The sequence below is a fragment of the Mercenaria mercenaria genome, chromosome 9 (assembly GCF_021730395.1).
Source record: "Mercenaria mercenaria strain notata chromosome 9, MADL_Memer_1, whole genome shotgun sequence".
NCBI classification, from domain to species: Eukaryota; Metazoa; Mollusca; class Bivalvia; order Venerida; family Veneridae; genus Mercenaria; species Mercenaria mercenaria.
Genome location: NC_069369.1, coordinates 3666287 through 3810465, shown reverse-complemented (window position 1 = coordinate 3810465; position 144179 = coordinate 3666287). Strand labels below are relative to the sequence as shown.

The 144179-nt window shown below is 34.7% G+C and overlaps 2 protein-coding genes across 2 annotated transcripts; one reads left to right on the top strand and one right to left on the bottom strand.

The window, feature by feature from the left end:
- Positions 1-24096: 24096 nt before the first annotated feature.
- LOC123547644 (uncharacterized) lies at positions 24097-84138 on the bottom strand. Its single transcript, XM_045334904.2, has 12 exons — positions 84041-84138; positions 76050-76163; positions 75292-75405; positions 74554-74667; positions 73816-73902; positions 69070-69132; positions 61787-62317; positions 52840-52947; positions 32425-32503; positions 30488-30547; positions 24597-24787; positions 24097-24310 (listed from the first exon to the last, which is right to left on the bottom strand). Exons 1-12 carry the CDS (start codon positions 84136-84138, stop codon positions 24097-24099), a joined length of 1773 nt encoding a protein of 590 aa, XP_045190839.2.
- Positions 84139-134884: 50746 nt separating this feature from the next.
- Positions 134885-143410, top strand: LOC123547645 (uncharacterized). The gene is made up of 6 exons (XM_045334908.2): positions 134885-135024; positions 136557-136658; positions 137512-137637; positions 141887-141909; positions 142428-142496; positions 142641-143410. Exons 1-6 carry the CDS (start codon positions 134885-134887, stop codon positions 143408-143410), a joined length of 1230 nt encoding a protein of 409 aa, XP_045190843.2.
- Positions 143411-144179: the final 769 nt, after the last annotated feature.

The window sequence follows — 144179 nt, the reverse complement described above, 5'->3', positions numbered from 1 at the left end:
TTACTTTGGATCATGATTCCTTTTACATTTCATGTTCCTTCGCTCAAATTAAAGTACATTCTTACAAAAACTATTTCTGGGAAGGGTTTGTGAAAATAAAGTAGAAAATAGAGTTTACATTGTTTCTATTGTCCATTTATTTGTTTGCCAAACCAACAGTGTGATATAATAGATACATAAGCATGAATATACATTTAACTAACTTGTTGGATAAGGTATCTATCATAGTACTGCGACAATACATTTAATCCATTTTAATATTTGCATTACACTCCCCCTCAACTCCTTCTATGGAGTTCACTTGTTTTATTTTATGTTTTCAGAAACAATTACTATAATTACATGATATTGGAAATTGTCAGAAATTGTAATTAGTTTTTGTATAAATTGTTGTAGCGATAAAGTATTACCGTAATTGCTTTATATTACCGTAGTTTTGATAAATGCGTCGCTGTATATAAAGAACATTTATTATTTCGGCCTAATATTGAAATAATTTAACTTTTTTCTATTAGTGTGTTTTGCTTTTCTCCAGACATTAATAAGATTACAATTTTGTCACGCTTTATTAAAACTTCTAATTACAAATAGCGTTTTATTAATTTAGAAAAATTTGTTACGCCTGGATGATTTTGAGAGCAAGATAACTTTTTGTTTTCTGTTACTATTTATAGATAGATATTATCGTGAAGCATCAAAATCAACAAGGCAATCGGTAACACCGATGGATGCTCCCCGAAGCCAAACTCCATAGTTATGACTATTAAAGGGAGATAATTCAAAGACCATCCAGATTAATAACTCTTTTGTCACTGCACAACTTCTAAATAAGCTCTATCATTGTGTAAAAATACAACATGGTACCTTTCCAAGTATTATAATATAAGACATTACATGTCATTATCTCCAGATACAAAGTAGCTTCAATACTTCTCAAGTCATCCTGCAGACAAGATTTTTTTTATAAAAGGAAGTTATTCAAAACGTGACCACCTAGAGTAATAGTCCTTTGTTACTGCAGTTCTTCTCAATGATTACTACAATTGTGTGAAGTTACAACAATGTAGCGTTAATACTTTTTGAGCTATGCTGAAAACAAGATTTTTAAATAAAGGGAGAGAATTAGAAAATTGGACCATCAATAGCTACATTTCTTTGTCACGGAACTTCCTCTTAATAAGCTCTATCATTGTGTGAAGTTAAAACAAATAAACTTCAATACTTTTCAAGTTATGCTTCGGACATTTCTTTTTTAAAGGGAGGTAATTCAATTATGGGACCACCTAGAGTTATAGTTCTTTTTCATTACATTTTGTCTAAATTAGTTCTATTATTTCATTAAGTTACAACATTGTAGCTTTAACACTTTTAGAGTTATTCTATAAAGGTTTTAAAATAAAGGGAGATAATTCAACATTGAGACCTTCGGGACTTACAATTCTTTGTGTCTGCGCTTCCTCTTAATAAACTCAAATATTGTGTGAAGTACCAATCTTCTATCTCAAATACTTTTCCAGTTATGCTCCGGACAAGAAATTTAGATAAAGGGAGGTAATTCCAAACCCGGACCATCCACAGTTATATTTCTTTATCACTGCATTTCCTCTAAATGAGTGGTATTATTTTAAGAAGTTACAACCTTGTATCTTTAATACTTTTTGAGTTATTCTCCGGACAAAACTTTTCAATAAAGGGAGGTATTTCAATATTGGGACTATCTAGAGCAACTTTTTTTAGTCACTGCACTTCCTCTTAATAAACTCAATCATTGTGTGAACTTACAACCTTCTATCCGAAATACTTTTCGAGTTATGTTCCGGACAAGATTTTTAGATAAAGGGAGGTAATTCTAAAATGGGACAATCCAGAGTTATAATTCCTTTTCAATGCATTTAGTCTAAATGAGTTCTATTATTGTATGAAGTTACAACATTGTAGCTTTAATACATTCTGAGTTATTCTCCAGACAAAATTTCCAGAAATAAAGGGAGGTAATTCAAAAATGGGACCATCTAGAGTTATGGTTCTTTATCACTGCACACCCCCTCAATAAGCTCTATCATTATGTGAAGTTATAACCCAGTACCTTTAATACTTTTCGAGTTATGCTCCGGACAAGAAGTGTGACAGACAAGACTTTTACAAGAAGGGAGATAATTAAAAATAGGGACCACCTAGAGTTATGGTTCTTGGTCACTGCACACCTTCTCAATGTGCTCTATCATTGTGTGAAGTTACAACCCAGTAGCTTTAATACTTTTCGAGTTATGCTCCGGACAAGAATTTTACAAAAAGGGAGATAATTAAAAAATGGGACCACCTAGAGTTATGGTTCTTTGTCACTGCATACCTTCTCAATAAGCTATATCATTGTGTGAAGTTACAACCCAGTGGCTTCAGTACTTTTTGAGTTATGATCCGGACAAAATTTCCAGAAATAAAGGAAGGTAATTCAAAAATGGGACCATCTAGATTTATGGTTCTTTATCACTGCACACCCTCTCAATAAGCTCTATCATTATGTGAAGTTATAACCCAGTACCTTTAATACTTTTCGAGTTATGCTCCGGACAAGAAGTGTGACAGACAAGACTTTTACAAGAAGGGAGATAATTAAAAAATGGGACCACCTAGAGTTATGGTTCTTGGTCACTGCACACCTTCTCAATGTGCTCTATCATTGTGTGAAGTTACAACCCAGTAGCTTTAATACTTTTCGAGTTATGCTCCGGACAAGAATTTAACAAAAAGGGAGATAATTCAAAAATGGGACCACCTAGAGTTATGGTTCTTTGTCACTGCACACCTTCTGAATGACCAGTGGCTTCAGTACTTTTTGAATTATGCTCCGGACAAGAAGTGTGACGGACGGACGGACGGACAGACGGACAGATGGACAAGGTGACGACTATATGCACCCCCCCCCCCCCCCTCTTCGGGGAGCATAAAAATTGCAAATAAAAGTCTGTGTTCCATATCCAGAATTCTATTTCACAAAACCAACAATCATTTTTTACTCATGGTTTGTCTCTACTAAAAAGTGCAAGATCGAATGACTTATAAGCTGGGCTATAAGCATAAGGTAGATTTATAGCATAATATTTCAAATTTTGGTGGTTGTGTTTACGGCCATGTTGCAAATTATTCATGCTATGAATGTCACTTTCGATGAATGAAAAATCCTAGTTTTCAAGAGAATTAAAACTTCTTTATACCTTAAATTATTGATTGGAATCTCGAAAAAAATCTTTTTCATGGGGATACAGTCAAACCTGTGCTAAAGACCACCTCCAAATAAAGACCACCTGTCCATAAGGACCATTCTTCCAATATGCACAATTTTCTTCTAAATTTTACCTGTGAACAGCAACCACCTGTCAATAGAGACCACTTTCGGCATTCCATTTGGTGGTCTTTACAGACAGGTTTGACTGTATTTTCTTTGTCAAATTCCACAGCTCCTATAATTTGACTTTGGCATTATAACGAATAAGTGCGGTTGCCCTATAGTAATCACTCTGTCTGTCTATCTGTCTGTCTGTCTGCCTGTCTGTCTGTCTGTCTGTCTGTGTGTCTGTCTGTCTGTCTGTCCGTCTGTCCGTCCGTCCTCAAAATCTTTCCTGAAGAATAACTTATCAACCCCTCCACCTAGAGACTTCAGACTTCATATATAAATGTACCTCAATGAGTTCTACATGCCTACTGATTTTGAAACCATATGGTCAAAGGTCTAGGTCACACTGAGGGATTTTGGTCACTTATCGCGTTTTGGCATCATCATACATAGAAAAATAACATTTCAAGTGTACATTGAAGAGATTTGCACAAACACAGTTAGTGACAGTTTAAGATATTGTTTGGCTAGTTTCTTCATAAATTTACATTCATTCTAGCTACACCTATTTCATATAGATCTGCTCAGTTTTGTTGCAAAATATTGAGAAAATTTGAGGAAATAATCTGTTTTGAAGGTCACCTTAAAATCAATAGGGGTTTTTAACCCTAATCCTTACCCTTACACCTTCAACTTCACTCCTTCAGCTTACGCCTGTACTGTCATCCTCCAGCACTATCCTAATCTTTACCCTACACTTTTCGCACTGATACAGATGTCATATGGCGACTTTACACCCAATGGCGCTTCTCTCAAAGGCACGATGTGTTCTTATGCGTTTTAGGCATCTAGGCAGTTCCAACAACCTTCCATAACCCTGCTTGATGTCATATTTCGAATAAAGACTACAACGGCTCGAGTGAATATCAGACTCGTATCGATGTTGGGCAAGTAATATGAAGTCAGTTAACTTAACTGTTCGGCTAAACAGGTCCCATACTTTATTAGACTTTACTGTTTATGCATATCCAGTAATTACATGAAAATTACATTTAGCGGGCAAATGGTCCATTTTCGCCAATATCTGTCTACATGAATGTGAATGTAACTGTGATGAAGGAGTATATGAGGTTTTCATGTCCTTCCATAGCTATAATATCAACTGTGGTGACCAATCTCATCCTAAGAAATAAATATTTTGTATTAACAGACTGCCAGCAATGACAATTTTTCAAGGGAACGTACAACTAACAACGGTATTTATCTTGAATTGATAGGTCGAATGTCAATACGAAGAAGTTCTAGGAAAAGTAAAACGTCAATTAAGGTAATACAGTATATATGTTATGTTCATCAACACTGATAAATAAACAGCAATCGCCTGAAATAAAAATAACTCGAAGAAGCACCAAAATAATCGTAGCAATCATCATTAAAAATAACAACAAAAAACATAATGATTTAAAATAATTAATAGACTGATCACAGTAATATTTTCTCTATTCCTCATTATTTAAGGCCACTTCATTAACTCTTATTTATAACTCGATTGGTGAAAATATGAATCTCCTTTCAGGCAGAGGAAAGGGAACATTATTAAAAAGATCTCGAATAATTGTGAGAGCTGTCTTAAGACAAAAGTATTTACTTTAGGCACTCGATAAATTCTGTTAATTAAAAAGCATTAGAGCATTAAACGACCAGTGTATTAACTACATCAGAATATATCTATAAAATACGTGTTATTTAATTTTGTCTTCTATCTAATGTATTTAAAGTTACATTAAAGTATTACCAATTTCTTAATTATTCAGTGAAATAACCCTAAAGCACAATAAACATAAATAATATTAAAATGATACTGAAATATTATTGCGATTCTACATCATTAATGAAATAAAAATTGTATGAGCAGTTCAATAGTCATATAGTGCATTCAATAGATGTGTACTAGAGTTTCACTGAATAGTTCTGCGACAGGTAATCATTACTCCGTTTACGAAAGATAAAAACAGACACTGCTTTTATTTCTTTTTCAATTTTAAAAAACTTGTGGAATATTGTTATTCTTTTAATGGATATAGGGTCTTAGATTCATTCTTCAGTTTTAATTGTAATAAAATGTAACTGTTAGTATATAAGTTTACTTGTTAGTGAATATGGTTCCTTCAATGTGGACTCTAATGATAAAGAAAAATTCTAATCAAAGATTATTTAAAAACACAGTTGGTCATTTGAGTTGCTTGTTTAATGCCTCCCTTTAAAACACTTTGGTATTTCTAAGGCATGTTTATAACTATCTTAAATCATTCTGTCTTATTATTAATATTAGATTTATGATGAAACAGAAGCTTGATCATTTTCTTTACTTCAAAAACTTTCTTATTCTTATACTTGAAATTAAAACATAAAATGGGTGCTGTTTGTCAGTGTTCCAAATCTATGATCCTACATCTATCGGGTTATTTCATTTGGAAGTTTTATGACAATCATGTTTGAATAATTCTCTAATTGCTATAGTTAATTTCTTTAAATAGTAAGAACTTGAAAGACACTTTCGAATGTATCCACCTAACATTTGTTCTTGAAATTTTCTTTCAAGACCTCAGTTGACCTAATTAGCAGGTTCATCGTACTTGAAAAAGTCAAAATTATGTGACATTCGACTTTAAAACATGAAGTCCACACTTCACCATTACCTCTTCATCTTCTTCATATCCTTTACCTCTCCATTTTACCATATAATTTTTACCTTCATCTATAACCTTTACCCATTAATCCTAACCTTTCATACTTTTCTCTTTACCATTATCTCTATCCTTAGAAGCAGTGAATTATTACTGTAAAAATAATTTAATTACTAATAATTATGAACAGGATATTTGCGTTATAAGGTATGTACAAATTCATTATTCTCCTGTCGTTTTCTTTTCTTTTACATTCGGTTAAGAATATTCCTACATCTGATTAGAAATTAATTTTTTATTTCGTTCGTTGTTCGCTGCTGTCATTACATACTATTTATAACTGACATAACTTCTGTCCTTGCCACTTATTCGAAACTTTAATATCCTTAAAGCATTCCTGCTCATTTAAGGCTAACCGTGATGTGGCTGTAAAAAGTCTCCCCGTACTTCGATTCAGTGTTGTTATATATTCTGGTGCTTTGAGATCATGGAGTCCATCCATTGGATGTGTGATGAGTTCCACTTTAAGCCGACGCTAGGGGGCGTGAGAGATGTAGCACATTTCATTATCTCTCGTGAACAGACTCAATCAAACCGAGTCTGCTTTTACTACTTTTGGGAGTATTCTCTGCTTCCAAGGATCCTTTTTCAGATTTTTTAAATTCTTTTTTGCCAATTTTTATCAACATGTGCTGAAGACAATCGATGTGAGGTCTATTTAACTTGACTTTTCAAAAGCAACCGTCTTCCGTTTGTTCTTCTCAGACTTACGCATTCTTCCGACACATAAGTCCTTGACAGATTATGCATCATCTTGGGTCATTATCTTGCATTCTTATAACCCCCTTGTAAACTCTGTCAAGCCAGTACTTCCTTCCTTCTGTAATACTTTAAGCGTTGTTTTCTCTTTTCAGGATAAATATTCAAAGAACATCTAGAGCGCGATACTCAGAAACTCATTTGGAAGCGATTTATGCACAATCCTGTTAGCATGTACATGTGCAACCGACTACAGACTTTTGGCTAGATTGTCGTATATGTGGACTAAGATTTTGTATCCTGATGCTTGCAATTTGCTGCTTTTGTCTATCAAGTTGTGACTTCAAACTGGCAATAGCAGCACTATGATCATTAACTTCGTCACTAGAAGAACAAGTTATTGTTTGTAAAGTTTTCTGCATTTCAACAAAGCATGAGACTTCATCTCTTTGAATTGTTAAATACCGTTCTTGATACGTGAATAGTCATAAATAAGTGTAAAGATTCTTTGCTCATCTTTAATTGTCTGCAGTCGGTTAGGTAAATTTATAATTTATTGCATTTTCACGTAAAAACTTAGATATATTTTGTAAGCGGCACAGTTGAGTAACTTTCCTGTTGATGAAAAGGAAATAAAGAAAAATGATGATAATAATGATAAGTATTTTTCTGATGCTGATAATTATAATGATGATTTTATATGAATGATGATGATAATGACTGTAATAAAAAGGATAAAATTATGTTTCTTAATTTCAGAGTGATGATAATAATGCTAAATGATAATGATGATGATGGTGAAATTGATGATTTGATTTAAATTTGCACATTTATACCTTAACCTTAACCTCTAGTGATGAACGTCTACCCCTGTACAAATTTCATTGTTATGCATTCATCCCTTATTCTGTACCTTTACCCATATCCTGACTTGTTTGTCTACCCTGTAGGTCCTTCCTCCACCTCTAACCCTAAATCTCTACCAGTTATCCTGTACCTGTACTATATATACTTCTGGCCCTATATGTCAACACCTGAACGTTCTCACCAAGATATTTCTTTTAACGAGAGTAGAGGACTGACCTCATGTATGTTAGTTTGGAGGCAAACTGGGCTGAAATCCTTTTGCCATAGACAAAGCTTATTCTTTGTCTTTAAATATACAGACCACGGAAGCAAACAGATTTTTATAGTGTTCCGGACTATGTGCGTTCTACATGTGATCGCTTTTAGGAATCCGTGGCAATCTTAACGGGTGGATTTAAGCTCAATAGTTAAGCTAAAAAACTTTGTTCACTTTTTAGAAATCTTCAATAAAATCGAGTCTGCTATGACAACTTTGGGAGTATTCTTTGCTTTCAAGGGATCCTTTCACCCATTTTATTCATAATTTTCTCACAAAGTTTACTTTTAAGCAGTTGATAAGAGACAGTACAGAATTTAGTTATTATAGTTCTACAGCCATTGATTTAACTCTAGTTTCAGACCCAGAGAGCATTTCTTAATCTGGTGAAATCAGTACCTTTTTTTGTGATCATATGAATGTTGTAGTAGAAAAATAACTAAAACTACTATTGGATGTCATAATATTGTTTCTTTACGGTCTTTAAAAAAATAAAAGAGTGAAGAATTACAATATTGTTGTAGATTTTAATGAACGGAATAAATGTATCACAAAACACTTCTACAACACGGCTACCGTAATTAAAAATTACGAAACATATTTTATACAATTTTACCACCGTAACAGTGACCTGGTTTTTAAATTTAATAGTAATTTAAAAACACTTCTGCGAGAAGGCATTTCAAACCTGCTTTTTATGGGGATGTTGTTAACAAACTTCGTACGACTTTGGGTCATGGCAATTTTCCTACAGTATTTGCCAAAATATTAAACGCTTTATAAGAAAAGGTTACGACCCAACTGTACAAACCGTATATCTAGTGTTTACCCCTTTTACAGTTGGACGCTCCCTCTTTGATTGTTTCTGACGGATCAGGGAGATGACTCGTTGATAAGCAGTTTCTTAATCCAAGAAGGACGAAGCTGTTTGGATTTATGTCCTTTGGCCTGTTTCGTCGGGCCCTTAATGGTGTTTTCTTGTTGCTCTGTCTTCTGCCAAGACATCGAATACATACGCTTTTGGTACTCAAGGTTTTATTTTTTGATATCTTTTTTTATACATGATCATTTCTGTGTTTTACAATCTATACCTTTTGTTTCATTTGCGTATGTTCGAGATTCACCTAGCGGGGATTTTTGTGTCCCCAAAGTGGGGGGACACTTAGATTTGCCCTTGTCCGTCCGTCTGTCTGTCCGTCCGTCCGTCCGTCCGTCGTCCGTCCGTCTGGTTTGTAAACACAACTCCTCCTATACTATAAGGCGGATTTCATTCAAACTTTCACAGATGATTAATTATGACCCTCTTATGTGCATGAAGGAAGGAATTTAACCTGCGACTCTTTTTACAAGAATTATGGCCCTTTATTGTTTTTCACTATACAATATATAGGGGCCATTCTTGTAAACGCAACTCCTCCTATACTATAAGGCTGATTTCATTCAAACTTTCACAGATGAAGACATATGACATGTAGATGTGCATGAAGGAAGGAATTTGATTTGCAACCCCTTTTACCAGAATTATGGCCCTTTATTATTTCACTATATAGTATATATGAGACAATCTTGTAAACGCAACTCCTCCTATACTATAAGGCTGATTTCATTCAAACTTTCACAGATGAAGACATATGACATGTAGATGTGCATGAAGGAAGGAATTTAATTTAGAGTCCCTTTTACCAGAATTATGGCCCTTTATTATTTTTCACTATATGGTATATATGAGACAATATTGTAAACGCAACTCCTTCTATACTATATGACTGATTTCATTCAAACTTTCACAAATGAAGACATATGACATGAAGATGTGCATGAAGGAAGAAATTTTTTTTGCAACCCCTTTTACCAGAATTATGGCCCTTTATTATTTTATCACTATATGGTATACAGGAGACAATCTTGGAAACGCAACTTCTCCAATACTATATGGTTGATTTCATTCAAACTTGCACAAATGTTTAAAGATGCAACTCTCTCTGTACTATAAATGAATTAGCACATAGTTCTGTGACAAAAGAGCCAGGTGGGGACACCCGCGTCCTTTGGACGCAGTCTAGTTTCTATTTTCTTTTATTTACACTGTCCTGTTCATTGGGAACATGGTGGGGGTAAGAGTAAGGTTCGGCGCACCATAAACTGGTTTAAGCTCCCCAGTGGTGTTTTTGCCACTGACCGTTCCAAGGCGGTGCCCCATTATGTTCCCTTCTTGTGTATGTCATTGTGTGTTTTGGGGATGAAGGAGGGTTTGAGGGTTTGATTTTTGGTGAAGGCTGCGTTTTTAGATCGTGGCTTTCCCTGTTCGATATCACATTGCTTTTTTTGTCTTCTGACTGGAGTTCTGTGTGACTTGGCTGTGATGTTTGTATTGCATGGAAAAATTTTAAGGAAATTTTGTTTCCACTATTAATAATAAAGCTCCTGTTAACATTTAGAATTTAGCAGAGAACCGAACATTAGATGAACTTCTGGTGTTTTATCTTTATGTAATGAAAGAGATAAAGCTTCTAGAAAATATCTAAAGAAACCAAACTGAAGAAAATTTTAACACTATTGATGCACAAACTGCAATATTCCATCCCAAGAAATGATTTTATTCCAATACATTAGATTATCACAAGACGACTTCAAATTTCTGTGAAAAGCATTAAAAGATCTACGTTTGTCAACCAAGAGGGGACAATCTTCCAAGTCAAATATTACTAATAATACTTTAAATGTAGATGAAAAAGATTGCATTGAGAAGAAAGTTATATCTGATAAATTTAATGAATATTATACTACAGTTGCATCAAAACTTGTTGAAAAACTTCCTGATGGTGTGTGTTTCAAAACGTTTTTTCTTTCTTTTTAACGAGACAGCAATTTGCAGTTCTGACACTTGTTTCTTGCTATTTTTTCTGACGATTGTAACAATGGCTTTAATTTGAAAACAAACAATATTGAAAATAAATATAAGATAAAAAGTACTTAAGTATTTTTAAAAAAAGAAAAATAGATGTAAAATAAAGAACAAAACATTTAACATATGGGATATATATATTAGAAGCAGAGCTAGATCTGTTTATATCTATTTATAGCTATATCTATGATATTTAGGCTGTTACAGCAACTGAATTTTGTAAACATTTGCGAATTTTACAAACAGAGAATTGCAAACATTCAGTTTAATGACAATGTCGGTTGTTGGATAGAAACTTTGGCAAAGGGCTAATTATCTTGAAAAGTTACCTCTCTCGACGCTTTATTCGTCCTCCTTTATTTTCGTACGTTCGTTGACTTTTAAGTTTTCCGCAAATTTCATCGGGTTTTTCTTTGATAAACATCTTATATATTAGGCCGAACCTGAGAAATTAAACATTGACTTTTTGGGTCTTGCCTTTATATCCCACCCCCTTTCCCTATACTATCATCTCTTTGTCTATTTATATACAATTTACCATTATACCTCAACGCCCTTTACCATGTACGTCTACTACTAAACATTAATATTGTACCGTTGAGACTTGTAACAGTTCATTAATTTAAGGTAAGAACCGTGTAATGACAGCGTCTGCACTTCGCCTTACCTCGGCACTTTCCGTAAATGTTACGGAAACGGTTTCATCCGGGTATTCAAGATGGCGACCCGAGATGCAAAGGGAAGATTTTACCACAGGCGCAAGTCACATAATCAAATAATTTAGATAATCCGACCGATTATCTAAATTATTTGATTATGTGACTTGCGCCTAAGGATTTTACAAACAAAAAATGTGAATGTGAGGAAAAAAAAACAAAATCTAACGTAGAAATAGACCATAACTATTCTGGAAGATTAAATTGTACGGGGGAGAATAGTGAAATTTTGAACTGTAGTGCGGATATTCATTTAAAGTTACCGAAAATCGTAAAACGTAATGGGTGGAGAAATGGACGTCGAGTAATTGAACTGGGAGTTTTGTTGGACAAATTATCGTTTTGTGAGAAATGCCGTTGTGGACCAGTAAATTTGAACAAGTACACATTAGTTGGTGAATTAAGAAAAGGAATGGTTGGTTATGTATATGTTAAGTGCGGGATGATTGATTGTCAACACGTGAACCGTGTACCATATGGAAAACCCCATAGAATGAAGAAACATGGAATGCCCTGTTTTGCAGCAAACACTAAGCTTGGAGTTGGTAAGTTTTAAAATGAAACACTTGGATGATTTAGCAACATGTTCATATTAAAAAATAGCTGGGCACTCAAAATTACTGGACCAGTATATATGACCATGGCATACGTTATAATTTCCTGATTTCTAGTTCATGCACAATTCTCAGTATCGGTATAAATGATAAAATCCCTATTCTGAAAGATCGGTGGCTATTTTTGTGGTTGGAAGGGGTATCGTCGGTATGCCATATTACGAATGTTTAAATATTCTCTTTTTTTCAACCTTAAGAAGAGGTAAATAGCAATTATTGAATAACCTTTCTCTAGTTAAAATATATTAAAATCAGAGCAAAATATAGATCTATTTCACTTTATGAAAATTTATCTATTTTTCTACCCTTCTGCTTCAGTAGCAATACCTAAGGTGTGATAACTACAATATTTTTTAATGTAAACAAATTATTTGTACAAAATTTTAGTTAGCAAGGTCGTAAATTAGTATTTTCAATGTTAGAAAACTATAATTATACTAGTAATTGCTAATAATCATAAAGAAACGTGTGCGGTAACTATACAGGTAAATCTCAGTTCAGTAACCTCCCTGGTCTAATTTATGGAAATACTGGAATGCAGCTTTTATTCTATAATATCTATGGTCAATAAATACAATATTTGAGTGCAGGTAGGTTTATCGACCGCTTCGGAGACATTTTTGTTGATTTAGTTAAAGGTGATCTTGATTTATACAGCCTTTTACTGGCCATTATTTTAGGCATATGAGACCGTGTTACATTCTTGCCGTTAGATAGTGTACTAAGACCTGTTTTTGCAATTGTCACGTTTCTATTATTTGCATATAACAGGCCGGAAAATTCGAGAGGGCGAAAGTAAATATGAATGTGCACACCCTGGTCTATACAGATTAACGGTATAACATATAGACAAAAATCGTTCAATTTCTGTATAGACTTTCGCCGCTTCCAGAAAATTACTAGGTAGTGTTTGTCCAGGATTTTAGTATTATTTTTGTTTGAATTTCAAGGAATATTGCATCCAGTAAATGGACTGGTACTAATTGGAATTCTCATGGTGGCGAATGCATGTTTGTGCCAAGCTATGTTATTATTTATATGTGTTCTGATCAAGTTTTTAACATTTGATACAAATTGTGATTTACGGAAAGCAACGGATCTATGGATAAAAATTTTTTATTCAGATGTTGAAGTGCAAATTAAAGGTTTAGCATTTTATTTCTTATTTTATTTCAGAATAAGATAGCTAATAATGCTAAATTCTTGATTTTCTCCTAAATGCTTAAAATGTTGTAAGTCGGTTATTAAGTCAGTATACCCTCTCAATTTGTCCAGGATATATTTCCAGGCTAGCAGTTTTAACCATTTGCATGCTGGTTAATTGTCGTCTGCTCAAAATTCATCTACTAAGTTTGTAAAGTTATCTATTTTGCTCAAAAATTGGAAAAAAAATATTGTCAGAGTACTTGGCAAACAGCTTGCAACCTGACCAGACATTTATATCGACATCAGGTCAGGTTTCAAGATGTTTGCAAAGGCTGTTAGTTGTATAACTAAATTAAAATATAAAACACGCTTGTGTAAAAGATATGTTTTATTTTTTCATTTTCTTGAATTTTCGACGATTTTTAAGAATTTATCCAATAATTTCGGTATACATGTAAAACAAATTCCCATTATCCAAAGAGATTTTTTTGTAGAATTTGACAGTTTTTTTTATTTGCAACCATGATTGATACTGTTGGGGGGGCCACGAAGGTAAATAACATGCTGTCAAGTCTCAATATCCAGCCAATCCACAGAGCAAATCTGCAGCATATTGAAAGAAGAGCTGGGAGCATGGTTGAGTCGGTTTCAACAAAGTCAGTAAAAACCGCTGCACAGGAAGCATTTGAGAAGGAAATGAAGTTTACATTATTGTGTTTTTTTAATATATATTATGTTTCTCGTAATGAAATAATACATTTTAATTTTTAGTGCTTTCCTTAGGCCCTTTCATTCAGTTCAACTGTTGCCTTATCCTACTTGGATATCTTAGCTCCTTGCTAAAGGAAATTTCAAATTTATTGATTTTCTTGTATACATCATTTACTTTTGGTGATACAGGCATATCATTACACCTTGACTTCAGTGTACCTGAAATGTACATGTATGTATTATGTCTCCAACCACCCACCACATAGTGGTGTGGATTACATATTGATTTACTCCTGTCCGTCCCTCTGTCTGTGTGTCTGTCTGTCACAAACATTGTCCGCGCTCTAATTCATATATTTCTTATTTGGTTTTCACCAAACTTTCACACAATGTGTATCACCATAAGACCTCGAACAAGTTCGATATTCAGCAAATTCCATTGAGGCATGTTAGAGTTATGGCCCTTGAATTACCAAAATTCGGCGTTTTCACTCTTGTCCGCGCTCTAAGTCAAATATTTCTGATCCGATTTCCACAAAACTTTAACAAATTGTGTATCACCATAAGACATCGGCCAAGTTCGATTTTCAGCCAAATCATGGTAGACAATTGCTTTTCTCAAAAGCATCTTTAGTTACTTATTTATTTTTTATGGTGTGATTCTAATGCTTTTTAGTGAGATATCTCAAGAAGAGTCACAAACAGCTGCACTGTCTATGGATGGTTTAAATGAAGATCTTGGTGTGGCAGCATTACCAGATGCATCCCCAGCTACAAAGTAAGTATTATTGATATGGATTTTACATTTTGTGTCAAACTGTATTCTAGTATGTTTACCGGTAGTTGGATTCAATCGTCTTTTTTTGAGAAATCTTCAGTAGAGTTATATCATATGCTTCTCTAAATTACAACATGTAAATAATAAATACTTTTATTAATATTGTAAGTAAATAATTAGTCTGAATTGAAATAAAAATATTTTATAGGAATATTGTCCAACAGTTGTCTACCAGTACTTGTGGCGATTCAAACTTGGAAGAAGAAACACCCCTGAAGCCACACATAAAAAATCTAGGCAGCCGACAGTTGTTTGTAAAAATGTGCGGAAAAATCTTCTGGCTAAATATTGCCCTCTGAAACGATATGGTATTCCTGTGCTGCCGATACAGCTTGGCAGAAGCGAGGATTTGATAGCCTAACATATAAGATCTATATTTCAAAAATTTGTAATTGATCTTAGAATTTCAGTGATGTAATGGTGGACTTTTTTTCCAGATTATCTATAAGTGCAGACCTATTTTCTGTAGGCTAATACCAACTTCCACACATGAATCATAGAACATTGTCAAGGGTCAAACTTAAGACTGCAGGATTCATGCCTATTGAGTGATGCTTTTGGGACTTTGTATGATGTACAAATATTTTTGGTACAATAGAATTAGGCACACACATTTGTTGACTAGTGATTTGGAGGACCTCCAGCATATGCACAATCAACAGCCTTTGAAAACAGCTAAAACCAGACCAGACACTAATTTGCAATTGGCATCTGGTCTGGTTCCTAGCTGTTGACTATTCGGACAATATTTCTTCAATTTTTTTTTGCAAAATGGATGAACTTTACAAACTTAGCTGATAATATTTTGAGCTGTCATACAAAAATTTTCAAGGCATGCGAAAGGTTAATAATCTGTATTATTTGTTAGACATATTTCAGAATTGCGACTGTCTTTACAATTATGTTATATGAGACTAACCATTCAAATATTTAAGACACAATATTTATTTATTTAATAAAATTGTATAACCATTTTTGCCTCTCCCCAGTTTCATCAAACAGAATTTATTGTCTTCCAGCTCGCACTTTCTTCATGAGCAAGTCGAAATTTGGAAAAAAGGTCGTCAAGTCTGTTGTAAGTCACAAACAGTGCTCAACGTGCAACTGGTGGAGACGGCATAGACCTGGTCATCCAGTCAGAGATCATAGATGTGTACGCCACCACTCTGGAAGCGCAAGGTTAGCAGTTAGCTGAAGAAGGAACGCCAGTGGAATATATAGAAGGAGACGGTGATAATACTCTGATAGCACGGTTAAGAACTAATCCTAACTTAAATCTCAAGAAGAGATTTGACAAAAATCATGTAATAAAAACTTTGGAAAAACTCTGTATGCTTTACATAATGAAAAAGGCATTAAACTAAGCAAGAACTCTATTACTCACATTCAGAAATGTGTGTCCTATGCCCTTTCAAAAAACAGTGGTGATCAAAAGGGTCTAGAAGAAATCCTACGTGCAATTGTGCCACATAACTTTGGTGATCATCAATTTTGTAAAGAAAGATTCTGTGGACAGTTGAGAAATAAGGATGTTAAGTATATACATAGGTCACTTCCCTACAAATCGTGTTTGTCTGGTGAGGCACTTCAGCGCAGGTTGCAGGACATTATTACACCTCTTATAGCAAAAGCTAATCAGCTGGTGGAGTTAGGGTCAAGTCAGCAATGCAAACATGCGAACAGAGAGGTCTCACTCGAAGCACCAAAGAACATATATTATGGTGGGTGCGAGGCATTAGACTTCAGAGTCCAGGCAACAGCGGCATTTATCAATGAGGGGAGAAATTACATTGTAGAGGTATAAACAGTTGGTTAAAATATGTTTGTATGTTTCCTTGTTACTTTGAAAGAGCTCAATTCAATGTTACATAATGACAAAACAAATGCTTTGACTGTGAAGAAATGATAAATGAATTTGTAGCTTCAGGTAAACACAAACTATAGTTTATTTTTTGCAGTCATGCAATTTATTGAAATGAGCTCAGAAAAAGTTTAAATCATTTACAAAGTTTGGTGTAAAACTCTTATGTTAATAAAAATAGTAATGAATTTTCGTTTTTATTTTATTTCCGCTGATGTAAATTCTGTTCGTAAAACATAATTAGAAAAGCAACACTGAGCAGTTATTATGCCCCTTTTGATGAAAATGTGGTATATTATTTTTATAGGTACCAGAAATATATGTATTGGTCAGCAAATAAGACCTATCAATTTATTAATCAAGGTCAAAGTGTCCTTGAATTATAACACTTTCTAGATGATTAGTTTTGTACAATTGGAATTTATGTTGAGTTTGGTCATGACCAGCGAACAGCCCCTTTTGGTTGAAAGGTCAGTTGGTCACAGGTCAGGACCATAGACTTTGAACAGTCGAATACATCAAATGGGGCATTCTTTTCGATAAGTTTGTTACTTTGTATTTAGAACTTTTGTTACAAATTATGATTATTGTTATATGTTTAGTTTCTCTTTCATTTCTTCAGTTTTCAGTTATCTTTCTACATTGTACACAGTTGGTTTGTGGAATGTTTTTACAATTGCCTCTTCTTACCCGGAGAGAAATCAGTAAGTAATTAACGTTTGATAAAAAAAATCTAATCCTATTTATTTCTTACAAATTGAATAAAGGTTGGAAAATATGTAATGTTAGACCTAGGAAAGTTGATATTAGCTCAATGCCGACACTTTGTCATAAAGAGCGATAATAAAGTTGAAAACAACAGTCTATGAATTTAGGATTCGAAATTGCTTGTCCAAATTTGCAAATGCAAACAATTTTTTCCGAATTGACAAAAGCAAACAGTTTACCTATTTTTGGTTCATTCATTGGTCCTGTCTGAAGCAATAATTGCTTGTTGTGGATAAAAAATAGGACATTCTGAGACTGAAAACAGGACATATAACTATATGATGTGAGCATAGATTTGAATAAATGATATGAAATATTCTTTTCTATTCGCGTACATACAACTATCAAATTGAGTGGGTTCTGAAAATTTGTTGAAACTCATTTACTATACATGTGTATCTGACAAATATTTTATAGTCCATAATAGGTGAAAAAAATGACTTGTCTCCTGGTCATTTCACACAAGAATATGCTGCTAAATGTGAAGCCAAAAGAAAGAAATGCCAGGACACATTTAGTAAACCATCAGCTAAAAGGAGGCGTCTGTTCCTCAAGCAAGAACGGTCTGTGGATCAATCTGCTACATAATCTTTGGAAGGTTCAACATACCAGTCAGGTGATTCTTTTTACTAGAAGTACTTCCAATGATATTACATCATCTATTTCAAAAATTATTTTCATAGTAGTTACATGTAACTTCTGTTATGGTCTCTGTTTATTCTAAGCTCAAAAAGATGTTGCTACAATATTTTGCGCGTAACCCAACCGAATTTTTGTAAGGAGCAGACAACTCTGTCAAATTTGACAGAATGATGGTAGCTTTTATTTTATGTTTTCCAGTGAAATATAGAGTTTTATCAGTTAGATATGAATGATATCCCACTGTTTTCAAACAGTGAAAATATCACTTTTATCTTACACTGTTTGTACCGAAACTACTTTTTTCTTCTTTCTATGTATGAATTTAAAATTATTTTCGTAAAATAGTATTAAAATTATAATTTCACCGTGTTCATTATGTTATATTTCTCGATTCAAATTGTTTTAATAATTGAAAATTTCATACTGTTTTGCGGCAAGAAATCAAATGAAAATGGAACTTCATGTCGTGCGCGTCTTTTTAACGCCATTACACCGTGACGTCATGTTCGTTTACGCGTGCCTATTTCCCGCGCTAAGATTAAATTTGTATAAAAGGCATATTTTAGCGTAAAAAGACATAAAATAAAAAGAAAATTTGTTTGTTTCGGTGAGATATCAATTTTATTTCACTCGTGAACACCAAAAAAGCAGACATTTTGGTGTCCACTCGTGAAATAAATTGGATATCTCACTGAAACAAACAAATATCCTCTATATATTTTATTATCAAGCACTGAGAAAATTAGAGTGCACAGTCAACAGTCATATTTGTTTTACTGCTAAGAAAGAAAATGTAGCTTTTTTTTTATTTCGCCGTTATGCTAATTTTATGTCTCATTTATCTAAAGGTATTGGACATGAAGAGGAAGCTGACATTGAAAAAATCCCAGACCCTGTTCCACGCGGAATATTCAAGCCCATCTTTTCTAATGGCCAGTCAACTTACATAGATGTAGATCTTGAAGCGACCGATCTGAGTGAGTAAATTTTCATCAGTGATCATAGATTTTGGTTTGATAGTAATACTTTGATTCATTGATATTGTCAGATCAAACTTTCATAAACTGTGTAGTTTTAGTCATGTACAAACCAGCTCATGGGAGGTCAGTGATTCTACCCAGGTGCTTATGATGAGGTGTGTGAATGTGGACTATCAATCGGACAAAGTGAATAACTAAATCAGGTCAAATGAGGTGAAAATTATTGGTTATCTGTTCTTTCAATGTTATGTCATACTAGATGCTGATCATTACTTTTGGTTTTAGTTCGTGGAGACCAATACCCACATATTACCCAGATAGCTGCTCAAGATTAAGTCAGGAGAAAACATTCAACCGATACGTAATTCTAAAGATACCGATAAGTGCTTCGGCAGAAAGGGTTACAAAAATAATTATGAGTGGTGAAACAACTATGGTTGTAGATGGTGTACAAGTCGAACCAGTCGGTATACAGACAGCTCTAATTGATTTCTATGCATGGTTACAACAGTTCAATGACATTTACTTAGTGGCACACAATGGAAGGAAATTTGACTTTCCTGTTTTCTTAGTTAGCTGTAGGGAAACAGGCAAGGTAAATGAACTTTGTAAATCTAGAGTCATATAAACAGGAGGATATAGCAAACAGTATACTGGGAAAGACATACAATGCCCATAATGCAATGGATGACGTAAAGTGCTTGTCGGAACTATTATGTTGTGCCTTATCAAATGATGATAAATGCCTTGTAGACAAAAGTTTCACTCCACAGGATGTGAATCACTGTCTGAATCAAACAGGCAGAAAAAGAGAAATTTTCCATCTCTGTCCGTTCTAATTTCATGTGGTGTTATGAAAGTTACCACTGCTGAAACTGTTGCTCGTTCTGGACTAAACTTGAACCATTTGAAAACAGTTTATAAACGTAGTGGAGAAGATGGACTGTATAATGTTTTCACGATGAAAAATAGTGAGGGGGTGCCACGTGTCACAAATACAAAGCGAACACTAGAAAGTGTAATATCAGGTCTTGTGTCTTACTTTGAAAAACAGAATATGAAGAAAGTTTAAAAGTTCAAGACTAGTGATCTGTGTGATTAGAAATTGTTGCAGGCATGATATGAGATATTTTGTTAGAGTGCAATATTACATTGTTGAGAACTGAAAGGTTGTATAATGACTCATTTTTGCAAAGATTAACACTTAGTATGCTGGGAAGATTGTCGTCTGCTCAACGTGTTGTCTGCTAAGTTTGTAAAGTAACCCATTCTGCTAAAAAAATGGAAAGAAATAATGCGAGGGTAGCAAACTATTAAGGTAATTTTTGTGAAAGGAATATTGAACTTCTTTCTTCATCTTGATGTCGAGCAATTATTTACGACATATATGACATCATTAGGCACACCAATTTGTAACTAAATAGTTTGCACATCAGCCTTTGTTTTTCATATTATCTAATGTGAATATGTGATTTATTATATTTAATCTGTGCAGTCTGATCAGGATAATACATGCAATTAATAATTGCACAGTTAGCTCGTGTGGCAGCCTCTGTTATTTTTACGTTGTTATTTATGAATTGGTACTTTACAGATTATTTTAATGGAATGAAATTAGTTTTTTTTAAAACTTGCAACAGGGCATTAAAATGTATCTAATTTCAATTTTATAAAAATGAATTTTCAAATGCCCCCTACTCAAACATGTATGTCTTTGTTTTGTCTGTGCAAATTTATCGATTTCAGTGCAATAAAAACATAAAAAACAAGTTGTTTTACTAAGTTTATTTCAAAAAATCTTCACAATGATGTATTTTAGTACTAAATCATTATAAAGAACACATATTACAACATAATTCAGATAAATATGCATGACAAATAACATAAAACAAAGATTAAGTGCATTGTTTAGCAATTTTCATAAAAATTTATTGTCCGTAATTTTGGGGGTCATCCTAAACATTGTCATGTAGACAAAAAGTAGACGGTAAATGTTTTTGATTTTTTGTGATATTCTTGCCTTATCATTAAGGAAAATTTTCGTATGTATTTTATAGATATGCTCAATACAGAAAACAGGATTACATACTTTAAAAAATTCATTTTTTAAGGAAATTTAAAAAATGCACATTTTTAAAGGGGGGTAGACATAATTTTTTTACAGTAAAACTCACTAAAATGTGATATATCATTAAATAAATTAAGTTTTTTGTGCATTTCATATATCTGGTGACTAGAAAAACTACAAAGTTTATAGTTTTGGGCAATATTTGAAATTTGTCAACTTATATTTAAATCACAAATAAAAAATCAAAAACCTTGACAAAGCGCGTGGAGCGGTAAATGAAAGAAATGAATTTTTCAAAAACTGGACGGTGAAATATTTTGATATTACAGATTCTAATGTTGAATATGGTATAGAAATGATATATCATAATCAATTCAAGGAACATTTAAGTGCCCATTACGCGGCTCTTACCTTAATGTTTAAACAATAGACAACCTGCGAGGAGCTACAATCCTAGTTCCCCCTCTTGTTTTTCTTTACCTGAAAGCCATCTGGACCTCTCAATGCAGACGTTTAGCCTTTACTCTGACCCTGTACTTGTACCATTTCCTCTGAACAAGTAACCTTATATCTCTACCTATAAACAATCTACTTTTATACTTCTATTCTTAAAATAAAATAATGAAAGAACTCCACAGGTCTGACTTCTCTAAATTTACGTCATTTTTATCATCTCTACCCTTAATCTTGAACCTGTGACGGTGAACGTTTACCTTTTAGCCTAATCCTGTACATGTACCCCTCTATTTGTGCGTTTACAATGTATGTGCTACTATTAACTCTGATCCTCACCCTATCGCTGTACCTGTATCGGTTGATGTCTACCCTTTCAATTTAACCCGCTATCTTTGCTCAGCAGGTAAGGCACCAGTTTTTGTATCGCTGGGTCGCGAATTCGATCCAGAGCAGAACGGAAGATCTCCGGGACGATTTGATATAAGCCATTTTGTCCGAAATCATTCGTCCTCCACCTCTAATTTTCTGGAGAAGTCTGCAGTTACTTGGGAGAATAGCTTAGTCGTTGCACTAAATTTCGGAACAGTGGTAAGGTCAACATAATTGAAATACGGCTGAAAAGCTAATAAAAAAGCAGCATGGTCACACTTTAAAACACATTAATTATTGCTTTATTTAAAAAAAAGTCGTTTTATTTATACATATTAAAATGACAGATGAAACACATACTTGCAGAAACGTTAGCCAAATGAAAAGTTATAAAATTTAATTGAATTACATAATGAGAATGATGTTATCCTCCAACTTTGAACCCCTGGTTTATAGAGCCATCACGTTACCGACTGAGCTATCAAGCCGTTACAACATAAATTTAACTCCTAGTTTTTATGGTAACATCATGAAATTCATCACGCTTGAAAAATAACCGTTTGCAATGGTATAAGTTTTGCATGCATTTATCCAAATATATCTAAAAAACGGTAGTTTTAGAACTGAGAAAGTTCGCATTAATAAGATTTAAATCAAACTTTTGTGTGAAACGCTTCATTTCATATATTGAGGCTATTCTTTGTTATTTTTCTCATTTTGACGAAGTGTGACCAAACTGCTTTAAATCTTGAATAAACGAACAACAAAATAAACCCCTTTCTATTTACGTTTATTCATTTACCCCTAACATTTCATCTCTTACTGTAGACATTTGCCTGTACCCTTTTACCCTTGCCCAATACTTTATACATTTAGCCCGTAACCTATGGTCGATATTCCTTTACCATCATTTCCCTTAACCATCTACCATTCACTTCGAATCTTATTCCTCTAAGCTTTACCTTCACCCTAAATACTTTACCCTCCGCTACTGAACACTTTTTATCCTATACCCTCTACATTACAGCCTATATCAATACTCTATGCCTATACCCAGTAAACATACATGTTGTCCTCCAGCTAAACCATCCACCCCTACGCAATAGGATAAAGCTCTTGCCCGTTTATTCTACATGATACCCTCTAATACTACTCTAGGCCCTCTTAACTCTCGGTGCTATACCTTCTGCACTTTATACCCTGTACCCCTGACCCTCAACCTTTCATACTTATCCTTTCATCCTACTCAAGTCTTTCTTCCTAAACCTTTCTTCCATTGTCTCTTCAAACCATTCATACCACCTCACAGTAACCCATAACCAAGCAGATACGGCAATGACAGAATAGAAAGCAATAAACGCTATTGTATTTATTGTATCTCACGTGATATCGAAGATGATTCTCATTTTATACTTATTGCCCATGTTTAACTGAAATCATAAAATACATGAAACGGTATTATTATATAAGACTAAGCATATAAAAGTTTATCGATATGTTAATATCATATAATAAGTAAGTATTAATTAACCTGGCTAATTTTATTGAACTAGAATTTATTTATAGAATGTCTTTAACTCAAAATTAATCACCAGTCATCCTCTGTTTAATATTCTTTATGTTTGTAACATGTTTGTGAAATCGTTATCTTGCTAATGTTGTTTCTTTGTGTATGCATGTATCATATTAAAAGAAAATATGTTATATTCATAGGATGATGTACTTTATACAAGTCGAAATAAAATGTTTCTTCTTATTAGAAACAATAGATAATGCGTATAATAGTAAGTACCCTGGGGTATATCAATATAGGGGCTATATTTTAATGATTTATTCTCTGTGTTTGTGTTATTGCAGGTTACTCGTAGGCAGTCAAACCTTCCCTAGATTCTTGTGGTTTAATGGAATATAATATTCAAAGACGGAAGTAGGACAAAGTATTTCAGACAAAAAGAAATGATATTAGCTCACATTCACTTGTGAGAGGTAGCTAAAAACTTGGAAAGACTGGACAATACAGTCAATTTTATTTTTACTAAAGTGTCTATGTGAATTGCCAGTTATCGTTATTTCCAGTTTTAGGCACAGTAACAGTTTCTAACACTATGTAGAAAAACTTTCAATATTTCAACCATGGATGATATTTTATGGATGTTTTACAGCGATCACCATAATCATACAACAGTTCTTCCCCTTCGTTAATGTCTCGGGAAGCGACAATTATAAGGTAAGGCTTGCCTTTATCATTAACAAGTTTTGGATGGCAGTTTCTGTTGGTTTTACTGTGGTTCAGCAGACGACCTAGTTTCCCACTTTCAGCTGTCGCGTCTATGCTGAAATATATTTAACAGAAATATTTATTTCTGAGTAATTAGTGCTTTTACGTCTAATGCGGAAGATTTTGTATTACCAAAAGTATTCGGCAATGTAAGTCGAATGAAAGACTAAATAAATTCAAATGTATATCTTTATACTTAATAATTATGTAACTACTAACGACTGCCTTATGTAATTTCACACATAGTATAAGTTTACATTATCCAGGCGTATACATCAACACTTTGAGTGAAAAGTCTAGGACAAGATTTAGGACTTAATGGTCTATAACATTATAAATACCAGTATTTCTTGTTCTCAAATTCGAAGAAGTACATGTAACAGCCTTTAGACGGATCTTTGGAATATTCTGCATTACGTAGTTTAGCTTCTTTTATACCGATCAAATCTCCGGAATATTCCACGACAAAATCACCATGTTGAAATTTTTTAGTGGCTATAACACCACGACCTTTATTCTCTGTGTGAACCATCTGAAAGAATACTATAGCTGTTGTTATAAAATGCATGGGTTAGGGTGTAAACATCAAAATTCGAATTTTTGACACATGACATACATACCGTGATAAAATCATCACGTTGCAAACATGCATTGGAAAGCCACACTTTTTTAAGTAACGTTTTAACAAGTGCTTTGGCACCGAGTCTCAACGTAAGCGTTGACTGGTGGCATTATTATGTGCGAGCGGTGGCATTTTAGCTGGATTTTTATCAGGAAAGGTAATGTTTTGGTTCGTAGTTTTTCCAATTTAAACGCTTTCTTATCGGAACTTGGCCGAGGATGAATTACAATGAATGCGCATTGATGGTGATGTATCAATACTCTCACATAGCTTGCATTTTTTTCTAACATTTGAGAAATAAACAGTAAAAACACTTATTTGGCTGCCGTCCCGTCATTTTTATGCCCCCTTAATTCGAAGAATAGGGGGGGGGGGGCATTAAGTAATCAGTGTGTCCGGAACGGAACGTCATGTAACAATAAAAAAAGATGGAAAACACCTTATGCGCGCCATATTTTCCCCATGTGCACATTGATTTCAAAATGCTTTGGCTGATACTTCACCATCATCAGACGGTGTGTCGCGCGCAAAACCTTGGTCCGTACCTCAAAGGTCAAGGTCACACTTAGTGCTTAAAGGTCATAAAATGGCATGTTACACCTTGTGCGCGCCATATCTTACCCATGCATATATTGATTTCAAAATGCTTTGGCAAAATGCTTCACCATCTTCAGACGGTGTGTCGCGCGCAAAACCCTGGTCCGTACCTAATAGGTCAAGGTCACACTTAGTGCTTAAAGGTCATAAAATGGCATGTTACACCTTGTGCGCGCCATATCTTACCCATGCATATATTGATTTCAAAATGCTTTGGCAAAATGCTTCACCATCTTCAGACGGTGTGTCGCGCGCAAAACCCTGGTCCGTACCTAATAGGTCAAGGTCACACTTAGTGCTTAAAGGTCATAAAATGGCATGTTACACCTTGTGCGCGCCATATCTTACCCATGCATATATTGATTTCAAAATGCTTTGGCAAAATGCTTCACCATCTTCAGACGGTGTGTCGCGCGCAAAACCCTGGTCCGTACCTTAAAGGTCATCGTAACACTTAGTGCTTCAAGGTCATTAAATGGCATGTTACAACTTGTGCGCGCCATATCTTCCCCATGCATACATTGATTTCAAACTCCTTCGGCATAATGCTTAATAATCTTCAGACGGTGTGTCGCGCGCAAAACCATGGTCTTTACCTCAAAGGTCAAGGTCACACTTGTACACGCCATATCTTCCCCATGCATATATCTATTTCAAAATGTACAAAGGTCTTGCACACAACACAATACAATAAAAATTACTGGGGCAGTGGTGTCCATCGGACAATTTCTAGTCTTATTATAAATTGATAAATTGCTGTTTAAAAGTTTCGTATTTTGGGCAAACTTGTATCATTTATTTCATACTTTTTAGTGGATTACCGTAATATAACGGTAGATTATATCCTGATAAACTCACAGTGAAAATTATTTATCAAATTATAATTTTCACTCTTCCGGTTTGATCTGTCCGAAAATATATCAGAAACTTATCCTTTGAGTATGAAATAAAAAGAAAATTTGTTTGTTTTAGTGAATGATTGAATATATTTCACCTCGTGAACACCAAAAGTTGTTATTTTCACTCGTAGCTGCGCCACTCGTGAAAATACCCTTTTGGTGCTCACTCGGTGGAATATAATACGATCTTTCACAAAAACAAACAATTATCCTCTATAAATTCATTTTTACAAATTGCTGACTATTGTATACTGTTTCAAAAATACATAGACCACCGGAAGCCCACTGTCGTCGGATAATGCTTTCTAACGTCCGGGTCGGCGGTTCACCAAATTTAAAGAGCGTAAGCACTAGCAGGTGGTGTTTTTCTTTTTAAAGTTATTTTACGAGTTTTAATGGTCCAACAGAGAACAAAACGACTTTTTATCATATAGTAATGTGTTTGGGAGCGTTTCCATCATTGTCATGGGCAAGGGGATGCAAATTCATTTAAAAAAATGTCTACGCATCAGTAAAATAACTCGACCATAGAGGCGTTATAAGCAGAAACAAATCATTGTCTTTAGAACTGTCAAAAAATGTAAAATTCCAATTAAGGCTGCGCCAAACAGAAACTTTTATACATGTGCCATAGAGAGTTTATTTTGGTAGGCAAAATAGATCTACATGTATTTGCCAAAATTAAATAATATGTGCACTGTTTTGACTGGTATATAAACGGAGGTCCATCTTTTTTGTGCTTAAATCAACTTAAATTAGACCTAAATCTACACGTACTTGTATTTTTTTTAATACGATATGAGTGTTTTATGAGCTAAATTCGTGTTTTCTGATTTATTTGATCTCGATATTTGAATCGCTCTAGAGTCTGGTTCCTAAGAAACCAGTACTGGTGCATTGTGAGAGGTAATGGTCATGATCCAAATATAAACTAGAATCGAAGACCAATCGGATAGATACCTACTAGCCCTCCGCTTCAGCTTTGTGCACAGTTTTACGAAAATGTAATTCATAAATTGGCATATTACAAGGTCGGATTGATACGTTTTTTTTTAAGTTTTTAACTTCCACATTAGACATGATGCTACACATATAAGACCAAAATAATAAACTGAAATCATGTACTAGATCCAATCTAGATCAAAAATGGGAATGACTATTACTGGAAAGCGTGCTCCGACAAATATCTAAAGACATTATCTTTCCCTTTTGGTACAGAATATTACTAGTAAATAATTTTGAATACATTGCAGTATATGTATCTCGAACGAAGGGATGGGTGGGTCTTAGTTGGGGTACTAGATACCTTTCAAGTTAGATTTGCATCTAGCGATTGAATTATGTTCTTTTTTGTCTTACATGTGTATCATCATGTCTAATACGGAAGTTAAAACATGCAGCACCGTATCATTCCGACCTTATATTAAAATGCCGATCTAACTTATATTTTCCCTAAATAATCCGAAGTAAATCAAGCACAAAGGTGTTGAACTTTAAGATGTCAGACTGGCAGGTCGTCGATTTGGGTCACGTTCATAACCTCTCATAATGCACTAAGGCTGGTTTGTTAGGAATTCGATTCTAGAGCGGTTCAACATCCAGCTCAAATGAATTGGTAAAAAGAAAATTTTGAAATAAAACACTCCAATCGTTTTAAAAAAATACAAGTAAATCTAGATCTAATGTAAGTTTATTTAATCATATAAAAAAGAAATCAGGAACCTAAGTTTATATACCAGTCAAAACTGCGCACATATCATTTAATTTTGGAAAATATATGTATATCTATTTTACCTACCAAAATAAAGTCTCACATGCATAAAAGCTTCTGTTTGGTATTGACAATATTTAACAGTTCTAAAGATAATTGGTTGTTTCTGATTATAAATTAAACACTCGCCTCTATCACCGAGGCTCAACGTAACCGTTGACCGGTTGCATTATTACGTACGAGCAGTGGCATAATGCGGTATTTTTACTAGGAATTGTAATGTTTTTGATTCGGAGTTTTTCCATTTTAAACTTTTTCACATTGAGACTTGGCCGAGGATGACCTACAATGTATGTGAATTGATGATGATGCATTGAAATTTTCATATCGCTTGTATTTTTTCTAACATTCGAGAAATATGCCGTAAAAACCACGTATTTGGCTACCGTCCCGCCATTTTCTTATTGTAATTGGATAAATTACTGTTAACATGTTCCGATTTTTTTCATACTTGTACCATATATCAATGTTAACAAATCGGTAAACGACTTTTATGGTTTTTTTCTTTTTAAGTATAGAGATTTCCGAGTCAGTGGTTCACCATAAACTGAGGTAACTGTTATTTTCAGCACGTCCATGCTCATATTCATATAAAATTCAAGTTTTTTCGCTTTTGTGTAGCTGCATGTCCGAAATGAAAATTTAATTCAGGACCGAATTTCGATCCCGATCAATTAACAATACATTAAGCACATATACTGGAACCCGTGGCCAAGTGGTTAAGGTGTCTGTTGGTCGGTCATGGGTCACGACCATGTCCCCTTCACATTGCACAAGTATAATTGGTCTAGCGGTACGTTTAAATTAGTTGAAAGCTTTCATCAATATCTACCTTTAAAATAGCATAAACTTAAATTTTGATTAAGCAAAGATAACCTCCCGTATTGTGCATAAGAAGTTTACAAGAAAAGTAAGTCCTTTAGACATAGAAAAAACAGGAACCTCACTTCATATACTACTCAGTACAGTGTCGTGTCTAAGGTTGGCAAAATACGTCTAAAATACTGAAATAGAGACTCCAGAAAAGACGTACAAGGTTCTTTTTGGCACGCTTGATTGAATGTATAGTTTTGCACTCCACGATTTACATTATGCTCATAACCACTCGTCTCCATGTTCGAGTATTTTCTTCAGTCTGGAGAAGTCACAGTTGTTGAAAATAATAATGCATGTGAGTTTGCCCCCACCCCACTCCCTTTCCCAAGTTGGAAACGCTTTCAAGCCCATGTTTATGACATGAAAAGGCCTTTCATTCAATGTCGAACCATGAAAATAACTAAGAAATACCACCTGCTCGTGTGTACGCTCTTTTAATTTCAATGAGGAACCACCGACTCGGACGTTAGAAAACATCTTCGCCGACGACAAAGGTTTTGGCAGGCTATATGCTTTTAAAACAGCATAAATCGGTAATCGGTTTGTTAACATAGATATATGGTACAAGTGTGACATTTACAACAAGAAAATGACGACACGGTATTTAAATAAGTGAAATTTGCCACATATTTCCCGAATGTTAGAAAAAAATACAAGCGATACAAAAATTTTAATACATGATCGTCAATGCACATTCATTGTAGGTCATCTTCGACCAAGTCCCAATAAGAAAACGTTTAAAATGGAAAAATTATAAACCAAAACATTACCTTTCCTGGTTAAAATCCCGCATAAATGCCACCGCTCGTACGTTTTTATGCCACCGGTCAATGCTTACGTTGAGACACGCTGTTCGGAACGTTAGAGGTTTTGTAATTTTAGTACCTCTTTGGAATAGAGTCAATATACCGAACCTGCTATTACTATTTTCGGTTGCCTTCTCTGCTATCAATGGCTCTTTTAAAAGTTTGATTAAATTTACTGCAGCAATCCTTAATTGTTGTGTAGCGCTAAAAGGTCTCGCTGATGCAATCTTATCTACATTTCTCGTGCATTATTATAATAAAGTCTATCCATACCTTGTCCTGCATAAGCCGAGCTAGCGAGGGTTGAGGGCGTGAAAGAATATGACTGTTCATAACCACTCAACAGGCTCAGTCAAACCGAGTGTGTTTGGACTAGATTTTAGATAAATTTCCTTTCAATAACAAATTTTAACATATACTGACACCAAAAACAAATTGCGAATATTTGATAATAGCTGGCGGTCAGTTTGAAGGAAACACAGATAAAAAGGTGAAAAAATCAGTGCGAATGTACGGAGGATGATCATTTTTCTAAATTCAATACCAAATTGGCATTTACTTGCTTTTAAACGATAGAAAAAATGCCCCTAAATCAAGTGCACAGTTTTCTTTTTGGTGTCAGTATACAGTGTATTTTATTGAACGGTGACTCAGTACATACCATTAGTCCATCCTCGCAACCAGTAACTATTTTCTTCAGTAGATCTTTGTATTTCTGATTCTGTAAAACAACCCATCTAAGTGTGAGTTTTGTTTGTTTTTAATAAGCCTTAATTTTTACACGTAAATGTACAGCTGCGTTCACTTATTAATATGACCGTGCGATATTGCGAAATTAATTGACACCTTTAACTATTTTAAAGAGACTCGTATCTCGAAAAATAGTCATTTAAATTTATTGGGATATATTCTATTTATAACTCAGTCAATTCAATAATCGTAATTTTTATATCTTAACTTTCAGGTTTTTACAGACTTGACTGCAAGCATATATCAATTGAACATTTTGATTGTTGTCAATGTACTTTAGAATATTCTAATTTTTGGGAAAAAGCTTCAAAAAAAGCTGATAAGCTTTCTGCTCAATCCTAGAATTGATTAATTTATGTATTGTATTTATATATGTCAATATGTTGAATAAAATATTGTTTAAACTATTCTATTGTCATCTCTCAGGTATAAATGAAATATTGAAGAGCAAAAATAGTGTCAATTGTACCATCGACATAATTTTATATGCATTTGGCTTTAAAGCTAAATTTATAGTGCAAACTCGAGTTTGAAGCTCAGCAGACAAAAAATCATCATTAGGCTACTACTTTAGTTTCTACGCAAACAACGGCCACTTTTTGGACCTACTTGAAATAAATACCCAGAAAACGCGTAAATATAAAAATTGATACAATCTTTGAGATTCAAGATTTCGTGTATACCCTAGAAACTACAATGAAGCCGACCAAATGATTCATTAGTGCATGCTATCCGTGAAATTGAACTTTGAAAAATAGTCAAAGGTGTCAATTAATTTCGCAATATCGCAGGGTCATATTAATAAGTGAACGCAGCTGTATATGATTAAAGCATAAACATACAAAATTATGAACACACATATGGGCTAAAATGGTCAGAATCAGCCAGAAGTAATGCCTCGGTCACAAAAACCTACGATGTCCGTACGAGTTCTAACACTTTGTACAAGTCTTCGTTTTTAGGAATCCTTAGAAGCTCGGCGAAATCGAAGTCTGTGGTCATAGCTCGTACGAGCCCCGTACGATCTTTAGCGATGCAATCGCAAGACATCCGTATGGACATCGCAAGGAAGTCGTGCGGAGCTCGCACGGAGCCCGTACGATCCCTATCAACTCGTACGGAGCTCGCACGGCGCTCGTACGGCGCTCGTTAGGCACTCGCACGGTGTCCGTACGGTGACTTTAAGTTACGAATGATATTTAAAAAAAGTGTATTTATTCAAGAATGAATTGCATTCCTTTACAAACAAATTATTATCAAAGAAAAAAGCACAAATTGTTTGCATTCGTATTTCCACAATTTTGATAAAATAATACGCGTGAGTTGACCGTACGTTGCTCGTACGAGACCCTTGTGATAGTCGTGCGAGCATCGGTAAGATATGAATTTCTCAAATATTCGTACGGACCTCGTACGATACTCGCACTGGCTCCTCCGGACAGCGTACGAGTCTCGCACGATGCTTTTGTGAGCACCGTACGAATACAAAAATATTTACGAGCTCTTAGAGAACTCTGGAGCTCGCCGAAACATTTTCGCCGAGTTCCCGAGTCCTCTACGAGTTCAAAAATCCGTAAGAGGGAGGCTCGTATGAGTTAGCGATGTCCGTATAGTATGCCAAAAACCTATTCGTACTAAGCTCGTACGGAGCTCGTAGCGCTTTTGTGAATGAGGTATAAGTAAGTAATCTTCTGAGGGTGCTTACACAAATATGCAGAGAAGAATTAGAGTGTGTCATAATATAAACACTCGCATACGTACTGACATTTTATCTTCCTATTTCATTGTCAGGTACAGAAATAGCTCTCCCAGTATAATTCGGCAACTACTTTTAAACATCAAGTTTACCTGCATTTCTATGCTAATCTTCCTCTTACTTCTTCGTAATGGGAATTGGTCTATGAAAAGTGATTCTTCATGTGTTGTCCTAAAAACATAAATATTGTTCCGAATAATATATGCCTAAGTAACTTTATTTCATTTACTACAGTGTATGTCTTTATTTGGCCTGAAATGCCCATGTTTAACAAACAACTAGAAATCTGGACTGAAGTGGTCAGGGTTATTAAAGTTATTATGTCCCCCAAGCCCGATGCATTTTGCTCTTGTACTTTTCATCTGTTTGTCGTTGTCGTGGTCGTTGCCGTCGTCTAAATGTCACAAATCGCGTCCGTTCAATATCTCCTATACTATTCATAGGATTTTTATGAAACTTGGCACAAATTTTAATCACCATAAGAAGACGTGCAGAGCAGAACCTTTTTCCTAGCTCCAGGGTCAAAGTCACACTTCTATGTCAAGGTTCAAAATAGGGGGTTCCACGCCATATCGCCAATACTACTCAAAGGATTGTGACTTAACTTGATCATGATGAGAGGATGTGCAGACGGAAACACACTTCAATGTCAAACGTAGAAAATAGGTGTTTCTGCTTCACATCTCCAATACTAGTCAGGGGATTTTGACCAAACTTGACACAAATGTTAAGCATCATGGGAGAATGAGCAGACGAAAACACCCTGTTTCCTAGCTCTAAGGTCAAGGTCACACTTGAATGTCAAACGAGAAAATGAGGAATTCCTGCTTTATATCTCCAGTACTACACAAATGATTTTGCTAAACTTGACACAAATGTTTCGCGAGAGGATGTGCACAGGGTAATTCCCTGGTTCCTAGTTCCAAGGTCAAGGTTACACTTCAATGACAAAAATAGGTCTTTCTGTTTCATATCTGAAATACTACACAAACTATTTCTAATAAACTTGGCATAAATTTGTGTGGCTTTCAAGGGTTATTAAAATCCGAATCAATTCCTGTGTTAAATACATGCATGGGGGGACATATGTATTTTATTAAAAACAATCTCTAATTAAAGAAAAAGGGTACAAGGTTAATAGGTGTGAGTAAATATCATTCAATTGTGATCACTAAATACGAAAAAGATATTGCACAAAAGGAAACATATTCTAGGACCTTAGGAGACATTTCATATCTTTGGATACAGTGTGACAATTAAAAGGTGACACTGAGAGTACGGGTTTACGGGTAATTGCTGACGGACTGAAGGTAAAATTATGGTTATGGTTAAAGATTAATAAAGAGGAGTGGCTGGTAATGTAGCAAGTGCAAGAGGTCACATATATTTAGGAAAAAGGATAAAGTATAACTTGAAGGAGTGAGAATTGCTGGTAAAAGTATTATGTAACTGTAATGGTAAAATTTCAATATTATAGAAAAGAAAAAATCCCTACGAAAATTAAGAGGTGCACACGTTCATATCATTTGAAAGATCAAATCTCATCAATAAATCAAATACTTTTAGTATTAGGTGTGTCATTAATCAGAGACGGACGAATAAAAACATAGCCACACGAACAAAATGAGCATAAAATATAGAGAGGTAAAGAAGTGCCATTGAAATGGAAGAAGTATGATAAAACAGAATGGGTAAGTGTCAAAGGGAATGACATAAAAGGGAGGGTTTGTGTATAAATATAGGTTTAGTCCGGGGGACATAATATATAAATGGGAGTCCCAAAAGGTAATGTTGAAGGGATAGATGTTACGGGATGAGGGTAAAGAACGAATGGATAAGGACAAATTGATAACAAGAAATGGATAAGGCTAAAGTGGTTATTGTTATTAGGTCAGAGTTGCAGACTGGTTATGATAAGTTTTAATTCCTAATGTTAGAACCAATTAATATTAATTATATATATTGTATTTTGTTTTGATTGTGTTTGGTTTTACGTTCGTTCAACAATCTTTCAGTCATATACGGGCGGGTATATTCCTAACCATCGTCCCTGGGAGGTACCAGTACTAGACTCCGATCCTCCGACACAAACTACCAAGTTTTCTCACATAAACTATCATGGTCTGTAGCAGGGCTCGAACCTATGACCCTCCAGATGTGAGACGATTCAGTGATTACAAGTCAACGACTTTAACCATTGGACCACAGAGGCGGTCCACACACACACACACACACACACACACACACATATATATATATATATATATATATATATATATATATATATATATATATATATGTATATATATATATATATATATATATATATATATCCTTAGCAAAACTTCTAGATTGACCTCAGATATAAATTAACATAAACCATTTATACAAAACTCGACCAATTGCATTTCTTTATCATAACATAATGAATATATATGACATGTTTTCGCAAAGTTTTGATAAAATTCATTCGTAAACAGAGTCAAAATGCTGACATGAATAAGCATACCCCTTAAAAACACAAAAAGTCAAATCATGGGTTATCCATAGTTATCTCGATGAAATAAAGCATAGATCGCACGTATGCGTATGGATGCTTTCATAACATCGTATCATTCTTTAAGTATCATTTAAAGCAAAACAGTCTTTCTAATATCTCATACGCATGCAAACGACTATTGTGCGGTCTATATGAAAGGCATGCGTTGCCGTTTACCCAGGTCACTATGGATATACTCAGAAATGATTTTTGTGATTTTTAATCAAAGGGTATGTGCAGTAAAATTAGCATTTTGGCTCCATTTGTCAATTAATATTATCAAACTATTTCAAAGAATGCAAGACGTGCTTACTAAATTAGGGTTATCATACATTGATTGGTTGTGGTAAAATGATTGTATTTTAATTAATCTAGTTTAAACATATTTATTTCGAAATATGCCAATCAAACAGTACATATATACAATTTTTACACAAATACGAAAGGGATTGGAACGAAAGAAATACTTATAAAGTTCCTCTCCCTATTAAGCTACAAAATTTACATATAAGGTGGCTAAGACACTACGCTAATAGTTTTAAAGTTATGTATTAAAATGGTACTTAGGCAAATAAATAAACTTAGGCAAAGATTTCAATGTATTTTATAGTACATTTCGATTTGGATTGAAGATTAAACATGTAAAAAAATAGTCAAAGATATATGCTATCAGAAGTCGATAAAAAATAAACTGGATAGAAGAAAAAAAACTCTCTATATATATAGTTTTAAAGTTGAGAGAATTAAATTAATCTAGAGGTCAAGGTAGAAATTTTGTTCAGTATATTTAATAAACAAATTATTACAACTTCAAATAATTACACTCAATAACTGCTCCCTGCATTTCTAACAGTACTCGTAATTATTCTGGACTTGAAATGATATAGCTGAACGCGCCTATTATGAGAGTTGACAATCGAACTTTTGATTGACACCAATGTACAACACCTCAATAAAGATATAAGAGTTGGTATGTTCTGAAATGGACAGATAGTTTTCCAGTATAAACAAGCAATAAAAAAGGTCGTGGGCAAAATGGTAATGTTGGGATAGGGCTTACACAGTAGGGGGTAAATGTCAGTGCTTTATTCTACGGTGTATAGGGAATAAAATACTAAATAGCGGTAACTTGGTACAAGATTTATGTGAAATGCGTAGAGGTGGAGGACAGATGTTACGGTAGAAAGAAGAGTGTTGATAGAGCATAGAGGGATAGAAAATGATCTGTTTGGTATGAGGAAGATGTGATAGATTTCGGGGTAGATTGTATGAAGAGGTTACAGATACAGTAGTGCTTAAAACAGATTATTGTTATAGGGCATTGTAGAGAGTAACAAGGTAGAGATAGTTGATGAAGGGTAAATGGGTTGGTTAGACTTGGAGTTTAGATGGTAAGGAGTGCACGGTAGACTTACCAGGTAAGACGGTAGACAGTAAAGGTAGTAGTAGTTGCAGGAGATAAAGTTTTAGTAGTAGTATGAACATGATAAAGAATGGTTCTTATAGGGCGTGGATTGACGGTTATATTGACGATTTTCGATGAAATATTTTTGTCAATTGTTATAAATACTCTAGATGTCACCTTTTCACCGAATCTTAATGAAATTTTGTAAGAATGTTTCATACATTGAAATCTCGAATGAGGTTGGAATTGGGTCATCTAGGGAGGAAAACTAGGTGATCGTGTCGGTTCAAAAGAAAACTTTATTAACAATTTCAAACCAATCTTGATGAAATTTGGTAGGATTGTTCCTGAATAAATGTCCATAGCTGGACAGCTTACCGAAAAAAGGTCATTAGTATCAACGAAAAAAAAAATATTATCATTCATGATCAAGAGGCCAAAAGTTTGAATTGATTATAATGAATCTTGGTGAAAATGCTACTCTCATGAAAGACTTTAATGACTTGGCTATTTTTCATCACAGGTAAAAAATGAAGACTCGAGGTCAAATCACGGTCAAAACTGCGCTGTTGAAGTCATCAGAATCTTATAATTGTTGATCTTAAACTTCAAATTAAATTGCCGTTCATACATTATTTTTCAAGTGTGCATTTTGCATTTTGTATGGATTTTACATGCTTCTTACATAGTTTAGAAATATAAATGTCAGAGATATTGTTTTGTATGTGGTTTCCTTATAGTAACTTTATAAAGTAACCACCCATCTTAGTCTTACTGATGTGCTTGAGCTGACGATAAAAATTTTATTCCCTTGAAAGGTTATGTGATTTGGATTCCTATAACTGACTTTGTTTTTAATACAAGCAATTTCTAAGTTAAAATGTCTAAAAGGGCCATCATTGATGAATAGTTAGGGTCGCTGGCTTTACATCTTGCCCCTAATAGATGTGTGTTTTATACGCCACTCCGTAACAACGAAAGGTTGGTCATTCTAGCCGGATACCCGCTTGTGAAAGAATAATTCACGGATAATAACAAAATTAGGTCATCTCGCTGAAACTGGATAGTCGCCATCTGTCATACTATTGGGACGACTATACCGGGGTTTTAATTTTAGTTTTCCTACTCGAAAAACAAGGAGATCTTTCCCAGTCACCCGACACTGATGTTCAAGTCGATGCTTATGTTTAAAGGTTTTGGAATAGCAAAATACTTTGCACACTTGTTAGTCACCATAAGCTCTAGTCAGCATAAGCTCTAGTCAGCATAAGCTCTAGTCAGCATAAGCTCTAGTCACCATAAGCTCTACCTGTAAATAGGAGGCGGTAATTCTAACAAGTATTTTGACAGAATTTTTCGACATACAATTTAGGTTTAAGTTTTTGGCTAGCTCCCAATATTCTATACATATAAATAGACACTTGTCTGTATATTAGGCCTACATATCTATTATGATCAAATGATATTTTTTTCATTATCTAATTTTATTTTGCAAACATTTAAACCAATATTGCTCATCTATCAAAGCCCTGTGGTTCTAGGATAACTTAAACCCAAGAAAACTTATTCTCTGGACAGATAGTCTTGGGCTAGCTAGAGCCGAGCTAAACTTTCATTATGCAATTGAGACATAAACTAGAGGCTACCAAGACAAGGATAAGGCCTTAGTCTAGACTAAATTAAACCTGAATTATGCAATTGGCCCTTTATGTATATTTTATCTTAGTAAGAGAACAAGGCAAGAGTAAATGAACATAAAGTCATGGTGTTATGACTTTACAAGGACGCACAAGACATAAAGCTGTATTTTCTCGCGATTTCTTGTCGCAAGACTGCATAAAATTTTCAATAATTAAAACAATTTGAAAAGGAGTATACTATAAAAGAGCAAATTGCATTTTAATAGTATTATACGAAAATACATCTAAAGTCAATTATAGAAATAAGAAAAAATGTAGTTTCGACACAAACAGTAAAATATCACAAAGATATTTGCACTTCTATGAAACAGTGAAATATAACTTCATCGATGAAAATCTATATACTAATAAGCAGTAAGTAAAATGAAGGTCAACAGTAACATTGAGATGACGTAAGGGGGAACATTTTAAGCCCGCCACACAGCACTTATTAAACTGCCGTTTTGTAGTTTTATAAATTGAATAGTGGCGAAGCTCGAAAGCAATGACGACAATACAAAAAGCTATAATTGCAGACACGGATGAAAGGTCAAACAGGATGTTAAAATGTGTATTCGTATATGATAAGGCATTATGGTATGTATTATGACGTCTTGTGTTGCAGAGATTTTATCAGCCTGAATAACATTTTTGCTTCAATATCCATCGGATGTGGTAAGCTGAGGCTGACATTAAGCAATAATATGCACTCAGAAAATAACGAAAGGGTAAATCACTTTGGACATTACAAAATGCACGAACTCAACTTTAGTTACCTAATGCATTAATAACAAATTTACACTTGTATAGTCATCCAAATTTATTGCTTATCAAGTCAAAACAAAGGCTAGTCACATAAAAATGCTCCTTGTTTCATATAACTTTCTTCAGTATCTCTGTACTTACATACAATGAAATGTTTATGATTGTTGTTCTGCTGAAGTAGATATGATTGCTTTATTTATATAATAAAATCTGTAAAAAGATCCCTTGGAAGCAGAGAATATTCCCAATAGTTGTAATAGCAGACTAAGTTTGATTGAGTCTGTTCATGAGAGGTAATGAAGTGTGCTACACCTCTCACGCCCCCTAGCGCCGGCTTAAGCGGAACTCTATCACACATTCAATGGATGAACTCCATGATCCCAAAGGACAAACTTACAAGACGATCGAACTTAAGAACAAGAGACAAACAAGAACAATTAGTGATCGTCAGCGTCGCCAGCCAAAAATGTGTGAATAAGTACTACATGCTAGTTGTGGAAAAAAAACTTGCGGAAAATGTAAATAGAGATATATAAAGAACAAGGCAAAGAACATTTATGATTCTTTGACACTGCATAACTGGTAGACGGTTAGATGTAAGAGGACATGTTTCATAGGACAGGGGTAAAGGATAGAGAGTCGCTGATTAGAGGGAGGCAGGTTACGGTAATGGGGAATTAAGGCTGATTTGGTTGCGGGTGACGTGTTTTAGGTTAGGGGTAAGCGTTAGGGTCAGGGTTTCCAATAATAGTACAGTGTAAAGGGTGAAGGGTGACGTATGAGTGTTTATTTGATAGGTGTTTATTTCATAGGTTATAGGCCACAGACTACAGGCAATATATTAATAAGTATGATATCCTATCCTATTATCACTGTTGTTGAAAAATTTATATCTGGCTCAAACCTGAAATGTTTCTTGCATTGACGGAAGAATGTATATAAAAATCATAATATGTAGCTTGATGATCTTTTGTAAAAACCAGGATATCCATATCGCATACAATTTGGTGGCATTATTTCGGGCTCACCATAATTAGCCTCGTGAGAGAGACCTTTACAAATCCTAACCTTCAAAGTGGCATTTCCACCTAGACTAATGGGAAAGTAAAAACATGTTCACTATTCGTTCACAGATCTAAATTTGTATCAAAATGTATTGAAAAACACAATTAGAACAAGAACGATCAGTGATTGTATGTTTCGCATAAAGTGGTGGTGATTGGCGGTGGAGTAGTGGTTAATGTGTCGGCCGCTCAATTTCGATGTCGGAAGTTTGAGCCCCACGTCACGACCATGAACTTTCATATGACACTTGTAAAGGTTAGTTCCTTCAATCGGACTTTAGGGAATTCCATGTAAGATTTAAGCTTCTATCACAATCAAGCTAAAATAAATCAGTATAAACTTAAGGGACAAGGATTTGATACTAAGGTAAATAAATAAAAAAAACATGGTCCAGAAGCGTTATGATGCTTGGACAAAAGCCACGACACATTGTCATTTACCCTCACCCACCATTTGTACACCTTTGTGGGAAAGAGCAATGTAGGGCTAATACACGTTTTTTGTGTAACAACATGTGCAGAATAGACAGCCCGAGGGATTTTGCACATGTTGTTACACAAAACGAACATGTGTTGTCGCTATTCTTGTATAAATGATGTATTTATTCTTAATTCTAACACGATCTGTTGCAATAAGAGCAAATCACCTGTATATACCCCCTAAATTGCAACATATCATATTCCAACGATTCTACGATTTCTAAAGTCAATCAATTATTAATTCTGTTCTTGAATCATTATATATAATAGAGAAAAGTTGTACTGCCTTAACATGCGAAGTCTGTTTGACTAAATTTGACTAAAATCTCGGGTTTTACAAGCAAATAGCTTTCATTAATTGAGAAATGACGTCATAACTGTACGACATGCCTTATGACATTTTATTGATGCCATGACATCAGAAGCAAATCTCTTAAAATTACAAATGGCTTAAATACGGCTAACCCTAACCCTAACCCTAAATATGGCTTCGATCAAACTGAGCCTGCAATATTTTAATTTTTGTCGTGTTGAGCGACCTGTGGAGTTCCCACATTATTTTATTTTAAATACGAACTTTGTGATCTTATGCGCTTGCAAAAAGATAGAAAATTACTTTTGAATTGCTTTCATGTGCCAATAACATGGGGCAGTGTATAAAAGTTCAATTTTTTAAAGCCCGCACAACGCTTTCATAAACATTATTGTCTGTATTCTCTCGTTGTGTACAGGGTCAAGTTGTTGTATCTTTCATTTCTTTTGTTCTCCTCCAGACATTATGACAAACAGACCGATGGGCGACGGAAAGGAGATCCCTAATACGGTTACATAAAAAGCTTAATATAAGTTCACATTAACATAAAACAAACACCAAAATCATTGTAGTCATTATTTTATTTGTTTTTTTGGTCACTAACCAATCACATTATTTACATTAATTATTATCATTAACATACAGTTAAAACATAAACATAATCGTTGTTACCTACCGGCTTCTTTGTTTCTACTAAGTTTCTACTTTAGAGGTCTATAACCATTTACAGACCTTTCATTCATGCATTGTTTGAACGAAAATGTTTGCAATTAATTCTCCCAAACACAGATTCGAACCCGTATCGCTGGGTTGTTAGTCCAACGCTCTAACCACTGCACCAACGAGACAGTACGTTTTGTAATCTGTCGGAGAATAAATTTAAACTTACAAGTTATGCGCAAGCGACCGAAACAATGCTGTAGAATCACGTGAAGTCCGTTCATGGAAAAGTGTTATCACTTGTTTCAAAAAGGTCATATCAGGTAGTGAAATTTATATGAAAGTTATTTCTGTCTCCATCAGTTATATTTTACCAAACGGGAAACGGTTTAAAAACTTTAATATATGTTTTAAATAATTTTAAAAATAAGTGTCGGAAAAGTTGTAAAATGTGTTCAGTGTATTTACTTTTACGTTGGTAGTTTTGAAGGTGACTGAGGATTCTTTTTCCACATTCATAACATGCATGTACATTATGATGATAACAATATAAGTTTATTCATTTTTAAAGAAAATGTTCCTTCCTTTACGTTGAGTTAATGCGCATATTTTGTCACATTTCGTTCGCGCGCTTGATATATGAAGGCTTTATTATTTTTTCGAGTATCTGAAAACCCGATTTTATTTGCTCCAGAAATGTGCTGATATTCCAATTATCTTTATTAGTTAACGTAGATATATGAATCATCAACAGAAGTACCTTTATTTATAAATAGTTGAACTGTCTTCAATTCCAACAGAATCTTCCTTGTAATATTCAAAGATGGTGATCGTGACCTTTTAGAAGCCATCGATAAAAAGATTCCGAAACTCGACTCTATTGAATAAATATTATTGAGATATTATGTAAATTCCACTAGCAGAAAAGTCTTACTTGCTTAACTTTTTTCACCATACAGGATAACCCAACTTCGCTGTTTACACGATATTGCATATCTAAGTAGTCTATGCAAAACAGTAGTCTATGCAAAACAAAAACTGTCCTGAAATTTTCTCATATAGCTAGAATTTTAACAAGAGCTTTGCCAGTGGAAAGTTTGTCATATTTTACCTTAAAGTTTTAACGGAAAAGGAATAACTTTTTGAATTTCAAACTGAGGCATGGGTAAATGTTTTATTTCTTAAAAAGACGGACGTGTATGTCTAAAAATAAAATAAGAGTTTCAGGTATTGTTCTTCTTGGTAAATAATTTCATCTGGTTTTGCATTTACAGAGATATTGAACGTCTCAAAACTTTTTACACTAAAGTCTAAGTTAACTCTCTTAAGTGAATTTTGACAGTAAAAAGCTGTTTTAATTCATATTGTAAACAGCTTTGATAGTAAAAGAGATTATTTAACTTTATAAAATATATAACCAACGCCGACATAGACGCAGACGTTGACGAAAAATTGACATCAGAAGCTAATCATTCTTCAAAAAGTCTAGTTTAAAATTTGTATTACCACTCGCGACAATTTTTTATTATTATTTATTTTTATTTCACAAAAGTGTATACAAGTATAATAACAATCAATTCATTAATTGATCAATTATTTTGACAATTTGACGAAACACATGATTTCAATGTCTGAAACAGGCTATAATGTTCTCACTGTTTGCACGAATTTTTCATGCTACACTATTTTAATGTCCAGACTGCTGAAAACTACATTTACATGTGTGTAGCAAGAGGGGCATTTTTAAATCAAATTTATTCAATAAAATACATTTCAGGCTATCTTGAACCTTCTTAAATGCTATTGATTTTAATAGTAAATACACATTTTAAACTTTAGACATATTCAAAAGGAATATTGACTAGTATGTAAAACAAAGAAGCATGTAGGTAAGTCAGTTATCATTCTCGGAATAGGTCTGCATGGTGATTATAGACCTGTGAGGAGATTTGAAAACCTCGCTCGCTACGCTCGCTCGGTTCACAAATCCCTCACAAGTCTATAACCACCATGCAGACCTATTCCTCGAACAATAACTATTACTTATTATCAATGATCCGTAAAAGTGCAGAGGTTAGGTTACCTGAAATTGTGGAAAGCATTAAAGGTTAGATGAACGGTTACGGATAAAGGTATGAGTACGGGGAGCAGTGGACACAGGAATGGGTAAGGGTTAAGGTAACGGAAAAGGATTAGTTTACAGATATGGAGAAACATACGATTATGAGTTCGTTAACGGAAAATGGGTACGAGTAAGGAGACGGGTATGATCGCACATACGAATGCGTAAATACTTGTTAGGACACTAAAAAGTTAAAGAAATCAAACTAAGCTGAAAATGTGCATTAGTGCCATGAATTAATATCAAGCTGTGAAAGTTGAAACATTATTATAAGTTTCTGCTTAGTCTTATATCTCATATCAATTAAGCATAAAGAGAATGATTTATAACAAAAATATTAATAAAAAGACAAAACTTAACAATGAAAAGTCCTCAAAAAGTACCTAATGAAACAAGCAGTTCATAAGAATATTCATGTTAAATGTGTATTTATATCTATACTAGTAGTTGTTGAACAGTAATCTATAAGTTCTAATTATATATAAATACGTTATGTATATTTATAAAACAGGTAAAAGGTGGCCAATCAGAATTGAGCGACAATTTATGACATTCATTTTGTTTTAGCATATTCTGTTAGTATTTGTTTTAACAAACAAAAAGACCTATTACATAGAATGAGATTCATGTATGAAATGTTTCATTTATCGATTTTTATGAATTTTTTCTATTATCTCTTATAGCAAAATTGTTTAAAATCTGAATTGTATCCGGTTTTCCAATAAAATCTCAAGTTTTATATTTGCATTTGATATATATTAGAATAATAATTATAAAAAACTAAACGAAAAGGAATGTTTTGAAACAACCTACACCTTCAGAAATGATTAATTCTAAATCTATCTTGGTTTTGCAACCAAGATAAACAAAGGGAGGTAATAAAAATAGTAAGAAATTGCATTTCAAATCTATTCTGACAAAAAATGCTGCTGCAAATACCAACTTTTGATAATTGTAATTCAATATAACTTGTATTCTTGACATTCCCCACGAAAAGTGGGTCAGTATTATTTATACTGACGTTAATAAAATGCTTTCTTGGTTGGGCAACCAGGATATGAAAATCATAGTTTAGAAATAGTTTCAATGAATATCTGACGTGTAGTAAATACACAATGAGCACAACTTAATGAAAATGGTCACTTGGTAAAATTTTGAAAGATTCCGTAAAATGATCCAATCCTGATTAACCACCTTTAAATAATGTATGTCACAGCGTAGAGATTTTGTCTATATCCAGGGCCCAAAACACTGGAAAAAAACGGAAAGAAACAGCACAGAAATGAAATACGTATACGTGCAATAATTAAAATGATATATGAAAAGTTTCATCGAGATATTTTTTGAGTTACGTGCTTAATAATGAAAAAATGAGAATATTGTACTATTTCGGGGGCCATTTAGGAAAAAATGAAAAACCAGCAAACTAAAAAAGATGTACAAGGTGATATCATGTTAAAGGTTTTATCCATATATATCAAATACATTTTAAGTCAGGTTGTCAGAAGTTGAAAATGCATTTCTGACTATTTCAGGGGCGAAACCTATATATCTTAGGGAAAAAACCAGCAGAAATAAAGGGGATGCTCAAGTTCATATTATGTTAAAGACTTGTGCAAGTTTTCATTGAATTATATATCAAACAGTTGTAGTTAGACATGTCAAAAGATGAAAATAGGCACTTTTATAATTTCAGGGTCAGCAAAATATGGGAAAGAACCAGCCGAAAAATTGAAGGCAGGCAAGTTCAATCATGCAAAATAAAGACCCATGTAAGGTTTTAACATAAAAATACTCGAGACCACATAAAAAGAAAATTTACAATTAATAACAAAAATCAACGTGGTTAGTGATTATAAAGAATGGATGGACGCCAGGATCCCAAAGGACCAGAAAATATAACAACACTGAATCTGAGTAAGGCGAGACTTTTTACAGTTGCCACACACGGAAATATGATTGTCAGAGACAAATTTATAGCAAAAGAACTAACAAATGTTTCATGGTGAAATGATGATAAAATGAAATAAATTCTGTACTGAGACTAGTTGTAATTGATATCTTTGTAAGAAACAAAATTTTGTTTATTTGAAACCATGCCTTGAAAAATATGGCGAAGCAAAGATTATAGTAGCATGGTTATGCAGTAGCCTAATGATTGTTCATTGAAACAGTCATATAAAAATAAAAAATGCATCATACAATTTTTGTCTGCTGAGCTATAAATCGAGTTTGCACTACAAAGTTAGCTTTAAAGCACATAACTTTGAAATAAATGCATATAAAATATGTCGATGGTAAAGTCAACACTATTTTTGCTCTCTAATATTTCAAATATACATGAGAGATGACAAACGAATAGATCCTAAGAAATTTGAATGAATATTTTTCGAGATCCGAGTCTTTAAAATAGTTAAAGTTATCAATTATTTCGCAAAATCGAAGGGTCATATTAATAAGTGAACGCAGCTCTATAAGAATAAATATGGTTTTAAAGTAAAGAAAAGGAAAACGTTTCTGTTTCATCATAAATGTAATATTGATTACAAAACAGAATGTTTTAAAATTAAGATATTATACTAAACATGCCTTAGAAATGTCAAAGTATTATAAAGGAATGTAAAAGACAAGCTATCCATATGATTAACTGTTCTTGAAAAGTTCTCAGATGAGATATTTTTTATCATTTAAGTGTTCACACGGAATGAACCTTATATTCACCGACAATCAAAGAAAGGTTAAACATGTACATAATTATAATTCATACAAATTATAAAAAGTTAGAGATGATGATATATATCTATTTAAATCTAATAAAGGTCCAGACGCCACGTCAGGCATATGCAGCTTTCGACGCTTAGGGCAGAGACCCCTTGATGATGATGATGATGATGATGATGAACTGAAAACTCTTTGTATGTTAAAACTAAAACAATTCTTCATAAGGCTTTTAGAATTGAAAAACAAAAAGAAAAACAGTTTAATATTAATGAAGGAAAGAATATTTCTGAATAAAAATAATAATAAACATGCCTTAGGCATACCTTACGATTAAACATGTCTAATACAGGGAGGTAAAAAAACAATACATATATTAGCTCAATCAACAATATTGTTCAGCTGAGTGGAATTATCTCAGCAGGTTTACCATCATGAAAAAGATTCATGTAATTTAAGATCAAAAGGAGCGTAAATGGAATTTTAGTGCATTTTTTGACAATTTCAGAGGCTATATTTTATATGCATTTATGATGATTTCAGAGGCCAAAAATTAAGAGGAACAAGATACAGGTGTTGCCCATAACACAACAAGTCCCCTACGTTGAAAACGAAATACCAATCATATTTTGACTATTTGCCTCATGACGTACCATTAAACAAGAGGACCATGATGGTCCCATATCGCTCACCTGTTTTAAGCTGTATCTTCAAACAGAAGGAAATCAAACAATAGTTCATTATCTTACTTTATGAGTGTTCAAAAGCTTCAAAAGCACAAAAAGTGATCAGCAGCCTAGATTTATTAAAACTAGAGATGTCACAGAGTTTTTGTATTATATGACCTACTGAACTAGGGTTTGATCCATATGACCCAATATCAAACTTGACCTACATATCATCAAGTTAAACATTCTAACAAAATTTCGTGAAGTTCCGTTGAAAAATATGGCCTCTACATATGTCACAAGGTTTTCATATAATGTGACCTAGTAACCTAGTTGTTGACCCAACATGACCCAATATCAAACTTGACCTAAATATCATCAAGTTAAACATTCTGACAAAATTTCATAAAGTTCAATTGAAAAATATGGCCTCTACAGATGTCACAAGGTTTTCCTATCATTTGACCTGGTGACCTAGTTTTTGACCCCAAATGACCCAATTTCAAACTTGATCTAGATAGCATCAATATAAACATTCTGACCAAATTTCATTGAAATAATGGCCTCTAGAGATGTCATAAAATTTTCAGACTATGTTGCCAACTGACGTAGATTTTGGCCGCACATAACCCAGTTTCAAATTTGACCTAGATTCATCAAGATGAACATATTTATAAACATTCATGAAGTTCCATTGACGAATATGGCCTCTAGAGATGCCACAAGGTTTTCATATTATGTGACCTAGTGACCTAGTTCTTTACCCCACGCGACCCAATTTCAAACTCGACAAAGATATCATCAAGATTAACATTTTGACCAATTTTCATCAAGATCTAATGAAAATTGTGGTCTGTAGAGATGTCACAAGCAAAAGCTTATGGACGGACGCAAGGACGAACGGACGACGGACGCCGGACGCTGCGCGATCACAAAAGCTCACCTTGTCACTTTGTGGCAGGTGAGCTAAAAACTGGCATGCATAAACTCCACAGTTCTAACTTTTTAAATACTATAAATATAAGTAAGTTTAAATAATTAAACTAACTGATCCCCTTTTTAGCATCAAAGATTCCAAAATTCAAAGTAACGTTTTGACTTCCCACCAACCTTCTTTTAGAAACAAAAAATCAAAGAAAACACAATGTATTTAGATTTGCCACCTATTCAAATGCAAGTGCTATTGATATAGCTTGTATAACTCTTAGATTATCACAGGATACAATGTACACGATATTTAAGCAATGTTTTGACAACAATAGTAACCATAGCAACAAAATTTTTAATTGAAGGAAAAAAAGTGATGTCAATAATCGCCATATTCCCATGTATTCACATATTAAATTTCATATATCTAGCTGCTATATTTTTTGTGTTTTGCCATAGCAACCAAAATCTTGATGAAGTGTTGTAATTTTGACATTGCCTTCTATTCACATAAAAATTCCATTGATCAAGGCAGTATACGTCTTGAGGTAGGACAGGATACCTGTGTTAAAACCAAGTTTTGACTATCATCGTCACCATAGCAACCAGAATTTTGACCCCCCGAAAAAGTGATGTTCAAATCTCCATATTAATATATAGTCACATACCAAATTCATGTAACCTGGCCACTATACTTTTTGAATTATAAAAGGATCATAAAGAAAGACCTATTTTGACTATTGCAACCAGAATTTTGACCCAAGAAAAAAAAATAACGTTCATAATTTCCATAGTAATACAAATTCACATACCAAATTTCACAAGAGCCATGTTACACATGACCGATCCCCCCGCCAAGGAAAATTATACTTGAGGGATGTTCTTCATGACAACTTCTTAGAAATGGTAATCATTGGTTTCAAATACAAACACAGAATTAGGTTAAATAAAGTAGGTTTACTTCAAAATTTTAAACAAAGTACCTTCAATACTTTTAAAGTTATGCTCTACACAAGACTTTCCCATAAAAGGGAGGTAATTCAATTAAGGACCATCTAGAGTTATAGTTGTTTAGCACTGCATTTAATCTAAATGAGTTCTATCATTTTATGAAGTTACAGCCTTGTAGATTAAACACTTTCTGATTTAAGCTCAAGACAAGATTTTTAATAAAGGGAGATAATTCATTATTGAGACTATCAAGAGTTAAAATTAATTGTCACTGCACTTTCTCATAATAAGCCCAATCTTTGTTTGAAAATACAACCTTCTATCTAAAATACTTTTCGAATTATGCCCTGGACAGGATTTTCGATAAAGGGAGGTAATTCAAAACTTGGACCATCTAGAGTAATAATTCTTTGTCATTGCATTTTTTCTCAATGATATATATAATTGTATGACGTTACAACTTTGTAGCTTAAATACTTTACGAGTTATGGTGGGGACACAATTTTCACAAAGAAAGGGAGGTTATTCAAAAAGGGAGAATCCAGAGTTCTTTGTCACTCCGCTTCCTCTCAATTAGCTCTATCTGTATGTGAAGTTATAACCTAGCAGATCAAATATTTTTTAAGATATGCTCTAGAAAAGACAAGATGTTTACAAAATGGGAGATAATTCAAAAATGGAATCATTCAGAGTTATAGTTCTTTGTCACTGCACACCCTCTTAATGTGCTCTATCATTGTGTGAAGTTACAACTTTCTAGTACCAATACTTTTGGAGTTATGTTCCGGAATTTTTTTTTTTTTGAAAAAAGGGAGATAATTAAAAAATGGGACCATTTAGACTTAAGGGTCTTTATCAATGCACACCACCTCAAAGTACTCTATTATTGTGTGGAGTTATAAAAAAGTAGCCTAAATACTTTTAGAATTGTGCTCCGGACAAAGTTGTTACGGACCGACGGACGCACGGACGAAGAGCATTTCTAATATCCCCTTTCGCCTTCGGCGGGGGGATAAATAATCCTAACCACTATACTATTTGCATTATTAAAGGATCAATACGATACAGCCATATAATGACTATTTTTGTTGCCATTGCAACCAGAATTTCGACCCAAGAAAAAAAAAACAAATGACATGCATAATCTACATACCGGTATATCAATCTATTCGTATACTCGGACGGACTGACGGACGGGGGGTAAACATATAGTCCTCTCCAGTGAATAACAAAGGCCGATGTGAGAACATATGCTTAGTTTCATTAATTTATATTAAATACTTTTACTTATGCATGTAGAACGCTGAAAATAAGCATTTCAAAGTATTCAGTTATAAAACAAGAGGGCCATGATGGCCCTATATAGCCCATCTGTCTACGGTTTTACTGTTCAATGTTGCTGTGTTATTGACCTTTGACCTGATTGCCTCAAAATCATTAAGGGCCCTCTGCTGGTTATCACAAACCTCCTCTATTTATCATCCTGAAACTGTTTAACTGTTCAGTGTCACTGTGACCCTGACCTTTGCCCTACTGTTTCAAAATCAATATGGCTCATCTGCTATTCATGATCGACCTCACTACCAACTTTCATATAGGTTTACATACAATGTCAAAATAGCTACCTAGTTTACAGGGCCATAACTCTGCAACACATGATGGTATCTAGCCGTTCAAATAAAGGGAACCAGATCATATAGTGATACAAGTTGTGTGCAAGTTTGGATGAAAACAAATCATTAATGACACCACAATCAAGCGGAAACAAATTGCTGACACACATAAATAGCAAACGTTGGCCCTTTAAGGGTCTATAAATCTGGAATCCATGATGAGATCTGAGCAATTTTTAAAAGTAACTGAGATATTAAGTCAATGCAAATTATGTGCAAGTTTGGCAACATTTAAATAATAAACAAAGCTGCTATTGTGCAGACAATGTCAAAATAGCTAATTCATGCGTTTCAGGGGCCGTAACTCTGGAACCCATAATGAGATCTGGCTGGTTCAAGAAAGGAACCAAGATCTTATGGTAATACAAGTTTTAGGTAAGTTTTTTAAAATTCAAATCATAAATGAAGCTGCTATTGTGCAGAAAAGGTCAAAATAGCTAATTTTGGCCCTTTCAGGGGCCATAACTTTAGAACCCATGATGGGATTTAGCCAGTTCAAGAAAGGAACCAAGATCGTATGGTGACACAAGTTGTGTGTAAGTTTGATTAAAATAAAATCATAATAGAAGCGCTATCGTGCACGCACGGACGACGGAAGACGGACAAAGGATGATCACAAAAGCTCACCTTGTCACTAGTTGACAGGTGAGCTAATTAAAAAATGTGGGCAACTCATCAGGTCACTCAAAATGACATCAATGAAATGTTGCAGTCATCAGATATTAGTCAGTTAATTTTCTGTCTTCATCTTTTCTTTAAGCAAGGTTTTCATTGACTTATGTTTTAGTCTTTTATGTTCATACTTCACTCGACCGGTTAAGTACTGTTTCAAGCTCTTCCCTTTTACCTTCAGTTTTACATTAAAATGTCTTCTTCGCAACCCATTTTTATGAGATCTGCCACAGATTCGCCTTTTGTTTTGTTTTCGTCGAAGATTTTGCGCATGTAAAACTTTACAAATGACCTCTGAACATTATTTAGGTAATCTTTTTTTGCTTCAGCCTGTTTGGTGTTATATGGTTTAATTTTCCTTTTTAGGTCATCTGGCAATTCATCAAAGCTTTTCTTCAATCTAAAGATAAAAATATAAATCATGGTATAACATTACGTCACCCCATTATATCTATGTACAAGAGAAGTACATATCAATTGAATGTCTACAAAATATTTATGATATGCAAAACAAGAGCTGTCAAATGGCACCGCGCTGGACTATTCTCAGTGCTTGATAGTATACTGTAAAATAAAATAATATAGGAACTCCATACGGTAAGCCATTTGTAAAAGCAGAAATATTAATATTACAATAAATATATCATTGCCTGAACAAGGTCCATAATTATGCTACCACAACTATGGTTGGCGGCCATATTGGATTCACTTTGTCCGTCCGTCGGTCCTGCATAAACTTGTGATTTGAACTCACCATTCATTATTTGGCGGAATAAATTCGATTATCAAGCCATTTACAATGAAATGGTCGTGTCTCTGCGTTTTGGTGGAAACCAAATTTTCATTTGGGATTCGTATGAGTCGAAAATGTATATCAATTACTAAGCGCAGAAATGACTCTGGGTATTAATGCGTTAATAAAATCTGTTAACGGATCCCTTGGAAGCAAAGAATACTACCAAAAGTTGTAAAAGCACACTTGGTCTTATCGAGTCTTTTCATTAGAGGTAATGAAATGTGCTACGCCCCCACGCCTCTAGCACCGGCTTTAGCGGAATTCTATCACACATCCTTTGGAAGGACTCCATGATCTCAAAGGACCAGAAAATATAACAACACTGACCTAAACCTATTTTTTTTAGTTTCATTCAATTGGCTTGTGATGAAATTTCAAACGATATAATATTCAATGGGGTTTCCAAGAATCAATTTTAAATAAATTCTTGGTTGAATACCTTAATGCATTCAAACAACAAGCCAAAAAGGACAAGCAGAAACACTACCAACTATATCGCTAAATGCGTACCAACACAACTACTGACATAGACACAGACAAACTCAGATAAAGAGACAAGCATCAATGTATGTTGTTTTGTTTATTAGTATGCTCGTTAGTTTGCCAAGATACTTAGTGGAATATGTATTGATACTCTGTATACAAGTTTTGTATTTTTCCTGAAACGAAATGAATGTTTACTCACTGGATGAAAAACTAATCGAACAATAACTGCAAATGTAAGGGGGGGGGGGGGGGGGGGTATGGTTTATATATAAGGTTATTTGTATCCAGACTCCATTACCTAAGATAATCATTTTTTCTACCTTGGAACCATACTCCGTTTTTCGTGTATGCTCGACCAGAGACTAGAGGGTATGGGTAGGATCATGTATTTCTAATACCGTCCATGAATAGACTCATTCACACCGAGCTTGCAACATTTTCATCACAATTATAACATCATCATTACCATCAACAGCTTTTGAAGGGGAACTTTTACAATTGATGTTGAAAAAGATCCTTCCTCATATTCATTGTTTTCATTATATTCTACAGCAGCAACACAAGAAGCACATTTATTAGAATGACAAACCTTTTATGTTCCTCTTCCGTCATTTCTTCCATTTCTTCTAGTTCAGTTTCTTCTACTTCTTCTTCGCTTTCACTGTTTTCGTCAAGCTTGCTCGGAATGTCAGTCATTCTGTAAAAGAAGAAAGAGATGTTTGTAAAACATTTATGCCCCCCGCCTAGTTGCCCTTTGATCTTGTGACCTCAAAGTCAATACGGTCCTCTACTAGTCACCAACAACATCCGTACCAAGTTTGAGGACCATAGGCACAAGCGTTCATTAGTTATCAGTCGATCAAGCTTTTTATATTCAAGATCATTGACCTTGAACTATGGCCTTAAAATTTATAGGGGTCTTCTACTCGACTTGTCATCACCAACCTCCACACCAAATTTGAGGGCCGTAGGCCAAAGTGTTCTCTAGTTATCAGTCAGACAGGCTATTTGTTATAACGGTCACTGTTACCTTGACCTTCCACCTACTGACTTAAAAATAAATAGCGTCTTCTACTAGTCACCAACATCCTCCACACCAAATTCGAGGACCGGTAGCCTAAGCATTTTTTAGTTTTTAGTTATTGTTTGGACAAGCTATTTGTGATAACGGTCACTGTGACCCTGACCTTTGACCTACTGACCTCAGGGGTCTTGTACTAGTCAACAGCAAACTCCACACCAAGTTTGAGGACTGCAGGCCCAAGCGTCTTCGAGTTATCAATGGGACAATTTTTGTTTTCAAGGTTACCTTTGACATACTAGTACTCTGTAACTGACATAAAAATCAGTAGAGGTCTTCTTCTAGTCACCATCAACCCCCACAACAATTTTGAGGACCACGAGTCCAAGTGTTCTCTAGTGATCAGTCGGTCAAGCTGTTTGTGATACCAGTCACTGTGACCTTAACCTTTGACGTACTGACCTTAAAATCAATATGGGTCTTTCACAAGTCACCCTCAACAACCACACCAAGTTTGAGGACCGTTGAGCGTTCTCTAATTGTCAGTCGGACAAATATTTTGTATTCAAGGTAACTGTGACATTGACCTTTGACCTACTGACCTCAAAATCGATAGAGGTCTTTTACTGATCACCATCAACCTCCACACCAAGTTTGAGGACCGTAGGCCCAAGCGTGTTCTAGTTATCAGTTGGACAAGGTTTGTTCTACGGACGGATGGGCCGACGGACGGGCGGACAGACCGACAGACATGTGCAAACCAATATACCCCACGCTTCTTCGAATGGGGGCATAATAAAAATCAAGATATGAAAGTAAAGCTTTATACTGGTACTCCAAAATAAATATTTATAATGCAACTAGACAAATATGCCGGATATTACTGTGACTGTTCACAAAGCGTTTTTCAATCTCAGCTGAGTTTGATTTTTCAATGTCTGTTTTTCTAAAACTGTAATATAAAACTTTAAATCAGTTTGACAAAATTTACTGGAAAGGCAATTGAAAATGATTAAAGAGATTTGAGATTTCAAACGGGTACGCGTACTTGTACTTGTAGCTAGACGTACGCGTACACGTTTGAACTTGCAATTTATCGCGTTGAGATATTCAACTTCTAAGTCAACTTGTACGTGTACTCTGAAGAAATGCAAAACTAAGCCATATATAATTTAACTCATAATTGCACTGTTATGGTCTATTCAGCACGCAAATCGTATGAAAACGCGAACTTGTAGATGAACTTGTAATTTTACCTTGTTTGAAATTAATATCAATTAGACTTTATTGTTAGATAGTCAGTTTGCACGGAATTTATGCCTTTCTTGTTACATTTTCTTTCAGTATTATTATAGACAACTAGATTTACGATTTATCGCAGTCCGATTTGCTCCAAGCTGAGAAAAGTGCCTTCTTCTTCGTATCTAGCCAAATTTCCACCAAGGAACAGCCTGGAAATGCTCAAAACTGTTCGTTACTCAACGTTGTTCAGCGAAGCGTTTGAATCATTTTCAGAGTACAAAGCATTCATATCGACTAAGTATAAAAACATCTATATCACTAGTCTTTGACGTAACATTTTTTATTTCCATCTTCTTACACCGTCAATTCCGAACAACGATCAGAACTAATTCGTGGCATGAACTTACTTAACATGTGAGTAAAATAGAAAGCACTGATATGTATCGGGTTCATTATCAATTATATAATAATTTACAGAACAAGAGTCATATAAGCCATGACTAACCAATGTTAGACATGCCTAACTCACGTCGGGGCTGTACTTCCAGTCAACTGATTTTGCCAGAGTATAAACCTTGATCATTGTGGATTTATAAAATCGAGTAAAGAAGTTTTATATAGAGAATTATCGTATCATCATACTGCACACTGCACCTCCTTCCGAATGTGTTCCATCAAATACTTTTGAAGATTTGGTCTAACAAAAAAAAATCCAAGTAAAATCTATTGAAGTGAAATAATTGTAGCGTTATTGTTCAGACAGATAGCACTTACTTCTATCGAGTTTTGACAATTTGAATAATGCGTGTGTGATATCCCTTCAATACTTTTTGAGTTATAATCATGACAACTTTAAAAATAAAACTGCCAGCTAGACGTAATTTTACATGTTTCGTATGTGTCGCCGACTCCCTTAAAGTTCAAAACTTGTAAATTTACATCTGGCTGGTCGCCAGTTATCAGATTAGTGTCATTTCTTGCCGTACACGTACAAGGTTTTACAAATCTAATGACTTTATGAAAACTTCTAGTTTTACTATATGATTCAATGGTTTTATCTTTTTTAATCGGTAATAGAAAACATTTAACTGCTGCGGATTTTTTAAAAATATGTTTGAATGGAAAGACAACATATAAAAGCCACACAAAAAATGGTCCACACGTACAAGTACACGTACAAGTTTGAAATCTTAAACTCTATATTATTTACTAAAAATTCAGATTTATCCATGCCGTCTAGATATAAATGACAAAACAAGTTTCATTATCAAACGCCGTTGAGATTGAAATTGTTTCGTGAACACTGGGCCTGATAACAAAATTCTCAAAAAACACAGTCTTCAATTGACAGACTTATTTTCAATTTTAATTCCTTCTACATTAAAAGTTCCTATTGTAGTCTGCCATTTAAGTTTTGCAAGAATTTCAACAAACTCATTTCGTACTTTTTATCTTGATGTCTCTAATTTCATTAAATAGAGTGAATTAAGCCACTTAAACCAATAATGTCGTCATTTTTCATGACATTAACATTGTTAACATCATCATATTGACCGAATCTCGGACTGGCAATGGAATTTTAATACTAGAATGTGTCTGTAGGACAAAGGGTGTGCGCCCTAAGGCTTAAAAAAATTTTTAAAAAAGTATCCCGGAAATTTTTCTTCTTAAAACTTTGTCAGTGATGTTAGAAATAATCTTACTGATGCTCTAAAGGCATTTCCCCCTTATTTGTATTCATTTTTTTGACACAAAAATATTTTCCCAAAAGTCTCCCTTAATAAAAAAAAATCCAAAAAAAAAAACAATTTTCGACCTACCTACCCTAATTCTTTTTGAGCATGTTACAGGAAACAAAGAATTTTTTAGGCCTAATGGCGCATTTGTAACAACAATTTTGATGTATATAGACTGATTAATTTCTTTACAAAGTATCCATTACTCAAAGTTATTATACTTATTGAGCTTGGAATATCATTAAATAATTTTCTATGTTACAAATAGGTAAGTAAAACACCCTTTAAAGTTATTTTCACTATTCAAAGAAATTAACCATAGCTATAAATTAAAGAACCATCTCAAAATGGTGGAAATACCGAAGAATTATAAATGAGGTACTTAACTTGCAAAACTCATATGAGCAACAGTTTATGTGTTTATAAAGAATCTTGGATGCAAGAATTTTTCTTTATAAACAGAGTCCACATTGAAAGAACCATCATGACAAGTTTTTAAAGCAGCGTGGTGACATTTGAAACATAAATATTTATATGAAACTATACCGGTAAGCTACCTCTAACAGCGGTACGGAAATTCCCAAGCTATAAATAAACCGGAGTTCCGGCTCCGAACACCTTGCCAACAATCACGTGATGCGTGTTAACAAACGGTCGATCAACGTTTTGTCAAATGATGATGGAATTTTAAAAATATTTTGACCGACAATCTAATTTTTGGAAAAGAAATCATTGCATACGGTCTTCTTTTTCGGGTATGGATTTAACGATATATTACTTTATTAATCATACTTATTAAGACAGGAAAGTGGTCTTTAATAGAATTTGAAGTAACTGCATGTGCCTATTCATTTTAAAAAAAAAATATAACCAATCAATTTTTGTTCAATTTCATCAATAAAAAAAAAGAAAAACAGTTTTTACTTTATTCTTATTTTCATATCATTTAATGACGAAAAGAATATTTCTTAATGAATATATAAAAATAATCATGCCTTAGAATTAAGCTAAAAATTATTAAAATTCAATAAAGGGAGGAAATAAAACAACTTTGTTTAATCTTTTGTTAGCTTTTGCAGTCATATTATTCAGTGGAGTGGAACTATCTGAGCAGGTTTACAATAGCAGATTTTGTCAGAATACATTTCAAATGCGAATTCATACCATTCAAATTACCTCCCTTTGTCTATCTTGTTTGCACAACCAAGATAGATTTAGAATTAATTATTTTGACACTACACGTTCCTTTAAATCATGCTTTTTGTTTCAGTTTGATAAATTATTCTAAAACATATCGGATGCAAATGTTAAACTTGAGATTATACTGAAAAAAACCAGATTATAATTATAATTTTTAGCAATTTTGCAATAAAGGGAGATAATAACAAAATTTCATAAAAATCAATGAATTAAACATTTCTAGTTAAGGAGGGATCTAACTCTATATAATTTGTCTTTTTGTTTGTTAATACAAACCCTTACAGAATATGCTAAAACGAAAAATGTTGCTCAATCCTGATTGACCACCTTTAAGAAGTTACAACCTTACATTTTTGATACTTTTCAATAAAGGGAAGCACTTCAATATTGGGACTATTTAGAGCTATTTTTATAGTCACTGCACTTCCTCTTAAACTCAATAATTGTGTAAACTTACAACCCTCTGTCCAAAATACTTTTTGAGTTATGCTCCGGAAAAGATTTTTGGATAAAGGGAGGTAATTCAAAAATGGGACCATCAAGAGTTATAATTCCTTTTCAATTTAACATTTTTTTTTGCATTAAGTCTAAATGAGTTTATCATTGTATAAGTTACAACCTTGTAGCTTTAATACATTTTGAGTTATTCTCGACAGAATTTCCAGAAATAAAGGGAGGTAATTCAAAGATTGGACAACACAAACTTATGGTTCTTTATCACCGCTAATTCTCTGAATAAGTTCTATCATTATGTTAAGTTATAATCAAGTAGCTTTAATACTTTTCGAGTGATTTACCGGACAAAAAGTGTGAAAGACGGGACTTTTACAAGAAGGGAGATAATTCAAAAATGGGACCACCTAGAGTTATGGTTCTTTGTCACTGCACACCTCAATAAGCTCTGTCATTGTGTGAAGTTACAACCCAGTGGCTTCACTGCATTTTGAGTTATGCTACGGACAAAAAGTGTAACGGACTGACGGGCAGACGGAAAAGGTGGCGACTAAAAATGGTCAAACCCATTATTTTAACTTGGGACCATACACTTCGTATCATGGAATTCCACGCCAGAGTAAATTGAATGTTCCAAGTGCATAGTCGTATGAACAAAAATGCGGATGTTTCTAAGTTGTTTCCTGTAATTTAAGCATGTTTAAAAATAGAGTTCTGCTCAACTCTGTGCCAGAGGGAGTTGACGATGATATACATTTCCATTACAAGCTCAATCAAACCGAGCCTGCAACACTTTCATTTTTGTCGTGTTTAGCGACAAGTGGAGTTCAGACATATTTTATTCTCTTGTCAGGGTCATGGGTTAAAGGTACAGGTAAGGGACATAGGTCAACAAATAACAAAGAGAACGACTAATGGCTATGTAAAATGTTGAAGTACACGTACCTCTAAGGGGAAATGGGTTAATGGTCATGGGTTATTGTTCAGTTTAAGAGATTAAGAGTTCTCGGATAATGGTTTCAAGTCATCTGTATTTGGGGTAAAAGTCAGTGGACATACACTTAAGGTCACTAGTTAGGGTGACACGATTGTGTAAGCTAAATTAGTAATGGGGGCTAACGAAAATATCAATTCAAAATCACTTCGCTAATAAAAAAATTTAACAAGTACATTTACGAAGAAAAAAATGCAAAAACGGCATACTGTTGCAACGGGAAAATAAATTATACGACAAGTGGTGTAACGATGTTTCCAAATTCAGCATTCATCGAGTAGACTTATATAAATGCATAATTATCGCAATTAGTCTAAATCCTCTGAGAGTATTCTTTGCTTCCAAAGGATCTTTTTAAAGGTTTTATTTAATCGCTGGTTTATCAAACTTTTAATCTGACATTGATCTGTGAAAAACCCATTAATTCAGTTCATAGGTAAGAAATAAAGGGTTTGAACTAACATCTTGTGTGCCAGTTTGTAAAATAGGATTATGGGTTAAAACACAGGTTAGGGGCACAGGTTAAGAAACGACATAATACAAAACGGCTACTGGTAATGTAATTGGTTGTAAAATACATTTGTCAAGTATATGTAACGGAAAATGGGTAAAGGTACTTTAAATGTGCTTTAAGTGCACCGTTTAGCTGAGACAAGCTGGACATTTCATTAAAGTTTATGTCTGGGTTTCAAATTTGGCCTTTCTGTTGACAATTGGTAACATTTAAATCTTTTTTACAGGATTGTTTGTGCTGGACATGTATCTGAAGAAATTGAGTCCCAGTCCGGCAAATGTGTATTTAAAAATAACATAGCGCTACTCCATGATCTGGAATAGCAACAAAAGTAATTTCTCAATGTGCCTATTTCCATGACTTAGTCTGCAGGATGATGTATGTATTTAATGAAAGCTGACACCACAAATCAAATGAATGTCAGTTTGAGTCAGAACGGGGTGGAAATAGAAACCATTTTGACCATATATTAAATATAAAACAAGAGTGGCAAACTGTCACAGAATACGCCCGTCTGAGGCATGATCAATTTGTAATTAGACTGCTGGACTTAGATATCATCCACATATAACTTCCGACCAAGTTTGTTGAAGATCAGGTGAAAAGTATTTACAGAAGAGTTGGGATATCGTGCAGAATGCTTAAAATGCACCAAGTGACCCTGTGACCTAGTTTTTGAACCGACATGACCCATATTCGAACTTGACCTAGATATCATCTAGATACAACTTCTGACCAAGTTTGGTGAAGATCGGATGAAAACTATTTGAATAAGAGTCCGGACATTGTGCAGAATGCATAAAATGCACTAAGTGACCCTGTGACCTAGTTTTTCAACCGACATGACCTATATTCAAACTTGACATAGATATCATCTAGATACGACTTCTGACCAAGTTTATAGAAGATCGGATGAAAACTAGTTGAATTAGAGTCCGGACATCAAGCAGAACGCATAAAATTCACTAAGTGACCCCGTGACCTAGTTTTTGAACCGACATGACCCATATTCGAACTTGACCTAGATATCACCTAGATACAACTTCTGACCTAGTTTGGTGAAGATCGGATGAAAACTATTTGAATTAGAGTCCTGACATCATGCAGAATGCATAAAATGCACTAAGTGACCCCGTGACCTAGTTTTTGAACCGACATGACCCATATTCAAACTTGACCTAGATATCATCTAGATACGACTTCTGACCAAGTTTGGTGAAGATCGGATGAAAACTATTTGAATTAGAGTCCGGACATCATGCAGAATGCATAAAATGCACTAAGTGACCCCGTGACCTAGTTTTTGAACCGACATGACCCATATTCGAACTTGACCTAGATATCATCTAGATACGACTTCTGACCAAGTTTAGTGAAGATCGGATGAAAACTATTTGAATTAGAGTCCGGACAAGCTGCTGGACGCCGCCGCCCGCCCGCCATGGGGTTTCACATAATACGTCCCGTTTTCAACGGGCGTATAAAAATGTCAGATGTTACACCATATCAGACTGCAGAGAAAATGAAAAATATGCAAACATTTACTCTTCCCATACCAAGCATTAACACAAATCTATTTTGCTTTTACCAATACTACTTAATTACACCAACACTTAAAATTGTTTTAAGTAACATATGTCTCCCCTGCATGTATCTGACACAGCTATTTGTTTTCATTTAACTACTATTGAAAAGTTTCAATAACTGCATTCATGTTGTTATCAAGCTATTTAATTTAAACCCAAGATTGAGTATGGCTTCATCCTTTTTGACAGGTATGGAAATATTGGTGGTATCAGCTGACAATCAAACATAATGTATGATTGGAATGCAAGGTAAAGATGTATACCGGAAACAAAAGTATGAATCTGTTCAAAAGGTTTAACACTGTAAAAAATGTATGCGTTTACCGGAGTATACGGTCCCGTATATCTCTAATATACGAGTTTTATCTAAAGGTATTCTTTCTTGAAAGTATCAACGATATGTATGTCTTAAACAAACTGTTAGACCTTGACAATTCCAAACATTGAATTTTAATACATTCTGTAGAAATGCCTTTATGCTGAAAATGAATAATAAGATCCATGTGAGGAAAAAACTTTATGTCCAATTAGAGTATACGGAACATAGGAACATTCCATATACGGAAAATAAATCGGTATATTTAATCCGTATATGCCCGTACATTAGAAGAATACGGAATTCTTACACTCCCGTATATGGAACCATTTTCCATTTTCATTGTAATTTGAAATGTCAAAACGCTATATGCTTGAAAATCTACCTACATAATTAATTAAATATTAAGGTTATGTTAGGATATAATTGATAATAATAATGACGGACAGCTGTTGAGAAAAATGCAAGACAAACCTCTGTTCGTTGGAGGGCATATCAACTTCGTTTTCAGTGTTGCCTTCGTTATAAGTGTTGCTAACGTCTAAATCTGCAGGATTAATTGCAAAAAAGTATGTATTGGTGACTCCTGTTAAGCCCCCGACGCCTGCCTGGACGAAACTTTTAAATGCTGATGTTACTTTATCATTAATTAAAGTTCCAATGTTAACGTTCTCTAGGTTTGTTAGTCGGGTTTCAATTTCATCATCTTTAACTGCTTGTAGCTGTTTTGTCATTTCGGATTCCGTTGCAAGTCTTCGTACTTGACACAATTCCTCCTTCAATACTTTAATTTCTTCTTGCTCTTTCTTGCGCTCGTTCTCAGTTACTGTAAAATGAGTTTTTATGTTATTGATATCCACCTTCAATGAATTAGTTCTGATGAGATTTGTTTCTTCACTTGAATTAACTTTTGCCTCCAGAGCATTAACAGCTTTGAGTGCGTCAGCAACAGCTGACGCACAGAAGTCTCTGCACGATGCAATCATGTCCTCATCTTCACTCATTCTGTAAATAGATATATGCCTCAAATAACAAATTTACTATTTAAAGGAAACTATACTAATCGTCTGCGGAATATAGGCTGTTAATGATTATATATAAAGTCGTTTTTGTCCCATGGACTTATCCATCAATGTGTGGCGTTTCAAATTTTTATCTTCAATACTTTTTGAGTTATGCTCTGGACAAGAAAACATAATGGACTTTACATAAGGGGAGATATTTTAAAAAAACAAGACCATGCAGGGTTATGGTTCTTTCACTCTGCACATTCTCTAATTGTGTTCTATCATTGTGTAGTTTTAAAGTTTATGTATTCAATACTTTTTGAGTTATGCTCTTGACAAGAGAACGTGACGGACGGACAGACAGACGGAAAGACGGACATACAGACGACGGAGAAGTGCTCCTGTAACAGGCGACCCGAAAATGAACTGCAAATCCTGTAACCCGTGTCTCGGGAGCGGATAAGATTAAAAATATGGATATGCCTAAGGTAGGGATGTGGTTGGGTAAGGTTAAGTATGTCATGGGGTGAGGTATGTGTAGGGAAATGAGAAAAGGTTAGAGTTTGGTGCACCGGGTCGGGGATAGCCGGCACGGGAATGAAAAGGAAAGCTTTAACTGAAATTAGAGTACGGGGCGCGGATTTATAGTTGTACGGGTAAACGTTGTAGGTAGCTGTTAGACAAATGTAAAGGATACGGGAAAGTGGTGCAATACCAGGCTTATACATTGGGGTAAAAGGTACAGATAAAAGCAACGAAGGGGGTGATTGGTACGTAAGACAAGCGTACAATAGAACCCGAAGGGAAACAAATTATATTATTGGTGTGTATCCCCTAGTAGGAATCGTTTCATAGAGAATTTTAAAGTTCTTTCGGTATTGTACCATAGATAAATACACATTCTCTTTTGTGTGCACGTTCAAAAAATATATTTAAAGACGTATCCAGGAATTGCCAATGCGTATCTTACTTCGCATGTTACTTTCCGCTATCATTCCAAGTTTAAGACGGTTTAACTCCATTGATGATAATGATTTGTATACCTAGAGTTGCTTTTCAAAACAAAAATATTGAACCTGTATTTATTTATTGTCAGAAGAATAGAAAACATCTGTTGATGATGTTGACGTTGATTAGTCAGTTTGATATGATTTTCATTTAAAAGAAAGTATATAATACACGTTTAACAATTTTAGAAAATCTATGAAGCTTATCCATTTTGCTTCTTCAACTTGTTAATATATACCTAGAAAAGCCAAAGAATTAAGTAGTTTTTAAACAGTAAGTACATTTGGTATGCATGATACATGATAAAGTTATCGGAATTGTCCTAAAAAGGGAGATAATTAATGTAGTTATATCTCTTAAACAAGCATGGCAAGGTATACTTTTCCTTTTATGAATAAATAGTATACATAATAAACTTCATATGCAGCAAAAATCAATAAATTTTCTGCGCTAGTAATTTTACGGGAGACAAAAGTATTCATTTTTTGCCATTTTCGGACATTTTTACCTATCAAATAAGTATGATTATCAACAAGAAATACATGTAACTGTCATGTTATGACTGTTTTAGTGTTTAACAGTATTTTGATACTTAATACATAACAGTAAATAAGAAAATCTTGATTTTGTTGTTGATTGCATGTTAACATGTACATTGTATCGAGATAGTGATGTTTACATCAATTACCTAAAAATCATCAAAAGATAGTGTTCTAAAAGTAGAAGCAGCATTTAAAAAGCATGGCAACCCATACTTTTAAACACTGTCTTTTGTTTCTCATGTCTCAAAGTGCATGTGCACAAAATTTGAAAGAAATCTCTTCGTAGGAACTAATTCCCGGATATGTCTTTAAAACTTACTCCATGACTAAACTATTAAGATATTCAAGAAAGGAGATCTTAACCTGAAAACGTGAAATGTCATTGAACTCTGTTGAGAGCGAGCACATTAAGCATTTTAGATTTTTCTGTGAATCTTATAATGTTTTCGCTTTCTGAGGTTCATTTGTCTTCTAACAACCATGCACATAGTAACTAGCTAATATAACATAAACCAACCGAAACCGACAGCAGGAAATGAGTAATATCTGTAAAAAGATTCCTTGGAAGCAGAGAATACTCCCAATAGTTGTAATAGCAGACTCGGTTTGATTGCGTCTGTTCAAAACACGTTTATTATTTGTCTGTACATTAACCGTACTTGAAAACTTTACAATACCTTCACATCTTAGTATGGGCTTAATCGATATTAAATTTCCAAAATCAACTGATATGAAATTATCACTCCCGAAGTCAGGTCTATAAGTTTGCTTTTGGGTAACCATAAATGGTAATAAGTGAGTACAAGTTATTGATCAAATATTATAGTTTTAAGAAATTAAATTCGAGGGAGAATTTAGTTTCTTGAAAATGTAATATTTGATCAATAACTGACTTATAGTTTGCCCTAGTTTCAGCACTAAGTCCCACCTACTATTGCATCAGCAATAATGTTTCCAAATATATCACCAAGACTTCTCAAAATTCATATCGTAACATTATATAGTATACAGAAATGACCTAGAAGTCTTGGTGATATATTTGGAAACGTTACTGCATCTAGGCAGAGATCGAGTGGTTGCTGTGGTCTAATGGCAGCACGATTGACTACGAATCCAGGGGTCTTGAGTTTGATCCCCCGCTTTCCGAACTAAAATTACTAACTTTTGGATTAGAGTCCCGTATATGGGTGCTTTACACCTGGCACGTTAAAGAACCAGGGCATCTTCTTGAACTGGAGCGTTCTCATTACTTACAGTCTTCTGGAGAAGTCGCCCATATAGGAAACTGGTGGCGACTATAAATTAAGCTGCATATACATGCCTTTAGGTAGACAGAGTATTATAGTCTGTGTACTCTTTCTGTACTGATGCACGAATAAATAGAATTTAGTTCATGCTTTTCGGTGGATTACTGTAATATAACAATAGATTATGTCGTGATAAACTAGCAGTGAAAATTATAAAATTATAATTTTTACTCTTCAGGTTTTGTTTACCTGCAAATATAGCAGAAATATAACTTTTGAGCATGAAATAAAAAGAAAAATAGTTTGTTTTAGTAAAAGATCGAATATATTTCACCTCGTTAACACCAAAAGTTGTATTTTCACTCGTGGCTGTGCTACTCGTGAAAATATCATTTTGGTGCTCACTCAGTGAAATATATTTCGATCTTGCACAAAAACAAACAATTCTCCTCTATATCATATTGAAAAAAAAACGTTTAGTCAGTCGTTTAACATTGCTTTACCCATAGGAAAATTTCAGCGTTTTTTGCGGGTCTCGAAAAAGAAGCGACATTTAAATGTAAATGTAGCAAATAAAGTGTATTACAAACTTAAGACATTCGCGTAAAGAAACATAAATTTCAACAATCCAAAATCAATCAATTATTGGATCACCAAAGTTTACTCTTTATTTAATGAAAACGGTGATAATTTGAACACAAAATGCCCCCCCCCCCCCCCCCCCCCCCCCCTCCCCTCCCTTAGATACATTTGTGAATCACGTGGAAACAGGTCACTCCGACCTTCATCTTTGACAAAATGACCTCAAAATCAATATAGATAATCTATCCTTCATGATCAGCATCCGTCTGAAGTTTCATGATCATAGGCGCTCGAGTTGTTGAGTTATCATCCGGAAACGGATTGGTCTACAGACCGAAGGACCGACGGATGGACAGGCATCTGCAATGCAATATATCTCTATTTCTTCGAAAGGGAGCATAATGACAGTTTTTAATCAAACCGAGTCTGCTATTACTACTTTTGGGAGTATTCTCTGCTTCCAAGGGATCTTTTTCAGATTTTATTACAGATATCCACAAGCTAACGTTGGTGACTGATTCTCCAGGTTTTTTGTTCTCAATTAAGTTTGCTAGCATTCGGCATATTATTTATAAATTCAACATGATTTATGTTCTATACGACTTGGCTATTTCAGACAATAAAGCGTTGATATTTTCAAAATACTTAGATTGTTCTATCCTCAAACGTTTTGCTACTTATACCATTGTGCAGTCTGAAACATGAAAATTACAATTTAAACGTACTTCTCCTCTAAAATATATGACTAAACTTTTTTGTTCAGTATGTAACATGCATTTTGTTGATCTTTAGTAGAAACTTCGTTTAGGCGTAGTTCACACCGTTTAATGTGGCATTTAAGTGAGATGAAAGTAACTAGTGGTTCAGTGATCGGCAGTTATATTACTAAGATTTGTAAAGAGCAAGAGGGCCATGATGGCATTAATCGCTCACCTGAGAAATTGCCCCCAAAAGTGGTCAATCAACCGAATTTCTTTGAACAAACGTGGGAGAAATACATACAAGTATGTTTCAGACCAAATATGGTGAAAATCCACCACACCGTTCGTGAGATGAAGTCGTTTAAAGATTCTTTTTTATTTTTAGCTCTAGTGGCCCCTTAAAGGATTCTACCAAAAATATTCGAATAAACTTGATAGATGATTATGTAAGGATGCTTCAGTTTGGTGAAGATCATCCATTCAATTCTTGAAAAGGGGGTATTTATTTTTTTCTAGTTTAAGCTGTAGTGGCCCCTTTAAGGGGCCAACTGGAATTCTTTGAGCAAACTTGAAACAGTTCTATGTAAGGATGTTTCAGACCAAATATGCTGTTTATGAGAAAAAAAGCGACCCTTTAAGCAATCTTCAAAGAGGTTTATGCAAGGATGCTTCAGGACAAATGTGGAAAAGATCCATCAAGCCATTTATGAGAAGTAGTTTATAGGTTGTTTTTTTTATTTTTAATTCCACTGGCACCTAAAAGAGACCACATGAAATTCTTTTAGTAAACTTGATAGAGGTCTATGTAAGATATTCTTCAGGCAAAATTTGGTGAAAATCCATTAAAACGTTCATGAGAAGAAGTCGTTTTATGACTGTTTTTTCCTAATATTAGCCATAGCAGCCCCTAAAATGGGTCGCCTGAAATTCTTTGAGCAAATTTGAAATAAGTTTATGCTTCAGGCCAAAATTTGGGGAAGATACATCAAGCCGTTAAGGAGGTGAAGTCGTTTAAACGATTTGCTATTTTTAGCTCAGCGCCAAATGCTTTATGTGTATCTGTCACATAAAACCTTTTTATCTAAACTATAATGGAAATTGTTAAAAGGAGAAGGGCCTATCGAAATTGATTTAATTGATTAATGTATTGATTATTTTATGACACTGCATACTTGAATGTAAAACTTCTTTGATTCTTCAAATATTAAATAGTACAGCTTATAAGTCCAAAGATATAGCCGAACCTTGCACTTTTTTGTACAGATTTTAGATAATCTTTTCTGAAAGAACAATATCTGCTCTTTTTTTTCTGGATATGGAACACTCGAATCAGTCAACCGTGAAAGTCAGATCAAGCTGTTTAGTGACGTCATTATCGAAAATTTGAATTCATTGAATAAATTTAATGAATCTTCAGCAGTGTATAAATTTTTATCGCATCGTTCAATTTATTTAATATTATGGTTACGAAACAATAAGGCCATGTACAACATCTCAGTTTACATTTTTATGAAATATATACAGGATAGTTTATCTTATACATAATCTATGTGAGCAGGGAAAGTAGTGTCTAAAACCATGTATCAGCAATCTAAAAGTTTGAATGCATTTTCCAGAAAAGACATACTTTGATATGATAATGTAAATTTTAAGGAGATAAATGTAAATAGTATTATAATTTAGGACGATCTGACATAGTGACCTACTTATTTAACCCGCATTACCCACTTTTAAAGTGAACTGAAAATCATCGAAAAAAAAAACAGGTTGAAAAAACTTTCATGAAAATACAATCTTAAATATGACCTCTAGAGTGTTCACAAGCTCTCGTAAGATTTGACAGCATGACCTAATCTTTGACTCTAAATGACCCAACTTCAAAATTAACGTAGATTTTTCAACACAAACATTCTGAACATGTTAAATGAAGAAACTGTCAAGCATATGACAACTAGAGTGTTAAAAAACTTTACCTATAATTTGACTTAATGACCTAATACTTGACACAGCACAACCCAATTTAAACTTTAGTCTAGTGATAATCCTGATACACTTTCAAGAAGTTCTAGCAAAAATGTGACCTCTAGAGTATTTACAAGCTTTTCCTATCACTTAAAGACATTTTCTACAGTTTTTTTATAAATTAAACTCTTTCATAGAATTTTCTTAAACTGTGCATGTTTATAGAGAATCGCATTAGAAACAAAGTTATGCAAAAAAAATCAGGGGGTCCCAGAACTACTTTTTGAGTTATCAAGGTAAAATATGACCGCTACAGTGTTTATTAGCTTTTCCTGTGATTTGACCTTGTGACCTAGTTTTTGAACTAACATAACCCAGTTTCAAACTTAGCCTAGAAATCATCAAGTTTCATGACGATGTGACCTCTAGAGTGTTCATAAACATCTCCTATAATTTGACCTAATGTCGTAGTTTTTGATGAAACAAGACCAAGTTTCTAACGTAGCCTAGAAATTATCAAGATAAACATTCTGACCAATTTTCATGAAGATCCGACCAAAAATTGCCCTCTAGAGTATTTACAAGTAGTTGTGGACGGGTGAACGACGACGGATGGACGGCGCACAAAGGGTGATCACAAAAGCTCATCGTGTCATTTTTTGCTTTGGACATTGCATATTTCTCATCGTTGAAAAAAGCATAACAAACCCTGATTCGTCTTCCGAGCTCTCCTCATCTTCTTCCATGGTCTCTTTGTCTCTACCAGTTACACTGAAAAATATGTTTACAGGTGTTTGACCGTGAAAACTTAATTCAAAAATTAGAAAAAGGTAAGGACTTAAAGTTAAGCGGACAGGATTCTGCGCTTTTGCGTCTATCTTGCCACCATTATCCTTGCCAACGTTACCCGCCTCCATCCTTTCTTCTTTGGAACATTCCCAGCATCTATCCTTCCTTTTTTGGAATGGCATTCGATTCCATGTCTGTGAAGCTACAAAACCATTTGAATGGTGTTTCAATGATCCATACTTAAATACAGTGAAAACTAAAATCGGACAAAGTAAGGACTTGACAAAATTCTTGTTTGGAGAGGATTTCTGTTTTGTGAGGATTTAGGTCTACTATGGCCGTATTCATAAAGCATCTAAAGCATAAGTTTTGACTTAATTTGATACACTTTTCAACATTTCGTTTTTGTGTTATAACTTTCCAATATAACACAGGCGTGCGGTTTCAAAGTCCTATATATTATATTTCTAGACATACTGTATATCATATACCTAGCTTCTATACTTTTTGTGTAAGATAAAAGAGATCCTTATGTTAATTCCATATTTTCTGCCACAATAATCAGAATCTTGACGAAGTGTTGTAAATTTTGCCTTCTATTCACTAAAAATGCATTGATCTATGCAATATATTCCTTAAGGTATCACATGATACCTATCATAAAGCCATGTTTTGCCTATTTTAGAAACAATAGCAACAACAGTTTTATTCTAAAGAAACAATTGATAAGCATAGTCTCCTTATCGACATGTATGGGTAAGCCATATTTTGACCATTTCTGTTACCATAACAACTAGACTTTTTACCCAAGAAAAAGAAAACAAAGTCACCTGCATATATTCATATACTCAGTTCAATCCACTGATATCATTCTGTTTTCAAGTCATCGCAAGACCCAGGTTCTGAACAGCCTTATAGAATGATAGTCGTATGGACAATCAAGCGTGGGATAAACCAATAGCCTCCTTCAATGAAAGCTGTATGGGACTTAAAAATGAATATAACTTAAAAGTGGATCACTTAAAGCGATTTTAAAGCAAACAATCTTTAATAGCTCTATCATTGATTTATACTAATGTAGCTATTTTCTATTATCAAACAAGTTGTAAAATTATACTAATGACTCTCGATACTCATTCCAGATAGAACCAAACTGGAAGAGAGGCAGTGGTTGGAATCGAGCCCGGGACCCTTCCATCTCGAGTCAGACGTGTCACCACTGCGCTACGGCGGCTCCAGGCTCTATCATTGTGTGAAGTTGCAATCCAGTAGCCTATAACCCTTCGAATATGCTCTTGACAAGACGTGGGAAGGGACGGGTGGACATACGTACTAACGGACGGACAGACAAAGTCAGCAGCTATGTACTCGTCCTTCGATTTTTTTATATTTACACATCTTTGAACACTAGGTGTTGAAATTCATTGAGGTTACATAAAGGACGATCTGCTTGCACTTTGTAATTCCGTTTGCACAAAGATAACATAAGATTATAAGTTAATAAAATCTCGTACAAAAATTATTCTCGACTTAGATTAAATAGAGTTAACAGAGTAGAGTGTATATGTTATAGATTACAGGTAGAGAAAAGCTAACAGCGCAGTTATTAGAGGGGAAAGGGTAGATTTTAAAGGGTGGAAGTGTTGGTGGAGGTTACTGGGTATAGGGTAGCAGGCGGATAAATGTTAGAGGGTAGACGTTAGGTAATAAGTAGGTAGAGAACAGAAGTGAGTTGTTAGAGGTAACAATTATAGTACATAAGTACTTCATTTCGATTAAAACTTTATCCTATCCGTCGTGCTAATTTTTGTCATAATCATCAACATTATCAACAACATTTATATCAAATTACTAATCTTCAACATAACACACATCTGCTGATGTTTCTGAATTGTTTTCTGCACTTAATCCGTTTGCATCAACCTAGCCACTTGACGTTAGTGCCATATAATGATTATTGCTGATGCCATAGTAACCAGAATTTTGACCCAAGAATAAAACAAAGTGATGAACGTTATCTACATATTCAATCTATTCATATACCAAGTTTCCTCAACTTATCTAATTATACTATATTTGAATCACGTGCGGTCGTCCGTCTGTCTGTCTGTCCGTCTGTCTGTCTTTCTGTCCGTCTGTAGAAAAAGTTTGTCCGCGCTATTTCTCAGAAACCGTTGGTCGGAATTCAACGAAACTTTATAGGAAGCTTTATTAGCAAGAGGACAGGCGCATATTTCGACATTTTCCGGTTCGACTTTTTTCACGGAGTTATGCCCCTTTGAATTTTTTTTACACATTTTATCCGGGCTATTTCTCAGACACCTTTGACAGGAATTCAACGAAACTTTATGGGATTGTTTATTATCAAGAGGACATGCGCATATGAGGCTGATTTTCAGGTTGGATGATTTTTCACGGTTTTATTGGCTTTTTTATTATATCTGTTTAAAGGATAGTTAGTAGAAAAATTTTGTCTGCTGTAATTTTTAGAAACCACAGGCCGGAATTCAGCGAAAATTTATAGGAAGCTTCATTATTAAGAGGACATGCGCATATTGTCGACATTTTCCGGTTTGACTATTTTTTACAGAGTTATGCCCCTTTGGAATTTTTTCTTTAGTGAATACTTACATATTCTTGTCCTGGCTATTTCTCAGAAACTATTGAAGGAATTCATAAAAAAATTATGAGATTGTTTGGACATGCGCATATTAGGCAGGCTTTCCGGTTGTATGGCTTTTCACGGATTTTCGCCCCTTCGATTATTCCTGACTATATATATATATAGTCAGGAATAAATGGTGGTGATATAGTTCGTATTAATTCTCTCAACTATATATAATAATTCTACGGACTGGTATCCCTCGTGGATCTCACGTATGGGAAAGTCAACTGTATGAATTTAGTTATCTCCCTTAATGCACATTATCTCTATAAATTCAATGTATCTTCAAGATCCAGCTGACTTTCGGAGAACGTAAATATAGCGTCTCTGGTCCCAATCAGCAAGAATGGCAAAAAATGTCACTGCTGAATTGTGAGACATGAAAAACAGAGATTTGAGTATATATGCAATTGTAGAACCAGAACGCATGTGTAGTGTAATTCGGGCTGGTATATAAAGCAGCAATGAAACTAATCTTATAGGGTTAGTGGATTTGCTGTGGCATATGCCTGTTCGTTTGCATTGCTAGGCGCCTTGCCGTAATGAGTCTGGTATAAATGGTGGTGATATAGTTCGTATTAATTCTCTCAACTATATATAATAATTCTACGGACTGGTATCCCTCGTGGATCTCACGTATGGGAAAGTCAACTGTATGAATTTAGTTATCTCCCTTAATGCACATTATCTCTATAAATTCAATGTATCTTCAAGATCCAGTTGACTTTCGGAGAACGTAAATATAGCGTCTCTGGTCCCAATCAGCAAGAATGGCAAAAAATGTCACTGCTGAATTGTGAGACATGAAAAACAGAGATTTGAGTATATATGCAATTGTAGAACCAGAACGCATGTGTAGTGTAATTCGGGCTGGTATATAAAGCAGCAATGAAACTAATCTTATAGGGTTAGTGGATTTGCTGTGGCATATGCCTGTTCGTTTGCATTGCTAGGCGCCTTGCCGTAATGAGTCTGGTATAAATGGTGGTGATATAGTTCGTATTAATTCTATCAACTATATATATATATATATATATATATCTTTCTATGCTATTCTTGTCCGGGCTATTTCTCAGAAACCACCGGCCGGAATTAAATGAAACTTTACAGGAAACTTCATTATATAGAAGACATGCGCATGTCATCGGCATTTTTAGGGTCGACCTTTTACATAGTTATGCCCCATTAATTTTTTCTTTAGTGCGTACTTACATATTCTTGTCACTCTATTTCTCAAATTCAACGAAACTTTATGGGATTGTTAATTACGTAGAGGACATTTGCGTATTTGTCAGGTTTGTTGGTTCAATGATTTTTTACAGATTTATGGACCTTTGATTAGTCCTGTCTATAGTATATATGGTACATAGTAGAAAAAATTTGTCTGCACTATTTCTCAACTATTATTTGGATTTCATTCAACTTTGCAGATTTGTTAATTACCAAGCCTAGTTATTATGCATATTGTTTGCATATTTTGATCTATGTACATTTTTCAGAGTTGTGGCCCTTTAACGACTATTAACAATGTGTTTTTTTTTCTCATTGTCAAAAATAAATTTATTCACTCTATTGACTCTGCCTCATACAATGTGTCAAAATTACTGTACTTAACCCTTGTGCCAATATGTTGCCATTACTGTGTCAAGGCCCTTTTTATCTGGGAATATTCATCACATTCTGTGATAATTCTAGTTTGGTTTTCAAATTATTGCGGGATCAGGATTCCAGAAAACCGGACGGACAGACATCCGGACGGACGGGCAGACTGAAGAACGGACAGACGAAGTAGCGGACAGACGGAGGGTAAACCAACATTTCGTTTTTTTGCAAACATTCAAATATGTTCCGTGTTCACTGCCGTATGAACACATCTGCAGATGTTTCTGAATTGTTTTCTGCACTTGATCCATTTCATAAACCTAGCCACTATACGTTTTCAAATATCAAATGATCCATGTTTGAGAGCCATATCATAACTTTTAAAAAGCATAACACACCTCGATGTCTGGACAACATCCTTGCTAACACTCTCCTCTGAAGATGCTCCTGAATCCTCTGTCCTAGTGGAATCCATGTCTGTGAAACTAAAAAAAATATTTGACTGGTATTTCAATGATCCATACTAAAATACAGTGAAAACTAAAATCGGGACAAAGTAAGGACATCACAAAATTTCTGGTTTGCAGAGAATTACTTTTTGTGAGGATTTAGGTGTACTAGGGCCGTATTAATGAAGCGTCTAACGTATAAGATTTGACTTGATTTGATACACTTTTTAGCATTTCTTTTAAGTGCAAACTTTACAATATGTTCCATGTTCACTGCCGTATGAACACATCTGCAGATGTTTCTGAATTGTTTTATGAACTTGATCCATTTCATAAACCTAGCTACTTTACGGTTTAAATTATCAAATGATCCATGTTAGAGAGCTATAGTTCACTTATTGCTGTTGCCATAGCAACCAGAATTTTGACCCCAGAATAAAAACAAAGTGACGAACGTAATTTACATATTCCAGTTTATTTATATACCAAATTTCATCAACTTATCTTATTTGGTTTTCAAGTTTTCGCGGGATCCAAATTTCAAGACAGCCGGACGAACGGACTGACAGACGGACGGACGGACGGACGGACTGACGGACGGACATACGGAGGAGCGGACAGACGGAAGGTACACCTATAGCCCCCTCCCGTGAAATCGCTAGTGGACTTATAAAAAGCATAACAAACCTCGATGTCTGCACAGGATTTCGTTCTATCTTTCTATCATCCTTCTTACACGTCTCAATACTCTTCTCTGAGGCTCCAGCCTCCTCTGTCCTAGTGGAATCCATGACAGTGGAACTAAAAAAAATATTTGACTGGTGTTTCAATGATCCATACTAAAATACAGTGAAAACTAAAATCGGGACAAAGTAAGGACATCACAAAATTTCTGGTTTGCAGAGAATTACTTTTTGTGAGGATTTAGGTGTACTAGGGCCGAATTAATGAAGCGTCTAACGTATAAGATTTGACTTGATTTGATAACACTTTTTAACATTTCGTTTTGGTGCAAACTTTCCAATATGTTCCATGTTCACTGTCGTATGAACACATCTGCAGATGTTTCTGAATTGTTTTATGAACTTGATCCATTTCATAAACCTAGCCACTTTACGGTTTAAATTATCAGATGATCCATGTTAGAGAGCTATAGTTCAGCTATTGCTGTTGCCATAGCAACCAGAATTTTGACCCAAGAATAAAAACAAAGTGACGAACGTAATTTACATATTCCAGTTTATTTATATACCAAATTTCATCAACTTATCTTATTTGGTTTTCAAGTTTTCGCGGGATCCAGATTTCAAGACAGCCGGACGAACGGACTGACGGACGGACATACGGAGGAGCGGACAGACAGAAGGTACACCTATAGCCCCCTCCCGTGAAATCGCTAGTGGACTTATAAAAAGCATAACAAACCTCAATGTCTGCACAGGATTTTGTTCTATCTTTCTATCATCCTTCTTACACGTCTCAATACTCTTCTCTGAGGCTCCAGCCTCCTCTGTCCTAGTGGAATCCATGACAGTGGAACTAAAAAAAATATTTGACTGGTGTTTCAATGATCCATACTAAAATACAGTGAAAACTAAAATCGGACAAAGTAAGGACATCAAAAAAAATTCTGGTTTGCAAAAGATTACTTTTTTGTGAGAATTTTGGTGCACTAGGGCCGAATTAATGAAGCGTCTAAAGTATAAGATTTGACTTGATTTGATACACTTTTCAACATTTCGTTTTGGTGCAAACTTTCCAATATGTTCGGTGTTCACTGCCGTATGAACAAATCTGCAGATGTTTCTGAATTGTTTTCTGCACTTGATCCATTTCATAAACCTAGCCACTATACGTTTTGAAATATCAAATGATCCATGTTAGAGAGCCATATTATAAATATTGATGTTGCCACAGCAACCAGAATTTTGACCCCAGAATAAAAACAAAGTGACGAACGTAATCTACATATTTAAATTTATTTATATACCAAGTTTCATTATCTTATCTTATTTGGTTTTTAAGTTTTCGCGGGATCCAGATTTCAAGACAGCCGGACGAACGGACTGACAGACGGACGGACGGACTGACTGACGGACATACGGAGGAGCGGACAGACGGAAGGTACACCTATAGCCCCCTCCCGTGAAATCGATAGTGGACTTATAAAAAGCATAACAAACCTCGATGTCTGCACAGGATTTTGTTCTATCTTTCTATCATCCTTCTTACACGTCTCAATACTCTTCTCTGAGGCTCCAGCCTCCTCTGTCCTAGTGGAATCCATGACAGTGGAACTAAAAAAAAATTGACTGGTGTTTCAATGATCCATACTAAAATAAAGTGAAAACTAAAATCGGACAAAGTAAGGACATCACAAAATTTCTGGTTTGCAAAGGATTACTTTTTTGTGAGGATTTAGGTGTACTAGGGCCGTATTAATGAAGCGTCTAAAGTATAAGATTTGACTTGATTTGATACACTTTTTAACATTTCGTTTTGGTGCAAACTTTCCAATATGTTCGGTGTTCACTGTCGTATGAACACATCTGCAAACGTTTCTGAATTGTTTTTTGACCCCAGAATAAAAACAAAGTGACGAACGTAATCTACATATTCCAATTTATTCATATTTCTAAGGTATCATAATGATACTTATCTTTAAGCAAGGTTTTGACTATTTTAGTAACTGTAACAACAAACATTTTGGACAACGGGAAAATTGGTGTGTATAACATAAATGTCAACAATTATTTGCGCAGCAAATTCCATAAAGCTAGGCATTTTATATGAGAAAGGCATTTCTATTACTATAGCACCAAAAATTTGGACCACAGAAAAAAATCCCGTGCATAAATAATATTTTTCCATCTTTTCATATACTAGGTTTCATCAACTTATCATATTCAGAATCTGTTTTCAAGTTTTCACCGGATCCAGATTTCTGGGCAGCCGTATGGAATGACAGTCGTATGGACGAACAGACGTAGGATAAACCTATAGTCTCATTTGATTAAACCTGTAGGAGAATTTAAAGGAATATAGCTCAAGAATGGAATCACGTAAATGGTTTTAACAGCAAATAAAAAATGTCTATCATTGTTCGAAGTTGCAATCAAGTGACTTATAATTTTTCGGATATGCTCTTTACATGAAGTGTGACCGTCGGACGGACGGGCGGACACACGAACTGACGAACGGAGAGACAAATGGACGGACTAACGGACAACGTCAACAGGTATATGCTCATAGTTGATGTTAGATTCGACAGGCTAAAGGCTAGAGGGTCCCTAGTGTACGTGGAGGTTAATGGGTGTAGGGTATGAGGTGGATAGATGTTATGGATATAAAGTGGGTTGAGGATAGAGGGCAGTGGTTAGAGGTAACAATTAACATAGACATGTACATCATTATTAATGTCTAAATTTCGATTGTTACTTTATTCTTACCATCGCCATCATTTTTGTCATTATCAGCATCAACGTTATCACTACCATTGAAATCAAATTACTTATCTTTCAGATAATCAACACCGTCATCGTATTAAATGGTATCATTACACGTCATCATTTGCATTCATAACATTCGAAATAGCTGCCACATCTGAGCTTTCAAAGGGGACATAGAGGCTGTTTCTTTTCAAATTGCTTCCCATAAACTGACTCAATCAATCAGAGAAGGCATTGTTCGGTATTTTTGTGTTCAATGCTTTCAAAGGTGTTTTAAATTAATTTGTTAACAATACTTATTTCATATTTTTAAACACTTCTTATGTCACTGTCGATACTCAATGAACAAACAAGCAATATACGCCCGAAAATGTCTTTGTCAGTTGGAACAAGACATCATAACAACAATATGTCGTGATCTTCAACAATATATGTGTATACATCAAAAATCCAAAGTAGAAAACAAATCTCTTAAATGATATAAAAGTAAATGTGACATTGACCTTGCAAACATGTGTTCTGCATGTTATCTTGATGTAGTTGAAATTTTATCAAGTCCCATTTAACTTATTATAGATAACATGCAAAGCAAATGGTTGCAAGGTCAAGGTCACATTTACTTTGACCTTGGACTCTTTAGTGTGATATTGACCTTAAAGCAATCTGTATTTCATCTTGTTGTAGAGTTTTCTGCCAAGCTCCTTCGAACTATTTCGAGGGGTTCAAGAGTTACAAAGCAGACAAGAAATTTCGTAACTGTGGACTTTGACCTCTAAGTGTGACCTAGACATTGAAACAAGCTATCCAAAACATGTTCTCTGCATTTTGTCTTGATGTGGCGAACATTTCTACCAGGTTTCTTTGAAATGGTTTAAATTGTTCAAGAGTTAAAATCTTTAACCCTAAAGTGTGACCTTTACCTTGAAGTGAGGCATCTAAAACATGAGCTCTGCACATTGTCTTGATGTGGTTAACATTTCTACCAGGTTTCTTTGAAATGCTTCAAGGGGTTCAAGGGTTACAGAGCGGACACGAAATTACTACATCTGACCTTTAAGCTCTAAAGGTGACCTTGACCTTAAAGAGAGGCATCTGAAAGATGCGCTCTGCACGTCATCTTGATGTGGTGAAATTTTCTATCAGGTTTCTTTGAAATGCTTCAAGGGGTTTAAAAGTTACAGAGCGGACACGAAATTGCTAACGGACGGACGGTTGGATGGACGGACGGACATCGGCGTCATAACATAATACGTCCCTTCGGGCGTATAAAAAGCATAAGCAAGAATAAAAGTAGTTTTTCTTCAATTCATAATAACAATTCAAGAACAACAATTTTGAAACAATACTACACTGACAGGATTTAAAAACACACATTTTTTAAAACCCGATTTTTGTTGAATCCAAAACGAAATCAGATTCAAACTGTTTTGTTTGTGACTTAGTAGATGAATAGCAATATCAAATGAGCTAAAATTGTATAGAAATTTGAAAATGTGAAAAGCTGGTCACGCTTGAACAATTGAATGCTGTCTGCACGTGGTTCACGAACCCTCCCGTGAAAATAGATATATAAACGATTTATGTGTACTGTGTAGGCATATCTGAAAAACATTAGAGTTTGTTTAAAGTGATGTGGGTTATCATACAGTGCTTGTCCAAACATGAACGCTTATAGGCTCTTGGTGTGTGTCCGAACCGGAAGTAGGATTGACAACATTGTGCTTTAATATAATCAGCCTCAATTCACATTATTTCGTGTGTAAGAACGTTAAAGAAAAAGGCTGATTGATCTTGTAAGCAAGAGAAGGCTTGGTTAAAACAAGATATCACTTCAGACGAGTACGCAGACGGGCGTTTCCAGTTCCGACGAGCGAATGATATTCGTTAATTAATTATACACCCATTTTGACAGTTTCTTGCAACGTGCTCTAACTAAAATTGTTATGAAAGTTACTTCAAGTTTTTCGTTTTTGAGGGTGTTGATCTTTATTATGTAACGTTTCTGCTTCTGAGTAGAAATACGCGATGAAATTCAAGAAAATATTGGAAAAGCAGTTAATATTGTTTTTGCAAAGCTTCATTAAAATCTACAATGTTAACTATTCTTCTTCATCAATTTAGGATTTTGTACGTTTTTAAAGTCTCTCGGTGTAGTATCATGAATGACTAACGAGGATGGGGGTATGCCGAAGGAAGGAGTTGATGCTCGTCGTTGTAATCATCATTATTATCGACATCATCATCAACATCGTCATTCATTATGCCTTAATAGTATATAGAACTTTTTTCAATGTAATGATAATATAACAGAATTTGTTAAAGGAAAGTAGATCAAATATAAAGCTTGATCACCACATAATGACTGTGGACAGAAAGAGTGAGGGAGAGAGATGTTCTAACATCCAAGTAAAATAGACTGGGATCCTTACTATAGATTAATACCTTTTTCGAAAATCTGGGTGCGCCTGAAGAATCGTCTCAAATGATACATGTTTGAATGGTTTTTGATTTCAACTGAATTTCAATGTAAAATAGTATTTATTCCACATACATTGTATTAGACCTTCGCAGATAAGCCTGTGTGAACTGCGAAACCGAAGCCGAAGGGATGATCTCATACTTGAATCTAGTGATTTATTGACGTGTTTATTAATATTTTAAAATGATCGATAATCAATCGTCTGCGTGGTGTAGACGAAAACTCAACCGCTTCTCATTTTTGAGACCCGGGTTCGATTCCCGGCCACTGCAAATGTTTTTTTTTTCATTTGACAAGGTTTGCTTTCATTATTGTAAAAATTGTACAGATTGTGTTCGTTATTTATAAAGAAACAAAAAGGTTTGAATAGTATATATATATATATATATATGGGTAATGCAAGCAACACTTCCGGACTAGTCAGAAAATTCCGCGCTAGACAGAGGAACGAGTATCGGACCTGGGACCCATAAAATATGACCAGACTGATATAAAATCATTTTTTCATCTTAAATATGTTAAAAATGAAAAATACATAGCAAAATATGAACCCACATCATATAATACAAAAGTTTTTTAATCATTTGGTCATATTTTTGGGTCCCAGTTCCGATACTCGTGCCTGTGGTGTTAGATTCTATTTTATGTCCAGTTTAGTTGGTTTGTCATACTATATGAAAGCCAACTTCTGTCTTTATGAAATTGTGAATTTATCATTTTATTTGGACATGCTCGTAGCATCATTTCTTTGGGATATACAGATTATGATGCCGTCTTACAACTGAGATTTTAGTTCCCAAAAGTGGTTATCTGTCGGACAGGAAATCGCTCTTAGAAATTACATAACTCTTATAGGTGGGTTTATATGTGCTTTGTAGGCGATTCAAGAAGACTGTGTTAAAATGGTCCTGGCTTTATGCAAGAAAAAAACAAAATGATGTGCATAGTCTCCCTATCATCATGTATTCACATACCAAATTTCATGAACCTAGCCACTATACTTCTTCAATTATCAAAGGATCCACATGATGAAGCCATATTTTGACTATTTCTGTTGCCATAGCAACCAGAATTTTGACCCAAGAAAAAAAAAAGAAAATGACGTGCATAATCTGCGTATTGCCATCTGGTACCAAGTTTCATCAACCTATCTTATTTGGTTTTCAAGTTATCGCAGGATCCAGATTTCAGCGGACAGACTGACGGACTGACTGACAGACTGACAGACTTACAGACTGACAGACGGACAGACGGACGGACAGACGGAGGGCAAACCTATAGTCCCCTCCGGTGTCAACACCGGTAGGGGACTAATAAAGATTAAAAATGATTTCAAAATTGGTCATTTACAAAATTTCAATTATGCAAGGAATGTCATTTGATCACACACGCATTTAATTAGTATGTGTATGAATGCTAATTGACCTTTTTAAAGCACTTTTTTCATTTGCTTTTTGCATTTTGAGGTCATAGCTAGACGGACGGATGGCCCGAAGAGCATCTACCGTCAAATATAAAGACGGCAATTTATACGACATTATACCTATTCCTTACTATTAGAATATTTTGTCGTCTGCACACAATAACCTACTACTGAATTTTGAGATGACCCCAAATAATTTATCTTTCGGCTTAGGTGTCCACTTCCATTTCGTAGTTCACGTAGGCTTATCCGCAAATGTCTAATAGGCCTTAAGTTGTAATGAGAATTCTTGCAGCTGGTATTAATTACTCATTAATACAGTATCATCATTACAAATGTAGGTCTATTCAATGCTTTGAAAATAATTCAAGAACAACAATAACTTGGAACATGCCTATTCAAAAATGCCAAATAATCTCTTAACTTAAATTTTGATGAACACGAAGTTAGTCACATGAACAATTGAGAACACAACTCTTAAAACATACTTTTAAATGATGAAAACAGTATTTATTATGTATTATCCGAAATCGCTCCGAAATTTGATGTGCTTAAACACCCATCGACCTCGCTTATTTTCCCGTCAATGGAAAATTGATATTCGTGAATGGCTAAGGATGAAATGAGTATGAGTGAAAGATATGAGGGGTATTGGTATAAAGGTATAGGTGAAAGGGTATTTAGAAAGGTTACAAGTGAAAAGGTATATAGAAAAATTATAGGCGAAAGGGTTTAGGAAGGGGTACAGGTACATGTACGATAACGAGGTAATGGCAGAGGTACGGGTATAGTAAGTAAGGGACACGGTAAAGGGTACGGGTATTGATAGGAGATACGGTTACATCTAGGGGGTAACAGGTAAGGTACTGGTAGGGACACTTCTAAGGATATGGTAGAGGTATGGATACAAGTACAGTTATAGATGGAGGTAATATAGAACACAGATAGGCAAGTTTTGCTGAACATAATAGTAATACATCATATCATAATAATAAAAAAGGTTAAACTTAGAACCCGCATATATCACACGATGTAAAATATATTGCTTAACTACAGTTTTCTGAATTTGGACGAAGGTTTAGAGATTTACACCCTGGTTCGACCCTTTGTGCCAGCATATAAACAGTGACTATCCTTAGTATGACTGATTTGTATTAGTTTCCAGTCTATATTTGCTCGTACAGTTTTTATACTATTAGGAAATGCATGTCTATAATATAGCTATGATAAATGAAAACTTCATAAATTAGCCCGACAATTGTATTAACAATGAGCTTCGAAGCAGGTCAGAAAACATAGTTTGCACTGAAATTGTGTAAGTTTTGGCAGCAGCCAATTCGATATTTTAAGCCCAAAACACATTATTGTTGCGATAAAATTAGAGATTAAGAATACATCTGCAACATATCGTAGTAATTTGGCAGTTTTTGGCCAAGCTGCAATGGTTTTTAACTCATATTCTTCTTGCGGTAGAGGAAAAATAATGTTTTATAAGTGTAAGATGAAGGTATACCTACTCTACCATATATATGTGAATTATGTAATTAGACTAAGAAGCGTGTTTCGTACATGCTAAATTAATAGAAAATATTTGTTTTGGGTGCATTTAGTACTGCTTTTTAAACTTGTAACCCTGTATTTGAAACAAAACGTTTGATATTAAACATGTTCATGTATATCATAGGCAAATACATATATGCCAGTTCCATTGGTTCAGATCAAGAGCTTCAAGAGTTTCTGTTAGAATGAAGCTCGAGCTTTGTCTGTTTCAGTATTCGTATTCGTACATAAAACTGTTACTTTTGACTCCATGGCTATATAGGATGGTGATACCCTTTTGTTAATTTTAAAGGAAAATGCCGAAACCCAGGGCTCGAGCCTTTGTGATACTGTATTCCTCTTGGTAAGAACATATTTTATGTGTTTGTTTGTTTTGTTGGGTTTTACGTCTCACAGATACAGTCTAGATCATATCGCAACGTTCCATCTTTCACTGTGGAAGAAGACACCGGGTGAAACTTCGTGCAATATTACATCACGAGCGGGCACCGGGGGTAGAACCTCCGACCGTCTGTAAGCTAACTTGATAGCTTCCTCACTTGAAAGCGCGATTTCGAACCCACAGCGGCGAGAGGCAAATCTTTTGAAGTCTTGGACTCAAACCACTCGGCCATGTTGGCCCCTAACAGCATATTTTAAGCTTACGAACTGACGGACGGGCAGAAAAACGGACGGCCTAACGTACAAAGTTGGTAGCTACTTGATCGCCCTTCATAAAATATTGATATTCATATATCTTTGAACAATAAATATTAAAATTCATTGAGGTTTGCATAAAGGACCATCTGTTTGCACTGTGTAAATCAGCTTTAACAAATATAACATTACATTATAAATTAATGAAATCACGCTCAAAAGTATTTTCGACTCAAATTAAAAAGAGTTAGCAGAGAAGTCTCATTGGCCGTGGCGGAGTCTTAATATTGGCAAACAAAAATTTATATTAAGGTCATTTTTCTAAAGTTCTACAGAACATGCTGGGTGTCTGTACTCTAAGTGGCGAAAGCTGCGTGTGTCTGAAAGGGTGGATGGACCCTAATTAAACTTAACGAGTGTATATGATACAGATTACATGTAGAGAAAACGTTAAGGGGTAGATGTTAGAGGGGCAAGGGTAGAGGTTAGAAGGTCAAAGTGGTGGTGGAGGTTACTTGGTATAGTAATAAATGGATAGATGTTTCGGGTAGAGGGTAACTGGGTAGAGGATAGAGGTCAGTGGTTAAAGGTTAAACATCATGATTATTGTCTTCGTTCGGTTGTTACTTCATCCTCATCATTGTATTTTTATCATTATCATCATCATCATTATCACCACCATTTATATCACCATCCTCGGTATAAATAGTATCAGCATTTATCATCATTTGCATTCATAAACATCACACATAGCTGCTACCTCTTAGTTTTCATCTGGGGACATTGGTAGTGTTTTATTTTATATTTCTTCCCATGAACTGTCTCAAACAACCAGAAAAAGCATTTTTTCGGTTGCTGTGTGTTCAGTGCTTTCAAAGGTTTATTAACTTAGTTATTTATTATACTTATTTAAAACTTTAAAATACTAAATCTGCCACTGTCTACACGCAAAGAAGAAAATAAATATAAGCAAGAATAAAAGCCTTTTCTACAATTCACAATTAAAGTCTTCCCAACAAGACATCCAGATAAGGTTTGGGTGTAATTGGGTATTTACGCATACCTAGTTATCGTGAAACTATTTTATTGTTTAATGTTAATGTGACCTTGACTTTTGAAGTATTGACCTCAAAATCAATAAAGGTCACCTGTTGGTCATTACAAACCTCTCTATAAAGTTTTATGACCCTAGGTCAAAACATTATTGAGCTATCATCTGGAAACCTTTTAAAATTCAAGGTCACTGTAACCTTGACCTTTAATGAACTGACCTCAATGTCAAAAGGGGTAATGTGCTGGTCATGACAAACCTCTCTATAAACTTTCATGATCCTAGGCCAAAGATTTCTTGAGTTATCATCCGGAATTTTTTTTACTATTTTAGGTTACTGTGTGACCTTGACCTTTGACTTAATGACCTACACATTTTTAGGGGCCATCTGCTTGTCATGATCAACCTTCCTATCAGCTTTCATTATCCTAGGCCAAAGCAGTCTTGAGTTATTATCTGGAAATTGGTTTACTGTTAAAGGTCACTGTGACCTTGACCTTTCACCAACTGACTTTAAAAGCAATAAAGATCATCTTTTTTTCATGACCAACCTTCCTATGAAGTTTCATGAACCTAGGCCCAAGGGTTTGTGAGTTATCATAGGATCGGTTTATGGACAATGTCAAAATACCTACTTTTGACCCTTTGAAGGGCAATAACTCTAGAACCAATGACGAGATCAAGCTTAGTAAAAATGCAAGGAAATAATATAAAGGTACAATTTTTGTGCAAGTATTGTTGAAAACAAATCATAAATGGGGCAGCTATTGCGCAGACAAGGTCGAAGTAACTAGTTTTGGCCCATGAAACGGCGATAACTATGGAACAAATGAAGGGATGTAGATGGTTTAACAAGAGGACCATGATGGTCGAGGTTGTATCTTCAAATAGAAGGAAAGCAAACAAGTATCTTACTTTATGAGTGTACACAAGCTTCAAAAGCATTTGGCCAGCGACCCAGATTTATTTAGAACTGGAGATGTTACAAGGTTTTCGTATTATGTGACCTATTGACCTAGTTTTTGACCCGACATGATGAAATTTCAAACTTGACCTAGATATCATCAGTTTAAAGATTCTGACCGAATTTCATGAAGTTCCATTGATTAATATGGTTTCTAGAGATGTCACAAGGCTTTCCTTTTATGTGACCTAGTGACCTAGTTTTTGACAACAAATGACCCAGTTTATACTTGGCCTGGATATCATTAAGATAAACATTCTGATCAAATCTCATGAAGTTCAATTAAAAATATGGCCTCTAGAGATGTCACAAGGTTTTTGTGTTATGTAACCTAGTGACCTAGTTCTTGACCCCACATGACCCTATTTTAAACTTGACCTAGATATCATCAAGTCAAACATTCTGACCAAACTTCATGAAATTCCATTGAAATATATAGCCTCTAGAGATGTCATAAGGTTTTCTTATTATGTAACCTAGTAACCTAGTTTTTGACCCCACATGACCCAATTTCAAACTTGACCTAGATATCACTAAGACAAACATTCTGACCAAATTTCATGAAATTCCATTGTAAAATATGGCCTCCAGAGATGTCACAAGGTTTTCCTATTATGTGACCTAGTTACCTAGTTTTTGACCCCACGTGACCCAATTTCAAACTTGACCTAGATATCATCAAGTTAAACATTCAGACTAAATTTCATGAAATTCCATTGAAAAATATGGTCTCTAGAGATGTCACAAGGTTTTCCTGTTATGTGACCTAGTGACGTAGTCTTTGACTCCATATGACCCAATTTCGAACTTGACCTAGATTTTATCAAGTAAAACATTCTGACCAAATTTCATGAAATTTCATTGAAAAATATGGCCTCTATAGATGTCACAAGGTTTTCCTGTAATGTGACCTCGTGACCTAGTTTTTCACTCCACATGACCCAATTTCAAACTTGACCTAGATATCATCAAGATAAAGATTTTGACAAAATTTCAGAAAATTCCATTAAAAAATATGGCCTCTATAGATGTCACAAGGTTTTACTATTAAGTGACCTAGTGACCTAGTTTTTGACCCCACGTGACTTAATTTCAAACTTGACCGAGATTTCATCAAGGTTAACATTTTGACCAATTTTCATCAAGATCCAGTGGAAATTGTGGCCTGTAGTGTTGTCACAAGCAAAAGTTTACTGACGCATGCACGGACGCACGGACGCACGAACGGACGACGGACGCCGGACGCTGCGTGATCACAAAAGCTCACTTTGTCACTTTGTGACAGGTGAGCTAAAAAGGGAACCAGATCTTATGGTTATACAACTTCTGTGCAAGTTTGGTTGAAAAACAAGTCATTGAAAAATCAGCTACATAGCGGACATCAAATTGTTAACAGACGGACAAGGACCGAGGGACGAAGGACAAAAAGCTCACCTTATCACTATGTGACAGGTGAGCTAAAAAATCGGATGTACAGGGCATATTGTACTAGAGAAAAGTGATAATAATTTTTCCCTTTAACCAGTATTTAAGAAATTACAAAATAACCATTTAAAGCAGCTTGGTCACGATTCGTCAAAATGAACAAAATAAGAAAAAGTATCGTCAATATATGAAATGAAGCGTTTTACACATGCGTTCGACTTAGATTTTATTAATGAGAACTTTCCCAGTTCTCAAACTCCGCTTTATTTTGATATAATTTGCAAAATAAATGCTAAAAAAATAAACCATTGCAAACGGTTTATTTTTTTAGGTGTGACCTATTTTCAAGATATTACCCATAAACACTAGCAATTTCTGCATCACAGTTAAATTTATGTTATTGAACATTAAATTGTAACGGCTCGATAGCTCAGTTGGTAGCGAGATGGACTTGTTATCCAAAGGTCCAGGAAATACTCAACAAATTCTTTTTTACTCACGTTTTGTACAATAAAAATAACATGAAGGTCAATTATTATGCAATATTTATAAATATAATGAATTTCTTAACAAAACGAAAAAATAATTTTTTTGGTCGAAACGTGACCAAGCTGCTTTAAAGTGACACGAAATAAAAATTCTTTCATGCATGAATAGATATACTGATGATAAACCAGTATTGAATTTATTATTTGACCTTTATGTGTGACCTTTACCTTTGTATTAAGAACCTGTGATTTATGTTTATGTATGACACTCCCCCTCATTGAGTTAAACGCTTAGAATGCTGGTGGCGATCGTAAAGCCTTTGCAAACAGCTTGGAACCAGACCAGACGCCGAATAATTCGTTGAATAATTCGGCGCCTGGTCATTTTTCAAGCTGTTGGCCTCTCAGTCAATAATCACTCCAATGTTTTGGCACATTGATAGAAATTTAAAGTGAAGAAGGCGTCAAATTTTAAGCAGATGGCAATTTTCTCAGCATGTAAAGTGTTAACATTCATGACAAATATGAACAGCATTTCTCATTACAATTTAATATTAATACTTCACAGTTCACAGTTCATACTTAACACTTCACAGTTCATACTTCACACTTCACAATTCATAATTCACAGTTAACACTTCATAGGTCACAGTTCATAGTTCAAACTTCAAAGTTCATGCTTCATAGTTCACAATTCATAGTTCACACTTCACATTTCATAGTTCATACTTCACAATTCATAGTTCATACTTCACATTTCATAGTTCATACTTCACAGCTCACACTTAACAGTTCATAGTACATGCTTCGTAGTTCACACTTCACAATTCATACTACACAGTTCATACTTCATAGTTCATAATTCACAGTTCACACTTCAATGTTCATGGTTCTCACTTCACAGTTCATAGTTCACACTTCAAAGTTAAGAGCTTATACTTCAGAGTTCATATTTTAAACGATAGCAAAGCCTATTAAAATTTATGAGGGCGCAGCCTCACATACATTGACTCATATTACCAAACGTCTTTTGAAAGCTCTGTCGCTGAGTGAAAAATAATTCTTGGTAGAAACTTGGATTTTTTTAAAAAGACTGTGAAAACATGAATAATTTTGGCGACTGACCTACCAAAAAAGGGGCTCGAATAAATTTAAAATGATTAGTGTGGCATCCTTTAGGTTTGTGCAAAGCAGTACATATAAAGGATTATACCAATTGTAATTGTTAATATCCATTGTTTAATGCAAAGATTTTTGTAACAATACACAACGATTATTTAATTGATCTGGTTTTTCAGAATTCTGCACAGCCTTAAAGATTTAAGAAGCTAGAACCAAGGCAATATAGAGTTTGAGATTTCAAAATTAGACGTTTACTTGTATGTGTGGACCATTTTTTGTGTGGCTCGTCATCAATTCTAGTATACTTTTAAAATAATCACACGTATGGCTACACGTTTTGATTGAAAAATCCATCATTTACACGTTCGCCTATAACTTCACCGTTTTTTCACATGATCAGATATATCAGTTATCTCCGAAGTTTTAAAAATATGGTAATTTGATATGTTGTCTTTCCATTGATACTTATTTTTTAAAAAATCAACGGCAGTTAAATGTTTACTATGACCGATTAAAAAAGGACCCGACTGAAGATAAAACCATTGAATTATATAGTAAAACAAGAAGTTCTATAAAGTCATGAGATTTGTAAAAACTTGTACGTGTACGGCAAGAAATGACACTAATCTGATAATTGGCGACCAGCCAGACGTAATTTTACATACGTACGAAACCTGTAAAATTACGTCTAGCTGGCAGTTTTATAAGGGAAGATACTTCTGTATTTTACTATATATTGAAGTTAGATTTTTACATTCCCTCCGATCCTTCATCCATTTGGCCCATGGGGATATTAAAATGATGTACCGCTCGTTTTCGTGTTCGAAAGGAATTGGAGCAAAAAAGACACGCAAAACAAATAAAAATGTTACTAGTACGTTAAAGACCATTGATAGCTATTTCAATGAGTTTTTATAAAGAATACATTTCCCATTTTTCAATATGTTATTTCATTTCCTTTGGGAATATCTTTCTGAAAATGATAATAAGATTAATTGAATGCATTGCAAAAAAAATTCTACTCAATAAAATTGTTTTCACTACTTTTCCTCTCTTGCATGCAAGAAAAATGTAAACAAAAGGGAGACAACTACTTCACACAAAGAGATCAGCTCATAAATGCACAATTAGTAATGTTTTAGTTACTTGCCCTTTATTGAGGATAGAACACAAAAATTACAGGAAGTGTCTGCCTTAGAATTTTATTACTTCCGGTGCGCATGCGCAGTGAGCATTTACGACTTAAATGCAAGTACAAAATGATTTATGTTTTGCAAATATAATACAATTTTGAAGTAATTCATCATATGTAAAAATTTCTTAGTGTTTGCTGCTCTACTTACGGAGATTGAAAATCATTTCCAGTTTTTCATGTCCATAAATAAAAGCAAAGTTTCACCGCCGATTTTGTCTCTTTTGAACATGTCCTTTCCACAAAATAATACGACAGTATCTAATGAATTTTCATGCAAGCTGTAGTTTCTACCAATCTGACTAAAGTACTTGATCTTCTAAACGAAGATCTGAGAACGACCCATTCACATTCGTCTTCTGTATATTTTGGATTTCCAGTATTGCTATTTTTATTTTATCCAATCAGACGACATGTTCGAATGTCAAAGAGTAAGAAAAATGTGCAGTTATTCCAGGGCTCGAACCCAGGACCCCTCGCTTACAAAGCAAGTGGCCTACCGACTGAGCTAACCGGCTATCTGATACATTATGACATAAGAATTGTAAATATCAAAAGTCAAGGCTACAGGTAGATTTGCAAGATGTTGTAAGTTAGGCTCTGATTGGCTAGCGAAAGGGTCGTCAGAACGAGGCAATGAATAGGTCGTTCTCAGATCCTATGCGTAGCGTAATAGGATATGTACTTTAGTCAGATTGTAGTTTCTACTTTCAATGGATGGTCGCCAAATTTGTTTACATAAAGGTCTAGGTCCCTGAAATGCCTAGCATTGATATAGATGTTATTATACTTAGATGGTATGAATGCTTTGTACTCTGAAAATGATTGAAAAACTTCGCTGAACAACGTTGGGTAACGAACAGTTTTGAGCCTTTTCAGGCTCTTCCTTGGTGAAAGTTTGGCTAGATACGAAGATTAAGGCACTTTTATAAGCTTGGAGCAAATCGGACTGCGATAAATTGCATATAACAAATTGTAAATCTAGTTGTCTATATTAATACTGGAAGAAAATGTAACCAGAAAGGCATGTATTCCGTACCAACTGACTATCTAACAATATAGTCTTATTGATAAGAATTTCAAACAAGGGAAAATTACAAGTTCATCTACAAGTTCGCGTTTTCATACGATTTGCGTGCTGAATAGACCATGGCAGTGCAATTATGAGTTAAATTATATGTGGCTTTAAATGAGATGGCTTAGTTTTGCATTTCTCCAGAGTACATGTACAAGTTGACTTCGAAGTTCAATATCTCAACGCTATGAATTACAAGTTCAAACGTGTACGCGTACGTCTAACTACACGTATAAGTACGCGTACCCGTTTGAAATCTCAAATTCTTTAATATCATCGTAAAATAACGAATTTTTAGTTTTTCCAGAAGTTTCAGCTTTTATCAATTAAAATTTGTTGATACGAACAACGTCGTCAAAAAACAAACAAAAAAACAACGTCGTCAAACTAAATCGTGTGTGAATAAATCGTGGCTCGGATTCGAACCAAGGGCAACCTACTCACTGTGTAAGTATGCACTCCAACCACTTAGGTACCAAGCCACAAGTTGAACTACCAACAATTTCTAAACCATAAAACTGTTTTACATTTGGTTCCCAACTTTGGCTCGATACAGACTAGAACCCATGGCCTCCTCACCAGGCAACCGCTCTAACCACATAGAGATTTCAAGCCACATGACGAACTGTGTAAGAATTATCACCATCAACCATGTACCCGGTACTTAAATTCAATACTGATGCATACGTAGTAATACATTTTTAGCTTCTTAAACAGCAACAAAATCGGGTGGAAAGGAAAAATCTATAAATAGACAGATAGATGAGGGAAAGGGACATTGTGAACTGTGAACTATGAACTATGAAGTGTGAACTACGAAATGGGAAGAGTGAAATGTGAAGTATGAACTGTGAAGTGTGAACTGTGAAGTCTGAAATGTGAAGTGTGAATTGTTGAGTATGAACTGTAAAGTGTGAACTGTGAACTTTGAACATTTAAGTGTGAACTGTGAAGTAATAACTATAAAGTATTCGACTATTTATTCGAAATTATTCAAGAACAACAATATTTAACCAGGAACATCCATCGACTTCTCTTATTTTCCCTTCAATGGTAAATTGGTATACATGTATGTGAAGGGGTATGTGTGAATAGGTAAGGGTGAAAGGGGTATCGGTTAAAGGATATGGATGATAGGGTATGGTTAAACGGTATGGTTGAAAGGGTATGGGGAAGGGTACGGGTAGAGGTACAGGTAGGAAAACGCGGTTATGGTAGAGGTACATGTATAGTAGGGGTAAGGGATAACGTGTTTTGATAAGGGATACAGGAATATCTAGGGGGTTACAAGTAAGGCATATTGATACGGGTACGGATGCATTTACGGGGTAGAGGTAGGGGTACAGGTACATTTAAAGGTAGAGGTACGGTTCGGAATATGATTTGCCTTATACAAGATCAAATATCATTTAAAATATTAACTAGAACTATCACAACTGTGATTCATGCCATCCCCTATCATCCATCCCCCATAGGCACTTTTGAGAGGAATGCAACCAAGTTCCTTAATTATTTTTGGTTATTGTTAGTCATTGCTGAAAGTTTGAGCCAATTCAATAAAATAATGAATGAGGATTTCAGGTCACAAAAATATTTGCATTTAAAACAAAATTAATTTGTTTTCTTAAATTTTCTTTTTAATATGAATGCAGCAATTCCTTTCTCCTATTGTACCGGCACTGCTAATCATCGTAAGTTTTCATTGCTGAAAGTACAGTTTAAACTCACTAAACCGAATCTCCAGAAAACCGGAGTCCGCTTTTTTTCCTTCTATTTCAAAAGATGCTCACAAAACCGTAATTCCGGAAACCTAACAAAAATTGAGAAAATTTGTCTGATATCAACGTAATTTTACCCCATAAAACCGGATTTTTTTTAATTTCCAAACCTGCGAAAATAATGTCGAGTATCATAAATACACAATATATTCCACACTGGCCATAGCTTTAGCAGAAGCGGTGGTTCCGACGACGCGGCGGTGGAGAAACCGTCACCGAAACGGTGGATAAATATGGCCGGCGAGTGACATTTTCCATGTCAAAGGTAAGTTTTCTATTATATTTTTCGTGTTTGAATGAAAACAACCATTGAGACAGGAGCCTAAATATGTACTTTTCGAGCCACAAACACTTGTACAGTGCTCTTCCTTGTCATTTATGTAAACACTTCTGTACAGTTTGACGGGTGACTGTCGTTTTTGTGGACTTCCCATTTAAATTGGTAAAAACTTATACAAAGTGACCCATGAGTACGTTTGTATCATGACATAAGTAAGCCTCTAGCAATCAGCGACCAGTTCTTTGTTTTTGGTAAAATTATATTGCATCCAAAGAAGTTACTGGTCAAATAACTATTACAACGCAGTATGCGGTGGATACATATCCAACGCACTACGGTGGGTCCGATTTATTGAATGCCAAAAACTACGTAATTTTACATTGGTATGTCCTTTACACCACTATGTTAGGTTTTAAGTAAACGTCTTATCAATTTGAAATGGTACGAAACGTCGTAAGACTCCATATTGAATTTCTCCGGTTGCAAGCAGTGTTTTTCACTTAATTAACTGGTTATATAAAGTTTAGAATTTCAGTACAAATCTGAAAATCCCATTTTGATTTAAAGTGGTTTCTAAGTTCTTGAGTTTTTACACGATCATATTTCCATATTTCTTCGTTTATCAGCTTACATATCTACTAAAACAATATCGATATCAGATCAATTTTCTAATGTTTGAAATGGATTTTCATTTTTACAAACTTATTTTACTCACTCCTATATTCATAAATATAACTTAAAGCCATGAATATCCAATATTTTGTAAATCTGTATAACAGTGTGCCACCAATATTGTGAAAGAAATGTGTTTGTTAATATGATAAGATTAAGTGATACGTGCTTCAGTTAGTCGTCTTTTATAAAATAACCTAGCTGATGTCAATGTATCTTCACAGCTGTTCAACAATTTATAAGTGGAAGCCATAGATTCATATGACTTGCTTCTAGTCTCTATCCTAACTCAAGAATGTAACTTGTATAGGCTAGATGATGGGCTTGAGGCAGCTGGATTTACATTCTCTCTACTTCGTTCACTATTTAATCATTTATCAAATATTAGTTGTCATTTCTGGTATTGTTTCTTACAGTGCACTTTCTGATTAATTATGACATAATAACAGTACAGCATTACGTTTTTTCTTTCATTTTCCTTTTAACATCCTTTCAGTTTCTTTTATATGATATACTTAGCATTTGTTACACACATGTAATACAATCATACTTAAACATCGTGGATTTCACCCATCTGAAGATTGACTTGATAAGTATTTTAATGCTTCGGTCAATATCCTATTGCTTTTGATTGAATATGTACTGTGTACTTGTATATTTATTTGTATGATTGTGTAATATTTGCAAAAAAAATATTCTTAAACTAATAAACTTGCAAACAGTTATACTATCATATCTTATATATGCCGCTATGTATAATAGACAGGCATTTTTTTGTATCAGAATAGATTAATATGAAAAGTAGCATTATGATTGAATGATAACTTCTACAAAATTTCTTGATTCATTTTGTTATTTCTGATAATTTGAACAGGCACTGTCTATACAAATAGGTATAGTTATGTATGGTGAATTCGTTGTATTCAGTTCACCCGTTTCATAGTTTTTCCAATCATTGTCATGAATTCCTTTCCCCACCCATTTCTGCATAGGTATGGATTTAGAATTGTATCTGATTCTATTCCAGTGGTGTGATCTAGATATCAGTAACTCATCGGCATGTTTTCAAAAACAAGCATCTTTTGTTCGGCATTAATTCTATTAATAGTTTGCTTGGTCATCTCATTAAGGAAAGAAACTCCTCTTTCTTGCGAAATTATGGGACATATAACTGCTTTTCACAATATATATTAAGCTTAGCTTTTGTGTATGTGTTCATTAGTTGGAAAATGTCAGTACAGATGTTTATAAAAATGCATAGTTTCGCAAGAAGTTTCATTTAGATTATGTAGTAGCCTGGACCGGACATTCAAGAAATCGGACCCACCGTAGTGCGTTGAAAATGTATCCACCGCATACTGCGTTGGAATCGTTATTGGCCAGTAACTTCTTTGCATGCAATAGAATTTCACCAAAAACAAAGAATTGGTCGCTGTTTGCAAGAGGCTTTCATATGTCATGATACAAACGTACTCATGGGTCTCTTTGTATAAGTTTTTACCAATTTTAATGGAAATTCTACAAAAACGACAGTCACCCGTCACACTGTACAAAAGTGTTTACATAAATGACAAGGAATTGCACTGGAAAAGTGTTTGTGGTTCGAAAAGTACATATGCAGGCTCCTGTCTCAATGGTTGTTTTCATTCAAACGCGAAAAATATAATAGAAAACTTACCTTTGACATGGAAAATGGCTAAATATCTTTATATATATATGGCACCTATGAAACAGTAGAATCTGTTTCGTATATGTCGGCGAATTTACTCTTTTAGTCAAAGAAAATCTGATTTGTATCAAATACGTGACTTACACAGTTATATATACATCATCAATCGTTGAAATTTAAAAGAATCTAAAATTTGACCGAACGCAGATTTACAACCTTTTCATAGGGAAAGGACTATGGACACAATAAGGCTTCAACCTTTGTCTATAAAACACATTTCATTTTGGAAATATTTGATTATATACTGACACTAACAAGAAATTGTGCACTTGATTTAGGTGTATTTTATATATTGTTTGGAACCTAATAAATACAAATTTGGTATTGAATTTAAGAATGATGAATTTCACATTTAGCAGTCACAATTTTATCCTCCATACATTCACACTGATTTATACTATTTTTACCAAATTGGTATCCTTTAAACGGACCGGAAGCTCTTATGCTCAGAATTAAAGTGCATAGTTTCTTTTTGGGACAAGAAGAGATAGTTTACGCACATTTTCAGTGCCTGATTGTTGACACAATGCAGCTTAACATTTTTAATGATACATTTGCAATGTACGTGTACTTGTTTCATAATCAAATATCAAAAAAAATGATATAACTGCAAGTGATATAAAATCATGCATAATAATTTAAAGAAGAGTTATTGTAACTACATGTAAATGTCAACCGATATTTCCCTATATTAGATATTGTTCCTTCTTCCATTCTCTACATTCCGGTTGATAATTGAATTTATATACGTAAATATAAGAATTGCAGTTTTCAAGTGTACTCTATAAAATGAAATGTTTGATTTAACAACGGTGGCAAATTTGAGCCTCGTTCCATGCAATATACAGAAAAAAAGTTTACCTTTCAAAGTCTAAGGAAAATAATCACGTCCTCACTTTTCGAAAGCTAATACAAGTCTGCCAGTGGACGGTAAAAGATGATGGATGAATGAAATGAGAAAGGTAAAAGGGAGACGGGTAAACGGTAATGGATGACGGATGATGGATAACGGATGGAGGTTAAAGGGTAACGAGTGATGAATGAAGGGTTCGAGGTTACGCTTAAATGGGTGGCAAGTTTAGTGGGAATGGTAAGGGTTGAATAATTTACGCCGAACTCAGTTTCGAATTCTTACAATGTGGGCAGATAATGTTGAACAATCAAAATTGGCGAAAACGCACGTCTACATCAGTTTAAAGGTATAACTTTCGGGAAAGTGTCAAACCTAACGGGAAAAAAAGGAAAAATAAGGCAAAACATGACGGATATTTTTCGTAAACATTGCGTCCTAACGTAAAACCTTCCATAAAACTCTTACTTATCTGTAAAGACTATGTACATAAAAAATAAGCTTTGTGCAACAGAACTGGCCAATCCGTTTAGTGAAATTTTAAACGTCATGAAAATTGCACGCATGATATCTCCACAAAATACAGCTTTAATAAACAATTGTCCATATAAGCTGTGCTGATCTTCATTTAAACACAAAAAATAAATTCAATTTCTTGTGTAGTTTACAAATATATGCTTTGGACTAGAATTAATATGGAATCATAAGGCGTATTGTTTGAAATATAATACTAGAGATTGTTTTTGAAAACAAAAAGACATTTGTCTACCCCCACATGCATTTTACACAGAAGTTTGTTGGCATTTAACAACCCTCGGCTGCTTTAAAATATTGCATTTATGCTACTTCAAAGCTATAGATCAAGTATCATTTTATCTTATCTGTCTTTATGGGAATTTCAAGACTATTCCAGTTGGAATCCAAGCAGGAATCCTGACTGGTCCCAATGGATACCTTGGCCTATCCGAATAGGAACCCAAACCAATAATAATAAAAACCTTGTCCTTGCGGATCCCAGTACACATTGATACATACCATGAAGAAAGGGTAAAAGTTAAGCACATTACAATTATGTAAGATAAAATTAGCTAACAAACAATTACTATATTTGTATATACACAGTTACCTTAAAACTTAGTTAGTGGGAACCTACTTGGCAATTTTGACCTTCACCCTTGGAGGTCAGGAAATATTTCCCTTTGGGAGGACTTTTTTTCCAGTGGAAGTCCAATGGGATATTTTTTCCAGGCGGATCACATGGGAAAAGTTGGCATTTCCATAGGACAGTGTAGGAGATATGAAGCGGACACGTTTTTTTCCAATCGGATGCATTCCCATGGGATAATTTTTTTGACATTGAATTGTGACCTTGAACTTGGAGCTAGGAACCAGGATGTTTTGCTCTGCACATCATCTAATGATGGTTAACATTTGTAACAAGTTTCATAAACTTCCTTTGAATAGTATAGGAGATATGGAGCGGACACGATTTGTGACATACAGACGACGACCACGACGACGAAAAACAGATGGAATACACAAAAACAAAATGTCTCCCCTCCCCAAGGGTGGGGAGGAGACATAATTAATAGAATAGCCACGCAATCCACAAGACAAACATTCTATAGAGTTCGAAGTATAGTACCAGTAAAATGGCTCTTGGAATATCCATTTTACTAGCAAAATAACTGGGTCCCGTTTCTTCAGAAAAATGTGACATTATAATATAGATTGTACTCACTGTAAATATAAGCAGCTCACTTCAAAATCTCATGCGACTTGCTTTATCAGACAATCTGAAACATCAACGAGCAACGTAGTACAAAATTCAATCGTTCCGTGAAGTAGGAAGCACAATGCTACTAAACTAACAAAAATCAGCAGTAACACCACCACTAAAATGACAAGTAACGCAAATTCATTATCATCCATCCTAGGCGATGCTAACTTTTCAAATAGTTTGCTCATATTTGGAAGGGTAATAGAAGGGAATACGGGTACGGGTTGGAAATAGGGGTATGGGAGAGTAGCTAAGGTAAGGCAACCGGAATGGCAAAATGATACGAGTCTGTGCATCAATTAAAACGGTAAAAGGAGTAAGATTTCAACAAATTTGATTCAAATATGTGTGTCTAATATGTAGTGGTGGTACAGATATGGTGAGGATCTTGTATGGATATGAGTAGGTGTTATGAGTAGAGGTGTGGGTAGAGGTAAGCGTTTAGTCGGGTGAGGACGTAATATATGTCTTGAGCATGAATACAGGTATGGGATCGGGTAAGGGTAAGGATATGAGTATCTGTGGATACTGTAAGTGTAGAAATAATCCCGGGCTTCAAATTTTCGCGATATTCGCGGGGATCGGCAGCCCGCGAATTCATGATTACCGCATTTATATCTACACAAATTTCTTGTGAAAAGTCAATTTTTCGCGCAAATGTAATTCATCTAAATCTAGTCTGAAATGTATGCACTAGATGTAAATGATACAAATAAACAACGTGTTAATAATCTTTATTTATTAAATTTATTGAAAAGAAATCATTGTTACGTGTTACTATACATGCAAAAAACACGCTATAGTACAAACAAACCTTGGCAAACATGAATAAAAGATCATTATATCACGAATTATCAGGTGTGATCGAGAAATATTAGCTTGGCTATTGATATATAACAAGAGCACCGCTAGGCGGGGCAATATACGCCCGAAGATGTCTTTGATAGTGGAAACAAGACATCATAAAAATATGTGTCTTGCTGTTGAACAAAAAAGAATTTCAATGAAAAGCATTTGTCTTCAACAATATAGGTGTATACATAAAAAATCTAAAGTAGAAAATCTTAAATGAGATAAAAGTAAATGTGACCTTGACCTTGCAAACACGTGTTCTGTATGTCATTTTGATGTAGCTGACATTCTACCAAGTCCCATTTAAGAGAGAACAAGAAACTTCTAAAAGATGACATGCAAAACACATGTTTGCAAGGTTAAGGTCACATTTACTTTGACCTTTCACCCTTTAGTGTGACATTGACCTTAAAGCAATGGGTGTGTCATCTTGATATGGTGTACATTTCTGCCAAGTGTCTTTGAAATGCTTCCAGGGGTTCAACAGTTACAAAGTGGACAAGAAATTTCCTTACCATGGACTCTGACCTCTAAGTGTGACCTTGACCTTGAAGCAAGCAATCCAAAACATGTGTTCTGAAAGTCGTCTTGATGTGACGAATATTTCTACCATGTTGTTTTGAAAAGCTTCAAATGGTTCAAGAATTAAAGAATGGAAAAAGAAATTGCTGTATCAAACTTTAACCCCTAAGTGTGGCCTTGACCTTGAAGAAAGGCATATGAAACATGAGCTCTGTGCATCGTCTTGATGTGGTGAACATTTCTACCAGGTTTCTTTGAAATGCTCCGATTGGTTTAAAAGTTACAGAGTGGACACAAAATTGCTATATCTGACCTTTAGTCCCTCAGTTTGACCTTGACCTTGAAAAGAAGCACCTGAAACATGAGCTCTGCACGTTGTCTTTATGTGGTGAAAATTTCTACCAGGTTTCTTTGAAATGCTTCAAGGGGTTTAAAAGTTACATAGCGTTCACGAAATTGCTATATCTGACCTTAAACCTCTAAGTATGACCTTGAACTTGAAGAGGGGCATCTGAAACATGCGCTCTGCACGTCGTCTTGATGTGGTGAACATTTCTACCAAGTTTCTTTGAAATGCATCAAGGGCTTCAAAAGTTACAGAGCGGACACGAAATTGCTAACGAAATTACTATATCTGACCTTTAACCTCTAAGTGTGACCTTGACCTTGAAAAAAGGCATATGAAACATGCACTCTGCACGTCGTCTTGATGTGGTGAAAATTTCTACCAGGTTTCTTTGAAATGCTTTAAGGGGTTTAAAAGTTACAGAGCGGACACGAAATTGCTATATCTGACCTTTAACCTCTAAGTTTGACCTTGACCTTGAAGAGAGGCATCTGAAACATGCGCTCTGCATGTCGTCTTGATGTGGTGAATATTTCTACCAAGTTTCTTTGAAATGCTTCAAGGGGTTTAAAAGTTACAGAGTGGACACGGAATTGCTAACGGACGGACGGACAGACGGACGGACAGACGGGCGGACACCGGCGTCATAACATAATACGTCCCTTCGGGCGTATAATAATTGCTTGTGTAATACTTTTTCTGTTCAATACAGTTTTGACCTCACTTGCCTGAGTACAAGCTTGAGAAAATGTTTAATCAGAGTAAATTTTGGTAACTGACAACAAATCACAAACAGATTAGTGAAGTAGTTTTGCTGTTATTCTATTACAATCAGTACTAATTATGTACCGTCATACGTTATGTATGTATGGATCACGGTCTGTACCCAGATAATGTGAGCTCCGAAGATAACGTAGGCTCCGAAGATAATGAAGGCTTCCTTCAAGGAGCAAAGTGGGATACGGTAAGTTTTTGTTGTAGTTGCCTTTTTACAGTTATAATATGCATCAATTTTGCGATGGATGTGAAGAAAGCGGCTCTTTACCTATCTACAAGTACCTTTACTTTCGAATATATCCATCAGAATAAATCTCAAATAGAGAAATAATTTCAAAGTATCTCCAAAATCAGCGGAATACTGTATGTTTCGATGATTTACAAATATAATGTAAGCATTGATCAATATATCAAACGTGTGTTAACAAAGCCCAATCATTGCCAGTGGTTATGCAGTCTTATTGGGTTCCCTAGCGTACGTTAATTTCTAAAACATTGGAGGTTTTTTGAGCCATAGTTAACTTATTGGATTATGGCCTGCTTCACGACAAATACAAGAAGATAACTACTGGCTTGTCTCGGATAATGATCAACCTCGGATTTTATCAAGTTAGTTAACACCCTAAATTTTGTTTGTATTCACTCTTGTGCAAATTCTATGCTTCATATCTGCCTCTCTCCTATTCTGTGCGCCTGTCTCAGCTAATTTTTCTATTTTCCACTCTACGTGACGATTTATGTCTCTGTTTCTTTTATAATAGAACCTTGACTATACATTAAACCCTCGGTTAAAAGCAGAAAATATCCAGAACAGACTAACATATTACTGTAAGCATTGAAATATGAGAAAATGATGAAATAGAAATACTATTACCCTCTGCCTTTATCTCTCTGTTGGCAGTTAATTGTAGAGCAGGGATTAAATGAAGTTATGCAAATACGATATATCTAACTCCATCAGGAGTTGTACAATCATCATATGTTTACCGTATTACTGCGAGCTTAATGAGACATAACACGATATGTGTACGTATGTTTTACTCTCAGAACAAACAAAAAAACCCTCTGTACTGGCGAATTTAGAGGGGGTGCGCGCCGTAAGCATCCCTCTGAGCCTTCTACAGTTTTATATAATTACATTTTGAAGACATGCATCATTTCAGTATTTGAAAGTTTTTTTTTTTCATGTATTTTAAGGTCTAAAGTGTTATGTTATGGGTGAGATATCTACCCATTAAATGAACGTGAATGTATGTATGGAGAAGTGGAAGAATTATGTGATCTACAACTAGAAATTATTTGGAATAGTCTTTAAATAGTTGCTCCAGCTCAGTTGAATTTAGTTTCACTGTTACCCTCATATTATGGGAGACTGGGTGTTCTCCCCTATCTATTATTCTTCATTGACACACATAAAATTCTGGTTTGTGGTGGCATTTGGAAACTCAAAATTTTGGGTAAAAGATTTTGCTTCCCTTCGGGACACGAGGTCTCCCCTGGAAAGTTTCGATCTACTTACGCAGAATGGTGGTACATAGCTTTGGTAGTCTTCTCCAAGAAACATTTTGAAAGATTTGCATGCAACGATGGATTTGGTGTGTTTCGGTGTCACTGCACTTTAGCTGTCCAACTGTGGTGTTCGATCTTATTTGATGATTATAGATCACATTTCAGCCAACAGTACAAGAAGGTTGGGATGGGCTCGGGTGCCCTCGATTGGGTCCTGGAACTAGGCTAGAGTATAAATATTATCAACGTTCATGCGATTTTGAGTGATTTACGGAAATGTGCATAAAATTATCACTTGGTACTTACATTGAGAAGGGTTGATAACAAGTTGCTTGTGAGGCTTGTCAGCCTCCTTTACATTATTTTACTTGATATTGTATAGTTATTGTAAAAGAAAGAGGTGAATATCAATGAAGAGTCAAACAAGCGGGTACTGCGTGAGGGATGAAAGATAGGTAATTTGCCACACAAAATTTAGAGTTTTGAAAAGATTGCTGTCCTAAATTGAAGTTTCATTTTCTTTAAACTTTTTATAATTTAATGTTACAGTTCGAATCCTGTAATGGTCATCGTTAATTTCCTCGAGCAAGAAATTTACCTCATGTTGCTCCTCTCCACCCAGGTGAATAAATGGGTACCTGTGAGGGTGTAAGCCAATGTGCCGTGGCTTCAACATGCGCCATCTGTTAACGGTCGACTTACTACCCGATAATCGGGGTTATATATATGTAAAGCACCTTTGAACGTACGCCTCTTTGAACAAGGGTGCCATATAAATCTGGTATATTATTTATTTTAATATTAATAAGAATATCCTTGATAAAAATCGAAATAAAAACCACTTGGTAGGTGATAGTTGACAAAGTCGCTGACATGTGGTAATATAAATATAGCCGTAAAATAGTATCTGCTGCCAAATATAAACATTCGTGTGTCAAAACTTTCTTATTTATTATTGAAAACGGGAATTTTATACACCGTAAACTATTTCTTTTTTTTTTCTTAGTTGTGAATAATTTCTGTTTCACAGTTTCACTATTTTATATAACACATGAAATGTTAACGGGGGCAGTTGCTCCCGTTTACAGGCCTGTTTAGAGGTTAGCACTTTATTCTATTTCCACACCAGCAGACGTGTAGAATTGGTATTAAATTTCTTCTTTCAGTCTGATTTTGCCTAGACTGGGGACTCGAGTTCGAACATAAAAGGGAGACAATCTTTTTGACATTTTTAACTTTTATCAAGTCTGAAGAAGTTCAACATAGTTTTCATATAATTTATTCTTTTATGGCCTTAGTCTGTCTGTCTGTTTAAACTGCTCTGTCATCTTTCATCATGAAATATAACTTGGCCATGCGTATTCTTTGTGGTGCGATAAGGTAGGACTGGTTATACCCGCCCGCTTAGCTCAGTGCATGGGTCGCCCGACGTAAAATGACTGAAATAATCTCGAAAAAGGCGTAAAACACATAAAAAAATCCATGTGCTATCTAAAGTGAAGAAAATTTCTGCAGAGCTGTGAACTCTGGATAGTATTTCGAATTAGTTTGAATGTATATTGTAATGTGTATCCTATGTTCAATTTATAAATGACGGTTTAAGACATTATATACAAGTTGTGTCGATCAAGGACAAATACAAAAGCAAATAACCGGCTAAGTTTGAAAAGCCAGAAGAAGAGACCAACATTCCGTGCTGTGAAGATTGCTTCCAGGTTTAAGAATCACTTACCCACAAGTAACGCCAAGAAAATTAATAGTGGGTAGGGATTCGGTAACCGGATCCCTCGACTCCGGAACATGAGGTATGGTATTCAATATACAGATACTTCATTAATGATTAAATACTTTAATGCTTCGAATCTACCTTTGTGTTAGGTAGTCGCTTGTAATTACTAATAATTACAGTAACTCGTATAGACGCCATCATCACTGTTTTTCCAAAAAAATCTTCTTCTTCATAGTTAGCCGAATCTTACTAAAAACCATTTCTGGTATTCAATAAATTCGATAATTAAAATACTGATAGACTGGTACACATGCAGCTTCAAATGACTTATTACAACGCATTAGATAAATTGCATTTTCGTAAAATGGAAACTGGATATTACATACTTGTTTGTTTCCTTTATTTTCATACTCTACTGATACATAATAATACAATAGTTCTAATGTCACCATTATACCTAACGTGGAACATATGATCCTAAGCAAACTGTCAGTAGTATACATGACTACCATGTACTGTATATTGCTGTTGTCATGTGATATCGGAAACATTCGAAGAAATAAAAACGGTTTCGTGCCTTTAATTTCGAAGATGATAAAGCAGTCCCGATCATTATCCATTTAAATTGTATTGAATCCTTTCATTATCCTACATGTAGCAGGCCATTATCTAACAAATTGTCGATGGCTTAGAAAACCTCCACTTTTTTAGAAAAGTACGTACGCTACTGAACCAAGCAAGACTGCATTTTCATTGGCGATGATTGGGCTTTGTAAACTAACGTTTGATATATTGATCAATGCTTACATATTTGTGTAAATGAACAAAACATACAGTTTTATTATGATTTTCGGGATGTTTTGAAATTATTTCTCAATTTTCAGTTCTTCTGATAGATATATTCGAAAGTAAGGGTACCTGCAGATATGTAAAGAATCACTTTCTTCATATCCATCGCAAAATTGATGCATATTATGACTATAAAAAGGCAGCTACCACATAAACTTACCGTATCCCACTTTTCTCCTTGAAGGAAGCCTTCATTATCTTCAGAGCCTACATTTATCTTCAGAGCTCACATTATCTGGGTACAGGCCGTGTGGATGGTCCGTGATGTTTTCCCGATTCGTCATTTATTCATGTATATAATGTAATTTTTTTGTAGTAGCCTCCCTTGGGTGGATATTTTTGGGGAGAGGGATAACTACAACAGGCCCCGCATGGTGGTAAAGTGCGCATGTGCGAATATTCCTGTACTGTACAGTAAGCTCACAACACAAGTTCAAACGGTTTAATAAGAAAATACTACATTGTTATTTCATTACTTGATGTTTTTTTCAATGCCACATAAATCTAATGAGACATATCAGGCCAACATTATTTGGTTTTAAACACACGTGTTGACAAACTTGGAGGTGGCAAGATGCATACTTTTTTAAGCGAAATGATATGTAAATTTTGGAATTTCCAACAGCTATATATGTAATTGTATATACTGTATTGGAATTCCCAACGTCTAAAAAAAGTAACTAATTGACGCATGCGCATGACGAAACCATGCGGGGCCTGTTGTAGTTATCCCTCTCCATATTTTTGCCGTGCGCGAATTCACGGTTGCTCTAGACAACCGTTTTACAAACAGGGAGATAATTCAAAATGGCACCGCATAGATTTTCGTTCTTTTTCACTGCACATTGTCAAAGCGAGTCAGACAAACAGAAAGATGGTCGGACGGATGAATGGACGGACGGACAAACGGACAAATCGGCAACTGTTTATAACAGGAATATAAAAATATACAGTCTTATCTGTATTATCGGTCACCTGTATATAGCGTGACCCTGTCCTTAACGGTCAGTCTCTGATACGACGCGTGGTTGACACTATAGAGTGAACCTGTATATATCATGAACCTGTCTAACGCGGTCAGCGGCCAACACAATTAATCACGAATTAGAGATATAGAGGTCAGTACGGCATCAAGAATACTCTGTTAATTACATAAAATCTTCGTGTTTTGTAAACTAACTCAATGCAGAAAAGGTGTGACCTACTATATTATTACCTTTTTAAGTATTTAGTTGAACAAAAGACTTGGTTAAATATATATTCGGTGTGTTCGAGTGAAACTCTTACTTGTGATAATACGAGGGTTATTCAATATATAGTGCAACATATGAATGATCTAGAAATGTAAATATGCAACAGTTGAATTAGTTTCGCCAGTGATATTGATGACCTATTTGCAGTTATGAGACCAAATTGCGAGGAAACCACTCAGCCATTTTCTAAATTTTGTCCGTAAGTCATCGTGGTCGCGTTTTCTAGAAAATATTGCCCTACTATTTAATATATTCAGCTGGGACTTTGATATTTATGATACAGTGGGTCCTGCGTGTTTGTTCCGCGTGTACTCGTTTCTGCACTTTCGTGACACGCACGCGACACGTTTACGCGGGACACGCATGTTTAAACGTGCAGCCAATCGGTGTAGTTTAAAGTGTGCAAAAGCGTGAAGAAACGAGAAGCGATTCTTTTGTGTTATCTGCGCATGCGCAGCGTGAAACGTAAAATTTGAAATGCGCATGTGCAGCGTGCGTCGACTGCATGCTTGAATGTAACAGAACTTCGGTTCATAAAAAAAATCTTATGACTTATTACAGTTCAGTATATTTGTTAAAATTGATTCCATATAAGTCTGTAAAATAAATGGTCTCGATATTTTTAACAGATTTTAACTTGATTTGATTTTTTTATTTTATAATTTCCGTTATCATAAAGTTTTTTTTTTAACAAAATAAGCATTCTAGCATTCCAAAGCGACGTTCTTATTCATTCTTCGTTTAAATTTGTTATATGTTTCATCGTTTAGAATTGTAAATGTAACTTAATTCATTAGATTAATCTTGTCACAATTTGATATATAAAATATAATACACAAATAATTCACATTCCTTAAAATCTTCAGTATGGGACTTGTGGATTTCAGAATAATTTCATTACGTTCTGTCTCTCATCAATCTATATAATACAACATAAATTCCTAATAACAATAAACCACATTATATAACATTCAAATTAAAACAATCATTTATCGATATTAAAGAATGGACCATTAAACCCTACTTTTTTAATCTGCACTATTACACAGAAAATACCACGAGCGAAGGTGATGACACTTGCAACATTCTGGGCGTCTTCGGGTGGAACGTACTTGACACAAGAACATGTTCGTAGCGTTTTAGCGGCTGTTCCAACAGTCGAAAAGTACGCTCGAACGCCAAGAACGTGACGTGAGAACAATGTTCTCGGTTCAAAATTTTACACCACCTCTTACGGGGAGCGCCAGGAACACGATCCGAGAACAAAAAATAAAATGGCTCCAAAATGGCTGTAAATGTCACTGTTGATCAAATTAATTTCTCTATAAAAATATAACTTTAACGCAAATTCTAAGTCGAAAAAGGGGCATAATTCTGTCAAAATTCTGGATAGAGTTACCTCATCCTAACTGAAGGTTGGGGTCATAATGGGGAACAAGTGTGCAAAGTTTCAAAGCCATATGTTAATAGACTTTGAAAATATTTGAGGTGGTAGCTAAACGTTAACGCAGATTCCAAGTCGAAAAGGGGCATAATTCTGTCAAAATGCTGGATAGAGTTACCTCCTCTTGTCTGAAGGTTGGGGTCAGGATGTGGAACAAGTGTGCAAAGTTTCAAAGCCATGTCACTAGACTTTGAAAATATTTTGGGTAGTAGCTAAACTTTAACGCAAATTCTAAGTTGAAAAAGGGGCATAATTCAGTCAAAATGCTGGATAGAGTTACCTCCTCTTGTCTGAAGGTTGGGGTCATGATGGGGAAGAAGTGTGCAAAGTTTCAAAGGCATAGGTAAATGGACTTTGAAAATATTTGGGGTGGTATCTAAACTTTAATGTAAGCATTACGCCAACGCCGACTCTCGGGTGACAAGGATAGCTCTCCCTATTCTTCGAATATTCGAGCTAAAAATTCGCTTTGCCATGCGAAAATGGGTTCAATTATAATTATGGCCGTGAAGTCTGACCAGGATCTTTATTGTTCGCCGTTAAGTCAGTATTATAGATACTATGAGATGTTCAAGGAATAAAGATCCTGATTAGCATACCCAGATGTTTAGACTCATCTTGAAGTATATTTGTCCAAATCGTCACAAGACCACTTTTCGCATGACATAGATCATTCTGGCTGAACCACTCAATATTTCTATTATGACAGATCAAGTAGATACAGACAATGTGATAAAAGAGAAATTCAAATTCAATTCAAAATATAAAGACGAAATCTAACAAATTTATTAAATATGAAATATCACATCGCCATAAAACATAAAGTAAAATGAACAAAGCAAGAACATCAATATCCTGTGCAGTATTTGTCAAAATAGTTAATGTGATTAAGAAATAATTTATGGCATAAGTGTGCATTATCACTTTTCATATGCCGAAGGTTGTTATACGGCGGGCTCAGTAATTTCACGAAAGTGTAGCCCGGGTGAATAATTCCGAACGACGTTTAACCGCCCATGTACATGTATATGAAAAGTGTTAATGCACACTTATGCTATAAATTATTTCGATTCTAATATGCATTTTGCAGTAAAGTAAGTTTGTTTGTTACATTTTTTTCTTTGTGCATGTTGGCGCTACACGGCAGGTCACAAAGCGATTTGTTAAAACACTCTTAGACTGGAAATGATATGTCTTCCGGAAGAGTTCGTTCTTGTAAAAGATGATGATGATTAAACATCCAAAGCGAGTAACTAAATGAGTTTGTATGAAAATCAGCCAAGATATGTTTTCTTCGAGACATTTTGATCAAAACATGAAAAGAAAAAAAATATTTCAACAAATTTTGAGAGTACTATTTCACGGCGTATGCGTGCAGCTAAATATCATGCTGACGTGGCGTCATCATAACAACGCTGCGAAGATTTAAGCATTTCCAGCCATTTTAGAATATTAATTATTAATTCTTGTCTTGTATTTCGTATAGATGCAGTAATATCTACCAATGTTATTATCTTGATCATTTTTGTTTGTTTTTGTTGGATTTTCCGCAGTTTTTCAACAGTATTTCAGTCACGTAACGGTGGACAGTTAACCTAACCAGCGTTCCTGGATTCTGTACAAGTACCAATTAAGCTTGTTTTCGGCAAGTTACTGCCAACCTCTCCACATGATTCAGATGTGGAGGACGAATTACTCGAACACAGCGTTCCTCATTAAATCGTCACAGAGAACATGCCCCGCCCGAAGGTCGAACTCACGACCTCGCGGTCCGTAATCCGAGCGCTCTACCTACTGAGTTAAGAGGGCGGGTCCATCTACACCAGTCTAACCATTTGTAGAATGAAGAGTGTTGCGCTTGATAAGCCTACTATGAAAAGTGCCTGCATACTAAGAGTCGAGCGATCGATTCAGAAGCGAGGCACATCTTGTCTGTAACACTTTATAAACTTCTCCGTTTCTGATATCATTTTTGTCCAAAAAGAAGTTTACAGTTCCTTGTGAAGAACTTGTGTTCCTGATAAAGAAGATATTTTTACCGATATATGGATTTCGAACTGTTCTAACTCTATTAACGAGTCATAAAAGTTCTGACGTGTACTATGTGTGTACTATGTTTCTTTGCATACACGGTACATACTTCATGTGCATTATATATAGTTAAAATTTTGATCGATTTATGTTATTGTTTGATATGCATGGTTCTGTTTCCTATGTTTGGTTTATACTCTATTTCTGAATAGTGTTTCAGTCTGGTAACGATGGGCAGTTAACCTGACCAGTGGTCCTCGCTTCTGTGGCAGTACTAACATGTTCCTCTAAGTGACTACCAACTTCTCGAATGAATCAGGCGTAGGGAACGAATAATCTAAATCGGAGTGCTTCTTTTCAAGTCATCACGGCGATTATGTTCTGTCCAAGGATCGAACTCGCTATCTCGAAGTCCGTGGCTTTACCGCTTGCTTTAAGCTGGCGGGTTCAGTGTAATAAAAGGATACATCTATTTTTCAATCAAACCAAAAGATGAATGAGAAATTAGTTAATTGCTTGGATCATGACCTCCTGATTAATGTTCAAAAACACAATATTTGTCAATTTAATACTGAATAAAAAAATTCAGTTTTCTTATTTCAAAAACGGAAGTCGGCATGCCCCTTGACTGTAGGAAAAAGACCGGAAAAAATCGCTTCAACAAGTAGATAAAATATCGGAACAACGAGTCTTTAAAAAGAAAAGAATGGCCGACGTATAAATTATGATCTTTAGGAAACCTAAAATCATGGGAAATCTGCATCCGCCTAATCTACAAAGTTAATCGGAAAAGTATACTGTAAAAACTTTAATCATATCTATATAAGAAGGTTGGTATTATTTCATTCACGAACTTCCTTTTCTTTAAGCTGTAAATCTCCCATACATAGGACTCTCAGTATCCCAATGTTCCTATTTTTTATGTTGGGCACAGCGGTTGGATCTAACTCACAACCCCTGGTTGTCTAAGGGCGAGGATCTAACCCACGACCTCTGGTTCCGTAGACACGGGTACCACAGGACCACTTCATTCGCTCTTAAAGGAGACATTAAAGAGTTTGAGATTTCAAACGGGTACGCGTACTTGTACGTGTAGTTAGACGTACGCGTACACGTTTGAACTTGTAATTTATCGCGTTGAGATTTTCAAATTCTAAGTCAACTTGTACGTGTACTCTGACGAAATGCAAAACTAAGCCATCTCATTTATAGCCATATATAATTTAATTCATAATTGCACTGTCATGGTCTATTCAGCACGCAAATCGTATGAAAACCCCGAACTTGTAGATGAACTTGTAATTTACCCTTGTTCGAAAACTTATCAATTAGACTATAATGTTAGATAGTCAGTTGGCACGGAATTCATGCCTTTCTTGTTACATTTTCTTCCATTATTAATATAGACTACTAGATTTACGATTGGCAATACGCAATTTATCGCAGTCCGATTTGCTCGAAGCTTAAAAAAGTGCCTTATTCTTTGTATGTGCCTAAAATTTCACCAAGCAACAGTCTCAAATGGTTCAAAACTGTTCGTTACCCAACGTTGTTCAAAGAGTACAAAGCATTCATATCATCTAAGTATAATTACATTTATATCAATGGTCTTTAACGTAACATTTTTATTCCCATCTTCTTACACCGTCAACGACAATCAGAAAAAATAGTGTCATGTACTTATTTAGCATGTAAGAAAAAAAGCACTGATATGTGTCGGGCTCATCAACAATTTTATAATATTTTTTATAATAATGCGTGTGTAAAATCCATTCAATACTTTTTGAGTTATGATCAAGACAACTCTTTAAAACAGTATAACAAAGCAGAATTCTAGCAATATGTGTCGCCTCAGTGCAAGAAGTTTGAAAAATATCACTAGGGTAGTTTTGTGGGTTTTCTTTGGCCTGTATCATTTCACACACGAAGACGAACGGTACACCTTTGTAAAGTCCCCATAGACCAAATTTAGGAAGGAGGGGAGGGGATGTAAAAATCTAACTTCAATAAATAGTAAAATACAGAAGTAGGTTCCATAACCTTTAGCCTGCTGATGGCAATCACAAAGCTTTTTCAAACAGCTTGGAACCAGACCAGACGTCTTGTCAGGTTTCAAGCTGTTTGCCTCTCAGTCGATATTTTATCCAAGTTTTAAGTGCATTGATAGAAATTAAAAGTGAAGCAGACGACATTTTTAGCAGACGACAATTTTCCCAGCATGCAAGGGGTTAATAAAATTGCCAGCTAGACGTAAATTTACAAGTTTCGTACGTGCAGCGAACTCCCTACACGTTCAAAACTTCTAAAATTACGTCTTGCTGGTTGCCAATTACAAAATGTATCAGATTAGTGTCATTTACGCGTACAAGTTTTTACAAATCTCATGACTTTTTAAAACTTCTAGTTTTCCTATATAATTCAATGGTTTTATCTTCAATCGGGTCCTTTTTTAATCGGTCACAGTAAACATTTAACTGCTGTGGATTTTTTTAAAATAAATAAGAATGGACAGACAATATATCAAAAACTCTATTCTTGTTTTTAAATCTTTGAATATAAAAGATATTTTTAATCATATAAAAAAGCGTACGTAAGTTATAGGCGTACGTGTAAATGATAAATTTTCTAATCGAAACGTGTAGCCATACGTGTGGCTATTTGAAAAGTACACTAGAAGTGATGACGAGGCACTCAAAAAATGGTCTACACGTACAAGTACAAGTTTGAAATCTCAAACTCTATAATAAATCGATTTGCCTTGTATGTATGTCATGTGCATACAGCCTCGCTCGGAATTTCGGAATATGAATTGTCGACTGCAGAACTAGCTTATCTCCTTAATCATTTTATTAATGCAAATGCGAATCCTTTAACTGTCTCCATCATTTCTTTGTTATGTTACCGTTAATTCATTTTAACATATATCAGTTGTATCTCACGTAAATATTTTATGTCAAAGTATTCAGCATACACAGTGAGTAATTTGTGCCGCATTTCCACATCTGTCATCCTAATTTGGTAAGTAGTCCGCCAACTACCGTAAATATGCTATTCTACTTTACAGTAATCAATTAATTAAGTGGATCTTGCTCATGTAAGATTTCTGGACGATAGTTCGTTTCCGTTTCTACAGTGCTATACAGTGTTGCAATTCTGGTGCACTTCGGCTAAAGTCTTTAACAAGCAAAAGTTTCATTTAAATGCATAATGCTTTTCTTTTCAAATATAACTCCAGCAGTCAAATCGACCATCATCAAGGGTCCCTGTGCTACTATTTTCTTAGACTTATAAACGGAGCCTCAAAAACCGATCTGCGTCAAAATATTGGTGGACACGACGTTCACATGACCTGTAAATATAAGCGATACTTTCAATAATATGAAATTTGGTCCCAAAATAATTCAACTAACAGAGAAACAAATATAAATTGCAAATGTGAAATTCGAGAATATATGATCAGATGTCGGATGAACTTTTGAAGTAATATTTACCAGGAGTACCGGTACAAAATTACCGACTCCGGTATATACCGGACAGCTGCAATGTAATCATTAACATGATTAATCAGCATATTTTGTAACAATTGAAACATTTAGCCCGTTCAGTGTGCATGTTATGTGGTAAATGCGAGCAAACATGCAAAAATATGTATACTTGTCCCCAGCCAAAATTAAAAACCATTTCCGAGAATTACTTGTATATAATGAGCGATACCGTAAATCATACACAAAAACCAAATTCAATGCATCTGTAGAAATGATAATTATGCAGATGTAAATGTGTTTTGTTTATTATCATAAAACATCTTTAGTGTTAAGTTAACACATACCCTAGATTGCTTTTAACCTTTTTATTGCTGTACACGAATCAAATCACGAGTTTTCAAACAGCTTGGAACAAGACCAGACATCGAATGGTCAGGTTCCAAACCATTTACTAGTGTTACTACTCTGAAAATATTTTTTCTGGTTATGGAGCAGAATGGATGATATTTACTAACTAAGCAGAAGACATTATAAGCAGACGACAATTTCCTAAGCATGCTTAGGGTTAAAGGAATGGAAATTGGCAAACAAGTTAGACAAGATTAAAATAAAGACTATATTCCGTTACTACAGTGCAAGAATTCATGGTATGAATCAAAAGAAACTACATGTATATATTTCAGTGCATTATCAGTTGAAAATTGAGTTGTTAGTTTACACATTTGTTCATTTTACTACATATTGAATAATATATAAATGATAATCCTCTTTATTAGTACATTTCCTAGACATAACTCTAATTAGGCAAAATATAGTGCTTCTGGTCAAATTTTGTGAAGATAAATCAAGCTATTTACGAAGAGAAGTTGTTTAAAGGTGTTTCTACGTTTAGTAAAAGCTATAATTATTTCAGCAAACTTGGAGGACATGTATGTAAGGATGCTTCAGGCCACATTTGGTGAAGATCCGTCAAGCAGTTCATGAACAGAAGCAATATAAAGGATTTCCTTTTAGCTAAAGCGGCCTGCACACTTGAATAAGGCTATGTAGGATCCTTCAGGCCAAATATGGTGAAGATCCATCTGCGAAGAAGTTGTTTAAAGGTGGTCAATCAGGATTGAGCAACAATTCTATATATTTTTTAGTTTAAGCGTATTATGTTAGTAATATAACCAATTAAACAGAGTTAGATCCCTATTGGGAATATGTTATTTATTGATGTTTAGGAAATTTTCTTATTACCTCCATTTATTACAAAAACTGCTTAAAATCCGAACTATATCAGCTTAATTAAGAAATAATTTATGGCATAAGTGTGCATTATCACTTTTTATGCATCGAGGTTGGTTATACGGCGGGCGTAATAATTTCACGAGGGCGAAGCCCGAGTGAAATTATTTCGAACGACGTATAACCACCCGAGTGTATAAAAAGTGTAAATGCACACTTTGCTATAAATTATTTCGATTCTAATATGCCCTCAACCTAGATCAGAAGCCATACTATCGTAGAACTCTTTCCTTGTCGCAAAACAATCTTTGACGTCATAGCACGTAACGTGACGTCAAGAGTGTTTTAACAGAGGCAAGCATATTAGAATGCAATATAATCTCAAGTTTAACATTTACATTTGATATGTATCAAACTAAAGCAAAATGCATGTTTTGTAGCAGTCTTTACCTTCAGAAATAGTCAAAACCAAGATAGACAAAAGGAGGTAATTTAAATGTTATGAAGTTGGGTTTTATATGGACACTGACAAAATATGCTACTGTAAATTCAAACTTTTCACAACGCTAATTCAACATGTTCAATATAACTCATATTCTTGACATTCTTTAAGAAAATTGGATTAGCATTATTTATACTCATGACGTTATCATGCCAAATGTAAATGCTAGATAGTCTATTTAAGCAGATCTAAACATAAAATTTAACCATAAAATTCCATTTTCTAAGTACATAAGGGCCATGCATTATTCTTGCATGGCATAATTCTTGCAAAAACAATATTTTTCACACATCTGTGTTGAATATAGGAGAAAGATTTATACCTGTTATCCAGTATTATGGCGAAAAGGAGACGATGTGCATGATCACTTCAAATATTTGTACCATTATATTTCAGTCAAGCAATACTATATTTCCGCCATATAAAATACATAGATCTGCCATTTCTGTAACATAAATATATAATTATAAACATGTATATGTGTTTAAAAAGTTTTTCAGTAGTTTTCAGTGTAAGAAACCTTCTAAGAAACCATTTTGCAGCATGTAAGGAATAAAAGACTGCTGTATATATTCATTTGCAAAGGTATATACATCTTTTATTATTGTAACTGTTACTCAGAATGTTTCGCACTTTATAACATTCACTGCATATAAAGCACTCATCCAGTTTGGAATAATAATATGTATATAAAGAATATTACAATTTTTCTATGATGAAAAGATCAATTTTCCTAAACAAAATAGATCTGTCTGCATGGTTCAGTAGGTAAACCAGATAGAGAGGTTGTTATTTTCTTCCGGTCAATGTTTTCAGGGATAATAAAATACAAGAGGGGCATGATGGCCCTGAATCGCTCACCTGATTAATAGTCCTTAAAGGGACCAAACAATATTCTTTGAAGAAACTTGAGAGAAATCCTTGTTATCATGCTTCAGGCCAAATAAAGCTGAAAAGAAGAAAAAAAAAGAATAAGTTACTGAATCACCATAAATATATACAGAATGCAGTTTTCTTTGAATGCTGACAAGGATAAACACGTTCAGCTGTATCACCTTGTCATAGGTATTAAAATGTAAAATCTCCTACAGTTCATATGGAAAAGTCATTTTAAGTTTTTTTTCTATTTTTAGCTCTGGTGGGTTATAAATAATATAAATTTGGTATGAAAAGTTGTTTAAAAGTTTTTCTATTTTTAGCACTGGTGGCCCCTAAAAGGGGCCAACCAAAATTCTTTGAACAAACTTGAGAGAGGGCCTTCCAAGAATGCTCTAGATCAAATTTGGCGAAGATCCGTCAAGCGGTTCAAGAGAAGCAGTCGTTTAAATGTTTTTTTCTATTTTTAGCTCTTCTTGATAAAAGACAAAAAATCTGCAAAATGGCTGTTTTTAGAAATTCCTGCTGTTAAGTAGATTTTAATCCTTATTTATTTACATTAATCAGGTTTATTGCACATTAACTTTCAAGGGATGGCACTTTCCCATTGCGGACTTTTTCCCCCTCCATAATATGGTAAGGTGGTTCCCTATTTTTCATGTATAAAACTATAAATAGACCTTAAGAAATGGTACCAGAACTGAGGTCATTTACTTAGTAAAAGTACGGGACAGTAGTTCCTCAGCATAACCTCATGGTGTTTGCATTGCTACTAATATTTTGTAAAAGGAGGAGAAATTCACAGTCTACAGCAGGGTTCGAACCTGCAACCCCGAGACTAAGAGTCCAACACTCTTACCATGTCCCTAAAGAACTAGCCCAACAGGGAGGCTGTTGGAAGTGTCTTACAATAATACACAAATATACAGTAACACTATATATTATACACAATGTTACATTCCTCCTTCCTTTTTCTTTGAGCGGCAACTGTAGATTCTTGTAGACTAACCTAGTAGCCGTCGCATCATCCGTTCTAGATAGGACCACCACTCTCACGGCATAAATATAATAGTAGAGGATATTCACTTAAAAATCTTTAGTGTACAGCGGGGTTCAACCTGCAACCCCGAGATGAAGTCTGACACTCTAACCATGTCGCTAAAGAACAAGCCCAACAGCGAGGCTGTTTGAAGTGTCTTATATATTTATATACACACTGTTACAATTTAAATGGAATAGAGTGGTGGCACCTATGCTCGCGGTATTTTGTATGTGTTTTAATTGGAAAACGAAATAATAGCCTTTGTCTTTACCAAAACCTAAAGGTGTCCCTTAGAAATCAAAACAAAGGGTTAATGTGCGTAATCACATGACCAGGTAGTCATGCCAGTTATCGACACGGCATTCCTCAAAAAGAGTAATTTTACCTTGAACATGTTGAAAGTAAAACTTATGCTCGCGGTATCGTGGTATATTTGAATATTCGAAAATTAAAAACTATTTTAAAATGGCTAAAACAATTAAACAAACATCCAAAACATGAATCAATGCTATAATTCACTTCCGTACACCATGTACACATGATACTGTAAGTGACGAAAATATAAATTCGTATCTCACAAAATGTCGTATTTCGGTACTTTTCAAAAACGCTGATTTCGTATGGACTTTTGGTACTAGTTGTAGAGAGACGTAAGAGTCACACCTGGCAGCTACTACCTTGACCATACATTCTTTCCATCACTTATCAATATTTTCTAAGGAATACTTAAAGGGACCGAACTCCAGATCATCAAATTGACGATTTCGAAAAAAAAAATTATCTATTTCAAGGTGTTTATCTAGGTCTTTGAAATTTGATTACATACAAGTTTTCTAAGAGAAGAAACGCTGCGATTCTTGTTTTTCTTACTTTTCAAGTCGAAAATTCTACCCCGTTACAAACGGGGTGAACTAAACGGTATTTATTTTATGCTTACTAGTGAAATATAGAATTTTATCGATGAAATAAAAGTGATATTTCACAGTTACAAAGCAGTGAAAATATCATTTTGATATTTCACTGTTTGTGCCGAAACTACTTTTTATGTATGAATTTGAAATAATATTCTTAAAATATTTTTGAAATTATAGTTGCACCTTGTTCTTTATGGTATATTTCTTTAATTATTGGAAAATATCATACTGTTTTGCAGCAAGACATCAAATGAAAATGGAACTTTATGTCGTTCGCGTCTTTTTAACGTCATTGTACTATGACGTCATGTTCGTTTACGCGTGCTTGTTTCCCGCGCTAAGGTTAAATTTGTATAAAATCGTTTGTTTTTTGCTTAAAAAGACAAAAAATAAAAAGAAAATTTGTTTGTTTCAGTGAGATATCAATTTTATTTCACTCGTGAACACCAAAAATCAGACATTTTCACTCGTGGCTACGCCACTCGTGAATATATCAATTTTGGTGTCCACTCGTGAAATAAATTTGATATCTCACTGAAACAAACAAATATCCTCTATATATTTCAATAAATAGCAAAATGTATATAGAAAGCGGCGTGGTCGAGGGGGCTATAGGGTTGGCAAATTTTTTTAAACCTTGAAGATGCGGGTTCGAATCTGTGCCTCGGGAGAACACTTTTTTTTTTTAATTTTAGAACAGGTTTAGACACATAAAACGTTATGTTTATGTTTATAGAATGACTTAATTTGATTTAGTAAAATGTGGAAATTTACTCAAATTCTGGAGTTCAGTCGCTTTAAATATATTACAAAATGTTTCAACAGAAAGGTTAAAATGTAAATTACTGCGAGCATAGGGATACCGCGAGCATAGGTTCACCCACTCTAATTCCTTGTTTTATAGACTGTGTAAACATAAATTTACAAAAATCTGTAAACTTGGGAGACTTACTGAACAAAAAGGCAAAACTGCTACTGCCAAGATGCAAAGGTATCTTGGCTTAATCAACTGTGTTGTCTCGGTTGTGATTTAACAGTTCAGCCTCAGACTTTGTGAACTCAACCACAATAATAAGAGTTATTAACCAACTGCAAATCTACTATCTCCCGTTACAGTAATGACAGAAACACGAACTAAGACTTTAAATGATAAGAACATATGGGTTTCCGTTGTCGAGTGGTTAGAGTCGTTGACTCTTATGCCATTTGCCCCTTCACCGCTGTTGGGGGTTCGGAACCTCGCTCGGGGTGTAGAATCTGTCATGTGAAGAAGCTCTCCAGTTAGCTTATGGAAGGTTGATGGTTCTACCCGGGTGCCCACCCGTGATGAATACTGCACGAAGGGGCATCCGGGGTCTTCCTCCACCATGAAAGATGGAACGTCTACGTTCCGCAAGGGGTTTGACGTTAATCGAAGATAGATAGATAGACAAAATCAATTTCACAAATCAGAGACCTATAAATACATGTATTTTATATTTCTATTCTCGATATCGGTATTATTGATAAAACCCGTATTCCGGTACAAACCGCTACTAAATACCCGTTACCGTTTGTACGGTGAGGGGGGTATCGGCCATTACGCCAATAGCGGTAGTGTTAGTTTATATAACTTTTTCAACATTTAACCGAGGTAAATGTATAAAACTTTAATGCCGATTATTAAATAACCATTTTGTAATAAATTTGTAGCAAAATTATTGCAAAACATATTTTAATTTTTGAAATTTTATCTTTTGTTCTATCCTACCGTTTCGGTAGCGCGATACCGAAGGTGTGAAAAATCACATAATTTTTAATTTAAATCAGTTATTTGAACAAATTTTTATTGCTGAGGTCGTAGTTTAGTATTCCCAATGTGAGAAAACAAAAACTTTACTGTTTGCTAAATTTCTAGCAAAAATAATCATGAAAATTGTGTACGGTCGTTATACAAGTTAATATCGGCAACCCCCCTGACCTGTTTTCCGGAAATACCGGAATACGGCATTTATTCTATAATACCGATATGGTCAATGACTAGGCATAGTACTAGAGTCGTCTCTCGTAATCGAATACCGCCGGAAGTAGTACATTTATGGTAGCACCGGTTGCAATTTTCGCTTGAAATTGGTCTGCGAGAAGGTCAACGGAAGAAATGACATTTATTGGTGAATACTGAATATTACATGCATGTTATTGGTTTGTATGTCATCTGAGAATGGTATTCTTTTGTTTCAAAATAAAATACTGAAAGTTAATGAGATAATCGGATCGGAAAATATTTATCTACTTTTCTACTTTCACTTTCGTCATTTTGAAAGTGGTAATTTGTGTTATTTTTATAAATTTGTTTTTGTTGTTTTTTACATGAAGGTGCATAATACTACTACAAAATGATATGTGAAATATCAGCTAATATAAACCAACTGCAACGAACTGGGACGATCTTGAGTGGTTTATCCTTCTGATTTGACCTTTGACCTTAATAGGTATCCCTGTTTCTCGTATTCTCGGGGTTTCTCATATTCTCGTTTCACACCTTAAAGCTGTCAAATGATATAATGTTGGTTTTATTCTCGACTGGTATGATGCAAAACTGACACATGGCAAGTTTCAAGTGATTTGAATGCAAATTGTCGAAAATATTGTAATTTTACAGAATTTTAAAAAAAAATCCTTAATTTTTTCTGGTGGGGTCAGCAAAATAGCCATAAATTATACAATTTGTGATTGATTATTATATTTTTTCTTGCATTTACTTTAGAATATAATTCTTTATTACACCATGCCAATTTATTTGTTTTAAGTTCATTAGATTGACTGAGCTGATGATTCAAATAAAAATCCACGGGAATACGAGAAACTCTTAGTAAATTTCTGAAATTGGGGTAGTATGAAATAATGTATCAACAAAATTTAATGGGGTGATGTTTGTATTATTTTATGGTCTCATCTGAAAGAAAAATGAATTTTCTTTGAATGACACACAAGTGCTTTTTATAAAAAGAGTTTATCTGTTCTTAGGATTTGATAATAGCTTAGACCCCCGAGAATATGAGAAAACAGCATAATTACCGATGACATCCGGTATTTGTATTTGTTATTCGGATAGCCCTTTTATCAAACTCCAGCTCTATATAATAACACATTGGCGCAAACCCTAACCTCTAGTCAGTCTATACGGGATGAACTGTGTGAGTTTGCGGTTTGCATACTGTAGCGTTATCCTGCATGGTAGTGATTCCGCGTAAGGATACAATACGAATACTGGATTCACCGTGTGATACGTATACCGGTTTGTGACTAATGTGTCTCATAGTCTGTTCTATTATTTGAAACCAAGCTACTCAACATGCTATCAAAATAGGCACAAGACTACAGTTATTTGCCCTTGGTTGACCACAATACGGAAGTGATTACGCGGAAAATAGTTCCTGTGTTTGATGGTGAATATTGATGAATTTTTGAATGAAAGACTTGCAAAAAACTGCATAATTGTATAGAGGAGGTATGAAATAGTAGGTAAATAAACAATTTGACAGAATGATAATGTCAGAATATACATAAAATGATTTTTAGAAAGGGCCATTTTTGCCTGTTTGCGGTCATTTGCAGAGATGTCTTCATACGCATGTGATTCAGTTCAAAATGGTGGAAAAAAGAGCCGGTCAACCCCATGTTTATTGTGTCTGGAATTTTTTTTCTTGAATAGTTTTGTTGAGAACAGGTGGTTTCAGTAGCATTGGAATGCAGGGAAAATTGCTAGAGTGTCCTATGTTTATATAGAACATATAGTGAAATTAATTGTGGTCTTGGGCCTGATATAGTGTGTTGCAGCAAAAAGTTGAGTGTCAATTTTTTTTTCAGTCTACATAGCTGAAATTTTGACAGTGAGTGGATTATTAACATAAAAATCTGGTAAATATCTGGAATAATCATTTCAATTACTGAAATTGCTTTTAATTAGCTGAAATGTACACATACATGTGAAAAATGTAAAAAATCCTACTTTCACTTTACATATTTGTAGATTTTTTCTTGATTTGCTGTTTGTAATACATTTATTATGTCTCCCCCCCTTGGGGAGGGGAGACATTTTGTTTTTGTGCTTTCCATCTGTTTGTCGTTGTCGTCGTCGTCGTCGTTGTGGTCGTGGTCGTCGTCTGTATGTCACAAATTGTGTCCGCTCCATATCTCCTACATTATTCAAAGGATTTTTTGGAAACTTGGCACAAATGTTAATCATCATGAGATGACGTGCAGAGAAAAACACCCTGGTTCCTAGCTCCAAGTTCAAGGTCACAATTCAATGTTAAACAAAATCTCCCATGGGATTTATCCCATGGGATTGACTCCAATTGGAAAAAAAAAACTGTCCGCTCCATATCTCCTATACTATTCAAAGGATTTTTATGAAACTTGTTACAAGTGTTTATCATCATGAGACAATGTGCAGAACAAAACATCCTGGTTCCTAGCTCGAAGGTCAAGGTCACAATGCAATGTGGAAGGTAAATAATTTTTTTAATGTCCATTGAGGCATTGCTTTGAAACTTTGCACACTTATTTAACCATCATGACCCCAATGGCATTGAAATTGTATAGCTTCAATAGCACTTGAAAGCTTTGAAGGGTTGTTTAATGCGAACCAAATTCTGTGTCAAATTCATGAGGGGGGAGACATATGTTTTTTTTTAGAAAACAAACTCTAGTTGCTTTTTAAAATGTTAAATGCTTGAAACCGGTTTGTGGAAAACAAAATGGTGTGTAGCGAACACTGCGGTATGATTTTTTTTTACTTTTTCTATAAAATAAGCCCCGGCCGAAGAGCGCTGGCCACGACTCGCATAGATATTTTTTCTTTTTGTATGCATGAAATGGCTCTCTTTGTATCTTAAGTTTATAGAGTACAAAGAGCCTGAACAGAAAAATACATAAAACCATAATATATGCAGAAAAAAACAGATTTAGGACTTAAAAACTGTGCAGATTTAGCCAGAAATTGGCACATTTTAACAGTTTTGGAAGCAGTATGGGCAAATTATCTCCTCTTACACTTGCATATAGGCAGGTTTTGCCTATTATTGAGTATAGATCATTACATTGGAGGACTTGGATTGTGTAATTGCTTATTTTGTTGCATTTCTTACATTTTAAGTATCAGAAAATCTGAAATGTGAGGGGACGGCCAAAGCGGACTTTTGCACACAGACGAGAAATGGTCGCGAGTGCTTCAACAAGTCAACAACATGGCAGATTTTACCGCAAGGATTATTTCGGTGTTGTGAATGGGTAAAAAGTTGCTTTGTTCATGTTTTGAAACTAAATTAAGAAGTATTTTATGATATTTTTTAACTTCATAGACTTCGGTAACTTGCAACAGAAAGCCGAAAAAAGCTGAAAATAGACTTTTGAAGACTAACAATATTTCAGCTAGTTTTGCCATAACAATTACTGTCTAATGCATGTTTGGCATTGGGAATTCATTTATAATCAGTTATCATGACATTGGACTGGAATTTCTTCATAATACTGAGTATGTCAAGCTGTGTTTCTATGAGGTTCATTCAGTACAGATTTTAGCCAATATTAGCTGATAACAGTGGTTTTTCTTCTTCACTTGAAGCCAGGAAGGCAAGGAATATACAAAGATTGCTATGTGCTTGATGGTTATTATCATTCAAACTGCATTCTGTGACACAGTAAACATAAGCAGACTTTAGTTTAAGGTTATTTCTATATATTTTTACTGTTTCAGTATGGTTAAATGAGATTGTGCTATAACTATTCATAGAAAAGTTGCTGTTTTGTGCTATAACTATTCATAGAAAAGTTGCTGTTTTGAGCACATTTTAACATTTTTCATATCTGTTTGCAGTCTGTTTATACCAAAATCTATATTGCACAAACATGGCATCATTTATACAGATTTTATTATAATTCTAAGATATTATTGACAGGCTGAGGTCATTTTCAGATGTTTTTTGGCCAACAGCCATAAAGTCATACAGAATTTGGTGTTTGGCCACAAGGGTGATGATGGAAATCTGCACCAAACAGCAGATTCAAGTAGGTACAACCAGTTGTGTTCACTCCAGTTGATATTTACTCAGTAATATAGAGATATTTTTCCAGATTAGAACATTCAGCAAGCATTTATTCACATTTAAATCATTGTTTATGTAACAGGGACTATTTGAGCCAGAATGCTCACCTGGGATACATCATTTATAAGATTTTTTCAGTGAAAATTGTCAAAATATTCATTATTTATGTATGGAGTGCTCTGAATGTCTTTGACATGCAAGATTATAGTGAAATATTAAATCCAGGAAGTGTCATAAGCTTTTTTGGAAGCTCACATATAGGACTTTAAACCGCTTTATAGAGCTAACTGGGTCATTTTTGCTTACGGTGGCCATATATGAAAGGTCATTGGGAAAATAATCAAAAATTAATGTATAAAAGTTATTCATTTTGATGTTTTTAAGATGCTAGGCTACGTAAAAAAGGCAAATTTGACAACTTTTGAAGTTTTCTTGGCTCACATTTTAGTTTTTGGTATATATCGATGACGCGTTTCGACATGCTTTTTGACATTTGTATAGTTGGACTGTATTTTTTCTGCTTGTATTGTTGTCAGATTTGAAACAACTCTTTATTTGGATAGATATATATCATGCAAACATGCTACTTTTTAATTCATATAGAAATCTCTTCAAACAAAAAAGTTACAGAATTTTACGTTTTTCGCGTCTGAGAAGTATGTGATTTTAAGTTTGCTCTGACTTCACAGTTACCATATGGTCAGATTGATGGCTATAAAATTTTAGTGGATAGTTCTACAGTGGTGAAACTTTCAGATTTTATTTGTTATACATTGTGGATGATGCTGGTGAAATATTTTGTAATTTGAAGACAAAAAAAGGTCTAAATAGGCACAAGACTACAGTTATTTGCCCTTGGTTGACCACAATACGGAAGTGATTACGTGGAAAATAGTTCCTGTGTTTGATGGTGAATATTGATGAATTTTTGAATGAAAGACTTTCAAAAAACTCATAATTGTATAGAGGAGGTATGAAATAGTAGGTAAATAAACAATTTGACAGAATGATAATGTCAGAATATACATAAAATGATTTTTAGAAAGGGCCATTTTTGCCTGTTTGCGGTCATTTGCAGAGATGTCTTCATACGCATGTGATTCAGTTCAAAATGGTGGAAAAAAGAGTCGGTCAACCCCATGTTTATTGTGTCTGGAATTTTTTCTCTTGAATAGTTTTGTTGAGAACAGGTGGTTTCAGTAGCATTGGAATGCAGGGAAAATTGCTAGAGTGTCCTATGTTTATATAGAACATATAGTGAAATTAATTGTGGTCTTGGGCCATTAATGAAAAATATTTATTTGTATGAAGCACATGGCTTAGGACATTTAGGAATGGCTTTAAAAAAATCTGACAATTCTATTTAGCTTTATTGCACATTTACTTATAGGAAATAAATTTCTTTCTTTAAAATAAATAAACAAAAAACAGTCATTAATGTACTGTCTTGGTTTAAAGTATTAATAAGTAATCGTGAAAAGCCACCCAGATTACAGTTTGAGCTAATGTTAATCGTTTCAAACAATGTAATTGCTTCTCCTATAATATTTAACTTTTTACACATGTTTGTATATTTCAGAGTGAGATATTAATTACATTCGATAAGTTTGGAGCAAATGTTTGAATGCTGGTACAATTCACAGTTTAAGGTAGGTTAAGGTAAATTGTAGAATGGTAGTTATTGTTCTTTTCATTCACATAAACCAGACAGAAAGCTGGTTCAAGTGATATCTGCTGAAACTGTTGTCTGCATTGTTTTAAAGTTTATCCACTTACAGCAATTTAGAAAATTAATTATTATATATTTTGGAAGTGTGGCAAACAGCTTAGAACCACACCAGACAGTATATATTTTGTTTTGGTTATTAAGAACTGTTTGTAAAATTTGATTACGTTATTTGTCAGCAGTAAAACAAGGGTAAAAATTGTGTTAGATGTGGCACATTTACCAGAGTAAGCAATTAAATGAATGTTGTAAAGTTATTCTTTTGTAGCACTTAGATCAAGCTTAACTTTTACATATAATATCAGTATAATATATCACAGTTATAATGATTTTCAGTATTGATGTCTGTATGAAATTACTTTTAGGGTGGATGCCTCATAGTGTCAGTGAACAATTTTAAACTGTCAGTGAACAATGTTGAAGTGTCAGTGAACAGTGTAAGGTTAAAGTGTCAGTCAACAGTCTAGAAGTCACAGTGAACAGAATACAATCTGAAAAAAGATCCCTTGGAAGCAGAGAATACTCCCATAAGTAGTAATAGCAGACTCGGTTTGATTGAGTCTGTTCATGAGAGATAATGAAATGTGCTACATCTCTCACGCCCCCTAGCACCAGCTTAAGCGGAACTCTATCACACATCCAATGGATGGACTCCATGATCCCAAAAGACCAGAAAATATAACAACACTGAATCTAAGTACGGGGAGACTTTTTACAGCCGCCACACGGCACTTAAAGATTGCTGTTGTGATGATAATACAATCTGAAAAAAGATCCCTTGGAATCAGAGAATACTCCCAAAAGTAGTAATAGCAGACTCGGTTTGATTGAGTCTGTTCATGAGAGATAATGAAATGTGCTACATCTCTCACGCCCCCTAGCACTGGCTTAAGCGGAACTCTATCACACATCCAATGGATGGACTCCATGATCCCAAAAGACCAGAAAATATAACAACACTGAATCAGAAGTCTGATACAAGTGTGTTCCAAGTATTGATTTAACAAAGATTATATATCGGTAGCGTTAGGTAATTTCTTTTATAAAATTGATACTTGATTTTTAAGACAATACAGAGTGGAATTGTTATGCTCATCAAAGAGGATGTATATATTTACAGCTTCTTCTGTCTTGCTAAGTATTTGACAGAGCGTGAATAAAATAATTTTTACAGTTTTTTAACTCTCACAATTAGATTTTTATATACAAATCTGAATAAATATTTTACATTTTATCAGTACATACTGTTCAGTTCTAATGATTTTCAGTATTAATGTCTTTATGAAATAACTTTTAGTGTGGAATTCTCAGTGAAAAGTGCAGAAGTGTCATTGAAAATGTGTTGAAGTGTCAGTGAACAGAATAGAAGTGTCAGTGAACAATACAGAAGTGTCAGTGAGAAGTGTAGAAGTCTGGCTCAAGTGTGTTCTAAGGTAACTTTTTTTATTAAATTCATAGATTAATGCAACTACATTAAAGAGTGCCATTTTTAAACCCAACAAAGGTGATACATATAGTTACTGCTTCTTCCGTCATACTATTTTTTGACACAAGGTGGTAACATGTAACACTAAGTGCTAAATATGCCTCAATATCATTGTTTTTTTTGTAATAAGTACACAGCAAATACAGAGCATATGTAACGTCTAAATATACCATATTATGGTAAATTTACAGCTATATACCAGAGGTATTCATTACCTATAATTGCCAAAATGACTGAACATGTGTTATTGAACAAGGACTTGTTAATGTTATTTGAATCAACAAAGAGAAATGCATTAAAAGTGCATAGGAAAGTGTGCACTTTGTTGGATATAGAACCTACTAAAGTGAATCCTGCAAGTTTATATTCAATGTGCTTAAGATTATCAAAAAAGCAAAATCAATGAAATACACAAGAAAAAATGATTATGATATTTTTTTGCAAGAAAAAGTCAAGATGCCTAAGAAGTACAACAAATCCAAAAATGATGCTAAATGGCAGTCATGTGAGCTATGTTCTGAAAAATTGATGCAAATTTACCGTCAAAATGACATCATACACAAACTAAGTGCAGATGTCTCTCTGTTAAGAACAAGACTTAAAGGTATCAACCTAGGGTCATTGAACAGAAAAATTAAGAAACAGTTAACAAAAATAATTCAACAAAACATGATTATCTCTGATTTGAAACCATGCTTGAAAGACATGAATGAGAAAAAAAGTAGAGATTAAGCTACTCAATGTGATTTTACAAGCATTGAAATTAAATCATTGAATCAGGAAATCAAAATACTGAAGTCTGAAAAAGGCACTGAAAATACTGCAAGGACATTGGTTACAAGAGATAAATGTAAAGGGAAGCCATTTAAGACAGAAATTAGAGAGTTGTATAATCGTTTAATTAGTATGAATATTGGACTGAAAAATATTCCACAGGTCATCTCTGCAGCTTTATCACTTGTAAACATAGAGTTAGATGTTTACCCATGTGAAAAATCTGCAAGAAATTTTCAAACAGAATTGAGTATTATATCAAAAATGCAAATGTATGAGGAAATTGCAAATTCATCAATTCTTACAATGCACAGAGATGCAACTACCAAAAAAAGGACATCATTATTATGGTGTGAAATTAACTACAGACTCTGGTAGGACATTTACTTTAGGACTAAAAGAAGTGGCAGATGGAAAAGCAGAGACATATGTTGACACCATTGAGTCAGTATTGCAAGATATTGGTGAGTCTGCAGGAAACACAGAATTAAAAACAGATTTTTATCCAAAACTTAAAAATTGTGTAACTGACAGGTGTGCCACAGAATTGAAGGTTAATAAAATCCTCCAAGAAGAAAATGAAATTGAAATTAATAGTTTCAAATGTTCGGTCCATCCAATATTACAATTTCAGGAATTGTGTGAAAAAGAAATCACATTAATACAAAAAGAGAATGCTTCCAATTTTAAAGGGATAAACCCAGTGTCATGCATTAGAGATGGTTTAAAGCTTTTTTTTTTAAGGATGGCACGGGTGATCCACTTTAAGCCAAAATTTTTATTAAAAATGAAGGAATACTCTCTGTTCCTATTGAAAATTTCAGAGGAAATAGATTCAATACTTTATTTTAAAATGCCGCAGGAACTTATTATTTGAAGGACAAACTTATAGAATCTCTAAGCTCAAAAACGTCATTGAATATGGTTCAAAGAAATATTTTTGATGCTTTGAATAATGATTTTGTTATAAGCACTATCCGTGCTCTTGGTTTAATTAACAACATATTAACAGAACCATACATGAAATCTACAATGGATGAAGAATTTAACGCTTTAGACTTTGGACCCTTCCTCGAACAATTTATGGAAACACTGAAAAGAGGCGAAAAAGATTCGCCCTTGTTGATAAAAAATGAGATGAAAGTTATTTATGGACCTGAGAAAAGTACATCTTACCAAGCACAAGAAATTAAGAAATCACTGCATCAAAGAAATTCTTCAGATATTTTATCAGGCGAAATAGCAGGAAGGTTTTGTAGGGCAATACTCATGAAAATTAAATGTCAAAAAACTTTCAAGGATTTTCTTGATGGTGATTTAAAATCACCTTCAACAAAAATGAAAAGTGAAGCTTCAGCCTGTCCTCAGAATAATTTATGTGTAGAGCGATTAATGGGTAATGGATAACAATATAAAATCATCACCAAATATTAACTGCAACTCAATAGAAGGTCGTGTCATGTTTATTGATAACAATACTGATAAATTTTTTAAATCAAAGAATGAATCTGAGAAGTGTGATATCGTTAACATGGCAGTAAATAAAAGAAAACATGGAGAAGAGACAGAGCAGTGCAGGAAAAGATTCTGTTTAATATATCATTAAAAGCAATTAATGAGAGAAAAGATAAAAAGGAAATGTCTGAAAGAAAAAAGGTCAAAAAACAAAATGAGCTTGAAGAGAAAATGAAAAAATTTGGAACAGTAAAAAATGACAGTGATATCAGTGCAAAATTAGGTGTAATGAAATCAAAGAAAGACAAACTTGAGTATATCAAGAGTCAAATCAATTTTTTAAAGTCAGTGCTTTATCTTTCTTGTGAAGAAAAAGATTTAACCAGATTTAGTAAGAAGGGAAAACAATTATCAGTGGACGAAATGGCAGCAAATTTAAAAAAGCTAATTAGTAAAGCAGAAAAGCAAAAAGAATTACCAGACCCGATGTCTTTCATTGGAAAGACGATAAAACATGTATGGACTGAGGAAAATGGTGCAGACAAATTGTACAAAGGAAAATTTATTGCATTCAGCAAAGGCACATTTGAGGTGATTTGGCAATTATAGAGTTTTAAGTTGCACATCAATTGGAAAAGGATTACAATAACCTCTGTTTAATTTACTTCTCTCAAATTCTCTGTGTATTAACAAACAGGTTGAAGAACACCATAAATTTGGATACATTTCTCTATATCATGGAGGGTGTGTCCTTCCCTAGAATATGCTTTTTTAGCAAAAATATATAAAGCTCAACTCCTGTTAGTGATTAAGGATTAAGGGCAACCAGTAGCTCTCCCTCTTATTTTTATTAGTGTTCTCTGACCTGTTTTGTTCAACTATTCACAGTTATTGTTTTGTCCATCACATACATGTTTAACTAATTCAATATTTGAAAAGGTTGTTTAAATAAACTAATAATATTTAGGATATGTTCTTCACCGGTCCTATAAATAAGCTGTATATCACAAACATGCATATTTCTATCAATTAGAATATTGTATGCATAACTTAAAGAGGCTCAAACTTTCTTCGGGTTTATTTAATTACAGTGAAACAGGAACTGCAACATATATAAAATGGTTAAGATATATGTTGAGATTCATGTAAGTTCACCAAAGTTGTTAATTTCAACATGCCATGAATACAAATAAAGGACAAGTGATATACAGCTGGAATTAAAGCATCTCATTTTGTATGATTAACCCTTAGCCTGCTGATGGCAATCATAAAGACTTTGCAAACAGCTTAGAACTACACAAAACACCCAGTAACTCGACGTCTGGTCAGGTTGCAAACTGTTTGCCTCTGAGGCTCTCTGTTAATAATTCTTTCAAGTTTAAGTACATTGATAGAAATTAAAAGTGAAGCAGACGACAATTTTAGCAGACGACAATTTTCCTAGCATGCAAAGGGGTAAAATTGAATTACTGAAATAATTCTGCTGGAAGTTTACATAAATAATTTAAAATGTTTGTGTTGATGTGTTTATGGCTTATTGAGCTTCTTTTTCTGAGTAATCCTACGTTCATTTGTTTATCATTTAAACTCTATTAAATAATTTATTGTCAGAGTGTGTATTAGAAATTTCCAAACAAAAAAAGTAATATGCCAATATTCTAATGTTTCAGGTTCAGTACACTGGGTGTGGTCTATACACATTAAGTATAGAAGAAATAATTGATGACATGAGGTCTGGTGCACTTGTGGTTGAATAGGCTAAGAGGTATGTCAACATAAATTTACACAATCTATGACATGGTTTACGCTTTTACATATCACATAAAAAATTATGAAATAATTGCGAATATGCATTTCGCTGCAACATGGCTTGATGAGTTATTTTTCATAGCCGAGCAATGGATACTTTATTTTTTGGAATTTTAAACACTGAACTTGTAAATTATATATTTAGACACACACTTTATTAACATATGGATAAATGTATTGTTAGGGCCCCACCACTGAAAATGCAGGTGCCCTATAGTAATCACTCTGTCTGTTTGTCTGTCCGTCCACAAAATCTTTCCAGAAGAATAACTTGTCAACCCCTCCACCTAGAGACTTCAAACTTCATATATAGATGCATCTTAGTGAGTTCTACACGCCTACTGATTTTGAGGTCATAGGGTCAAAGGTCAAGGTCACACTGACCTCTAATAGGAAAAAATTCATCTTGTCATAAAATGAAAGCAGATTTTTCAACAGTCGTCAAACTTCATGTACAGATGCATCTCAGTGAGTTCTACATGCCTACTGATTTTGAGGTCATAATGTCAAATGGTCAAGGTCACACTGACCTCTAACAGAAAAAAAAATCATTTTGTCATAAAATGAAAGCAGATTCACCAACAGTTTTCAAACTTTCATATATAGATGGACCTCACTGAGATTTACATGCCTACTTATTTTGAGTTCATAGGGTCAAAGGTCTTCAGCGGGGCCCTTTCTGACTGGTCAGTGCTCTAGTTACATGTTACTGAGAGGTTTTATAACAAATATTCTTTATAGTAGTAGAGTAATTTACACTTTGATTTATAATATTGAATAACTAGCTGTGCATGTGACCCTTCTGTCATTGATGTGACAGATGACTTTTGATGGCATGAGTAACACGATCAAAAAATAACCCTTGTCATTCTGAGAAAAATATTGTCTGCTGAAAATGTTGTCTGCTTTACTTGTAAATTTCATTCAGTTGTCTAGTAAATTGGACTAAAGTTTGTAATAGCCCCAAACAGCCTGGAACCTAACCAAATGCCAATTAAATCAATGTCTGGTCTGGTTCCAATCTTATTGCAAAAACTGTTAAACTCTACATCATCTTACAATCATAAAATCATATACTTTACATGCTTTCCTTTGGATTTAATTAATTGCAGTGGGTCATCTGTATATTAGATGTTTATATAAATGTTTTCATGACACCGATGTTTTAATATAATCTATATAGGGCTATGGAATTGTAAAATGCATAGTTAATAGGCTATCATTTATTTTTTTGGTTTATTTTCTTCAGAAATGCGTGTGTCCAAGGAACAATTCCATGCTTACATATCCTGAAAAAGGCTGGAATCACTGGATAAAGACAATAGCTGTGCTTAAGTGGCGGAGTGGTTAGAGTCGTTGACTTCAAACCATTTGCCCCTCACCGCTGTGAGTTCGAAACCTCGCTTGGGGAGTAGAATCTTTCATGTGAGGAAGCTATCCAGCTAGCTTACAGAAGGTCGGTGGTTCTACCCGGGTGCCCGCTCGTGATGAAATAGTGCATGAAGGGGCACCCAGGGTCTTTCTCCACCATGAAAGCTGGAACGTCACCATATGATCTAGACTGTTTTGGTGCGACGTAAAACCCAACAAAATGAATAAATAAATAAATAAAATTCAAAACTGTTACTTCATCAGAAAACATACAGTCATATCTTCAGACACCATACAGACATGTTCCCTCTAGCTTCATGATAGTGCCACTGGAAGACAAAAGCTGTTGCAACTAAGATCATGGAGGAAGACACCACTTTCTGTTCTCTGTATTTATGATTGGAATACAATACCTGATTTCTCTGTAGACCTTGCAAAGGCAGTAGCTGTTCTCTATGTTTATAGTTTGAAGACAACACCTGTTTCATAGGTACATTGCAGCAACACAATACTTGTTTTTTAGCTCAAAAAGTCTAAATATCAATCTTTGAACATTTGTACAAGTATATGTATTTTCATGAAACCTGGTCAGAATGTTTGTGTCAAGAATCCCTCCTTGTAGTTAATATCTAGAGTGTGGGATCAAAACTCAATGAATTTATGCAATTGAAGAAAAACCTTCTTTACAATATTGTGGTTACATTTATCACATTTTTTGTGAAAGTTGGGCAGAATATATGTTTGTATGATAAAGATTTTCTGCTGTCTTTGTATCTGGGCCATTTGTGGCCGAGTTGTTAAGAGTCGTTGACTTCAAACCTTGTACCCCTCACTGCTGTGGGTTCGAAAAATCGCTTAGGGCGTAGAATCTTTCATGCGAGGAAGGTCGGTGGTTTTACCCGGGTGCCCGCTCGTGATGAAATACTGCATGAAGTGGCACCCGGGGTCTTTCTCCACCATGAAAGCTGGAATGTCGCCATATGATCAAGACTGTATCAGTGCGACGTAAAACCCAACAAAATAAACAAATAATTTGTGGTAGAAAATGGGCCACACACTTTTTAACAAAATAGATACCACAGTTAGAACTTTTTAACAAATTAGATACCACAGTTAGAAATACTTACAATGTGTTGTCATACTGTTAAGGATATTTAAGTCAGAATAGAATGTTCATCAAATTTGGACCAAAATTAGTAAAAGATCCAATATAAAGAATATGTTAGATTATACCAATTTATTTAAGCTCAGTTATAAAGGAAGCTTTAAGCTTATTTAAATCACTCTCGAGTCCGCTTCCAGGAACCAACCAGTACTGGTGTCATAAGAGAGATCATGGAAATTCTTGAGATTTCATATGACTTAGTTTAGGATTAGATTCACCAGTTTATTTATTTCATTTTTGGTTGAAGTTAGAAAATATTTTGAACATATTGCTAGTCTTATTTCTTACCGTACTAGTATACAACTGACTAACTGAGTATGTCAAATGTATGTATTAAAATGTATTTTATTGTGGTTTTAAATTGTTTTATGTAAATATTTCATGTGTTTGCCAATTTTGCATTTATTGTAAAAGGGACTTGAAACATCATAAATTTTACTGTAATAAGATTTTATTTTTATCAGTTGTTATTATTCATTATATCAAGTAGTATGCAATATAAGGAAGTGCAATACACCTTCAATACATACTTTTATTGCTTTAGATACATCTTTGTAATAAATATGTAATCAAGAGCAATAATATTTTTTGTGTATCAATGTTTTGATTTAGTATTTGAAATAGACCATAGGTCAATTTGAGGTCAATTCTGATACTGAATATGTAAATTGACAAGGGAGGTAACCAGTACTGTCTTACATGACCAGTTAATTGTTGCACAGTTATCTTTCCCATATACATGTAGGACTAATTGTTACTGATAATCATTTGCAATTTAAAGATTAAATGATTATGGAAAATGGAAAAGAAATGTTGTTTCATCATACAATTTCATCATATATAGCAGAAACATGCTTCTTTTTTTGATAATTTAAAAAAAGATTCAGTTGGTACTATGCCTACATTTTATTATATACAGTCACTGATTAATCATCGTAGCCGAATCGTCTCGCCTCTGGTCATGGGTTCGAGCCCCGCCACCAACCATGATCGTTCATGTGACAATACTTGATAATTTGTGTCGGAGGATCAAAGTCTAATACTATCTATCTCCCATTAACGTCAAACCCCTTGTGGGGACATAGACATTGTGAGATGTCAACAATAATGATTAAATGAACATACAGGTTGCTGACGACATTTTAACTTTTCACGAATGACTGAATGAAGTACTGGTACTTCCCAGGAACGATGGTTAGGAAATTACCCGTCTGTATATGACTGAAATTCACTGGCGTAAAACCTAGCAAAAACAACAAAAAAATAATCATTGTAGCTCTGCTGTCCTCAATTTGATATTTGTCAGACCAGTGAATACGGCATTCTTGACAAGTGAAAATATCCTCAACAACATGTATATTCATTATTGTTGACATCTCAAAATTTTATCAGGGTCCAGTTGCATTAGTTAAGATTTGCTGACTTCATTTACCTATCATCGATGTGCTTTCAGTCGTAATTTAAAACTTAGAATTCTTCACTAAAGGAAGCCACACATCTTGTTCATGAAAATTTCAGAAATGACGTTTCTTCTATTAAAATGCCATATTCATATTATATTGTGATGAAATAGTGCACATAAGGGCATCTGTGATTTTCCTCCCGATCAAAACAAGAAAGTCACCATATATCCTTTAATATACATAAAATGGGTGACTCCGATATTTAACAATAATACATTAAATATATGACAGTAGTCATGATATTCAACAAATATTAGTAAATTGTTAAATTGCATGTTGCATAATGCCATTCACTTGCCATGAAAAGCTGTCTATCTCGTTCCAGCAATGATTGATAGTCTGGGTGGGCCAAGACGCGTTAACAACATGCTAGCCACACTGAATCTTAAGACCGTGTCAGATGCCAACTTGAAAAAGATGGAGATTCGGGCAGGAGATGTTGTGGAGAAAGTGTCTACTGAGTCGTCACAAGCCGCAGCTGAGGAAGCATTTAAGAATGAAATGGAGTATGTTCATTTTATTATAAAGACAGAAAAAAGAATTAGTTTCTTGTTTCTATATCTTATGCACATTGTTTTGTCAGTCAATCAGTCAATTATCTGTAATGAATAAGTTTTACTCTACTTTTTGAGAAAATGTAGTCCAAAGCTAGATTTTTATAAAAATAACAAATAAATTCCACCTTACTGAACATATTTATTTCAAACACTGCTGAAAATGCCAATGTGTTTGTATCAGGCATGGGATACTGATACTGAAGTACTTAGAATGATGGAATTCATTACAAAATTTGAAAAATTAGAGCAGTACTGGTACTGAAAAATATTTTGCATTACAAAAAGTGGTCAGTACTGCATTCCTTTTATGAAAAGTCATGTAATGAGGGTCAGTACTGATGCATTACATAGATTTTTTTCCCACTAAGTTTTGATTGATAATTATAAGGACTTATATGGTCCTTTAGTTATTTCAGACAAGGAAAGCTGTATATAAAGGACTATAAATGAAAATATGTATACATAACTCTCATAAACCTTAATAAATCATAATAATGTCACAACATATTAATTATTATATCATTGTATAGTCATTAATATGATTACAATCTTTAATGAGTCTTTAACAGAACAGAACAGAATGGAATTTTATTTACTAATTGACTTGAGCATAAAAGTTCATTGTCAAATACACTTTACTTACATGCATAAAAACAAGAGAGTATATGCAAATAAACAAAAAGCAAAAAATGCAGTTATATTTTGTGAAATGACTTTAAATAAGGTATATGAAGTAATGTCAAATCCTGTTCATTACTATCATAAAACATCATTAATAAGAAAGAAAGAGACATAACCCACACTTAATAAATTTGAAAAAAATATACTATAGTAACAGATTAATTAAGGTAATCTTTAATATATAATATGGTGAACTTTCACTTAACAATACAGTTTTAGCCATTTAGATGGCCATCTCTTCGTGTCTGATTTTCACAGGTATCTGGTGCAGTTTATTGTTTTCTTGTGTAGTTTGTTTACTTCTGGGTGACATTTGATATTTTTCACACCTCACCTTCAATTTGCCATTTCGACAAAAACCTATTTCTTTTATTTCATGCTAGGCAAAACAACTAATTGTGGCAGATTTATTTTATAACTGAGTTAAAACGAAATTGAAATTAAATTGACTAAATGAAATCTTGAATATTTTCAAATAAATAAAGTCACTTTTATATGTTACAATGGTCTAGGAATATATTAAAGTTTTCGCTATATTTTATTTTGAAGAAATCATTGAAAGTAATGCAATGTACTTAAGTACAGGGACCAAAAGTAATGGTACTGGAATGCACCTTTTCCCAAAAGTCGAGTAATGGTACTGGTACTGGAATGCATAAATTTGGAGATTTTGGGGAAGTACTTCAGTACTGCAGACAAAGTAATGACCGCATGCCTGGTTTGTATAAGCTTCAGTCCATGGTTTCCAATATATTTTTCAGTTACACATTTTGATTTTGTTTTCAAAATTTATTTTACAGGGCTATTGCTCATGCAGAGTCTCAAGATGCGCAAGGTGGTATGAGTGGTTTGATAGAAGACTTGGGTGTTTGTCAACTACCAGATTCATCTCCTGCACCACAGTAAGAATAAGTATAATACTTTTTAGACCATCATTACCAAAGCAAAAAATAATGGAAAATTGCATGTAACTTATGATTGATTGTGCTTTCATAAAATGCATCTGTTGTGTTTTGTATATAAAGGATTACACAGCATTTTTAGCTCGACTATTCGAAGAATAGGGAGAGCTATCCTAGTCACCCGAGCGTCGCTGTCGCCCTCCGCATCGCCATAATGCTTACGTTAAAGTTTAGCTACCACCCCTAATATTTTCAAAGTCCATTTACCTGTGGTTTTGAAACTTTGCACACTTGTTCCCCATCATGACCTTAACCTTCACACAGGAGGAGGTAACTCTATCCAGCATTTTGACAGAATTATGCCCCTTTTTCGACTTAGAATTTACGTTAAAGTTTAGCTACCACCCCAAATATTTTAAAAGTCTATTAACATATGGCTTTGGAACTTTGCACACTTGTTCCCCATCATGACCCCAACCTTCATACAGGAGGAGGTAACTTTATCCAGCATTTTGACAGAATTATGCCCCTTTTTTGACTTAGAATTTGCGTTAAAGTTTAGCTACCACCCCAAATATTTTCAAAGTCTATTAACATATGGCTTTGAAACTTTGCACACTTGTTCCCCATCATGACCCCAACCTTCACCTTCAGACAGGAGGTGGTAACTCTATCCAGCATTTTGATAGGATAATGCCCCTTTTTCGACTTAGAATTCATGTCAACTTGGCTTACATTATACTATCCAGCATTGAGAATAGTCGAGCGCACTGACTAGTGACAGCTCTTGTTTCACAGTTATATCTGAATATATACTGAACACAATTTAAAACGACTGCTATCTTAAAATCAGGTTGAAGCTTTATGATGATGATGAACAAGATTGGACTGATACTGAGAGTGATGATGAGAACAGCTACAATGAACCTGTTGAACAGACTTTTCCGGACACTGCCTTTTTTCCAGAAAACACTTGCAGGTACATGAATACACACACATGTTGAACTGATCTTTTATTTAATCCTTGAAACTAGATGCCTTAAGGTTAACATTACTGGATGTATTTCAGACTGAATGTTTACAGTAAAAATATTGTATTTTAAAACACTATATCTGCCGATTTATACATATTTGAAGACAATTCGTTGTGTAGGATTATACATGCAACATCCCAGACTATGCCAAGAAAAATGTCGTCTGCTGAAAAGTCGTCTGCTTTACTTGTAAAGTTAAAACAATTGTCTCCAAAAGTGGAGTAGATATTGTCCAAGAGGCAAACAGCTTTGAATATGACCTGATTCATTCGTCATCTGGTGTGGTTCCATGCTGTTTGCAAAGGCTGTTAGTTCGGTTCCAACACTGTAAAGGTTAATAACCCTCATTGACAAAAATACAAATTCAGATTTCTTGTCATATAATTAGGGCCCTGCCACTGAAAGTGCGGGTGCCCTATAGTAATCACTCTGTCTGTCTGACAGTCCGTCTGTCCGTCCGTCTGTCTATCCGTCCACAAAATCTTTTCTGAAGAATAACTTGTCAACCCCTCCACCTAGAGACTTCAAACTTCATATATAGATACACCTCAGTGAGTTCTACATGCCTACTGATTTTGAGGTCATAGGATCAAAGTTCAAGGTCACACTGACCTCTAATAGGAAAAACTTCATCCTGTCATAAAATGAAAGCAGGTTCACACACAGTCTTCAAACTTCAAATCAAGATGCACCTCAGTGAGTTCTACAAGCCTTCTGATTTTGAGGTCCAAGGGTCAAAGGTCAAGGTCACACTGACCTCTAATAGGAAAACATTCATCTTGTCATAAAATGAAGCAGATTCGCCAACAGTCTTCAAACTTCATATATAGATGCACCTCAGTGAGTTCTACATGCCTATTGATTTTGAGGTCATAGGGTCAAAGGTCAAGGTCACACTGACCTCTAATAGGAAAAACTTCATCCTGTCATAAAATGAAAGCAGATTCACCAACAGTCTTCAGACTTCATATATAGATGCACCTCAGTGAGTTCTACATGCCTATTGATTTTGAGGTCATAAGGTCAAAGGTCAAGGTCATACTGACCTCTAATAGGAAAACATTCATCTTGTCATAAAATGAAAGCAGATTCACCAACAGTCTTCAAACTTTATATATAGATGCACCTCACTGAGTTCTACTTGCCTCATTATTTTGAGGTCATAGGGTCAAAGGTGAAGGTCACACTGACCTCTAATAGGAAAAACTTCATCCTGTCATAAAATGAAAGCAGATTCACCTACAGTCTTCAAACTTCATATGTAGATGCACCTCAGAGTGTTCCACATGCCTACTGATTTTGAGGTCATAGGGTCAAAGGTCTTCAGCGGGGCCCTTTCTGACTGGTCAGTGCTCTAGTGATGTTTGTTTATAGCACTCCACTGGACTCCAGAAATCCATTATCTCCCCCACTTCGTACTCCAAAATTACAGAGTACATTATCCAAGCAAGCATGAAAAGCCAAAACCAGACTGCTACCTAAATATCCATGCCGTTCAAGAAGTGGAATGTCAGTTGCTGTTGACACAGCCTGGCATAAACGAGGTTTTGACTCCCTAACCTGCAGGGACTACCTTAGCATCCAAAATTAGGGAGAAGTGACTTCTCCCTCAAGAGAAATTAGGGAGAAGTTTTCAAATTTAGGGAGAAGTTTAAGCGCGGTCAAAAATAAATTGTAATCTTCTTATCTCAATTTGAAAGGACATTGTTTAAAAGTTTATTTTGTGAAAAATGCATTTTTGAAATGTTGCATTAGCTAGGTTGAACACCACCATATATATAATCTATTTAATAATTCTAATTGCTATTTTTTTTCAAATTTTATAATTATGTACTACAATTATTTTTCAAACTGCTTGGTTTGCAAACGGCCACACTTACCGGAATCAACTTTCATTAGGGGAATCGACCAGTATTTTTTCAGTTATATGTATTAGATTACGATTTTTGATTGAAATCAATCAAATATTTTATAAATAATTAATATCTCAAAGGAAAATGAAATACATTCCCTAAAAAAGTTTTAAACCCGATTTAAAGTCGGCGAGCTACGCGAAAAGTTCGACTACCGAAATTCACTCGTATTTCTTAATCAAATAATTTATTTCATTAAACGAAGTATGGTTTTTGATTGAAATCAATCAAAGTTGATGTAAATAATTAATAACTGAAAGAAAAATAATAATCGTTCACGGAAAAAAGTTATATACGAGATTTAAAATCGGCGAGAGAACGGGAAATTTCAATTACAGATTGCAGGTGCGCTCGCCGATTTTAATTCGCGTATAAAACTTTTTTCCGTGAACGGTTTTCATTTTTCATTTTTCTTTGAAATATTAATTATTTGTATCATAATTGATTGATATCAATCAAAAATCGTAATTTAATACATGCAATTTAGAAAATAAAGGTCGATTCCGGTAATTGAATGTGCGGTATAATTATGGTGGTCCGTAAACACAATATGCAATACACACGATGTCACCGAGACACTCAAGGGGAAACGTGACCGAGTAAATCGGCTGCTAATTGTGTGCAATCATATGCCAAGGATTATGCCAGCTGCAATTTAGCGGTCGAGTGAACATCTTTTGTTGTCACAGACACCTTTCGCCGCGCGCGTCGCCCGGAGACATCTTGTATATTGCATGTTTGTTTACAAATGTATAATTTCGGCGTACATCGTTGTAAAATTATAGGGCGACTCAAACTTCGCTTTTACGGGCGGGAAGGGCGAAGTGAATTAATTTAAGGCGAAGTTATCGCCCGACTTCGGCCAAAACGCAGTCCCTGAACCTGTAAGTTCTAACTGTATTTTTCTGTAGAAATATTTTTATTGTGTCATTTAGGTATTTTGTATGAAAAGTTGTTCAGTAAAGTATGTTGGAAATCTTAGTTTGAAGAAGACAGCTATCACACGTATTACCATATTAACAAGAATATTGTACTCAAGCAAACAGATTACCACAAAAGTTGACTTTTTAGCTCACCTGAGCACATAGTGCTCAAGGGTGAGCTTTAGTGATCACCCTGTGTCCGGCGTCCGTCGTGCGTCGTCAACAATTACTTCAAATGACATCTCATCCTTCCATAGACCTCGTCCAAGTTTGCTCAAGGAATTCCAGTCGGCCCCTTTTAGGGGCCACTAGAGCTAAAAATAGAAAAAACCTTTAAACGACTTCTTCTCATGAACTGCTTGATGGATCTTCACCAAATTTGGCCCGAAGCATCCTTACATAGACCTCTTTAAAGTTTGCTCAAAGAATTTCACTTGGCCCCTTTTAGGGGTCGCTAGAGCTAATAAAAATAGAAAAAACCTTTAAATGACTTCTTCTCTTGAACTGCTTGATGGATCTTCACTAAATTTGGCCTGAAGCATTCTTACATAGACCTCTATCAAGTTTGCTCAAAGAAATTCAGTCGGCCCCTTTTAGGGGCCGCCAGAGCTAAAAATAGAAAAACCTTTAAAAGACTTCTTCTCATGAACCACTTATTGGATCTTAACCAAATTTGGCCCGAAGCATCCTTCCATAGACCTCTTCCAAGTTTGCTCAAGGAATTCCAGTCGGCCCCTTTTAGGGGCCACTAGAGCTAAAAATAGAAAAACCTTTAAACGACTTCTTCTCATGAACTGCTTGATGGATCTTCACCAAATTTGGCCCGAAGCGTTCTTACAGACCTCTTTAAAGTTTGCTAAAAAAATTTCACTTGGCCCCTTTTAGGGGCTGCTAGAGCTAAAAATAAAAATACTTATAAATGACTTTTTCTCATGAACCGCTTGATGGATCTTCACCAAATTTGGCCTGAAGCATCCTTTCATAGACCTCTTTCAAGTTTTCTCAAAGAATTTCAGTCAGCAAAAAATAGAAAAATCTTTAAATTACTTAATCTTGTGAACTGCTTGATGTATCTTCACCAAATTTGGCCTGAAGCATCATTGCTTGGATTTCTCTCAAGCTTCTTCAAAATATTGTTTGGCCCCTTTAGGGGGCGTTACTCAGGTGAGCGATTCAGGGCCATTATGGCCCTCTTGTTCTTTTATACCTTTAAGGGGTTAATCTGTCTGTCCGTCAGCTGAAATATCTCTGAAACTTACAGATGTTTTTGCCTGATATGATGTTGAATAGGAAGTTTAGTGTCAAATAATGAGCAACTTTTATTATACAAACTAATACTTATTTTTGTATACTGGTAGCTTGAAAAGTAAAGATAACTTGAGTGAGTAATTATTTTGTTAGTACATCTTCAGATATCATGTTCACAAACTACAATATTTTGGTGTCAGACACATGATTGCTGGTGAAAAAACTCACCCAATACTTAGATCAAATGATGTTATATTTTCTGGTCATTTTGAACAACTCAGCCAACAACTTTTTCTGGTGGCATTCTTTGCTTTCAACTTTTAAGGGATGCTTTTACAGATTTTATTCTGAATATTTACAAAATAGTATACAAGGTAGCTCTAAATAGAATATTGGGTAGCTTGGTATGATATTTTATAACTGTTTTATGCTGGATTCAATAAATTTGTTGTATTTACAATCAACATGAGAGTGATCTTCAGAATTTTCCATATGGAGTGTAACGAAAAGCTCATTTGTCAAACTTGTGTCAGTCTGCTAAGAGTGAGCAGTTGTACATTTTGACAATATTATATATGCAAGTAAAGTTGAGGTTCTGACTTTATGTTTGAATAAATGAACATGTATATATTTTCTTCAATTGCTTTACAGTAAAAGATGGTGTGCTTCCGCAGATAACACAGATTGCTGCTGTGGAACTACAGTCAGGCCAACAGTTCAGTACATATGTCAAACCAACTGTACCTACAGTGGAATTATAGTCAGGCCAACAGTTCAGTACATATGTCAAACCAACTGTACCTACAGTGGAATTATAGTCAGGCCAACAGTTCAGTACATATGTCAAACCAACTGTACCTACAGTGGAATTACAGTCAGGCCAACAGTTCAGTACATATGTCAAACCAACTGTACCCATTTCTACAGCTGCTACATCTGTTACAGGGATATCATTTTATAATGAGGAAATGACAGTAAATGGATCTAAAGTACAATCAGTGTCTATAAAAACTGTTGTGGATGAATTTGTAAACTGGATTTCTAAATTTCAAAATGTATGTTTAGTAGCTCACAATGGTCGTAGATTTGACTTTCCCATTCTTGTATCTACAGTGAAGAACATTAGAGCTCAGGATAAATTATCAGAGTGTGCATTCATTGACTCTATGTCAGTGTTTCGTAAACTATATCCAAATTCATCTCTGAAACAAGTAGATCTAGTGTCATCCTTACTAGGTGAAACATATGCTGCACATAATGCCATTGATGATGTAGTAGCACTTGGGAAATTGATAAAGTTTGTAAACCTCCCAAGTAGTGATATAATGGCTCATAGCTTTAACCAAGAAGCAGTTGCTAATAACATGGCTTTCAACAAATCTAAAATGCTAAATTTGCCATCACTGAATTCGTTGATTTATTCAGGTGTTATTAGAAAACCTACCGCGGAAAACATTGCAGGGTCTGGTTTGAATATAAACCACTTAAAGTTATTGCATTCTAGGGGTGGAGAAGATGCTATAAAAGATGTGTTCATTTCAAAGAACTCTGAAGGCTGTCCAAGAGTGTCTAATAATAAAAAGGTGTTGGAAGAAATTGTACCAAAAATTGCAAAATATTTTGAGAATCACTAGATTATTGGTACACTATTGTATTGGTAGTGGCTAGATGTCTTATGTATAAATAAGAAAACAACAGTATGTGTATTGTAAATTTATTGCAGTGTTATATAGTTTTATGAAACATGAACTGTTTCCAGTAAATAGCTATACAATGTGCAAGTCATATCATTTTCTCGAGTTTCACCTCGACAAGAAATTATTTGGTTGTATCAAAATACCTAATGATATCTTATTATTACACATTTATATGGTTAAAATTATCTGTAAATGTATTTATTTTTGTTTGTATTGTTAAAATCTACAAGCAAGTTGAAAAGAATGCCAATAATACATAGAGATTAATCGTTATATGCTTTTGTTGTTGTATAGTAGTAGAAATATAGTGAGTAAACTGTTTCCATCTGTCCAACTTTTAATTGATTTTTATGCTCCCCGAAGGGCGAGCATATAGTTTCCGCTTTGTCCGTCTGTCCGTCCGTCCATCACACTTCTTGTCCGGAGCATAACTCAAAGAGTATTAAAGCTACTGGTTTGATATTTCACACAATGATAGACCTCATTGAGGCGGCGTGCAGTGACAAAGAACCATAACTTTAGGTGGTCCCATTTTTGAATTATCTCCCTTTTTGTAAAAATCTGTCATACTTCTTGTCTGGAGCATAACTTTAAAGAGTATTGAAGCTACTGGTTTGATACTTCACACAATGATAGACCTCATTGAGAGGGTGTGCAGTGACAAAGAACCAGAACTCTAGGTGGTCCCATTTTTGAATTATCTCCC

Coding starts and splice junctions, on each gene's coding strand:
- LOC123547644 (XM_045334904.2), bottom strand. CDS start 84,138: ATGATAAATGCTGATACTATTTATACCGAGGATGGTGATATAAATGGT. Junction 73,903..74,553: donor AATCCTGTGCAGACATCGAG/GTTTGTTATGCT, acceptor TATTTTTTTTAG/TTTCACAGACATGGATTCCA. Junction 62,318..69,069: donor AGCTCGGAAGACGAATCAGG/GTTTGTTATGCT, acceptor ATCTATTTACAG/AATGAGTGAAGATGAGGACA.
- LOC123547645 (XM_045334908.2), top strand. CDS start 134,885: ATGCTAGCCACACTGAATCTTAAGACCGTGTCAGATGCCAACTTGAAA. Junction 135,025..136,556: donor GCATTTAAGAATGAAATGGA/GTATGTTCATTT, acceptor TTTATTTTACAG/GGCTATTGCTCATGCAGAGT. Junction 136,659..137,511: donor GATTCATCTCCTGCACCACA/GTAAGAATAAGT, acceptor TCTTAAAATCAG/GTTGAAGCTTTATGATGATG.